Consider the following 137508-nt stretch of genomic DNA (forward strand, 5'->3'; position numbering starts at 1 on the left):
ACAGAGCAGGGTGAGAGTGCACAGAACATGGTGAGAGTGCACGGAGCAGGGTGAGAGTGCACAGAACACGGTGAGAGTGCACGGAGCATAGTGAGAGTGCACGGAGCATAGTGAGAGTGCACAGAGCAGGGTGAGAGTGCACAGAACATGGTGAGAGTGCACAGAGCAGGGTGAGAGTGCACAGAACACGGTGAGAGTGCAGGGAGCACAGTGAGAGTGCACGGAGCATGGTGAGAGTGCACGGAGCACAGTGCAAACATACGCAAAACACTGCGTCTGTGCAGGAAACAGGGTGAGTGTGCTGTGTGCACAGTGCAAACGTGCACAGGGCAGCGAGTACATGCTCAGAGCAGGGTGAGTGTGCACGGTGTGAGCGTGCACAGACTGGTGCGAGCGAGCACAGGGACGGCACAGCAGAGCACGCACGGAGCTCTGGGACAGCTCACCTCTGTCACCTTCCAGGTTTTGTTCAAACCTGCAAATATATTCAACGGGTGCAGACGTGGCCAGGCTAAAATTTAGTGTGTGAGAGATGCTCATGGGTAAGATGTAAAGAACTATAATTAAAGATGCAAATTGGTCCTTTCCCTGAGAAACAGTGAATGTGGAGCTTCCCCTGTCTGGCGTCCTCACCATCAGTCTGCACCTGACCTGGCAACAGGTTTCTTTTTAACTCTCCTGTTAATTGTTCTGTTGTTCCAAGATTGCTTTATGCTACATGGGATAATTAATTACGTACCACCGTGCAGGGCGGGGAGGTTTGAGAGCAGGGCTGGAGCAGTCCCGCTGTTCTCGGGGACCATCGGGCAGGAAAAGCATGTCTGGCAGCACAGCACGGAGCTACCCAGACGGGTTTTCATCTTCCTCGCCATGACCCTGAGCACCACTGGGGATCTCACAGAGGGTTCACCCACGGGGCAGCCGTCCAGCCTCTGGCTGTGGCTGTTCCCGTGGGACAGGGCACCTGCAGTTCGGCACTGTGGGTCCTCCCTTTGCCCTGGGGTGCAGGTCTGGGGCTTTAGGGCTTCCCGCAGAGTCAGGAACTCCCCACCCTCCCTGGGTGGCTGTGGAAGAACTGAACAGGGATGCTGTATGGACCACCACCCGCCACAGCAACCACAGCCCTCTGCCCCACTTCTCTCACTCATTTGGGGTATCGAGGGGTGTGCTTCTCTGTGGCCAAAGAAGTGGCAGCTCTGCGGGGAGCAGAGAGCTGCTGTCCCCCAGACCTAGTGCCTGAGGTGGCGTTACTGGGTGCTGACCAAGCATTGCACCTCTGTTTTCCAGCTGCATATGCACAGTGAACGGCACTTTAGAGACTTTAGGCACTTTAGGTACCTGCGCTGCCTTCTGACCCTCTCCAGGTACAGCCAAGGCACCAGAAACCCTTTGGCTTGTGCTGGTCTTAGGTCAGACATCAGTTTTAAAAATAAAACCAACTCCACTCCAGAGAGGTCCTGACAAAGACCTTTTCAAAAGTCCAAAATTATTATATCAATTACTCCGAAAGGCAGAAAACTTCAACTTGCTGTCCACCAGCATCCAGATCCCTTCCTGCAAAGCTTCCTCCTGCCCCCTGCCTGTCCTATTCCGCGGGGTTATCCCACGTCTGTTAAATGTCCGTTGGTTCCTGCCAGGTCATTTCTCCAGCCTGTCAAGGCTCTGTGAATGGCAGCCCTGTCCTCCAGTGCATTGACTGCCCCTTGCTTTACTGTCTCCTGCAGAGGGTTTAGGAGACTTAGCTGATGCTCAGCCCCTGTTTTGGGGGTCAAACACCTACTCTTTTCCTCCACCTGCCCCTCTGACCTGATTTTATTTGGGGTGCTGCATCCCCAGCTGCAAATGGTGCGAGCGTTGCAGCTGCACTTTAGAAGCAGCCCAGCACTCGTGCACAGGCAGAGCTTTGGTGTGCGACACTGAACATCTCTGCTCTGATCACTTTGTGATCGGGGTGATCACTGTGTGATTGGAGGTCTGGGCACACGGGGTGGCTGCACTTCAGGGATCAGGAGCCACAGATTTTGCGGGGGGGAAGGATCAAGCGGCGAGGTGGCGAGGACAGAGTGTGAAGACAGGGCTGCAAAAGGCGGCACTAATCCTGCCCGGTTCCTCCTCCCGATTCTACGTGCAGGGCAGAGCTGAGCGGCAGAGCTCTGCCCCCCCGCCGGTGGGACGGGGAGGGCTGGCCGGTCTCCGCTGCCCTCTGCCGGCACATCGCTCCGGAGCCGCAGCGGCCGCGCCGGGCCCGGCCCGGGGCACCGTCCTGCGCTGGGGCAGCGGGAGCCGCGCACCCGGACCCCCCAGCAGGCCCTGGAGCAAAGGAGTGAAGTTTCATAAAACCCACTACATCCCACTCCCCCCCAGACCCTTCGTCATCATCCCCTTCCACCAGCCTCTTTCAAACCTCAGACCCTTCCAAAAAACTCCCTTGTTCTGTGCCTCGTGTACACCCCCATGGGCTTCACACCCCACAGCTCTGGTACCACCTGCTGTGGCTGGGCTGGGGGCTGTAGGCAAACCCCCACTCAGGTACGATTCTGGAGTATCACTTGCCCCAGGGACAGGGACATCCCTGGGGTCCTCATCTGGAGGGCCGTGGGTCCTTGGCTCTCCAGGGGGTCCTGGGTGCGCTGTAGGACTTGCAGGTGTGGATTCTCTGCTAGGGTTATGGGGCTGCTCCAGACCCTGCCCAGTTGGACCAGGGGGTAACCGTGTGCCCCACACCTATTCCATCATGGCATCAAGCTCTGGCTTCCCCACGTACACCTGGGTCACCTTGTCACAAGCTTTGACAAGCTTCTGTGGCTATCATTGTCACCACCACCCTCCCCCCAAAAAGGCGTATAGAGAGTTTGGTGTCCACAGGTCCTACCAGCCTCAGGACTCTCCAATTCAGCACCGTCTCCAGCACCTTCCCATCTACCACCAGTAGATGGTGACCCCAATTTTCCCGCTACATCATGTGTCCCAATAGAGACCAGGCTTCCTCTCCATGTTTTCCTAACCCTGGGCTGAGATTTTCTCTGAGTGATTCTGGAAGCAGATACTCGGTGTGGGCTGCAGCAGGAGCTGCATGAATCGTCTGGATCTGATCAGCAATAATAAGATACTCATGGGCCCAGGATGTATCCAGAGGTGCAGGAGGCAGTGCCCTGGGTATCTGAGCATCATGTGGGGAGAAGGAGAAAAATCCTATGTAGGAAGGATCAGTAGCACAAGAACTTGTCATTTAATGTACAAGACCGGCAGCAACAGGCTTAGGGCACTGAATCTGGAGCAGAGTAATCTCCTGGGGAGTCCTCGGCCATGCAGGGCCAGCCAGCAGAGGGGAGGGCAGAGGGACACTGCTGGTGGACTAAGCCCCGGGGAAGAGCAGGAAGCCAGAGAAGATGCTGTCAGAGCCTTCGATCCCCAGGAGGGAGTTCTTCTCTGTTGGCTCCAACCAGACAGACTCATTCACTGCCATCTTGAGGACCACGCCACCGGTGGTGACCTGGTAGCTGTTCTGCACGTAGTCACAGAAGGTCACCACCTTCTCGGCCCTGGTTCTACTCTGGCCCTTTTTCACACTGAGGCATAGGTTGGCCCTGGAGGTGACGTGGTAGGTGAAGTAGTAGATGCCCGGGACCTGGCAGATGAAGCGGCCATACCGGTTCTCGTAGTGGCCCTTCTCATTGGTGATGATGCGGTCAAAGCGGACGGGCTGGTCCCGGCGTGGGTAGGAGCTGATGGTCCTGGCAGCTGAGAAGGCGGACTTGAAAGTGGACTCGTAGTCACCAGAGTCCCCTGGAGGGCCAGGGGGTCCCACGAAACCTGGTAGTCCCCTGATACCTGGGGGGCCCCTGGGACCAATCTTCCCAGGATACCCTGGCACTCCTGGGTCTCCGTCCTCCCCTATGTCTTCTTCATGCTCCACCTGACCAGGGGGACCTAGTAAAAAGGAGGAAGAATCATTGTGGTCACAGCCATGCACCACATGTCTGCAGATGGAGCACTGGGAAGGAAACCACCAACATCTATGCCAGGGTGTAGGTTGGCAGAGACCCCCACACATTTGGCAGGTGTGACACCCCTTGCCATCATGCACCCTCTGTCCCCAGGTTCCTTGGGATTCTCCAGTCTGTCCAGCCTCTCCTGTTTCCGAGCGTCACCCCCACCTGATAACACCCCAAAGGGATGGGTGGAAAATGGATTGCTTTTCCAAGACCATGCGCCTGATCCTGCACACGGGCTGGGGCAACCCTGGGTATCAATCCAGGCTGGGGATGGAGGGATGTGGAGCAGCCCTGAAAGGAAAGACTTGGGAGTGCTGGGGGATGAAAGATTGTCCATGAGCCACCATGTGCGCTGGCAACCCAGAAGCCAATGGTGCCCTGGGGTGCATCCCCAGCCCCGTGGGCAGCAGGTTTTGAGGGGATTCTGCCCCTCTGCCCCGCTCTGGTGAGACCCCCTGCAGTGCTGGTCCAGCTCTGGGTCCTCAGCACAGACACACATGGAGCTGCTGGAGAGGGGCCAGAGGAGCCACAGGAATGACCCGAGGCTGGAACAGCTCTGCTGGGGACAGGTGAGAGAGTTGGGGGGTTCGGATGGAGAAGAGAAGCTCCGGGGAGACCTTAGTGTGGCCTTTCAGTGCTTAAAAGAAAGATGGGGACAGACTTTTGAGCAGGGCCTGTTGTGATAGGACAAGGTGTAATTGTTTTAAACTAAAGGAGGGGAGATTCAGGTCATATCAGGAAGAAATGGTTGGCCCTGAGGGTGGTGAGAGCCTGGCCCAGGTTCCCAGAGAGGTGGTGGATGAACCATCCCTGGAGACATCCCAGGCCAGGCTGGACGGGGCTCTGAGCAACCTGAGCTGGTGAAGATGTCCCTGTCATGGCAGGGGGTAACTGGGGAGCTGGGAAGGTCCTTCAACACAAATTGGTCAATGATTCTATCATGTTCCTGCTCTTGGTATTCACAAGACAATGTTTTCCCCACCTGAAGCATCCTCCTTACCTCGCTCGCCCTTTTGGCCATTGTGCCCATCTCTTCCATTCTTGCCTGGCTGTCCTGGTATCCCTGGGATGCCTGGGATGTAGCCGTAGGTCTCGCAGAGTTTGGCGCTTGCAAGCTGCCCTCCAGCCAGGCAGATCAGCACCACCCACAAGGTCTGCATCTGTTGGAGCACAGAAGGATGTCGAGGGGCTTGGCTTGGTCAGTTGGAGGGATGGGGAAGGCACTTTGTGCTGTTCTGGAAGATGAGGATTAAAAGCACTTCTGGGCAATACCACGAGGGAGGGAAAACATCCTGCTGCAGAGCCAAATCTGTCCACCTGATGGCCTTGGAGGCACCAGCCCCTTTGTGCATGGAAGGGCTTGTCAGTCTCTTCCCACTCTTAATTTACCAGTTTACAAGTGCCCAGAGCTTCAGCCACCTGAACATGTAGGGACAGGTTATCCTGTCCCCGAGGTCTGATGTCCAGCCTGGCCATGCTGCCACAGACATGTGCTGGAAGTCCCTGCTGTCCTGAGTCCCCAATGCTCCCTCAGAGGAGAAGTTCCCCATCCCATCTTAGGACCACAACTGTAGGGTAAAATCCTTCCCCAGGCCAGAGAGTTCCACCATCTGCTTTCCACCAGCATATGCAAGAAACAGCTTTAGTCCTTGCAGATAGCAAAGAAGTCTCCAAACCCACTCTCCTGACTCCTGCAGGTTCCCGCTGTGGACCGCCACATGCCTGCTTCATCCCAGAAGCCTTTCCGTATCTAACCAGCCATACTGGGACGGTGGTCTGGGCTTCCAGCCCCTGGGGTCCCATCTTCCTTCTGCCCTCCCTGCATCCCACAGCTCAGCTCCTTCCCTCAGCTCCCGGTGCAGGTGCATGCAGAGTACACACTGGGAATTTGGGGACTGTATCAGGACACCAAGTCACCCCAATCACACTCTCTGGACTAAGGTGGACTCTCCCAGTGCTGAAACTCTCTTGTCAGCAGGAAAAGAGGCCAGTAAGTTGGATCTTCCAGCCACAACAGCTCCATTTCAGGTGTGGAAGCACAAGGACCAACCTGCAGTTTCCCAGCCCAGGCCCAGGCAGATGACAAAAGCATCTCGGGCAGGAGAGCATCCCCAGGACACCCTTCAGACTAATACTGATCAGCCCCTGGGGTCCCACCAGGGATCTCCACCACCCCCAGCCCAGCAGCACCCTTCCTCTTCTGACACAGCAAAGTGCCGTTGATGCAGGGGGTGACAAGCACCCTGGTGCTGCCGTGTTCCCCGTGTGCTCCTGCCTGCAGGGGGGAGCTGGGGCTCAGCCTTGTTTGCTCTTACCTTGAACACCTCGTTGCACGAACCCGGAGATGGAGCAGGACACACCGGTGTCGTGCCGTGAAATGACCACGATGCAAAGCAGATGTTTGCTGCTAGGGCTGTTGTGAAAGAATCCGGGCCACATCCCTTTTTTATCTTTAGCTCCTGCTCTTTCCTCGGCAGCACTTTCATATCCCTCACAAATGCTGTCAGCTCAGCAAGACATTCTGTCCCCAAATGACAGTCTGAGGCCCCTCAGACACACAGCTCTGGTGCCAGGGAGCAGTGGGATATCTGCTCTGCCCTGCAGGGTCCCTGGGCCTTGCTTTGGTGTGCTTGCTTTGGGGAACACTGCCATGAGTTCTAGCCGAGTTTGGGGCAACCCCTCAGGACTGCAGAAATGTACATGCCCTTAGCTAACGTCCTTCAGGCTGCTCTGTACATACCCAGCTCTGCTAGGAGGCACCAGCAGGCCCAGCGGATGCTACAGGGTCTCAGCATCCATCACCTTAAGTCTGTCCCCCAAGCTCTCCAAAATGTTGTGGATGGGAAGTGTGAAGCTCACAAAGTTCAACAAGGCCAAGTGCAAGGTCCCTGGGGTCCCATCTTCCTTCTGCCCTCCCTGCATCCCACAGCTCAGCTCCTTCCCTCAGCTCCTGCACCTGGGTTGGGGCAGCCCCCAGTACCAGCACAGGCTGGGGATGAAGGGATGGAGAGCAGCCCTGTGAAGAAGGACTTGGGGATGCTGGAGGCTGAAAGACTGGACACAACCCGGCCATGTGCATTTGGAGCCCAGAAGCCAATGGTGCCCTGGGCTGTGTCACCAGCCCCGTGGGCAGCAGGTTTCTGGGGATTCTGCCCCTCTGCCCGGCTCTGGTGAGACCCCCCTGCAGTGCTGGTCCAGCTCTGGGTCTTCAGCACAGGACACACATGGAGCTGCTGGAGAGGGGCCAGAGGAGCCCCAGGAATGATCCGAGGCTGGAACAGCTCTGCTGGGGACAGGTGAGAGCGTTGGGGGGTTCGGATGGAGAAGAGAAGCTCCAGGGAGACCTTAGTGTGGCCTTTCAGTGCTTAAAAGGAGCCAAGAAAAAAGATGGGGACAGACTTTCAAGCAGGGCCTGTTGCGATAGGACAAGGGGTGATGGCTTTAAACTAAAGGAGGGAGATTCAGGCTGGACATGAAGAATAAATTGTTGGCCCTGCGGGTGGTGAGAGCCTGGCCCAGGTTGGCCAGAGAGGTGGTGGATGAACCATCCCTGGAGACATCCCAGGCCAGGCTGGACGGGGCTCTGAGCAACCTGAGCTGCTGAAGATGTCCCTGCTCATGGCAGGGATTGGACTAGATGAGCTGTGAAGGTTTCTTCCAACCCAAACTATTCTATGATGATTCTATGAAATGGTTCCATCCTGTGGTGGAAACATTTCCCTCCTGCTTTCTGCTGTTGTCTTGCAGAGGTGGATCACAGGATGCTCAGGGAAGACAATGTCTATTTCCACAGTAAAATGTGTGCCACCAGGAGGAATCTCCAATGGCTTTTAGTGGCTCTGTAACCTCCACAGCCATGAGCTCCTTTGATCTTACTCTGGGAAGCCAGTGCTTCCCCTGCCATGTCCCTGGTGAGGCTGGTTCCTGGGGATGTCCCAGGCACCGGAGACTGATCTAGGAGGTTTGCTGCATGGTCTGTGGCCTTCTGCAACTGAATCCTATCCACCTGGATGGGAAAGGGAGTATCAGGACATCTGCTTGGAGAAGAGGCTTGATCCCCCCTAAATGAGGGCTGCATGCATGGGTTTGGGAACCATCCCCTTCCTGCAGTCAGTGCAGCTGGAGGTCGTAACCAACTGGGCAAAGCCAGGATTGGGAACAGTGCTCACTGGTGCTGAGCACAGTTGGGCCAAACAGGGTTTGGGGACATTCTGATGCCATGTAGATGTCCAAAAGTTGTGCACAAACACATGCACATGTGAACACCACATCCAGCCAGCCACACGTGGGCTCCTTCTGCAGAACGGCAAGTCATGGAGGAAAAAACACACTCAGCCAGGCACATTAGGGAAGGTTTTATTGACACTTCCCACAGCTGGGTCATAGCAAAGGTGCTGCTGCAAGCCTGCTCCAGGACACCTGGCTGTCCCTGGTCCAACCCAGGTGGGGAGGGAGAGACACAGAAAGACCTCTGGCTCCAGCAGCAGATGGTGATGTGGGGGTTATCAGGGTGGATGCACATGGCAGTGCCAGAGCAACCCTGGGGGGGTGGCACCATCACTCTGGGTGAATCTGCACCCAGATCTGCCTGTTCCCCCCGTTCAGCAGCCACCTGTGTTTGGTCCCCAGGCCAGGGGGTTGTCCCTGGCAGCTGGGGCTGACCCCTTGTGAGGGGTTCCCACCCATCAGAGAAACCTGGAGCAGCAGCAGCAGCCTGGCGGTGAGCAGCAGTGTTTGCAGGGCAGGGCAAAGAGGGTGGCGTGGTGGAATGGGCTCTAGTCTGGGAAGAGCAGGAACCCTGAGAAGATGCTGTCAGAGTTGCCAGTGCCCACCATGCCGTTGTACTCGTTCACCTCCAGCCAGACTTCATTCCCAGCTTCCACGTGGAGGAGGACCCCACCAGAGCTGACCTGCATGGTGTTGGTCTTGTGGTCACAGAAGCTGGCCATCTTGCTCCTGTTCTTGTACAGGGCGACGCAGAGGTTGGCATTCTGTGAGGTGTGGTAGACGAAGTAGTAGAGGCCGGGAAGCCTGCAGGTGAACTTGCCCGTGGTGGTGTCATAGTCATCATTGGTATTTGTGATGACGTGATTGAACACCACGGGGACGTCACTCAAGGGGGGCTGGATGGTCTGCCTCGTCACTGAAAATGCTGACTGGTGCTTCTGCTTGTAGACGCCTGGCAAGCCTGGCTCTCCAGGCGGGCCCATGACCCCAGGGTCTCCAGGGGGACCAGGGGGGCCAATGAGGCCCATCTTGCCTGGCACACCAGGGCTGCCTGGTTCCCCTTTCATGCCCTTGGGACCTCGTGTTGCAGGAGTGGCTGGGATGCCTGTGGGGTGGTGGGGAGTGAAACGGAGTCAGCGTCAATGGCAGGATGTGGGGAGAGGCCCCTCCAGACCCTTCCCTCAGGCAGTAGAGGTTTGTTGCCTCTCTCCAGCCTCTTCTCCTCCTGCCCTGTCTGCAGAAGATGCTCTCCATGGCCTGCATACCAAGGCAGATGGCCACGGAGGACTCAGTGCCCCGCCTCAACAGCCTGTGCGGTTCCCCTCCTTGCTCACTCACCTGGTTCTCCTTTGGCTCCCTTCAGCCCATCCCGGCCATCCTTGCCCGGCACACCCGGCATGCCAGGCAGGCCTGGAGTCCCATAGCATCTGTGAGGGGCATCTTGAGCCACAGCAGACCCCAGATTCAGGAGGAGGGCAAGGGCCAGGCAGAGCTGCTGCCAGAAGCTCTGTCCCATTTTGGTGTTCTGGAGCATGACAATGGAAAGAAAGCGGTAGAGTGAGGGGCCATGGCAGGTGGCTTCCAGGCCATGGGGCAAAGGAGGTACTGTGCTATGAGTCTGACTGCAGCAGGAGCACCTGCCTGTGATGGCTGTACCCTCAGTGTCCCCCCCGTACCAATCACCAGACACTGGGGGGGCAGATATGTGATGATGACCTCAGGCTCATCACCACCCCAGGACAGCCTCTGATGGCACATGGGCAGCTGGACTTGGATGGAGTCATGAGGTCTTGCAGTACCCGTGGCCAGGCCCAAGCCCTCCTGGCCCAGCGTGCCGAACCCCCTGAGATGCACACACCACTGCAGACAGTTGAACTGCAGCTGGACCCAGACGATCTCCCCCCTCCTCCAGCAGCCTGGCTTTCCTGGCTCTGCCCGCCAGGATCAAGCCCCCATCATCTGGGGATGTCCCAGGACAGTGCCTGGCCCAGGGGACTGGGTCTTCCCCCAGCAAGGACAAGTGTGCGTAAGCCCCTATGACATGTGTGCAGCCTGGCAGTACCTTTTTCTCCTCCTCCTCCTCTCACATAGCCCAGCACTGCGCCATGCCCCAGCCCCCATGCAGCCCACCCCAAAGAGATGGATCTTACAGCACCTCTTACCTCTGGTTGAGCTGCTGAGCTTCTGGGTGCTGTGGCCACAGCCCGCTGTCACGGCACAGCGTGGAGGACTCTCCCTGACAACCTCCCGGAGGAAGTCACGGAGTTAGGAAAGAACCCTTGGGGACCCAGAATGTCCAGCTGACCCCCAGCTGAGTTTCACATCCTCTTGCCTAGTTGTTTCCTCTAAACAAGCACTTTCCTGTCCACTGAGACCTGCACTGATGCCACCAGAGCAGCAGGGTCTGGATGGACAGAGATGGGATAAGCTGCTGGCAAAAGATGTGTCACAAACCCCCCAAACACCGAGGGGAATAACTCACTGCAAATTGCCTTTCACCCAGCCTAAGCTTGTTTCTGAGCAGAAGGCCAGTGAGTGGATGGGGAACAGACCCTCATGCCAGGTCCATGGAGCCAGAGCCATCAGTGTAAATGAAGGGCTGGTGCAAGGTCTTTGCTCTGACAGGAGATGCTGCATTCACAGCAAATGGGACTGAGGGGTATTTCTGCTTGAGGGTTTCTGACCTGCAGGCTGGCTGTCCTGTCTGCACCTCGTCCTGTGCTCCACCAGCTCTGCTGGGTGCTGGATGTGCTGGGGCCCCAGCATCCCTGGTCAGGGTGTTGCTCCTCACAGGTGACCTGGTCTCCTCACTGCACCAGGAATGGAGACATTTGGCTGCCCAGCATGTGTGGAGAAGTCCCTCCAAGTAGCAGTCGCAGGGTATGACACCTGTGTGGCTTCCCTGATGCTTTCTGGCTACCTGACACCTGCCCAGCCTGCTGAGCTGCTCACCAGTCTCACCCCAACCCAAAGGGAGAAGCATTTCACCTCACAACTCCACCACCATCACCCCGCAACCCCATCAGTCACCCCGATGTCCCTGTCCCCCCTTGCTGAAAGGCTGGAGGACCCCAGACACCTTTCCCCTTCCTAGGAGAGTTTGGGTACCAACAGAAGACCATGTGGGTGAGGTGCATGATCTGCTGCCTGTTTTCACCCTGGTGCAGGACAGCAAGATTGGATTAATCAGCAAAAGGACACACATGGGCCAGTCCCAGAAATTTCCTGTTCCTGTAAATGCCAGCTCTGATTCTGCACGCAGTTCCCTCCTGTCCTTCTGCTTTTGCACTTGGGATCTGTGCTTGGCCAGGGGGAAGCCGGGATGACTTCTCTCCCTGGGCAGCTTGGGAAGGGGCCAAGGACACTGATGGTTTGAGGAGGATTCATGAACAGGAAAGAAAACACCAACGGTTATAGTGGAAGAAGGGTTTATTTATTCTGATGTGAGAGGCAATAGTGACCCAGCACCAGAAAAGCATTTGCAGTGGTTAGTGCAGCAGGAGCAGTGGCACGCAGTGATTTCCCACTCAGGAGCAAAGTGCTGGTGAGTGTCCCCAGTGTCAACTGGTCCCCTCTGGTGTGGGATCTGAGCACCCAGGAGCAGAAAGGGCTTCTGGGGCCATGAGTGCTCTGCCTGCAGGATGGAGCAGGCAGGCTCAGCACCGAGACAGCTGCTGCACTGGTGACCAACAGCCTGGCCACTTGGTGACATTGGTGGAAGCACAGGACCTGTCTGGTGGCTCAGTTTGGGGCCATCCTCTTTTACTGTGATACTAAACCACCCCACACACTCACAAGGAGCAAATACATGCAGACACGCACACTGCAATGCTCTGGTGCTAAGCAGGTCTGGACTGGTAGTCCCTCAGCCCTTCTGTGGGAAGAGCATGAAGCCGCTGAAGACGCTGTCTGCCTCAGAGCCACTGTAGATGCTGCCCCTGGCAGAGTCGGTGCTCACAGAGACCTGGTCGCCCTTGGCCAGGCTGAGGACGCTGCTGCCTGAGTTCACCTGCAGGATGTTGCGGCTGTTGTGGTCGCAGAATTTGACCACGTTCTCCCTGTTTTTGGTGATGCTCAGGCAGAGGTCCCCAGCGGAGACCACCTGGAAGGCAAAGTAGTAGAGCCCGGGGACGCGGCAGGTGAACTGCCCGGTCTGGGGACTGTAGGAGCTCTCCTGGTTGGTGATGATGTTGTCAAACACCACTGTCCTGCCCACAGATGGTGGGGACCTCCGTGAAGCAGAGAAGGCAGGACGTGGCTGCTCCAGGATGTTGGCAGCCTTGCCCTGGACCCCTTTAGGCCCTGGCTGGCCTGGGACCCCGGGGGGGCCGAAAGGGCCCTGGTAGCCCTGTCTCCCTGGTAAACCAGGAATCCCTGGTTCACCTTGATCCCCTTTGAATCCTCGGATGCCCGTCCTCGGTGTTGATTTCCCTGGGGAGAGAGGGTGAGGAGGAGAAGTTCATGTATGTCTGGCATCTCCCAAGCTGCTACCACAGCTTGTGATGCTCCTGCCAAGAGCTGGAGCTCCTGGGCCACCCGCACTGCACATCCCTGGCTCCCCCTTACCTGGTTCTCCCACGTCACCCTTCTGCCCCGGCCTCCCATCGAGGCCAGGGACTCCCGGGAAGCCTTCCCGGCCGTTGGGTGCCAAACACACGCTCTCCTCCAGCTGTGCCGTGCCCAGCACCGCTGCCAGGGCGCTGGTCACCAGCCAAAGCACGGGCTGCATCCTGCTCCCTGCAAGCACAGGGGTGAGGGAACTGAGAGGAGGCAAATGCAGCAAACACACAGCTACACCTTGGGCACAGACACGCCAGTGCTCTCACCAGACGCACGCATTGATCTACCTCAGCACCCATGTTTTGTCCAATACAGACAGACATACACCACATGCAATGGTGAAAACAACTTCACAGAAGGATTTTGAGGTTGTTTCATTGCATGAGCTGAAATCATTGCTGTTGCTGAAAACCTCTGATGTGCATCCGTGGCAGGACTGTGGGGTGGGAGAGCCCAGGATGTGGAGCGTGCCATAAATCACTCGGTGCGTGTTCTGGGTATGGGTGGTCACACATCAGATGAACGCAGAGGATGCTTGTGGGAGCAAGCACTGATGAACAGGCAGTGGCCCCACGGAATGGAGAACACAAGTGAGGAAGGGGTGCGACAGAGACACAACAGAGGAGGGATAGAGAGGAAAGGGATAAACAGGCAAAAGGGATGCAGATCTCCAATACACAGAGCTGGGAAAGAGAAGGGAGGTCCTGAGCACACAGACTTACCCCAAAACCTGGGGCGCTGAGCCCCCGACCAGCCTGCAGAGCCCAGTGGTGTCCACAGCCAGCAAGGACAGATTCCTGAAGCCCCCTCCTCCCGCCCATCATCTTCTTCCCCTTTTCCTGCTTTAAGCCCACACGGGGAGAGAAAGGAGTGGGACAGGGAGGGAGGGCTGGGGAGCACTGGCAGAGGACACACGTGTCCCCAGATACTTGGGGTGACTTACCTCCTTGCTGGAGGTGAAGACAGACGGGTCTGAGCAGTAGTTCTGTTTGCTGGAAACACTTTCCTGGGAGCAGGGAGGAAGAGGAGCAGGGTGGGGGGCATGTACTTGCTTGCACAGTGGTTTGCCTGGTTGGAAAAGAGAAGTCCTAAGTTTTACTTTCTCTCTCTGAGAGAGAAACTTGTTCCCCTTTCCATGCTGGACTCAGCCTGGCCATAGCTGCTGTGGGGCACTGACCCCTCCAGATGCCCACCTTGGTGCTGCACCCTGATGGAGCAGAGCTCCAGCAAAGGGACCATTAGTGTCTGTGTGGCTCAACAGGGTCTCAAGCATCCTTGATGAGACATCTTCCCACTGGCCTCTCTTCAGTGGTCTGAGGACCTCGTTTCTGGGGGAGAGCAGGAGAAGATGGGGGTCTCTGACACCTAGGTTGTTCCTGGTCCTTTTTGGGTGGCTGTGCCTTGTACCAGGCAGTTCTCGGCAAACCCAGGAGCTGTGTGTGGCCTGACCCAGACCTGCAGAAAGAAAAAGCCAATGCCTCACAGCACGGAGACCGGAGAATGTGCCAAGGGGTGCACATTCAGCTCTGCCACTAAGAGCCCAAAACCGCCACCATTATCCAAGCCCCACTACAGCAGGGAGCAGAGGGACGAGATGTGTCACGATGATACCAGCAGGTGAACATCCTTGGGACCCTGGGCACCAGCTGGGCCACCCAATTGAGGAGCGCAGTGGGGGGACTGGAGGGGCTTTCTGGTCCAGAACCACCTGGAATCTCCTTTCAGGAGTCCTGTGGCAGCTGCATTGACCGGCATGGGAAAGCAGCGCTGGGTGCCCGGAGCAAAGGCAGCAGCAGCTGGAGCTCGGGGGAGGATGTTCAGGGAAGGAGGACAGTGCGCAGGCCTGGGCTCAGGCTGCTCCCAGGCTGGGGGGCTGGCAAAGCCTCCGTTCCCCCCACCCGCTGCCTCCAGCGCTCCCAGGGAAGCTGTTGCATTGCTTCCAAAACAGCTGAAGAAGGGAACAACTAGTGTGAAACCAAAATTCAGCCCCAGAGATCCTCACCAGACAAAACTTCATTCATCAGTGCATCTCCATTAATAATTACCTTTGGAGATCTGTCACGGACCTGATCTTTAATTCATTGAATGTGTGCCCTCTTAATGCAATATAATACACATTTTTAATCGAAATGTCACCCCATAATAAATCAGATGGCCAAAAGAAATGCAATTTCATTCTATCAGCAGAGTTCCTCTGTCAACCAGACCTGTAATAATGTCAAGAAAAGATGACAAGTAAGTTTGAAAAGACCTACCTTCCACAAAACAGTGTTTCTGGACATGAATTGTATTTCTGCCCTAGTGCCCTTTCTTAATATACAGCCAAAATGAGACCACTCCATCATTTCATTCAGGATTGATTGATGGCTGTGTCCTGGTGCTCTTGTGTCCTTTGTCCCTGACCGTCCCCTTAACCCCATTTAAATGCTGAATTACAGGGGGCTGTAGATAGTTTTCCAGCATCTCCTGGAAGCTGCTGTTGGTCCAGCAGCGCTTCCTCCAGGTCCTGGAGACTCCTGAGTGGTATTTAGCCCCGATCACTTGACTTTCAGTGTTGCTGCGTTCAAGCCAAGCCTTCCTCTCCCCTCCTCTGACATCTCCTCCTCCTGCCCTGCAGCCGGGACATGGTGGCTTTGGAGCACGGCTGGCTGTGGGGAGCCGTGGGTGAGCATCACACAGCCTCACAAAAACACCCCCAGCCTGGCACTGTCCTCCCTCCCCTTCCCGTCGGGGTGTCTCTGGAGGGGGTGGCACCGGTAGCGAGGTGACGTGTGACGAGGTGACACGCCACGAGGTGGCGGTGCTGCCTCAGCCATGCCTGGTGGCACCTGCCCGTCAGGGCTCCTCCAAAACCTGAGCTGGGGGGGAGCCCCGGGGCACCCCCGTGTCCCCAGAGGCCACACCGCAGGATGCCCAGCTGCAGAGCAAGCACAGGAGCATCGCTGACTCAGCACCCAGGTACTGGCAGGTACTGCACACACCTCTGCATCCCAGTCTGCCGCCCGCACCCACCGGGAGGTCAGGACAGCTCAGAGCGTCCCTGCTCTGCAGTCACTGGTGACTTAATGGTGCACAATAACTGAGCCACGCATTGGGGACCAGAACAACCCAGCTCCCCCCTGCAAACAGCCCAGCCTGGGCCACAGCCACCAAAGCCCCACGCTGGGAGTCACTCGGCACCCCCTGCAACAAGGGGAGAAGTGATTTTCCCTCGGTGAGGGCCAAACCGTGATGGAAGAACACAGGTTTGCGATGCCCTGGCAGGTTATCCCTGCTGATATAGGTCCAGCACCATCACCTGCAGGGTCCAGGATGAAGAAGGAGCAAGGACAATGGAGGGGACCCACAGATGACATGAAATGGGGCTGAGCCCAAGGCAGAGGAGAAGGGGGGTGTATGCTGGAGTCACCAGAGAATGTAGATGTTCTGCAGAGTTCCAGATAGCCCCAAAGAGGACAGCCCTGGGTCTGGGGTAACCCTACCACTCTGGTGAGAATCCACATTATTTAGGGCACTCATCGTGACCTGCTGGCTCTGCTGCAGACCCAGGACCAGCCTTGCTCCAGATGGATTTACCCTGAGCAACCCTCCTCCTCCTTTCAGGATGGGCCATGGGGCAGCTCCTTCACCTCCTTGCTGCCCTCCCAGATGGTGGTGCTGGGCAAGATAGGTCGGTGCCAGCCCAGCCTTGCAGCCCTTCATGGAAGAAAAGTGGCTCCTGCAAAACCTCCTCCTTGCGTCCCCAGTGCCTGCAGGCACAGCCGAGCTGCCTGACAGCAGACAACAGGGAGAGATGCTTCCCTGCTGGGATCCCCCAGGGTGCGGAGCACTGACAGGCAGGAGCTGCCAGAGGAGGATAAATCAGGTAGCTGGCACTCACTTGTCACTGTCCAGGTGACAGCAACAAAGGCAGGTGGTGGGAGATCGGCAGTATTGGCGGGTACTGCACGCACCTCTGCATCCCAGTCTGCCGCCCGCACCCACCGGGAGGTCAGGACGGCTCAGAGCGTCCCTGCTCTGCACTCACTGGTGGCTTAATGGCGCACAAATAACTGAGCCTGTTTCACTGGCAAGTTTTGCTGCTGTTGAGCTGTCCTGTCCAAAAACGTGCAACACTTGATAAACTTCCTGCACGATGAGGCAGTGTTTGCATGAACTCTGAAGTCTCCCATGTTTCAATCAATGAAACAAGGAGCTCGAATGGTCCAGGTGCCCTGGGAGGATTTCCTGATATGTCAGCTGAAAATCAGGCTGCAAGGCCATTTGCCACTCATGTCTAAAGTGTTTTAATTGCTGTCCCAGAGGATGTGTTATTCCTATGACAGATGCTTACACAGAACAGGTGGGAGCTGCACAGACAGGTATGATGTTTAAAAGCCAGAATTTCACACTCTAGTCCTTGCTTACTGTCTCCTGGCATTGATGAACATCACTGCTGGCTCATGGGATGAGAGGAGATATACGAGTGCTTAGCAGCCCTGGGCAATGCTGGAAAAGCTTGTCCCATCCCTCCTCTTTTTGTTCTCTGTTAGGGATGTCAGGGCTTGTCATTATTCAACATCTATTGGTTAATTTGGCTGATTGTTTTCCATTCTTTAATGTATCCGTTATTTATTTATTCACTTGTGTAACGAGCAGTTCCGGACTGATCACTCTGGCATGTAAATGAGCTGCTCTAGTGCTTGTCACTGAAATTTGTAGATTGGGAGAGTTTGCAATCAAACACAGCCGGAATCTAAATTACAACATTTCAGGCAATAATAGCAGGGAAAAGACAGGAAGGATGTGCCATAAATAAGATGGGATCAGAGCAGGGTGCCCAGAGCTATGCTGACAACACACCAGGAGCCCCGAGGCAGCAGGAGTCCCTGCTCTGCAGCACCGGGCTGCACCAGGCAGGGCTGGCACCACTCTGCAGATGGTTTCACCGTGGAGAGAGTCATAGAATCACAGAATGATTGGGGAGCGAAGGGACCTCTGGATATCATGCAGTCCAGCCCATCTGCTAAAGGAGGATCACCCAGAGCAGATCACACAGGTGGGTCCAGGGGGTTTGAATGTCTCAGGAAAGGAGACTCCACACCCGCTCTGGGCAGCCTGGGCCAGGCTCTGGCACCTCCCAGCAAACAAGTTTCTGCTCATGTTCAGATGGAGCCTCCTGTGTTTCAGTCTGTGCCCGTTGCCCCTCACCCTGGCGTTGGGCACCACTGAACAGAGTCTGGTCCATCCTCTGATACCCACCCTGAGATATTGATCCATTGATCAGATCCCCCTCAGCTTCTCTTCTCAGCTGAACAGCCCCAGCTCTCTCAGTTTCTCCTCATCACAAAGATGCTCCAGACCCCTCATTATCCTCATAACCCTAGAGAAGGGCAAAGAGAGAAGGGCAAAAGACTTTTGAAGAGTAGTAGGATCTGGCCCATGGCTGAGGACCACTTGCACCAGTCTCTGAAGATGGCTGGTTAAGTTAGCACGGTGAAAAGTGTGCAGACACAGGACTATGGGCTGCAAGGAGCATCTGGCCCATTGTGCAGGATACTGATTTGCTTCTCACCGTGGCTCATGTTTGGCTTCTTTCCACCACTCCGGGCTGCATCAGAAGTCAGTGGATGCATCCAGGACACAATTCTCTCCATCTCAAGGTCAGTAAGAGGGATCACTCAAGATAAATAAAAGAGATCAAAGTGCCATAAGCCTTCCTGCATGCAACAGGCACTGCAGCTGGGCTGAGGAGAAGGGAACAACCAGCATCTCTGCAAAGCTAGGGAAGAAGTGCCTGTATCATTCCATGATAGGGCATCCCTGGGCTGAAGTCCAGCCAGGAAAAAGTGACATTCAGCAGGCACAGCACCGTGAATCCCAGCAGGGCTGGCGGAGGGACCTCTGGGATCTCCTGTCCAGCTTCTTGCTCATGCAGGGCTCTTCCCAACACTACATCAGGCTGGCTGTGGCTTTACCCACCTATGTCTTGAAACCCCCCCAAGGACAGAGATCTCTTACTGTTCTGAGGACCTGCCTCAGGACTGCACCACACTCGGGTGAAGAAGCATTTCATCCTGAAAGTGTCCATCCTGAATCTCTGGAGGTCTAATGTGTGGCTGCTGCTCCTTGTCAACATCATTTGCCACTAGCGAGATGTGTTTGGCTCTGTCTTCCTTGCAATTGCTCCAAGCAGCTGCACTCTTCATCTGGCTAATCACAACCCAGCAGGATGGCCTCCCCACTGCTGATTGTAAGGATGAATAATTTCCCTTGACCTTGGCCGCAATCCCCCTAACATAGCCCAAGGTGCAGTTTACCTTATCTGTGGTTTGCTCACATTCAGCCTGGTGTCCACCACTCCCCACCCCAACTATTTCCCTACTCCAGGCAGTGAGTCCACAGCCTCTTCACCCATGTGTCAAAGTTGGTGCTTCTTGTAGGATGAGAGATTGCACAGTATCTCCAAAACATCCTCAAGGGTTTAAAAGATGGCTTGAAATCTGCAAGTGAAGTGAAAAATAGACAAATCCTGGTCCTTCTTTCACCTGTTGACTTTATGTTATGGGCTCAGGAGTTGGGGCTCTGAGAGGAACCCTGAGCAACATGAGATTCCCTTCCAGATCCAAAGTGATGGTCATATTGGGGGGCAGGCACAAAGTCTTTGCTTTTGCGCTTTGTGTTTTGACTTCTCAGTCCTGGGTATGCAAAGTTTGAACTCCTTAGGGCCGTGAGGCCGTGGCAAGACCATCACGAATCACTCTACCAGACAGGGATGTGCTCATCCCAGCGGGGTGGGGACCACTGTGCACTCATCTGAGTAATGTTGTGTTTTCCGCTGGGCTGAGACGACCAGCACAGACCTTTCCTGTGCCCTGTGCACTGCCAGGTCCTGACAGCTGCCAGAGCATCGTGTGCCCTTCCCAGGCTGCTCTCCATGCCATGGTCTGGTTTCCCTGACATAACATCTTGAAAATGGAGTAGAGGTTTCCTGCAGGCGAGAGTTAGTGTTAACTGGGTCAGCGACAGCTGGAGGTCCATGCTGGCTGGAGACTATTACAACCTATTTCTATTACAACTCGCTTTCCGCAGGGGCTTCTCCGGGAACTTGGCTTCCCTCTAACTGACCTTGGCTGCCAGATCGATCCCAAGTTGCAAACTCATTTCTCACGTCCGCTCAATTTGGAGGGCGTCTGATTGCTGCTTCAGAGGCTCTGATTGCCTTTGCTTCTGGCCGATGGGACCCCGGCGAGTGCCTTGCAGGCACCATCAGCCAAGCCTGGCTGAGTGGATCTACCCAGGAATGACCCCGCCAAGCTGCAGCAGTGCTGTGCAGGGCCAGCCCTGACTTTTTCAAGGTGGGGATGTATTCAGCCTGCAGTAGGCTGGAGGTCATGATGCCTCCTTGTCCCTTCTGGCCTGTACTTGAGCTCTTCAGCAGCATAAAGCTTTGATTTCAGTGGCTCTCGGGGCTCTGGTTCCCTGAGCAGGCAGAGGGCAGCAGCACCCATATCCTCTGCAGTCCATGGTCCACACACATGCAGCATCCTTTCAGGTGCTTTCATTAGCTCAACAGCTCGTTACCCTTCATGGGCAGATCCCAATCTCTCTGCTTCTGCTGTGCTTCCCCTGAGTTCACCCTCCTCAGTCACCTCCATCGTTTTCCACCAGGAGTCAACCCCTCATCTGCTCCAGCAGACACTTTTCCACTTGTAATGCCATTAACTGCTTGGGATCCCCTCCCACAGGCGCCACCTGAGCTGCTTCCTCTCCCTCCTCTCCCTCTTCTCCCTCCTCTCCACAGGCAGAGGTCAAACCCATGTCCTTGTTGCCAGCTCAAAAGCAAATCGATCAACATCTAAGAGGCAATTGCTGTCCTCAGCGAGTTTCTGTGTGGGGGGCAATCGTGTGGCAGCCCCAGCACCAGCTCCCTGCCCTGGAAGTTATTCTTCATTTGGACTCTTAATTTCAGAGCTGCACTGAGGGATGGGAAGATTCCCAGCTTCTAATTAATTCCTGAGTTCCATGTAATTGATGCAATTTACTGCCAATGTATCTGTTTTATTGCACTGTGGAGAAGGTAATTGTGTAACACCATTTTCTCAAACACTCTAGTGAGTGGCCATAAGTCATGCCCTGAAATTTATCTCCAAACTCCAAATCCAGGGGCAAGTTTGCTCTGGGGGGCAGAAGAGGACTGTGGTCCTGTGCCCTGTGCCTGTCACCAGAGACGTTCACCCAGGAGGTCCCTGGAGGACCACACGTGGCACGGGAGGAACACAACATGGTGCGCGGCTGCCTCTGGACAGGGAGCCCTGGTCCTCTGAGTCTGGTGAACACAGATGTCCTACATGAGGATGAGCACAAGATGGCACATGCAGGGTTTTACAGCAGAGCATCCTGTGGCATTTCATGTTGCACAGGCTGCAGGTTTTGATTTCCAGTTCCGAGTCATACTGTAATGGGACAGACGTGTCCACATTAGTCTTCAAGAGGAAGTTTCAGGAGCCTCGGGACAGGCAGAGCAGGCAGTGGGATTTCTAGGGATCTCTAATCCTTCCACTAATCGCTGAGCTTTTCAAACTAATTTATCTGGGGAAGCCAAATGGGGCCGCTCATTTGCCACAGCTGTACGAGAACGTTAGCAGGTACTGTCTCTGACTCTCAGTCCTGAGCTGGACAGACCCTCCAAAAGCCCTAAAAGCCTATATTGACAGGACTGTGCATCTGTGTCTCTTCTCAAGTATCATCTATCCTGCTCAGGTGTAGCATCTGCTGAGTAGGGCTGTATCCTTCCACTTGGAGATGTGCTGATGTGCCTCACTGGGGCTTAAGAGGGGATTTCACTGAGCCCTCCAAATTGTCTTACTCACTAATTAATGACCAGGTTTCAGTTTCAGAACATGCACTTAGATAAACTGCAAAAGCACATTTCATTAATCCTAATTAATGATTTAAATACTCAGAAGCCTCTGCTGAGGCCCTGTGATTGATGGCAGCTGGCTGTCTGTGTCACCGTGCTTTGGTCCCTTGGCATCCCTGACTGTGCAGTGGGACATGGGCACTGACCCTCCCTACTTCCCCCCTGCCTGCTGCCTTCAGATCCAGGGTGGTCACCTTTCTGGAAGGTTTAACTAGGTGCTTGATCAGAAAGTGAGTGAGTGACAATTCATACCTTGTGCTAGACAGGACATCTTCCCTGAATTTAAACTCTGTGTGTCCCCATGTGCGCAGCCAGAGCAGCAGTGACTGCCAATACCTGGGACTGGTGGGAAACAGGCTTTGCAGACCACTGAATCACAGAGTCACAGAATGGACTGGGTTGGAAAAGCCCTCAGAGATCATCCAGTCCAACGCTTGGTCCAACTCCAGCCCATTTACTAGATCATGGCACTAAGTGCCATGGCCAATCTCAGTTTAAACACCTCCAGGGCCGGCGAGTCCAGCACCTCCCTGGGCAGCCATTCCCATCCTGACCACTCTCTCTGCACAGAATTGCTTTCTCATCTCCAGCCTCAATTTCCCCTGGCAGAGTTGAAGCCCATGGCCCCTTGTCCTATTGCTGATGCCTGGGAGAAGAGCCCAATCCCCACCTGGCTGGAACTGCCCTTCAGGTAGTTCTAGAGAGTGCTGAGCTCAGCTCTAAGCCTCCTCTTCTCCAGACTAAACAAGCCCAGCTCCCTCAGCCTCTCCCCATAGGGCTTGTGTTCCAGTCCCTTCCCCAGTCTTGTTGCTTCCCCTCAGTTCACCCTCCTCAACCACCTCCATCGTTTTCCACCCAGGAGTCAGCTCAGGGAAGAGCTGGGCAAGTAATTGCCCTTCAGGCCCCTGCAAAGCACCATCCACACCCACACAGGGCTTAGACAGCCCATGGGGCACAAAGCATGTTGCCTTCCATCCTGCTGGATGTGGCACCAAGAGCATTTCCCAGTGCTGAGACACTGAGGAAAGACCGCCCAGCAGATGTACACACACAGCTGTGCAACTGCTCATGGAAACATGAATTAAAGAGAGGAAAGGACCCTCCTGCACTGCCAAATCCTGCTGCTGAGCCTGGACTTGGAGATGTCACCTGTCTGCACCTGGACCCCGCCTGCACCCTGCCTGCTGGAAGGGCTCTGCCCAAGGTGGTCCCTCCTACACTCCTGGCTACCAGCCCTGTTAAGATAAAGGTATCTGTCACACTCTAAGATAAGAGTACATGATAAAAGCTCATCAGCACACCCACAAAGGAGTACAAAGAGACAATGGCAGGAGAGGGAGCCCAAACAACACCCTGGGGCTACTCCCAGACTCCTAACAGAAGAACCATCAGCCCATCAAAGGCCAATCTCCACAAGCCCAGAGGATCAGAGACACACATGGGGACAGGTGGGAACTCAGATTACAGACCCCTAAAGAACAACCACTTTGTCCAGGCCCCCCAGGGCTGTCACAGCAGAGCTATCAGCCCCAGTGGGAGGTGTGGGACTCACTACGAGGAGTCACTGGGAGCAGCTCCCCAGGTCACCTTTTGGACCAAGGGGGTTGCTACCTAGGGGTGTGAGACCCATCATGCAGGGAAAGAGTTTTTTTGTAGTTACTGTGGGCAAACTGGGTGTCTGGGCCTAGTTACTGGAGGGATCCACATCGTATGTATCTGTATGTGTATGTGTATATACATATATGGAGAACAGATGCATATATTCTCCCTAGTGGACCTCCACCCTGCTCAGCCAGAGAGGGGAGCAGGATGAGGCTTTTCTTCTCATCTTTAAGTAGAACCTCCTGTGTTCCAGTTTGCACCCATTGCCCCTTGTCCTGTCACTGGTTGTCACCAGAAGAGCCTGGCTCCATCCTCCTGACACTCCCCCTTTCCATATTGATCCCCCTGAATGAGTCCCCCCTCAGTCTCCTCTTGTCCAGCTCCAGAGCCCCAGCTCCCTCAGCCTTTCCTCACACGGGAGATGCTCCACTCCCTGCAGCATCTTGGTGGCTGCGCTGGACTCTCTCCAGCAGTTCCCTGTCCTGCTGGAGCTGAGGGGCCACAGCTGGACACAATATTCCAGGTGTGGTCTCCCCAGGGCAGAGCAGAGGGGCAGGAGAACCTCTCTGACCTACTGACCACCCCCTTCTAACCCACCCCAGGTCCCATTGGCTTCCTGGCCACAAGGGCCCAGTGCTGGCTCATGGTCACCCTGCTGTCCTCAGGACCCCCAGGTCCCTTTCCCCTACGCTGCTCTCTAATAGGTCATTCAATAGGTTTGTCTGTGACCTGTGTGGCTGGCCAGGTATATAGGTATATAAATATATAGACATATAATGTGAAGTACATGTGTGCTTTGTGTGTGTGTGCCTGCTGGGAACACACATCTTCAGCCTTTCCACTGGTTGGACCTGGGGACATGGAGCTACAGAAGCCTCACCGCTCCCAACTGTTGCATAGAGCATAACATACTTCCCACTAACAATAAATACTGAAAACAGCAATTTCATGATGAAGATTTTGGGAATGAGCATAGGAACCACCTGCATTTGTGTCTGCTGTGGTTAGGGATTCTGCTGCAGACCCTGAGTGTCGCATCTGCTGGATATACAGACAGGGAGAGAAAAATCCCCTTTTTCAAGAGAAAACCAAGAGAGGCAGCCTATGATGTTGTTCTTCCAGGAGCTGAGCATCCTCCTGCTCCTCTGGGATCTCGCTAGCGCAGTGCGTGACACGCAAAGCCTCTCCTGCAGCATCCCAGTTACTTTGTGGTTTGGATCTAGAGGTGAGAGACGGCTGTCTGCAGCCTTGTGATGATATCTGCTTGACTTTCCATTGACACCTGGCTACTCAACAGCAAAATCATAGTTCCCTGTCTGGTCATGCCCTTCTCTTGGAGGGGAATCGGGAAGCGATATTCTCTTTGTTTCAGGTCCTCTGATAAAGCTGTATACTTTAAAGCCCCACTTCCTCAAGTCATGAGATTAAGTGTAAAACTCAGTTTCCACCTAAAAAAGTATATTTTTCCACATCTGTTGCTGGAAGAGCCCCAAAATATTATCAAAAGGTTGCTGTTAGTTTGGACATCAAAAGGTGAGGATGTGAATAAAAAATCCGTAGTGGATTTTAAGCCACGCCTGATTTGGAGGTCTGGAATAGTTTTGGGGCAGAACAGGGACTCCACCAACACCCCCAGGGTGACACTGAGGAGCATTTCTAAATTTCTGGAAAACTCGGGGACATGGAACATAGATGTCACTCATTTTCCCTGTGCCTCTGAGGTTCAGACATAGGCTGAGAGGCAGCTACGACCTTCTGTATGCCCTGTGTGCCCAGGGCTGTGCTTGGGGACGGGGACCCCTCCTCGTGCCACCCCTCAGGTCTCAGGGCTGCAGAGCTTCAGCCTGGCCCTTGGATGCGTGGCATGTCCTCACCCTTTATTAAACACACTTTGCTTTGGATGCTGCTCAATCCCTAATCAAACCTGCTTGGCAATGTTTATCTCCAAGCCCCTAGAGCTGTACTGTCAAGGTCTCCTGTGTTTCTGGTATCTCGGGGGCAGCATTTCTCCTGTGTCCCTCTGCCTCAGAGGACTCACAGCAAAGCTGATCCTGCTCCTTTCTTATCCAACTCCACAGAGCCCTTGCAGGGGAGGAACAGAGGGGAACCACCACCAGGACACCCATCCTGAGGGAAAGCTGGCAGGACTGCAGGCTGGAGAGAAGCACTCCAGGACATCCAGAGGCATCTCCCTCTTCTCAAGCGCTGCTGATATATTTGCATCAGAGCACTTCACTGTGCCCTGTGATGGCTCAGCCCTGCTGTCTGGACAACCCCAGAGCCCAGCGGGGAGGCTGAGGTTTTCTACATGCATAAGCAGATTTGCAGCTGTCTGCAACCAGTCCTAAAAGGTTCTTCATGGGATGACCTCTGTGAGTGCAAACTCTTGCTCCACTGTCCTAAAAACAGACTCTGGAAGGAGGAGCTGTTGCTGTCTGATTGTGCTTAGGGGGATGTCACTTGGATCAGAGTGAGGACAGATAAATAATCTGCATGCAAAGCGCTTTCCTCTTGCACAGCTGGCTCACATGACAGATACAGGAATCAGGGAGCTGGGGAAGGTTTATTATACCTGGGATTATAGAAGTGTCTGACAACTGCTTACGGTAAGTCGGCCAGAAGTAAAGGATGCTCTGCATTTTTATGAGACCCCTGCGTGAGTGAGCAGCAGAAGTAGCCGGGGAATGGCACTGCTGGGACTTGTTTTCTTTGTGGACCCCAGAGCCTGACAGCATCAAAGGTCCAGGCTGGGCTGTGCAGGATGGCACTGGAGGATGGGGACGGTGCCCGCACACACCTCCCAGCCTGGCTGGGCTGGGTGTGGGATGCCCTTTGGAGACATGGTTGACGTGGTTGTGTCTGCTCTCCGCACCTGCTGGGTGGACACTGAGGCATCCGGCTGCAGCCCCTTTTCCCACAGTCCTCCCTGCCACCTTCTGCTGTGCAGCAATCCTCCTGCTACAGACGCAGATGCATCCTCCTCAATGACAACAGGCGGGGAGGAGAGCCAGCTCCAGCTGAGTGGAGGAGCTGGAAATAGCCTTTTGTGAACCTTTTTTAGCAGTTCATTTGGAGTTGTGTTTTGCCAGCAAAACTTCCTCACGCTGTCTGTCTCTCTTAGTAGAAGGCTGTTATTATTGCAAAATGAAGCCACATGCGCGTGGTTCCTCAGCAGCACAGAGCCGGTCATGCAGCAGGAGGGATGCAGGCAAGCACAGAGAGAGGCATCAAAGTGCCATTATTAATTCACGCTCACATTCATTCTAATAACACCTTGAATCGTCGCAAATTCAGCTGGTGTTAACTGCTCGTTGCAAGCAAGGGGCTTTCCAGGGGAAGAGGCTTGTGCGAAGGAGCACGGTGGCTTTGCAAGTGCAGCTCCGGGCTTGCTCAGTGAAACAAGAGTGAAGCAGTACTGGTCTGACTGGGTCCCTGGCAGTGATGGTGGCTTCGCATGTCACCAGCAGCCTTCACATCCCACAGAGAGCTGCCAGTTAGGCGCATAGACACAGAGTCATTACGATACTGTAGACAAGGATGACACGTGGGCATGGATCTTTACTGAACATCTGAGATCATCCCTTGCAGCCTCTGACCCTGCCCCAGCACTCAGTTCAGGGGTTGCATGAGAGGCACAGTTTTCTTTTTGGGCAAGGAAGGGGTTATTTAACACACCAGTGTTCTTCATCCCTGCCCCTCGTCCTGCTGTGCAGAGATTTGCACTCCCTTGGTAGGGTGATCTCTGTTATGTGGTTTGCAGGGCAGTGTGGGGAAAGATGGATGGGTCCTGGTCCTCGTCCTGGTCCTGGTCCTCGTCCTGTTCCTGTTCTTGGTCCTGGTCTTGGTCCTGGTTCTAGTCCTGGTCCTGCTCCTGGTCCTGGTCCTGGTTCTAGTCCTGGTCCTCCTCCTGGTCCTGATCCTGGTCCTGATCCAGCGCAGACCCCAAGCCCCTTGTGTCTTGACTAAAGGATTATAAGGCACTGGCAATTTGAAAAGCAGGGGAATCGGGAAAGCAGTGTTGGTTTACAACCTTTTAATAGACTTAAGTTTAACTCCCTGCTCTGGGTCAGGTGCTGGTGCACGAGCGTGAGCTGCAGTGGGAAGAGCTGCCTGCAGGGCACACGCGTGTGCATTGCACACACAGGCGCAGGGCGCAGCCTGCACTGTCACGCACGGCACACGTACAGGCACTGGCAGACACAGAGGGATAAAACGTCCCACCCTAGCGGAAAGGTTTATACACGCTGTAAAACAGGTGCTGTCACCCACACTTGTGCACGGGCGCTGTTATCACAGTATCACAGTATGTTTGGGATTGGAAGGGACCTCAAAAGCTCATCCAGTCCAATCCCCCTGCTGGAGCAGGAACACCCAGGTGAGGTCACACAGGAACATGTCCAGGCGGGTTTTGAATGTCTGCAGAGAAGGAGACTCCACAACCCCCTGGGCAGCCTGTTCCAGGCTCTGCCACCCTCACTGAGAAGAAGTTTCTTCTCAAATTTAAGTGGAACCTCTTGTGTTCCAGCTTGATCCCATTACCCCTTGTCCTATCATTGTTTGCCACCGAGAAGAGCCTGGCTCCATCCTTGTGGCACTCACCCTTTATATATTTATAAACATTAATAAGGTCACCCCTCAGTCTCCTCCAAACTAAAGAGCCCCAGCTCCCTCAGCCTTTCTTCATAAGGGAGATGCTCCACTCCCTTCATCATCTTCGTTGCCCTACGCTGGACTCTCTCCAGCAGTTCCCTGTCCTGCTGGAACTGAGGGGCCACAACTGGACACAATATTCCAGGTGGGGTCTCACCAGGGCGGGATGCACACACCCGTGGTGCAGGGCACAGCAGGAAGGGCTGCACACGTGTGCACCGTGTGCAGGATGGAAACATGAAGCGTGGCGGGAGTTGTGGCACACAGACACACAGGAATTTGCAAACAAGGGCAGTCACACTCCCACACATACATCCACACACTTTTATCTGATCTATTTCACCGAGGCTTACAACTCAAAATAGGGTTGTGGGTGTTTTACGTTTTGTTTTGCTTGAGGTTTTTTTCTTTCGTTTTTGGTGTTTTTTTAATGTGGTTTTGTCCGTTGCTTGGTTCTTGTTTGTTAGTTTGATTTTGGTTGGTTGGTTGGTCGTTTTTTTGGGGGGGCGGTTTGTTTGTTTGTGTTCTTTTGTTTTGGTTTGATTTTTAAGTGCTATACGGGGGAAAATGCACCAGTGACAGTGAGTGTGTTTGGCACAGGTATTTCTGCAGCCAGCCCACAGCTCACCCTCCTGCCTGATTTCTGGCTGCTCTGCCAACAGGACAGGCTGAGGAGAGCAAGTCTCGATGGCTGCTGACAAGTCTTGGAGAGAAAATTTGATGGCAGCCTGGGGAGCCAGGGTTGCTGGCATTGGGAGCATTGTTTGCCTGCTGCTGGGACAGGATTGTGAGTAGGACAGGACTGTGGATGGTAGCAGCATCTCCCATGCATGCTTTGCTCCTTTTGCCTGGAGCATCACCCCAACAGCACGAGGGATGGCCTGGACTTTTCTCATTTTATCAGCACTGCAAATAGAAAGGGGGAAGTTTCTGGAAGGAGGTTTTTCCAAACTGGTGGTGCCCAACAGGACCAGGATTGGCAATCTGACCAGAGCTGTCACAGGGGAGGGACAGGAGGTCCCAGTCAGGAGAAGAGAGATGCAGCTTAGGAAGAGTGGTGCAGGAGAAGGAGGGAGTGGGAAGCATCGTGCAGTCCCTGAGGGGTTAAACCTGCAGCACAAAGGACAATCAGGTTGGGACCATCCATGAGCGGATTAGGGGAGTTTCAAAGGCAGGTGGAGATGGACAGCAAGTGCCCAGACATGGGGCTGCAGCGGAGCGGGGTGCAGGGAGGTGCGCTAGAGCTGGCACAGCCAGGCAGGGACAGTAAATCTTTCCGAAAGCACCGGCTGATCAGAATATTTGCATTGTTTTTCTGGCCTTTTCTGATGTACTAATGAAGTGCTTTGAGGCATAGCAGGAGCAAATGCGCTTCCTCAGCACGGCAGTGTCTGTTGAAGGAAGCCTGCTCTGCATGCTTTATTATTAAAATACATTATTTACAGGGAGACAGAGAGAAAGCAAGACGTGTGATCAGTAATGACGGTGTAACACTGCTAAGCTGGGCTCATTTCAGAAACATGCATTTTAACAAGGCCAGAGGCAAGGTCGCACATCCAAGGCTGAGGTGGGCAGGTCACACATTGGACTGGGGTGCATCCTGGAGAGCTGTGCCCTTGACAGGGCATTGCGGGTTGCAGCAGGCAAAGACCCTGTTTGCTGTGCCTAATGGGGCAAATGCAGCGCCTGTGTGAGCAAGAGGTGCCATGGAGGGAGGTGACCTCCCTGTCCACATGTCCAAGCCCTTGCACAGATTGGATGTGGCCACCGCCACACCGGGCAGTTGCCTTGCATCGCCTGAAGTGTCACTTAGACACCAAGTCTGCAGGAGTGTGATCTGAGACCCGCTGCCCCAGCACAGTCCCATCACCACTGTCACTTCGTCCCAGAGCACAATCAGAGCACTTCTGTGTCAGGCAAAACAGATGCTCATGGATCAAATCTTGTAGCAAAAGGCAGACAGAAAGAGTCGGGAGGACCAGGAACTAAAACGTGCCCAGGGAAACAAAACATACAGTGCAAATGTGGATATACCTATCCGTAGATACCTTTGCTCATGCAAACCACTGTCTGCTAGTCACCCACTGTCACAGGTGCTCTTCTTCTGCTCATCCCACCACTCCTGCTCCATGCGCTGCCACCATAGCAGCTCAGCTTCCTGCTCCAGGGTGGACAGGACAGTTGAGGGAGGGCAAAGAGGCAGGAGCAAGGACAGGGAATGAGGGCAGGGGACAGCATCACTTGATCCCCATGGCCAGATGCATGCAGGGATGCAGAACATGCAGAGCAACTCCTTCCTAATCCTTCATCTTCACTGTAAACACAGAGGCCATGTGCTGTGTGAGGTGGAAGGCGAACCATCTATACGGCCACTTGAGCACAGAGCCACCACTGAGCATCGGGACGGGTGACGCTGATCAGCGTCCATGAAGCTCTGGCTGGATTGAGGGCTGGTTTGAGGCACTTGGAGCTGGAAGCACCTGTTCCTATAGAGGTTCTTTGCTGTGGCGCAGTCCTTCCTTTGACACCAATGAGGTTCTGATCCCTACTCTCATGTGGCATCCGTGTGCAGGCCACTCCTCTCTCAGACCTCAGTTTCTTGCTACAGGAACTCTGCAGAGGGCCAGGTCTCACTGTACGGTGACAGGGCAGAGCTCCGCTGCTGCACAAGTGCTGCCTTTCATGGTGAGCTAATTCCGGAGTCACTAATTTAATGATGATTAATGACAGGTACACCACCCTTTCCTTCCTCCTTTTATCGACTGGGAAAAAAACCTGGAGCAGAGCCGGAGATTAATTAATTCCCCCAAGTGGAGGGGAAAGTAATCAGACTGAAATCAGATTGAATTTAGGACTAGCAGGAGAGCAGGAGGATGTACCGAGCGACAGGTAAATGGGAGATGCCCCAGCCCGTGTTGGGTTGGGAGGGACACAGCCGCTGAGCAGACTCCCCAGGAAGGGCTGGGAAGGGTTTGGGGATGTAGCAGGGCTGCAAGGACCTGGCATCCCGGCCGGACCTGCCCGCCTGGGGCACACAGCCAGGACACCACACCAGACCAGAGATGGCAGCAATTCTGTGCAAAGCCTGGCCACATGTGCCAGGATGTTCCAGGATGTTCCAAGTTTACCCTCTCCTCTGTCTCTACCCGACTCCACAGTTGGCGTTTCTCTTTGCTACAGACTCTTGCAGCATCACCAGACCGGTTAAGAGCTGCCATGGAATGTTGCATTTCTGCACATTATTCTACGTAGTTTTATTTGTGATTTTCATGTTTACTTCACCTGGGAAATCCCAGTGTAAGGCTGATCAAGGATATGTGGGTTAATCTGCCAGGTAGCTAACTGTGTTAAAATGGCATATCCTTCAAGAACATCTATTTCACCTTGAGAAAATATCTCCTCCCCTCTTTTCCTGCAAGTCAGTTCACAAGCAGAATTGAGTCTTATAGCTCTGGGGCTCGGGGCTCCAGCAATATCCCACGTATTTAAGCATGACTAACTGGCTTGTGCCGACCATACCGGGGATTTAAAACCTGTATCCTCTTCAAGTACTGGTCAGGCCCACAACGGCTTCATTTCTAACAGCATGCACACCCACCCATCAGCAAGTGAGATGTTTCAGAGTGCCCTTCCCTTCGCAGCGTCACCTCATATTAAGAAAGGGACAATGAATCCTAAACCTGTGACCTCAGTGAAGCAGTCAGTGATACCGTGTCAAAATCTTTTGACATGACGCTTCAAAAAAGAATCTTAAAGAAACTGAACTGTCTTGAACAAATGCAAATAAACAGTCATCTTTCATCACAAAGCCGGGTTACCAACTGGGTCTATTCTGGTATGTGAGCAATCGATGTGTTCATAAAGGACTGTTTTATTGGAGAAGAGCTTTAAGGAGCAAGTTTTCTGGTGACACAGAAATCTCCGGTCTGGTCAAGGATGCATGGGTCAGGTCAGGTCAGCCTGAGCCAGCAATGCGCCCTTCATGATGGGGCTGTCCTCTGACAGGCTGCGTTGGAAAAAGCATGCCCAACACACCCAGGAAAAGCATCATTCCCTCTCCTCAGTACTCAAGGAGCCACAACAGAGCCCCGTGCCCAGTTTTGGCCACTGCACTGCATGAGAGATGCCAAGTCCAATGGAGGCCACAAACATGGCCAGGGATTAGAGCACAGGACATGTAAAAAGAGACCAGAGGAACTACATCTACTCAGCCTCAAGAAGGGAGACTTGGGTGAGATACAGCTGCATCTTTCACTGCCTTAACTGGACGCTTTAAAGGAGGCAGAACCAGAGGTGCAGGGTGAAAGAGCAGGAGGACACAGGGGCAGCATCCAGCTCAATGGGACACAATCCAAAACTTCTTCCCTGTGAGAGTGCTGCAGCCCTAGGAGAGGTGCTCAGGGAGCTTCTGAGATCTCTATCCTTTGAGGTTTTCAAAACTTGGCTGGACAGGACCCTTGGCAATGTGATCATTGACAATGGAGGCATAAACACCAACCACACAGCCCCAGTGACTCTTGCAGTTGACTGTTAGTGGGACATAGGTGAGGTCTTAAGGACAACAACTGGACAACTCCAGCTCTGTAGGGAAGCACAGGGGCAAACATGGCCTTTGGAAGGGTTGGAGAGAGAGGCAAGAGCAAAGCAGCAACCTAATTACTGCTCCTGCACAATCAGCAGAGGCTCATTACACACTCACTGCCTTAAATGCCCTGGAGACAAAGGTATGGGAGTTCACTGGGAAGTCTGTGGGGAGACATTGAGGGCAGGACAGGGAGGAGACAGCAGGCAGGTAGGAACACTTTCACCAGGCAAGAGAGGGCATGAAGATGGGGAGCGAGGCACCGCATTTTGTAGGCTAGTGCGGCTGAAAACAGGCCCAAGCCAGACTCCTTCTGTCACATCATTTGGTCTACCACCCTCAGAGAAGTGTGCAATATTTCACATATCATTTTGTCCCATGTTTCATGGAAAGAGCAGAGAGAGCTCAGCCTGAGTCAGATGCTGCTCTCCAGTGCCCAGCCCGGCTCGGGGGGATGTTCAGCGCTGGGTGCCACAGGGACAGTGAACGACAGAGGTTGTCATAGGTCTCTGAGCCACCGCTAGCACATCGGCTGCCAACACGGCAGCAGGAGCCAACTTTGAATTACTGTGCTCTCTGAGAAGCCTCACCAAGGTTGTACTGTCTGCTGGGTGACTTCGGCTGCAGCAGTGCAGTGGGTATCTCAAGGGGATGTGGACTGGCAATTACCAAGCAGAGGGAACGGTGGGATGAAGCTGTGCAGGTGGAGAGGATGGAGGATCATCCTTGGTCCTTGTCTGACATCCAAGCCCCCCGTCAAGGAAAGGAGGTGACCGGAGCTGTGGTACTGAGGAGCAGAAGTACCAGCCCTCCTGACTGCCTCCTGCAGCCCTGCCCTGACCACAGGCAACACGCATCTGGGCAAGACAAGCAGGGGGATGTGTCCCTGGGGCTACTTGAAACAACCTCTGAGAGCTAGTCAAAGCCCAGCCATGTCCTGTGAGGTTCTCTGAGCTGGACCAGCTCCTCCTGAACGAGCCTGGGCTGCATCCTCTGCCCACAGCATCCATTCTGGAGTGCCACTCCATGCCTGTGCTGTGGGCAGGCAGGGCTGCCTTCCACCCAGGGTTCAGGGCAGGGATGGTGATGAGTTGTCCCCACACCCGCACAGCAGCAGGGCTGAGCAGCCGCCCCCAGGCCCCCACCAGGCAGCCCAGATGCTCTGCTCCAGGGGCTCGGTTCTGGGGGGCTCGGCATGGGAGCCTTGGCCCTGTGCAGAAGGAGGATGAGTTTATCATTTATTATTGATTGTCAAGAGTGGGGAGTGCCCTGCATGGCACGGAGGGCTCAGGGAGGCACACTGTCTCTCCCAGTGCTTCTGCAGCAGGGCTGCTTTGTGATAAAAGTTTAATAAATTGAAAGACACAGTTTCCATTCCATTGGTAATTAACTTCTGCTGCTGTGTTCCCTCCTAATTGTCTCTATTACTCCAGATAAAACTGAGATCAATAGAAAACAAAGTCTGGAGGCTGGGAAAGTCGCAATTAATTAATTATCTCTCTCTTGCGTGCATCCTCCGTCTGCTGGTAATCAAACAAGGCTGGCTGGTCCTCATGCAGGTCCAGGCGCTCCGTGGCTGCTGACCTCCTGTGGGGGGTTTGCAGAAGGCTGAGCAGTGTGTCTCAGAGCAGAGGACGCAAAGGGACAGCCCTTACTGTGCCACCACATTCCTCCCAGGCACTTTGCCTCTCCAGGATGATCCAGGATGGATTCCATAATGGACCACTTCTCCCAGAGTGGTGGCTGCACATCCATCTCTCAGACTGCAGTTTGTGTTGGGACAAAAGCACCAGGAAACACCTGGCAGGCAACAGAGCTGACACATCTCCTGTCAAGGTGCATCACTGTCTCTGGGCGGTGACAGTGAACAAGGCTGGGAAGGGGATACAGAGCCAGAAGGTCTCTCTGCACATAGTATCTGAGATCCTCCATCAGTGTTTAGCATGCTCCATGCCACACGTAGTAAAACCACCTTGCTGCCAGTCCCTGGAGTAAGCTCATCTCTGGATCCTCTAAAATCTGGAGTATTTCTCCCACTCCTCTGCTGCATGCAGAAGGTGCTTCTCCTGGATGCAGACAGCCCCACACATTTCACGTCTGATCAACTCTTCCAGCCAAAGCTGTGTCTGCTCAGCAATCCCCTGCTGTTAGTGGGGCCAGCAGCAAGGCAGATCTGCAGCCCGCGCAGCCCTCACCCAGTGACCACACTGCTGTGTCCTGTGTCCTCTGTCTCTTGAGGCAGGAAGCAGCCTTGGAGACAGCCTGGCATTAAGAGTGGACACTTGGTGAGGATTTATGATAATTTATACCAACATTCAGAGAAACTAATAGCTTCCCCTTGAAGAGGTGAACACAACAAACCTATCGAAGAGCCAAGCCATGGACATGATCCACCAGCGTGTGGCTAGTCACAAACAGCTTGTGTGTCTCCATGGCTGTCCCCAGGTCCCAGGTGCTGGGTTCTGCTAAATCCTTGAAGGCTGGAGTGTTTCTTCCCCTTGTGCACTAGCAGATACTGGTATATTTGCAGTTATGCAAGTGAACCTGAGCATCTTTCTCCATGCTTTCAATTGCTTGTGGTTCAGCATCTAAGGACAAGCTCTGTGGGAGGAGTGGCGCATGGTTCCTTACCCCCACATCCCATCTATATTCTCCTTGTATAACTGCTCCCTGTGGTTTTGATATCATTTGCTAGGATGTGGGTGCTGCTAAATTGAGAATTTAAAATGAAACACTCAGGTGTGCTGTGCTGAATTTCAACATATCCTTCCCCTATGTGCCAAGGACCTGCTTCAGCTCCCTCTCAGGACTTCTCCATCAGAAGCCTTTGCAGGATATGGCTGGCACAAAGCTGCTTCAGGTCAGCTCCACATGTCCTATGGGACCCTTCCCAGCACAGTGGCTCCATGCCTGGTCCCTACCCATGGGTGAGGATAAAGTTCAGGACTTCCCTGGCTTCTAGCAATCTCCATGGGTACAATCCGTGGTCTTGTCCTGTGGTGCAGACCCTTTTAGACAAAGCGAGTCTTAGAGTCACCCTGACAACGTCTTTTTCCCTTGGCAAGGCTTCCCCAGCAGTACCAAGGTGACCCTTTCTAGTCTTGTGTGCTTATTTTGGTGTCTAATGAAGGCAGGGGATGCAGACAGGAGCTGGCTGGAGTTTCAGTGTGCCCAGCCAAGTTCTGCACTTTTCAGGCTTCTATGGCAACTTTCTTCTTCTTTATCCCTTGAACACCTTCAGCATCTTGGCCTGCAGAACCCACCCCCAAGGACACTGGCTGCAGCTCCACCCTGCACCATCTCTCACTGTGACTTGTCCCATCTTAATGGCCCCCTATTCACCCCTGATTGCTCCATCCAGGTCCCTTAAAGTCATCCTTTGCCCTCAGAGGTTCCTACATCAAAAACTACCCTGTCAGAAGAAAACAACGTAATTTTGCAACGCTAGACAGGTATCAAGGAAGAGAAGTGACAGTTGACAATCTCACTGGGGAAAATTCCAGCTAATCATAGGAGAAAGTGGACAAAATCTATAGTACAGAGGGAAAACAGCAGCACGTCTGCCTCTCCGGCTGGGGGACATTATTTTCTGACCTTGGTTATCATGACAGATGTGTCAGACCTGGCTGGTCTTATCCTGTACATTATTCCAGATGTTTCAGTGCTCCTGCAGGGAAGAGAACCAAGAGACAGAGTTATGGGCAGAAAATAAAAAATTACTGAAGAGAAAAATGTTTTCTGGCCCTGCAGGTGGTCAGCGGGTCTGACAAAGAGATGCGGGCAGGCAGTGATGGACCATCCTTTTCAGCCTCTCTGGGGGACGCTGTTATTCTGGCAGACCTGCATTTCCAACACCAGGCTCGCTCCTGCCCAGACCCTTTGCTACGGTATAAATCCCAAACCTCTTTGTCTCCTTCGCCCTGCTTGGGAAACCGTTCCCCTTTGTGTGTTTATGAATCTCTTAATTTTCCGTGTCAACGTGGTCACAGGCAGTTTATGCAGATTTTATGTGCTAACAGAATTGTCACTGAAATCGGATAATCCCTTTCAATATTTAAAAGATGGCGATCTCCTTTCTCGACCCTGGTTGCGTCAGGCCATGGTCTCTGTGCTCCTCCACTCCCCAAATCCTCCCAGCACCGCTGGCAACTGCCGTGGTTGTAGATAATAATGTAAGTAAGATCTTAACACCGCCTTGTACGTCCCTGTCTCTGCTGCAAATGCTCTGTCTGGTGCATTGTGTGCCCGCATTAGCCACAGACTATTGGGAATCAAATTAGATTAGAGGAAAAAAGAGATATCAACTACCCTTGATCTCTGAGGTTTGAGACCAATTGTTTGTGACTAAGATCTTCACTAAGCCTGATTTGAGAGGCACATATAATTTGCCTGGAGTGAAACAAATTAATGGAAAAGCCTCTCAAATGAGGTAAATCCATTTTGGGGTCTTGGTCACGCTTGTTAGTCCATAACTGCCTATGCTATCTTCCAATAAGATAAACCACACTTCTAGGACAGTATTAGACTACTTTTCAGAAACCTAAAAATGTAAGTAGTGTTTAAAAATCTATAAAACTTCTGCAATGCCATCAGCTGTATGTTAAGTGGGAGACATGCTCTTTTAAACACTGTTCATCAACATTGTGATGTTAAACTGCAAAATTAATCAGCTTCTTAGAAACAAAAAAAGAGTAGTGTTTAAATGCATAAAACAGAAATGTGTCCAGACCCTGGCAAATGAAGTGCCAAACCATAATTAAGATTAAATGTCATTAAGAGCAACTTGCTAGCAGCTTAAAAGCTAAGAATGCATCTTTTCCCACACTTTAGGAGGTCAGATCATCAGGAGCTGTCATCTCCCATAGATGACAATGTATTAAAGAGAACAGGAGGAGCACATAGCTCCATAGAAAAATAAAACTAAACCTTTTCAGCAGCATTTTGCACATCTGTGATTAAGGAGGCTCCCATACCACGAGGGTTTTTCCATGGGAAAACCTGAGAAATTGTCTCAAAGAGAGGTGTCAGAGGAGGTGTTAGAGCAAAGCAAGTGCCCGAGGAGTCTCAAATATCCAGGACTATACAGGACTCAGACAAAGCTTCCAGAACAATCAGATCAGCTACAAACTCCATGTAACCTTTAATCAGTGTGGAAGGTGACATTTGTGACACCAATCCACACAAAAATCCCTGTGGCCATCCAGACAACAAATGGCCAGCGGGTCTGAATGCCACACCAAGCAATTGGTGCAGATTACAGTGAGGAACAGACTTAAAAAGACACCTGGATAAACATAATTTATTAACAAAGGGCCCTGACATTTTCTGTAAAGGAGAGTCCAAGCTGTACATGATAATAGGCTCCAAATTACCACACAGAAAGGATTGTGCAGCCACATGGAGCTCCCTGATAGCACCTTGAAACTATGCCTCGCAGCAAAGAGAAAGGCAAAGTTACTGAGAAAAGTATTGAGAGCAACACAGAAACTTTGGTACAGCTCCTGTGAGTTGAACAGCATGGGTAGCTCTGGTCTTTGAACCCAAAAAATGGCATCTTACAAGCAGAAGCAGGGCCAATGGAGAGAGGTTGGATGGCGGAAGAGACAGAACAGCTATACAAAGACAGACTGTATGGATCAGGGCTGTTCAGAGCGGGTAGATGAGGGTGAGAGGGATGTGATGGAGATCTGTGCGGTCCTGCCAGGTGTGGGGCGGCGAAGGGCTGGGAGCTGGAAATGGGAAAGGCCGCGTTTCTGGAGGACAGCTCTGCCAAAGGTGGCGGGCTGGCTCCAGCTGTCCTTGTCCTGCGGATTGCCATGCTGTACCCACAGTGCCATTGCCAGTCCCCACGCCGTGCAGAGCCCAGCTGGACTCCATCTGCATCACTCTTCCCTGTGAGACCGGTTGAGCAGGCAGATACAGCCCTTCAGATGCCCATCACGAGTCAGAAAAGACTGGGAACACACATGCCATGAGAAGGCAGCAGTCCAGGACAAATCCAAACCACACGGTTTGCTTGAAAATTGTTTCCCTGAACTGCTTATTTGCTGCCGATAATGAAAATTAGAGGGAGTTGTAAATTGCTAACAAGACAGGAGAGAAGGTCTGATTTCTTCTGCATTTGATTTGATGGAGCTTTCCAAACCCAGGCTGCCAGCCCCCACTCCCCTCTGGGTGACTTTGGGGGTGCATGACACCACTCTGGACTGGAGAATGTGTTTGCAGGACCCCACATGAGAGCAGTTTGATCCAAGCTGAGCCACTGCTGTCACAAGATAACTTCTGGCAGGCTGGAAATAGGTCCCCCCAGGATCTCCTTCAGCACGTGGATCATGATCTCCCCTGGAAGCACAGATCCCCCAGGCCAGGAGCAGAAGACATGTCCTGTCACTGTTGTGCCCCCAGACCCTGGGTTTCTCAGGGCAGGGTGCAAGCGTGGCACAGGATGTGCTCCCAACTTGGGAAGCTCCAATGGGTTCAGCATGGTCTGTACAGACCTGCCCTCATCCTGCCCCCACCTCTGGTTCATGCAGCCACTTGGGCAGCAGCACAGCTACAAAATGGAAACCGCACATTCAAGGCACAGTTGCCAGCATTATTTTTGTTCCTAATTTGAAAACTCCTATCTTTTGTGCTCCTCAAATCCATCAGTTCTGCCAGCTGTAACCCATCACCACCCAGCCCCTCCGCTCTCCTAAGCAGGACGCAGGTGACAGGGATGCTGCTGTGACTGGCCGTGCCTCTGAACCCTGGTGTGCATCATCTAACACCCCATCTCATCCCCACTGACTTTGCCAGGTACTGTCAGTGCGTGGTCCTCACCTCTGCTGAGACTGCGTCTGCTCCAAGGAAGACAATGCAGAAATCCACCATCGCAGCCAGTTGCAAGCCTGGTGTTCCATAGCTGTGTCCTCCTTTGCTGCTCCTCTAGCTCTTCTCTCCCTGCATTTGCACTAATTCCCTCGTTCCCGTCTGCTGCCAGGCTCTGATTTCCTCCTTGTTCTCTGTTCTCTCTCCCCTCATGGTTGCTCCTCTCCTTTTGTCTCACACCTGAATCACAAGCCCTTAATTACTCCCACTGTGTCCCTGTCTCTGATTCCTCTGTCAAATGCCCTATCCGTGTCTTCTTCTCTTTCTTCCTAACACTTTCTCCTTCTCTTCTTATACTCTTCCTCCACAATACTCCTGACAAATAGTCCCTGCAGACCCTGGAGGTGCTGAAGGCTTTGCTTGGCCTTGACTCTCCCATCTTCTCCAGCTCCTGGCTGTGTACATCACTTTGGGGTTGCCCCATCAGTAATGGGACTGTTGCTTATGGAAGAAACAGAACCAGAGCTCTGTCAGGAAATACTGTGTAAAGTACGGGCCAAGCTCTCGGCAGCTGATCTGCTGGCAAATGCACAGTGGATTCTGGAAACAGCAAAGCCCTTTGTTTTGTTCCAATGCCATAAGTTGATTCCAGCCAGGGGCCTCATGCTCTGTTCTCCCTTCTCCACCACCCATGCAGCGTCTCCCACCACGCTCGTGGCACTGACGCCTGGAGTCCTGTAGAGTAATGTGGCCACTGACTTTCAGGGAGATGCCACAGCATCCCATGAGGACCCTAGGCCATGGGACTTAGCACTAGCTTAAAATGAAGTGATTAATTTTCACAGCTGAAAACCTTGCACATTTCATCTCATTTTGCAAAAAAAAAAATGCTGATAAAGCCACAAATTCCACAAGGAAAAGGGTTATCTTGACACTCAGCCTTATTCACTCTCTTCCCAAGCAAACCTCCCGGTCTCCGGCAGAGCAGAGCTGCACCTCCCCTGGCACAAACATCTCCAGCAGAGCAGTTGCTGTGCACACGTCTGTGGGAAGCAGGGACTGTTCCAACTGTGCCACTGACACCGCGATGACATTTTCCCTCGGTGCTGGGCAAAGCTGGAGAACCGCGGCTGCACCCAGCCCAACCCTCCCGTGCTGACAGGGAACGTGAAACCTCCGCAGCAAAACCGGGGTTGTTTGTTCACAAATATCCTAACAGCCTCCTATTTTGCAAAGGAGCTGAGCAAGGGGTGGGGGTGGGAGTACTTGAAAAGCAAATGAACTTATGTTTTATGCTTTTTAAGATGTCTAACAGAGTACAAAAGTTCATCTTTAATAGGAGGGCAACACGTAGTGCTTAGAGCTGCGGTTTGACACAGATACAGAGCTCAAATGCCTTTGAAGTATCTTCTGATTCCTCATTCTGCCTGAAGTAACTTTAGATTTATGCAGCAGATGGGAAATAGTCCCTCGTTACGTGGCTCTCTACTCCAGCGCTGACTCCGAGATAAGGCAGCCTCATTGCATCTGCACGCTTAGAAGAGCTCTTAGACAGTGCTTTAGTCTTCAGGGGCCTGAGTCTGTAGTTTGCATATTTTTTTTCTGTTTTTCTCTAAAATTAGTCTTGATAAGTCCAACATGTTGTGAGCATCTTCAAAGGAGAACGAGGGGGAGAAAAGTTTGTCTGTGGAGTAGAGGTGATCCATTTAAATTCGTTTGAAAACAGCTTTGTGTGTTTTGCTGGAGAGCTCACAGAGAAGCGACAGGGAACGGCCTCGCCGTGACCCCAGCCTCAAACACTCTGGCTTTGAAGAAGTTGCTAAAAAAGCTTTCCTGCAACTCTCCCAACCGCAAACCACACCCTCAGCCGTGCCGCGGTCCCTCCGAGGGGTGCGAGGTGGGGGACGCTCCCCGAGGGGGCTGCAGGGGGAGGCCAGCGTGTGCCGCACGTGCCGGTGCCGGGGATGCTCGAGCAGCCGGAGGAGATGGCGCTTCCAGCTCCGATCGGCCACGTGCCCGGCGCCAGCGGGCAGCGCTGCCCTGCCCGCACGCAGGGGCTGCCTGCACGGTAACGCGCGCTCAGCAGCGCCAAATCCATCTTCCTCCTCTCCAAGGGTGGGTGGGGAGAAACCGACATTAATCAAACTGTGGGCTTGATTTCTCCACCTGGACCTGACTCCAGCCTTTCCTTCAGGGGCTTCAACCCTCCCAGCCCCGCGTCTCTTCACTGAGAGAGGAGATGAAGCCCCTCGCTCCCCATTGCACGTGCTTGTCTCACCTGTTTGAACTGAGCCCCTGCAATGTTTTCATGCACTGAAGCACTCCTTGTTTCATCCAGCATGGCCAGGGCAAGGCTGACAAGTCCCAGGGGCTGGTCCATCCCCTGGCAACTGGTCCCAGTAAAGCACAAACCAGCCTCTGTGTGCCTCCATAGGGTGCCGGCTGCTCCCAGGGGTCGTCTGGGCCACTCCTGTGTTTCCCCAGAGGTCAGATCAGATGATGGTTGGTGGGTGTTGGATGGGGCAGAGCGATGCTGCCGTGACACTTGTCACCAGGAACATTGTATATTATATCACAAATTAACTGAAGTAATTGAGGTTGTGCAAACACAATTTATCCTAGCAGGATTCGCAGCTGTGACTGAATTGGCTTTGTTTTCAGCTTTGAAGTTTTCCCCACTGACCAGATGCCAAGGATTGTGTTGTTTACCCTCCTGCAGAACGGCATCACTTTACAGACAGCTTGGCATTTCTTTTTCTCGCTGTTTCCCTGGAATACACCGTGCTAAAGCATCACTCTCTTCAGATCCTGCCCAACAACTTCAGAAGGCTCTGAGCCCCTTGCCCCTGCGGGCACCCATCCAGGTACGTGAGTCCTGCTGCCTGGATGGAGCTGCAGGAGCTGCTCAGCCTGGCCAGCTGAAGCTGCCTCACACCCTCCTGAGCTCAGGGCTGTTACCTCTGCAGAAGGCAACTGGTGATGTTTGGGAGGATGTGCTGCACCCGCGGGCAGCCCCCTCTCCTGGGCTGCCCTGCAAAGCTCCAGTACTTATGACATGACATGGTGCTCAGCTGCATCCCCAGGGCTGCAGGGTGGTCACTCTGCGTTTCGTTGCCACCCTATTCCTGCCAGACTGCTGTGCCTTCTGCCCTTGAGCCTCACGCTGGAGAGCTGCTCAGAACAGATACCCCACAGGAATACCCGAAATTGCTTGTGTGAGTGGGGAGAGGATGGGGGGGCTCATGTAATTGAAACAGTTCTTCTCTCAATCCATCTTCTGTGAGTTTATGCCTCATGCTTTGTCTCTGATGCTTGGAGCAAGCTGATAGTCGCAGTATTAATAACTTGTTTGCACAATAATTGCTGCTTAAGATAAATGATTCATAAAGTCCTACAAAAGTCTTGGAAATGGCATAAACAAGGAAAGCAGCTGGAGGACAGCAGTGGGAAGCTAATGAGAGACCATCATGGGGAAATAAATGTATAAGGTCTGGGGAGGAGAGGGATTATTCAGCCCCCAGCCCTGAAGAGCATCTCACTCCCTGTGCTCACCTGCAGCACGGCGACAGAGCCCAAGCTGCCCAGGCAAGCAGAGCATCAGCTCTGAAATAAGAGATCTGCGGGGGAGTCACTAGAAACCACGAAGGGCAGGAAGGATATGAGAGCTAGAGCCAGAGACAACGTGAGCAGCTCTGAGGTCTAAGGAATGAGGAAGGAGACAGAGGGGCTGTGGCTGGACAGCCACCCCCAAGTAGTGGGAGGCAAGCTGGCAGGTGGGACTTGCAACATGTGGCATGGGGGATCACCAACCTTCACCTGAGACCTGGAGCAGGTAAGGAGGTGTCCTGCTGCTGATGGGAGCACACAGACTGTGTGCTCCAGCAGCTCTGTGTGGCTGTCTCCAGCTCCATAGCTCCAGGTTTAACCCTCTGCATTGACAGAATACAACAGATCACGGTGGAGGGGCAAAAAGTATTAATAGCCCTGGCTTCGAGGTGACCAGAAAAAATCTTTGGGAGTGGGAAACTGCTATTCCACACACCAGTACACATACTCCCAGTATGTCTACTAACAGCATGAGGTGTGGTGGATGCTGGGTGAGAAGTGCTCTGCTCCAGACATGGCACCAGTCTGAGGACAGGCTGCAGGAACAGCCTTCTGGGGTTGTGTTCATTGTGCGGGAGGCAAGACCAGCATGAGGAAGAGCTTCTGACCTGCTTCTGCTTCACCGCTCTCCCTGAGTGCCCGGGCAGTGCAGACACTCCTGGAGGGTCTCCAAGCACTTCTGAGCACGACTTGGATGAGACCAGCTGCAGGGCAGCACCTGAAAGCAGACACTGGAAACGGCTTTGCAGGCCATTGCATGTGCTGAACATCTCCTGTGCTCCCCATCAGCTCCAACACAGCACCAAGGAGAGGCACAGGGCTTCCTCTGCCCACTGTTCCCCAGGGACCTGTTTACTAATAAAGCTGCAGGGAAGAGCGAACCCAGGTGTGGTATTATTCAGCCTCTCATTGAAATTAAAAGAGCTGAAACTGTTCACCCTTGGTCTCCCATAAGAACATCACCAGAAATACATTCCTTTCTGCGTGACAACTTAACAAGGGCTGAAGCAGCTAAGCACAGTGCTCTGCCAGCATCCATCACTCAGCTGCTGGATGTTGATGGAATGACAATGCAATGTTAGTATTACAGTGTCTTTTTAAGGCAAAATGTTGTTAAATAGCAGAAGTTATGGCTTGAGATCGCCTGGGAAGAGCAGCGAGGAAGTGAGACAGAAAGATGAAAATGTCAATTTGGGGGAGTCTCTGTCTTGGGCTCTGTGGGGTCCCTCTGGAAGGGTCCCTGTAGGGTGTGAGTAGGGTGCTGGACCCAAACACAACCAAAAATCCCCTCAGTGCTCACCCCCCTTCAGGCTAGCCCCCGGGCTGGGTCACTGAAGGTGCAAATCCAAGACATGTAAAAAGCAAACTGACTATAAATAATAAGCTCCTTGAGACAGAGAGATCAGCAACACAGGGTAGCAAGCCTGTCCTTCTACAGCAAAGGACTTTCCCACCTTGTGCTTCTGACGTGGTGCTCCAAGAACGTGATTTTAGGCAGTATTCCAATAGGAGACCACATGCACATCCCTGCAGCACCGCCTTCTGATTGCATCGCATCCAGGAAGCTTTCAGCCCCCAAAACCTCAGTGCTATGGCCCTTTGTAGAGCAGCTGACACCACCATTCCCATTTTTAAGAGCTCACGCTGTTGGGCACGGGAGCTCCAAGGCAGAGGAGAGGGGTGAAGCATGGGGCTGTGCCCCTGAACTGCGCTGTGACCAGGGCTGGTAGAGGCTGAGGCAAAGGCTTTTGGTTTTGGGGTGCTCTGCCCCATGCCAAGGCCCCCAAAAGCACTACCGCTCACTGCAGGCTTCTTCCCCCCACCAACACCAGCCCTCCACTCCACCAGATGTAGCATTAGGAAAGGACAAGAGGTGCCAGCAGCCCTCGCCACTGCCAGCATTCCTGTGGAAACACCAGGCAGCAGGTCCCAGCGTCTCCCAGCCCCCTCCAGCCCCGGGTAAAGGTGGACACAGCGCTGGGAGAGCCTGATGCAGGCACCGAGTCAGCTTCATGTCCCTTTGCCTGGTACAGGGTCTCCTTTTGAAGGATGCTGAGCTGGAGGAGCATCCATCACCCTGAGGCAGCTCTGGCCTGCAAGTCCAGAACCTGGGTGATTCTTTAGGGATCCAGAGAGCCAGGTGCCCAGACACTGGGATTTGGCCCAAGAAGAAGGGACTAAACATCATGCATAGCGCTGGCTCTGCTGCACACCAGAAGCCTTGGGACAAATGAAGAAAATGACAGACTAGAGGGAAATTAATAGAGCAGAAAATTTGAAATGATGTGGAAATAATTCCCCCAGCTTAAGGAGAGCTCCTTCTATGCTTAATTTCAGAACGCAACTGTTTTCGTGTTGCTAAATTACAGTATCAAAGCAAGGGGCCCCGACTGGAGCTTATGGGACATGGGGACATTCCCATGCATGCGGCGAGCTCTCCCACCTGCAGGAAGGTAAGGGCTGGGGTCACCTTGGCTTGCCATGGGGTTGGGGGCACAAGGTGGTGGTGGCTGTCTAGGAAATGCCAGTATGCTGCTGGTCACCTTCACGAGGAGTTGTCCTGTCAACCCTTCATCATTAATTTGGGCCTGCCATAACCATCTTAACAGTTGAACTCAATGATCTTGAGGGTCTCTTCCAACCAAAATGATTCTATGGTTATGTCTGGGGGGAGAACAAGGAGATGGGGCATCTTTGAGGTGTCTGCTGTTCCCACGCCTCACATCCCACCAAATTCTGCTCCCCCTGTCTTCACAGGGTTTTCTGTCCCCTCTGAGGTGCCAAGTAAGGACACTGAGGCACAGCCAGGCCTGGGAGCTGGGTGAGCTGGGCGGGATGGAGGGAGCAGCCACCATGGGAAGGGAGGAGAGGGACACTCCTGCTTCATGGAAACCCCCTGAACCCGCTGGCTTGTGGGGCCTGGTCCCGGCTGCAGAGATGCTGCTGGTGCCCTGACCTGGCCCCCTGCCTTGGTGTTACTTGTCTGACACTTGGAACAGGCGAGGGTTGAGCTGGCCCTGCAGACATGTCCCACCACTTGCAGCCATCTAGATGTAAACACTTGATGTTGTGCGGCTGAACCAAAGAGGGTGTGAGCCCCACAGACCCAATTCTGCCCCTGTGCCAGGACTGGCGGGACTGGGATGAAATTCCCTCACCAGCACATTCCCCACCCAGGAACATGAGGCCTCCTGGGCAGCAACCATAGAGAGCAGAGATTGTATCAATCCTGGGGAAAAACATCCAAATGGTGCCCCCTGAGCCCCATCCCTGCCCAGGGACCCCTCCCCAGGGCTTGGTGTCAGCTCTGCTGGCGAGTGCCAGGGGAAGGGGTGGAGGAGAGCGAGGTGGGCATAGGGAAGATGCTTTTTCAGACGCTGGAAATGTGTTGGGAAGTCCCCAAGGAGCTCCAAGGAGGGAGAAATCAGCTTCTTTCCTGACAAAAGAAGTTTTCAAGGTGTCCTTTAGGCTTCACAGCACACAGTGAGATTGATCTATGCTCAGCCCCCCAGAGAAAATCACCAGTCTGTATTTTCTCTTTCCTCGCACATAAATGGGCAGGAGCTGCCCACACGTCCCCGCCAGCAGAGCCGGAGCAGGCAGCCTGGGCAGCCAGGAAAGGGGAGGCAGGGACCGCGTGGGTCCTGTGCAACCCTGCGCTGGGCATCCGCACCGTGTCCAGCCCTGCCTCACCACCAGCGCTGCTGTCCACGTCTCTCCGCAGCAAACAGGGATGGCTGCAGAGCCCTGCTGTGCGGAACATGAGGTGCATGGATGGGGAGAGACACAGCCCTGCCACATGTGCAGGGGATCGGGGGCATCCCATGCAGAGACATGGCCCTAAACTCCCCTGGGGAGAGTGCCAGGAAGAGGAAAAGCAGCTTTTTGCTGCTAAAACACTGCAGACCTGTCCTGTGCATGCTCCAGTGTAGCATCCACCGTGCATGCGTGACCACACAGACCTGCATCCCTGATGGGACATTCCCATTAGGAAATCAGGGCAGCGGCTCCTCTGTTCCACAGTGCTGGGCATCCACACATAAAACTTTCACTTGTCACAGGGATCCTGCCAAAAGCCCTTACTCACTTGAATGGTGCTGGAAGCACCAGCTGGAGTGGCCTCTGTCCTCTTCCTGCTGAACTAGACCACTTCTGGCATCCTTGCTAATCAAACTGAGTGGAGGTTTCAGATTTCCTGGGAAATAACTGGGCTTCCCCAGGCTGCATCCACAGCCTAGTTCATCCCTGCCTGCCCTAGTTTCCTCCTGCTCACTGCTGAGCACCAGCAGTGCTGCAGATTCCCTCAATACAGGCAGCTCTGCACAAGCTGGGGAAATTTCACTTTTGTTACAGCAGATGGAGTCCAAAGCCTGACGTCCAGGGGAAGAGGAGCGTGCCCACCGTCCTAGCAGCCACAGCTTCGGAGGGCTGGCCAGCCACCCCACCGGTCCAGGGCACAGAGCATCGCTGGGCAGGGGACCATCCTCTGCATCCCACCAGGGTCAACATCTCTGCTCTGATAACTGTGATGTGGCCAACCAGAGGTCATCCCCAGCCGTCCTTTTGCACACATCAGCTATTCACCCTTTGGTACACAAATCTCAGCAGTATGGGATAGTGCTGCCCCTTTGGTTAGGACATTTCCAGTTCCAAAACCCCTGAATTTCCCACATGAACTGGACCCTCTGGGGCAGCTCCTGTGTCTGAGTGGTCACAGCTGACATTGCCTCATTGCACCACTAATCTTGACCCATGGGAGCGCCAACCACTATCAGCTGGGGGAAAGCCATCCCCATCCCCAGCAGTGGGCTGGGGCAGCCAGGCAGGGAGGAGTGGGGTGGCCAAGGAAGGCAGAGCCAAGGGAGCGAAGGCAGCATGATGATCCTGCTCTGCTGCTGCTCCCCAGGCTCCCACGAGCACAGACCACTCACGCTGGCTTTGGTGTGATGGCTGGGAGAAGGATGAGCCCAGGGAGCTGCAAGAGAGAGTGTATGTGTCAGAGAAACCCCTGGCCGCTCGCTGTGTTGTGCCAGCAATAGCGTGTAAAGCGCTGTCTGCGAGAGAGGAATCGCGTGTCAAGTGCTCCCTGGGGCTGCGGGATCGCTGCCGCCTGCCCCATCCCTGCCCTCCCCACAACGGCAGAGCAGCAGAGCGCACTGGGAGCCGCATCCCGCAGGCAGCCCCCCCGCCGGGCAGCGGGACTGCAACGGCTGCTGCGGGGAAGGGCTGCACCTCCCGAACGGGTGATGCGCTCCCAAAAACAGCCACCCCAGCGCAGGAGAGCTGGTGGGTTTGGGGTCAAGAGCTGGGTCAGTCCTTTGGAGCATGAAGACCTGAAGTCAGTGCGTTTAGGCTGCTTTACCGTGTCCCAGCTCTTGGCCCGTTGCTACTCCAGTTGTTTCAGCAGACTGGCTTATACCTGTTGTGCGTTGGAGGCTGTTCCTGCTCCATGGCGTTGCTTCTCCTTGGAGCGTGGAAACCTCCGTGCCCTTGGTGAAGGGGCAGCACAGGCACAGAGAGCTGGTGTGCGCGATCCACCCACATCAATGGTGCCACTAGTATTCCTCAAACTGCACCCAAGAAGTCACGCCATGTGTGGGCTGACAGAAAAATCAGCTCTGGAGCTAAGTGCACCATCTTCTACATTGCACCTGTTGAAGGTCAGCGAGTACCTGGGTGGGAACAGAGCTGGTGGTGTGTGGCTGTGATTGAAATCCACGTGTAAGAAAGGACACAGCTTTTCCCAGAGCAAAGCAACACCAGGGAGGATGGGCTGGATCATTCCAGCAGGGAAAGAGCAAAACCACACGGCCCAGAGAGCTCGAGTTGCCAGGGCTGTCATGAAATGAGGTTCAGCCAGAGATTTAGGTTGGAAGGGCTCTGTGGAGGTCCACAGTTCAGCCCCCTGCCCTGAGCATGGCTGACTCCAAAGTCAGATCAGGTTGCACTTGGCCAAATGAAAGCTGAAAATCTTCACAGATGGAGGTTTTTTGGCCCCCACCAGTACTGTCTGGGAAATTTTACGCGTGCACATGATTCACAGCACGGATGCAATTCAGAGATGCAAAAGGCAAAGGGAAAGTTTTCAGCCACAAAATTACACAGCCCTTTCCAGATAGTCAAGCATTTAATTTTGTCCAAAGTCCTGGTGCCTCTGATGCCTCCTGCAGCTGCTTGTGCGGGAAAGAGACAACCAAGATCCTGCTGAGCATGAGCCGTGTGCTCATGTGTGGGGATGAAGCCAGGGAGGAATGGCTGTTCTTGCACAAAGAAAGCTGAGGCAATTTTGGATGCACAGAGTTTTAAAGCTGATGGTACATGTCAGCTTCAAGGTTAACTTACAAGAACCCAGGGACAGAGAGGCAGATGCAATACAATCTTTCCTGTGTCCCCTTCTCCCTGCCCCACAGAGCAGCTCTGGGGAAGCCCGTTAGCGCTCATGTTGTCCCAGATAACTGAAAAATTTGAACAGTAGGAACGTCCTTGCTAGGTACAATTAGCTGCCTGAAATAGCCCAGCTGAATTCTCAGGAGCCAGGCTCATTCTGCAGGCCTGGTCATTAGGAAAATCATCAAGATCTTGCTGAAGAGAGAGCATTTATCAGGCTGTTCAGGAGCATCTGAACCCACGTCTCCAGAGCAGAAGCAGAAGCTGTATCCTCCACACAGGAGGTACCCGGTCACACACCTTGACCCGTGGCCTCTGCACCGGGCAGGGTCCGACCACCGTTTCCCTCAGCAGAGCCGTTCTGTGTCTGGCTGTACCCAGCCCCATCGCATTGTGACAACCGCTCTGCCTTCGGTGTAGGCAGTGCCAGTGGCAAATGCCAGCCTGGAACGGGGGAGACAGCCAGATGCAGCAGCAGCAGCAGCGAGAGCAGGCTGCGGGCAGCGGGGCCACTGCGGTCGGCAGGAGGTGGCGGGGGACAGCGGTGGGCAGGGACAGGGACAGGAGGGAGGGAGCGGACGGCCAGCCCGCAGGAGATGCAGGCAGGAGCAGCAGCAGGCAGCGGGAGGTTAATCAGCCGTCTGCTTCCGTGACTGAGCTCAGAGTTTGCAGCAAAGAGCTCCGGAGAGGAGAAAGCCTCTCGCTCATGAAAGAAACATCAGTGCTAATCGAATCAGGGTCCAGCCCAGCAGCACGCGACAGGCCGCGGAGGCTCATTCATATTTCATGCTTTGCTCCACTTCAGTGAGATAAAACCCAGTGCTAAAGGTGCAGGAGTCCTGCTTGGCATGGGTGGGACCCCAGGGCTGTGGCTGGTGGCCAGGGGAGAGGAGAACCAAGCGCTGAGCTGGGCATGGGGTCGGGCTGTGGGACGGTGGCTGGGACTTGCCAGCGAGTCAGTGATGTCTCAGGTAAGCTCAAGTCAGCGCTCGCCGGCTTTCAGATTCTGGCATCTGAAAGTCAGCAAAGCAAGTGAGTTGTGTGGGGCTTTGCTCCATCTCTTCTGTGACTGCTGGAGGTTTTTCTTGGCCCCTGGTTGAGAGGGAGTTACTGCTCAGTGCTGCCAGTGGTGGAAGAAGCCCAAGCTGCTCATGGCCAGCAAGATGAGGAGAAGACAGCACCCATGGCAGACAGTGATTAGGGTATGGGTGTCCCCAGAAAGAATCTCTTTAGGGGTTTTGCCTCCAAAGCCCCTGCTGCTGCGGGATGGGGTGTGGGGTGCAGATCCCACCAGCAGGATGCACGGGGCTGCTGCCGGTGTAGGAGAGGCAGGTTGCACACAGGCTCCTCAGCCCACGTCAGGAGATGAACCAAGGTCTGTGCTGCAAGAGCGAGGGGGTGTGAGCAGATGCGTGGGGTCCTTCGCTGCAGAGCTCCCTGCAGGGACGGTGAGGGAGGCATGCAGGGGAGGTAAGGCAGATGGAGCCAGTGATTAGAGCTGATAAGCAGGAAAAGATAAAAACAGGATTAAAGGACAGGCAAGCTGGGAATTAGACAAATGGGTGGACAGCCAACCACTCCTCTTGGAGATCTGGCAAGAGGGACAAAGGACCAAGACAGGAAACTCCCATTTTAGATCCAGAGACTTGGCCCTTACTGATGCCCATCCCCAGCATGACCAGACCAGTACAGCAGCTGGCAGCAGCTGGTGATCCTGTCACTGGGGAGAGTCTACTGCCTTTCCCTTCCTTGTGCCAGTGTTCCACCTCCCAGTAGCACTCTCTGCTTTGGCCTTTCACAGGGCTCAGGGACCTTGCATGGGGAAGTAACTGGTTTTGGTGGGGATACCATTGGTGCTGGCTCAGAGCAACCTATGGGTGTCTGCAGGACACTCTATCCCTCTCATCACCCCTCACTCCCTGCCTTACTTCCACCCCTTCTCTGAGCCCATCGGTTTTGTCAAGAGCACACAAAATAGCAGCAATTCAGAGATTCATGCAGGTTCAGTAGCAGTTGCTGGGTCTTGCCCTTCATGAAGAATCACTTGGCTGCAAATCAGTTGTCCTGACCACCCAGGCTGCACTCCAGGAGGGCACAGGCTGCCTGTTGTTGCCAGACTGGTGGTGCAGACTCCAGCACCGGAGTGTAGGCAGATGCCAGTGAAAATATGGGGACCCCTGCACCCCGCTGCAGGCAGTAGACACTGCTGGCTCCCTGGGACTTCTCACACTGCATCCTGCTTTCAGCCAGAAGTAATCTCCTGGAGAGCAGTGTAGGGGAGAGGGATCTGAGGGTCTTGGGGACAGCAGGGTGACCATGAGCCAGCACTGGGCCCTTGTGGCCAGGAAGCCAATGGTACCTGGGGTGGGTTAGAAGGGGGTGGTCAGTAGGTCAGAGAGGTTCTCCTGCCCCTCTGCTCCTGCCCTGAGTGAGAACAAGAGGATGCGGGACACTGGAGAGATACAGCTGGCACAGACCCACTCGTCTTCTCAAGGGAGTTTTACCAGGATGGTGGAGAACTGAGGGTGGCTCAGGCACAGCTCATCCTTGAGCCACTTCATTTTGCCACTAACAGCTTGCTCACCACCCTCAACCCTTCTCTTACAATAATAGGATGAGAGAATAACACTTTTGCCAGGCTGCATGGGAGCAGGACCAGCAGCCTGGGGATGCCCAACAAGAGCTGGGCAGGACTGAGTCCCCATGCCCAAGGAGCAGCACTGGGGGCTTGGATGATAAAAAGAGGATGTGCAAAAGCTGAGGATTTTGTCAGTGGTGGGAGAAGTCCTGGGAGAGGATCGAATTGAAGGCACTGCTTTGTGAGGGCAGAACTGGCAGCCACGGCTGTCAGCACTGACCCGGGGGGAATTATCAAAGCACAGGGAGCTCCCCACAGCCCACTACAAGCATTGCTCAGCCCAGCCACGTCCATCTGTCCATCCTGTCCTCCTGGAGGTGGGCGTCTCTGACAGGCACTCTGCAGAGACAAAACAAAACCCAGGCTCCCCCAGCTCAGCGTCCCTCCCCGCTCCCCAGGATGTGTGTGCCGGGAATTTCAATGAGGCTGTGACTCTGCTCTTCCCAGGAAGGAGCTCTGTGTTGCCACCCTCTTGCAGACAACACATTGTCCCCATCACAGCTGTCCTCCTTACACAAAGGACATGGACAGGGAAGTGAAACTCAGTGTAACCCACAGCTATGAGCACCACGAGATCCTCTTGCCACCGAGGATGCTTCACCACCCTGCCCGTTGTCCTCACAGGCTGTGGAACCAGCCCCGGCGGGCCCGGAGGAAGGTGAAGGAGCGGTGATGGAATGATTTCAGGGAGCAGCTGAAGACAGCGTCAGGAGAGCAGGGGACAAGGCTTGTTTGGAAAACAAGATCACGTGAGCTACAAGGAGCCTCGGGGGCACTTCCCTTCCTCAAGGCTCATTGCAAGCTGGAAGCAAAGCTTTGCCTGCAGTGGTCTGTCACAGGTCCCTCTTTCGTGCCATCTTCCGGACACGTGTAGGCACAAGCTGAGGCTGCCGCCGTCTTGTCTGCGGGGGCACTGCCACATCACATGCTCCTTCTCCAGCTGTCATCTATTTCCACAAAGCCAGTGGAAACACAAGCTCTTCTGTGCTTATTGTCCTCTGTCACATCTGTGTGGGAAACTGCAGCGGGTCTGTGGAATCCTTGACAGAAAATATGGGAGTAGAGATCAGACTTGAAGATATTAAGATTTACCCTTGAGAAAGATGGGAGTAAAGGAGTATCCGGAGGTATGGAGTTGTACCCGTGAGAAAGGAGAGATATACCCGTGAGAGAGAAGGGGATAGAAGAATAACATGGATGATAGCAAAATTAACCAATGAGATGTTAGTGCTGTAACTTGTAACCAATAGTGAAAAGACACATGAACTGGTAGAATTGTATAAAAATGCACTTGTAACAATAAATGGCACCTATTACTTTCATCTTGAAAGAACTTGATCCATGTCGTTTGTCCGTCTCAACCGCGACACATCTGACTGAAACCCATCTCTGCTTGGGGGGGGGAAAGAGATGCAGGACAGGTGCAGGCTGTAGGGGGGATGCTGCCCATGACTGCATCACCACATCCTTGTTGGTAAGAGGTTCAAGGCCTGGAAATGTTTTGTGAAGCTGTATCATAACATTTCAGTGCTTTATGTACAGCATTTACTGATGAGATCTGCTGCTTAGAGATATTTCATTATCTGGAAATTCCACAGGATCCACTAGGGCTGGTGGAAGGGACCTCCGGGTTGTCCTCTCCAGCGTCTTGTTCACAGCGGGGCTGTTACCTGTCACAGATCAGCTTGTCCCACAGCATCACCTTCCCCTCAGACTCCTCCGGGGATGTGGTGTCTTTGCTGTGTGTGACTGGGGTCCTGACAGCCTCTCCTGCTCGCAGGACCTTCTGCTCCCTCCCTGCACCAGCACCAGCCACCGGGGCTCTCTGAACAGCTAATCCAGGCCACTGTAAGCACAGACACAGTGTGGGCAAAGGACCCGCAGGCTGGTGATCTGAGCTCCTGGATCAGGCATGGGAGCAGGACTCTGAAAGGACAAGGGAAACTGAGGCAGGCAACAGCACTGAGGAGACACTTCACTTCAGGCTGGATGTCTCTTATCCCAGCAAAACCTGGGAGAGGCTGTGCTGGGAACCACAAGCCATGTATGGCCTATTCCCTTAAGTATCCTACGGTTGATGAAGAAGTGAACTGAAGTCAAACTGCCTGCAAAAGTGAGGATATAGGGAAGAAGGTATCGATAGGAGCAAGGGATGAGAACGTGCACAGAGCTGTGCCCATGGCCAGAGAAGGGGCCACACACCAGCAAATCCAATTCTGGTTTCAGGTCTCTGAGCAGAGAAGCAGAGAAGCTGCAAATATTTGGTTCAAGATTTTTATTTTCGTTGCAAAGTTTAAGAAGTCATTGCCTCTAGTTTCAAAAAAACATTTTCCACACCAGGCAGGGCTTGTCCTGGCCTCCTATTTCAGCTCCTCACTCAGACATACCTTGGCTCCCCCGTGCTCTCGGCTCATCCCAGTTACTCCTCCTGCTTCAGCTCTTCCCAAGTGTCTCAGTTCACCCAAATCTGCCGTAGCCACACTCCTTTTCCCACCACCCATCCCTCCGTCTTCTCTAGAAGATCTCCACCCCCTGCACAAGGGTCTGGTTGGATGCTAACGCATCGCGGCAAGGCTGAGCCATGGAAGAGCATTGATGGAGCTGGAAGGACCCATCTCTCCTCTGGAGCATCTGGAGTCAAGGAGGCTGTTGCTCTTCTCCCCAAGACCCTGAAGAACCCAGAGATCTCCAGCTCCCCAGGTTCATTCCTCCCTGTACCCCAGCAGAGTCACATCAAAGAGCACACCCTTTTGTTTAGGCCCTGTTCGAAGTTTGCTGCTAATTTTTGGTATGCATGCAATGGTGTTTTGGCTCATGCTCATTCCCAGAATAAATGCTCATTGCATCGCTCTTAAATGATTGGAGACCTCCAATTTTAATCTTTTATTCATAATCTTTTTCCAGCTCAGACACAGAAAAAAACATGTAAATTCAAAACCTGCGAGAATTGAAAATTTCATAAGTGCTGCTGACCCTTTGCTGGCAACTCTGAATGTGAGAGAAATGAAGGAATAGTAATGAGGAGCTTCAACTTTTGACAACAGGTTTAGAGGAGCCCAGCACTAAACAGGCTTCACCCCTCCTGCTGTGTGTCGGTGCGGGATGGGGTCAGTCCTGCCGGGCACAGCGGTGCGAGCTGCTCCGGCGTCTCATCCCCTCTGCTCACCGTCTGCTCTGCATGAGGTGTGGGCTCACACGCCGCCGCTGGAGCATGCCCAGCCCGCGCTGCCGCACACGACACCCCCGAGCTCCTGTCCCATCCATGCACCAAAGCACAAGCACCCGCGCTGCCTCCACCAGCCGTGCTCCCTCGGCTCCTGTCCACAACACCGCTCCCCATCCTCTGCAGCGTGTGCCCTCACCTCTCCTGCTCCATACACCCGGTTAACTTACACCCGCCTCTGTGTTTGGGAAGGACACAGATTGCTCCTTGTTGTCTGCCATACCCACACTCTCTGTCCCACTGCCCACTCCTGACAAGGGTCACTTTTCAGGACAACTTTGTGAGGGGAAGATGGGAAGGTAGGGAGAAAATGAAATGTAATAAGAAATCTATATGAATGAAGGACTATGGGGTTGGGAAGACATCAGTGAGTGCCTGGGAAAAATCTCACCTTCTTTTCAGCATCAGCAAAATGAAAATCTCTAACATGCCATAGATGTGATTCTAGATCAATTGTTTTCAATGAGTTTGCCCTTTTCACAAGATTCCTATGTGTTGTGCAACTCCTTAGTCTTCAACTCAGTAAAAAAAGTCTTACGTTTCTTTACTTCCAAGAATAAGCAGCATGGTGTGTGAGGGAAGAGTTGCCAGCTTTGCATGCAGAAATCTTTCTGGCACCTGCAGGTGATCTGCAATTCCCTTTCAGAAGGACCAGCATAAGCAGGAGATGCAACAACTGTGCACTGGGATTTCCCAAGACGCAACTGCCAGGAGTTTTCATCCAAGATATTTGAAAAGCTCTGTTGTTTGCCTGAATATTGTGGGTATTTGACAGCCCGCTCACAAGCACAGGTGTGATTGTGCCTTGGTTGCTGGATGAGGGACCCATAAACTGACCAGAGTGCAGAGAGCCGAGAATCTTGCTGATGGGCTGCACAGCAAAACCAACACCCCGGGTGGTGTGGGATGGGTGGCGGGTCCCTGTGGAGCTGGGCTGTGTGTGTCTGGGGATCCCCTGGTGCTCCCCTTGAGAGAGAAGGTTTAGGTTACACCCCACGGGTGGGTGGGACCACCCTGGGTGCAGGGGTGGGACACCTGTTGTGTCACCTGAGGTTAAGTCAGACTGCTCAGTCCAGGTTCTCCTTTACAGCCAGCGGAGAGAAGGAGGCACCTGCACAAAGCAGGTGGTGAAGCGCCATTATTTTCCTCCCTTTCCCACTCACCACATCAGACAACTGCTTGGGAGGAAACCTCGCAATCTGAGACTGTCTCTGCTCTGGAGCCTCTCCTGTGCTCCCAGCCCTGCGGCAGACGTCGGGGTTGCTGTGATCCTGACTCATCCCTCCCCGAGCCCGGCTTGCTCGAGGCACGGACACCCTGCCCTGACCGCAGAGCAGGACTTCTGTCAGCCTCTCTTCATCCTGGGACAAACTGTGCTGCTGTGCTCCTGGATGGTGTTTTCCAGGATGTGACCTATGAGATGCCCATGCAGATCTTAACTCACAACCCTTACAAGGGTTAAAACCGCAGCTGTGGATGATATTTCTATCTTACATCAGATTATCCTGAGTAATTTGCTTGGACATGATGCACTTAGCACGACTGTGCTAAAAGCAGAGAGAGAAGGTGGTTTGGGAATACAGCCTTCCTTGGCAGACTGAGCTGGTATGTGATCAGACAGGAATCATATCAGTAAACACGAGGCAGAGTTCACCATCTGTTAACACCATCCACGGAGTCGTCTGACCCCCACAATCCTGCGCAAAGTTGGCACGACTTGCGTGTAGGTGCAGAGCTGAGGCGGGGGCTCCACGCAGGGCTCTGCAGGTGCTCTGCAAGTCCAGACTGCCACCTCCAGGCACACGGAGCTCGCAGAACCTCATTCACTAATGACACAGCCAAATCTGGCCTGGACAGCTGTAAATGAAATGCTTCGGAGATGACTTATTGGTATCTTGGGATAATACTGAGTGTGACTAGAAAAGGAAAGCTGTTTTACTGAGGAAAGACCAGCTCCCAAAGGTGCAAGTTGGAATAAAAGTCTCTTGGGGGGCATTTAAGAAGGTGTGAAAATCCTGATAGCTATTTTGTTACATGAAGGGGTACATAAAGGGGGGTGCAGCGTGCAGGGCTTGTGAGCTCAGCCCTCAGGGCTGGGGAGGCTGCAGCTTTCCAGCCTGGGGGCTGGTGCTGAGCACCATGGAGAACAGTGAAAGGGATGGGGAGAAAGGATGCTCTGGGCGGGGCTGGCAGGATAACTCAGTAGCACATAAGCAGCTGGTGCAAGCAGGGCTGGGGTGCCTGGGAGAACGGGGCTGCACAGCACCGGGGCAGCCAGGACGGCCTTTCCCCACGGCCGGGATGCAGAGCAGGGCTGCACTATCTGGGGACCAGCATCTCCATCCCTGATGGGCTCCAAAGACTGCAGGTGTGCGAGCAGGCTGTGATCCCACCCTGTGGGGTTTATATGGCAAGAAAAATATGCTTTGTTCCTGTAAATGCTTGTGTTGTCTTTGTCCCTGCAACTCATATGCTGGCAAATTCTTCACTGGAGGGCAGCTGAAACCACAGCTAAAAGCCTACAAGAAGGGTGTTGCTAGCTCACCTACAAGAATCTTCAGCTCAGACGTCAGGCAATGAGAGTCGAGGTTTTACTGGAGGGGTTTATTGCCTTTTTGGTTTTTTTTAAACTGAATTTCCAAGATAGGACAAATGTGGATCTGGGAAAACCTGCAGTAGGCCCCCGAGGTTCAGAGGAGCTTCTGCACACATGATCTCCTGTGCTTGCATGATCTGTTACCCTGCATAGACCCAAACAGACTTGGTGGTTTTGGGGTGGCTTTTCCTTGCCCACAGCACCCCCACACTGGGACTCTATGAACTATCAGCATCTTGGCCACCCCCTGCACACAAAGGTCCATCCTTCACCTGCGGGAGGCTTTCTGGAGCAGAGGTGGCTAGCTGCCTATCCCTTGCTGCCCCCCCATGCCTGTGGAGCAGCCATGGAGGCCCCTGCACTCTCTGCAAGTGAACAGTTTGCAGCTCAGGGACAAGAACAGGCAAGGAGACGGCTCACGGGAAGAAGGAGTTTTATTGTGAGGTGCACACTCTGAACATAAAAGGGAAACCCTGCCCCTCCATCTTCACATCTGGGAGCAGCCCAGTGACCTCATGCTGCAGGATCTGACCCATGAACCACCTGGAAAGGGGTCATCTGGCAGCTCCCAACCTCAGATCCTGCAGACCACGTTACCAGGGTTGCCCAGCAAACCCCAAGGTCTGTGGCACCAGCCTGACCTTTACTGTCCCTAGTTTGTTCATAATGGATTCACCCTCTTGGGAGATGCAAGTGTTGGGAAGAGAGGACACGGCCAGAACTCACCATCCTGTGCTGCAGGGCTTGGACTGACCTCCATCCTGACAGTGGCTGCAGGGCGGGTGTGTGACAGGTGTGAGTGCAGAGCGCAGGGTGCAATACAAATTTAACAACACATTGCATCTGTCCCCCATTACAAAGAGCTTCCATAGGAAGAAGTAAAGTGCCCGCCACAGTCAGAGAATGCATCAGGACATAAATGCCCCGGATGGAAAGCTAAGCCGGCCCTAGAAAGGCAAGTTTAGCCAGGATTATTGCAGCTGAGAAATGGCTTTAACCCTCCCCCCACCCACGTTGTGCCCAAACGGCACTGACAGGAACAGCCCTCAGGCCAGATCCCACCAGTACCTTCATTTGAGTGATGCTGGATTTACCGTGCCAGTGCTCAGGAGAGGATGCGTGGGCCAGGCTGGTCCCTCCAGCAGCCCGCCTCCCAGCCATGTGCCCAGCAGAGTTTTTTGCAGTGAGTTCAACCTCATGACTGAGGTTTCTGTGCTTGAGACCACTTTTGTGTACTTAACATCACATTTCAGTAAAACACTTCCCAATCCCATAGAAAATTGTATTTACACTCAAAAGAAACCTTCCCACCCCACAGCCTGCCCCTCCCTGCCACATCTGCATCTCTGCATCCAGCTCAGCCTCTCAGACCAGCTTCCACAAGGCTTTGGAGGCCAGTGCTCTGCACCAGGCAAGGTCGCCAGAAGAGATGCTCTGTGGAGGAAAGGAGAGCTGTGGAGGGAAGGTCAACCTCCCAGTCACCGGGCTCATCATCTGGATAGTGCGGAAAATCCTCTTTGCCCAGAGCCCCTGTCTCCAGCTATACACTGTGTGACTGCAGCTGAAGGTGTTGCTCAGGACCCCTCTTCTGCAGGTGACATGGCAGCCCTGGCATGGACAGGTGATGAGAAAGCTCTCGGGTTTCTCTCAGGCAACTTCAGAACAAAGTACAGTTTGGCAGAAGCCCCTCTGTCCCACCATTATGTGAGGTGGGAATAAACTCTCCCACCACTCTCTGCTCTGGTACAGCTTTGGTGGAGGCCAGGATGGTTGTTCTGCTGGGGGAGAAACCTGAGCTTGTGGGTCTAGAAAATGTGCCTGTACTGCCCTGGGATGCCTGTTCTGGGTCTGGAGAGGAGCAGTGCTGGTGGGTTCAAGAGGTGGAGAGCCTCCTGCAGCACCCTGAGACTTCTTGAGGCTCCAGACAGCAGATCCTGGCCACCCCTTCTCCATGCTGAGGAAGTCTCTGCACACAGAGCCAGATGTTCCTGGCACTGCTGGCTTGTACTCTGTCTCCTGGTCTCCTGGGTTTGGTAGAGGTGACCACGAAGTCACCTGCAGGCTGGTGCAGTTCAGGAGGTCCAGGCTGGAGTACACTGGAGCTGGGAGGTACTGGGAGCACGGTTGTCTCTGCTGTGTGTCAGCCTGTGGGGGCCGCCTCAGTGCAGAGGTGCAACAAACTCCCCAGCTGTCAGGTCCAAAGGAGCTGTGTGCCATGGCAAGGCCAGTCCCACTGCTCCTGGTATTGCTGTTGTGTCTGATACCCCTCCACCTGCAGGTGCAGCTGGGGCCATCCTGCTGTGTGAAGGGGTTACCACCTGTCCTGCATAGTTGTGTGGGGACCCCCAGTCCCACAGGGACACAGTAGAGGATGGAGAGAGGCAAGATGTGTCACCAGCCTGCTTGGAAAGCTGCTCCCCCCTTCAGATGGGGGAAGGAGGTAGCAGGACCATCAAGGTGTCTGGAAGGCAATGTTTCCACTGACACTGAAATCAAAGAGATGCTGGTGGAGCTCCAGGTCCTGGTCTGGTGCCCCTTTTCCTGCTCACCACCCTGCTGCCCCTTTGCCAGGGTAAGTGTTAAGGAATGCCTGATGCTGGTCTGCAAAGCTGGTGATCAGAGATGCCTCTTAGGGCCATTTGTGTTCAGTAGCTGGGATCTCATGGCCTGGATGCTGCTCAAGATCTTCTTCTGGTGGCCCATCATGGTGATGCCCAGACTCCGAACATCCCTGGAGAACAAGGACACAGTCAGACACCCCATGGGCTGGACCTGTGCTGAGCCCCAGAGAGACACTTGTCCTTTGTGTGTGTGCACCCCATGGACCAGCCCAGGACCCACACCCGACTCCTCTCTGCTTGCCCATCGCCACAAGGCTGCTGCTGCTGAAGGTCCCTGCGCATCCTGCCAGGGACAGAGAGGCTGCCATTCACTTGGGCACATCCTCCTGACAGGGCTGCTGTGACAGCCCCAGGGGAAGCAGGACGGGGATCGCTCCTGACAGATGAGTAGGTGACAAGATCGATGCTCTGAAATTGGATTCAGTTTTAGCGAGATGCTCTCAGATAACCCAGTCAGAAAGACAGATGGATGATGAGCCTTCCCCACTCAAAAGCTTCCCCAATATACATGAGAAACAAGGATCAGTATCAGCTCAGTCCCAAGTACAGCCCCCAATCAATGCACATGACAATGCTCTGCTGCGTCTCTCCATCTCCCCTTTTACTGGCTACTTCTCTACCTGCCCCACCTCCACCAGGGTGTGCAGTGCCACATCCTTCCCGAGCCATCAGAACTAATGTCTGGCAGCCTCATGGCTTTGAAAGAAAATGAGTCTTCTCAGAGGCAGGAGAGTTTGTTGCCAGCCCCGGCACTAATGCTAGTACAAAGGGAGGGGGATGTAAGCCCAGGGTAGGAGTGGGTATAGTTGCTGTCCTTTCTGGTTACACTTGCAGCATCAGCCACCTCAGAGAACCCTGGGGCAGGTGACTGAGCAAGCTCCCTACAGCAGGAGGATGAGGATGGGTGGTGGGACACATCTTCCCAAGCCCTCCTTAATCCAGCCTTGGTCACTTCACTATGACCTGTTATTCTCACCAAGGCCCTGGATGGTGCCTCCCTGCCCAGCTGCACTGAACAGGGAGTCAGTCCCCTGCACGAGGTCTGAAGAAGCTCTGAGATGCCTCCTAGCTCCTTTTGTTTCAAGGTGATCCCAGAGAAGATGAGCAGCATGGCCCAGCCGCCCTCTGGTCCAGACATGCCTTTTGCAGGGGACATAAAACTAAGAGGAGACAGCAACATCATACCTGATCTAGCGCTTTGAGCAGGAGTTCGGATTAGGTGACTTACAAGGACCTCACAACTCTAAATTGTCTGTGACCCTGTGATAATGTTGGAGAAACACCACAGAGCACCAGAGGTGACTCGGTACTCACACCCTCTCACTATGACTCCCACACCTCATTTCAAAGCTTAGCGCACCCTTGGGCATCACCCCAGGTCTCAGTATGAACCTGTTACGGGCCAAACACTGTTTCCTTAGGGGTCTGTCTCTGCCATGGGGGCCAACTAGATTGAGTGAGCCAAGGCAGGATGACCACTGCCTGGGGCTTGTGGGATGGTGCAAGCAACCCCATCGGTGCTGTTTGTTCTCTGTACTCACTCGATATTCATGCGCATCACCATGCCCAAGGAGGAGTACCCTGCCATGGCAAAGTTGTCCCGGTAGTGCCCCAGCCGGATGGACTCCAGCCAGTCCTCCACTGTCAGACAGCCGGACAGGTCAAGGAGACTCCTGTCGAAGCGCGTTTGGGTGAACCTGGGAGCAGGACAGAACGGGTTAGCCCGGGAGGTGCTGGTCCTAGGTGGGCAGGCTGTGAGGTCCATCTCAAAGAGCCTGTGACCCCGCAGGTGAGGGCAGGACAGAAAGACACCTCACAGGCTGGTGAAGGCAGACATGTTGCTGCCTGGGCACTGCTGCACGTGTTTCACCAGACACTGGCGTGCGGATACTGTAGTGGGAGTGCAGGATGGTCCCCACTGCCCACCACAACGTGTGCCCATGGGCCCTGTGCATGTCCATGGTTGCAGGGAAGTCACTGCTGCTGGAGCTGGACAGAAATATCCCTCATTCACTGCAGACCACACGCTCTGCCCAGCACCACCTGTCAACTCCTGCTCATTGCAGCAGCTTTGGAAGCTCTTACCGGTTCACGGTGGCCGTGCACTTCAGGTTGTCAGGGTTGCGGATGAGCTTGTCCAGGATGCCCACGATCTGGGAGAAGCGTGGTCTCTCACCGCGGTCCTTCTGCCAGCAATCCAGCATGAGCTGGTGCAGGGCGGTGGGGCAGCCCATGGGGGCGGGCAGCCGGTAGCCTTCCTCCACCGAGTTGATGACCTGCAAGGAAGCCACAGGCTGCAGTGAGTGGCATTCCCACCAGCCCCCAGCACCCCGGGTGGCAGCACATGGGGAAGATCCCTGGTGTGTGAGCTGCTGGGGCCATCAGATGGGGAAGCAGGGGTTGTGCACAAGATCCATGCTAAACGACACGTGAATTGCCAGTGAGCTGTGCGCAGTCTCTGTGGAGAGCTGGAAGCAGGCTGGACACCATACACATACAAGAAATCACTGCTATGTCAGCAGGTTTATTAAGTGGTCCAGCAGGCCTAAAATATTGCAGCTTTCCTCCAACAGACAAGCTACGAGAGCTGCACTCGTGCTCGGGTGTTCTACAACCAGGGCTTGCAAGGCTGGAGGAAACCCTGCTCAAAGGAACTGTGTGAAGGAGGTAGTGTAACCCCTTCATCCATGCCCTGCTGTCACCAAAGCCACCTTCTAAAATAATAAAAATGATAGGGAGAGAGGGGATTCTTAGGACTCAGAGCAGGGAGAAAGCAGATAGATTTGTAGTGCCTGTAGGCAAAAAAAATTAGTCCTGTGGTTCTGCAAAGTCAAAATATTCATTTTTTTGCCTCCTTTTGGAAATTTTGTTCTCAGGTTATAGTCAGGAACATAACCTACGTTTTCCTACAGTTTTTATGTTGTTCTTGAGGTAAGAGTGGCTCCACATAACTCTGACAAGCCCAAAGCTTCCTGCCAAGTGGTGCAAGCCTGGGGCTCTCAGCAGCCTCGTGAGGGCAGTGGAAGGGATGAACACCTAGCACAGGGTGCAGGAGGGGTGGACGGGTGAATGCAGGGGGAAGCCCTGACCCCTTCCAGGGAATAGGCAAAGTGACATAACACATGCTGAAGCTCTCCGGCCAGCAGAAAGGCTTGTGCAGGGCAGCAGAAAGGGATGGGGAGACACACAGTGCCCATAGCCAGGCACAGCCACGAGTCACCGTGCCGCAAAAGGGCAGGCTGCCTGATGCAATGACGGGCAACACACTGATGTTCCCTCTGAGGGGACAAACATGCTGTGCACAGCCCTGCAGGGATGTGAGGAGAGGCAAGGGCTGCTCTTTGGGTCCCTATTCCCCAGATCCCCTGGCTAGGCTGGCTCGGGTGAGGCCAGAAGAGGCCACCACACTGCTCCACGTCCACTCACGTCCCGGTTGGTCATGTTCCAGTACGGGCGCTCGCCGTAGGCCAGCACCTCCCACATGACAATGCCGTAGCTCCACACATCGCTGGCCGAGGAGAACTTGCGATATGCGATGGCCTCCGGAGCCGTCCAGCGAATGGGGATCTTCCCCCCCTGAAAAAGTGAACAACAGTGGAGGCTCAGAGCATGCAGGGCTCAAGCACCCCTAACCCTCTGCATCTGGGACAGCAGATCAGACAAGCGATATGCTGGGATGGCATCTTCTGGTGGAAAGGACTGAAGAGGCACAAGGTAAGCCTAGAAGTGTACCTGAAGGATGACTTTAAAGTATTTCCAGTAGAGAAAGAAGAAAGCTGTGCTGTTTTACAAGGTCTCCTTCACGCACAATTCTGGCCCTCAGCGTTCAAGAGAGAGGAATTCAAAGTCATGAAGCAGAGCCAAGGGCCACCAGAGCAAAAAGCAGGGAGCTGACCCTGGGTGCAGGCAGAGATCAGGACTTGAGCAGACAAGAAGAACAATGGCACGTGCTCCCTCTCCATTAGTGCTTTGGTAGACAAGCATTGAAGAGGAGAACTTGGTGAGTTAAAGGACCATTCTGACAAAAATCAGCAATATACATGCTAAGAATACACTTAAGGTAAAATTGTGATGGCCAGCCATGGGAAGAGGAAAGTCATGGCACACGAAATGTGGGATGAGTTCCCCAGAGCAGCTGGGCAGGTGTGATGTGTCTGGGAGAGTTGCTTCCACCCAACTGAGTCCTGTCTGCTCTGCCCCACTCCTTGATGGGGACCGAAGATGAATGATGTGTCCTTTGGGAGAGCCCATTTGGGGAAGTAATGTCCTGAGCAGGTCAAGAACAACAGTGGAGGAACACAGGATACCACCTTGTCACAAGTTTCTGAACAAGAAAGCATCATCATTTTCAGGATAACCTGACCAAGGTCTCACCAGAGACCTCGTGCTCCTGATCCTGTCACTGCATCCTCACAGTTCAGCTCTATCCAGACTCTGCACCTCGTCTTCCTCCAGAGCAAACATCTCTGGCGGGTTTCACTGTGCCAAGATGCCTCAAAGCCTCTGCTTGTGACATTCCTGGTGGCTGCTCCATCCTCTGGTGACCTCCCTGCTTGCATTCATACTGTGTGGTCACTGACACACTGTTTCTGGAAATTCGTTCACAAAGATTAAAAGCACTGGGGAAAATCTCAGAGACTGGCTTGGTGGGAGGAAGGCCAGGCTGTATGTGTGTCTGTAGACCTGGCTTATGTTGGGCCCCTTCTTACTGTTCCTCTGAGAGCCCCAAAGCCAAGATGCAGAAGAAGCTGTACCTGAACCAAGCAGCAAGAACCTTACCCAAAATTCAGGGATCTGAAATATCAACTTTTTCCTTGAAAAATCAAAGGAGCATCTGAACACAAAGACACACATGGGATACATTCTGGCTCACTTCTACACTTGACTGAACCCAAGTCAAGAGCACGAAGGCCATGTGGCTGGGCCACTGTGCACTCATGCCTCGGAACTGCAACTGCTTTGGACCCTGCTCTTCAGTGCCATGAGCTATCCCAGACTAGCCTGAAGCTCTTTCTGCTTCTTTAGTCCTGGTCCTTCTGAAAAGTGGTGCTCAAACTCCTCAGCTGCAGCTCCAAACTGGCCACCATAGAGAACTGCCTATCAACCGTGTTTGCCCTGCCAGAGGTGTGCCTGGGGAACACACTAATTCCCTTCGTGGCCAGAGAAGTGCAAGAAGAGCATGTTCCCTCAATGCATTTCAGTTGCCCTCTGATGACCTCCAGTGGAGGAGCACATCAAGCTCCAGACCTGTCAGGTTGGCCAGAAAACCTTAAAATGACTTAACAGAGAGAAGTGTCCCAGCTTAAAACATAATCATCTAGGTTGCAAAGCCAATTCCCACCCTGAATGAGGCACCGTCACATGGAAAAGTGAGTGTGTGGCCACTGAAGAGCGTACTGTAACACTAACTGATGGCTCTAGGACAACCAAAAGACTGGAAGGAGCTACGCAGTCTAGGGAAGGACTCTAACAGGGACATGGGAGTGTCCCTGTGTGGTGGGCCACACGTGTTCACGGAAACTGTTGGCTGTGGAGGTTTGATCACCTCCCCGCCCTCCTACCCTGCTCATCTTTCTTCAATGCACACTTCCATTCTGGGATGGCTCTGTATGAAGGACAATGCATTAAGGCTCAGAAGCATTTTGGATTCATGCTCTTGGTCCAGATATCAGTGGTGAGGTGATTATCTCCACCCCTGCCCTGCCTATCTTGACTTGCAAGTGTCTAACATCTGTCAATGGCCTGAGGCAATCACCGGCAGTAAGGATCAACAAGACTGCGACGTTAGGAGCCACGCACCGTGGTGGTGTACGCAGCATCGGGGTCATCCTCCAGGATGCGGGAGAGGCCGAAGTCGGACACTTTGCAGACCAGGTTGCTGTTCACCAGGATGTTGCGGGCAGCCAGGTCCCGGTGCACGTAGCCCAGGTCAGACAGATACCTCATGCCTGCTCCAATGCCACGCAACATGCCCACCAGTTGGATGATGGTGAACTGCCCGTCGTGTTTCTGGAGAGGAAATAACCCAGAGTTCATTCATGATTTTCACCAGCAGTCTGTTGATGCTGCACTTGTCAAATCAACCCCGTAGTAGCTCTCATCTTTGGCTTAGTGCCTCCTCTAACCCCAGTGGCTCTCTCCTGTCTGCCCAGCCCACCTCCTGCTCTCCCAGTGCCTCTGATGTCGCTCACACAGGTGTCCCCACCTTTGCAGTGCCACTGTGGGACCGCAATGCCCTGGAGCAGGTGTGTGCTGCAGAGGTGAGAGCCTGGAGCACACACACCACTGCCGTGCAGTGGTCGCAGTAGCCGTGAGGCTGAGGAGCAGAAACCAGCCTCTCCTCCAGTTGCAGCCCAGGGGGATGTGCAGTGAATAAAAATACAAAAGAACTCCTTACCCTGAGGAAGGTGTCTAGCGAGCCGTTCTCCATGTATTCAGTAACAATCATTACCAATTTGCCTGCAGAAGACAAGGGAGGTCAAGTTAGCAGAGAAGTCACCTTCCTCCGAGAAGCCCAGTGCCACACTTTTACTGGGAGAGACATGAATCCAGGCCCGTGGATCTCCTGCAGCCCTGCGGAGCCGTCTCACCCCTGCACCGCACGGGATGGGCATGACGGTGGGGATGTAGCAAGAACCCTGACACTCACCCCTCCCTCCAGGTGCTATTGATGTGGCTAGGTCAGCTTCCTTATCCTGCTGAAATTTGCATGCCATTAGCATAATGCTTTGCATCAGAACGTGCATTTTGAAGGAAGACTGCAAATTATGATTCAATACAGGCAGCCTTTAAAATAAACACTAATGGACAGGGCACCTCCTTAACCAATAACCTTGACTTGGAGTGCACTGTGGAGCAGGGCAGGGAACTGCAGCATGGAAAGTTTGTTCTGCAAGAGAAGGCAAGGGGGTGGGATACAGGGGACCCAGGTAAACAGACAAGCGACAAGCCAGCAATTGGGGCAGCCAAAGGATGCAGTGCACCCAAAGTGATTCCTGATCCCCATCTCCCAGGGTGCCCACAGGGAGATACATCCCAGCTCTGCCTCAAAATAGGGTCCTGTCCCCACCGGCCACATACTCCTGGTCACCACCCCCTCCAGGTGGATGACGTTGGGGTGGTCGAACTGTGCCATGATGCTGGCTTCGCTCAGGAAGTCCCGTCTCTGCTTCTCTGTGTAGCCTGCTTTCAGAGCCTTGATGGCCACGGGAATCTCCCTCTTCCCTGGCAGCTTCAGGCGGCCGTAGCACACCTCTCCAGACTCCCCTGCAAGGCAAGGGAAGGTGAGGGCACAAGGAGTTCCTCAGCTTCTTCCACTGACCCTCCAGCATCATGGGTCCCCCAGCCTGCTGGCACACTCACAGCATGCTCCAGCTCTCAGGAGCTTGCTCATTGCAGGAGAGTTGGACTAGATGACTTTTGAAGGTCCGTTCCAACCCAAACTGCTCTATGATTCTATGATACTAACTCTGAGCTCTTTGTGCATTGCTGCCTGTGAGTACAGAAAGGATTGCCCATTGGCTTCCAGTGCCACCTCTGGAAACTGGGCAGAAACATCAGAAACCAACTCTCTCTGATGCCTTTTACTAAAGGCAGTGGGCCAAGAGTAGTGATTAGTGGCACTCACTTTACAGTTTTTAATGAACAAATTTGGGAGTCTCTTACAGCAGCAGGGGTGTCTCTCAGTCAGGTTTCCTAATGCTGCTCTGGGGGTAAACCCTTGGGGTGCTGATGGTGAAGTTCTAGCTCCATCTCTGCCCCCTGCTCTCCTGCAAGCCCCTGTTCCTATGCAAAAATCCTTTTTGTTCTGAAAATTTACAATTTTATTTGCAATTTCATTTGCATCCTGACACCTCAGACACTTGCACCAAGGTTTGAAAGCAGGGTGGCCACCCACAGGGGACAGGCTGAGCCATCTGCTGTACCAGTCTGAGCCATCAGTGCCACAGCAAGACTGTGCACCAGGCTGCCTCAAAGAGTTTATTTCATGCACCAAAAATACCCCACTCTAGCCATTATTTTGATCTTGAAAGGATAAGGAGTAGATGAAGCCCTGGCTGAGCACAGTGTCAGTGCTGTTGTGGTCACACAGGGATGGCACAATCTCAGACCATGAATTTCCCTGAGCAGACGCGATGCAAAGAGATAGCTGGCCTGAGGACTCACCAGATCCAATGACCTTCTCAATCTTGATCCGGGAGGCCTCGATTTCGCGGGTGAACTCATGCACAGCTTGGCAAGGGTCCTCATATGTGTGGGGGTCCACGTAGAACTTGGACTCAGGGAACTTCACTGTCAGGTTTCAAAGGGGAGAGAGGAGATAAGCTCTTTCAGGCAGCCCTGCTGAGAAGTAGGGGGACCCAGCAGACAGGCTTAGTAGGGGCAGGGACAGCGCTTCTTGGGCTGACATGCTGAGGAGCCACAGAGGTTGCAGCCCCAAGAAAACCGAAGGCACTCTGGCGTAGCAGTGTCCTCAGAGCAGTCCAGGACCTGGCTGCCCAGGTCTCCTCCATGTGATTATTGCCCTTCATCATCCCCCCAATTCCCACCCATCCCCCATGATGCATTTTCCACTCTCCTGGTTTGCTGCTGTCTGGGATGAACCTGCCGCAGTCCCATCTCACACTGTGCAACCCTGCAACCCCATTACCAGGGTGTCTCTGGGATCAGAGTCCCCGCTCAGAAATCCTAGAAGACTTCTCCCCAGAGCAGGCAGTGGTCAAAACCCTTCACCCCAGAAACAACAGCAGTGCTGGAGGGCACGGTCCAGCTCCCTGCCCATCCACAGGGTTTAAGTCCTTCACACCCCAGGGGCAGCAGTGGGGAAGGTCCTACCTTGACCATTCTGATAATGCATCTTCTCCTCGTCAGAGTCCTGGAAAGCCTTGCTGTACCCACAGTGCCTGCCACAGGGACACAAGTGTCAGTGGAGGTGCTCCTGTCCCACAGGCAGTCCAAAGAGAGGGTGGAAGGCAGCGTGTGCCAGGGCTGCAGGCAGCCCAGGAGGAGCTGGAGATGGCACTTGGCCCTCCACCCGCTGCATCCCTGCATCTTGCTGGATTGACACTGTAGCCTGGAGCAAGGCACTTTCCAGGTGCTCTCCAAGGCTTGGCAGTGCTAAAAGCTGCAGTTCTCCTGTCTCCTATGGGCAGTGGCATTTGTGCTCCGTGTGCCTGGCTCAGTCATGCTGAGATGTGGCAGACACGGCCTCCCTCAGAGCCTTCTGTTGGAGAAGAGTTCTCTCCACTCCTAACCTATACTCCAGCCTACCCAGTCAGCCCTCGTACTGGTATTGCTATGGCTACTGCTATTGCTACTGCTGTTCAACCTGATGGCATGAGAGGAAGGTCTGGAAACTGGTTCTGCCTCAGGGAAAGTGGAGGTGGGGTGACCCCTAAATCTCTTGGTTGCTTATTAACCCTTGACCTATGAATACTCTGGACAAACTGAGAGCAGAAAAGTTGCATCCAAGTTCTCCCATCCCTTCTGCCCCACCTGGTGACAAGTCACACTGACCTCCAGAAAACACTCACCTCTTCTTGCAGATTAGGACCACCAGCAACGCGACGAGGCCAGTGATGAGTGTCAGGCAGATCCAGACAATTGTCATTGTGTCATACCGGAGAGAGACTGGAAGAAGCAGGGTAGGGAGGAGGCGAGCTGCAGCGGGGAGCGCTCTGCTGAGCTCAGGAACTTCCCTACCCCAATAGGGTCACGGTCTACAAAGATATAGCACCATCTCCCACCCAGCCCCAGCTTTGTGGCTCTCCTAGTGTACAGAGATCATTTACACATGGGGAAACCAAGGACAGGTCTGGGAAAGCTGTGGTGATACAGCAAACCAGCACAGAGAGGAGTCTGGAGCCTCAGGACTCCACCAGATCTTCCCTGCCCTATCTGCTACGTCCTTCCTCCCTCTTTCTAATGTATAAGCACATCTCAGGAGGGCAACATCAAACAAGGCCTGCAGGCTGAAACCTCAGGAGATGTTCCTCCAGCCTCCCTCCCTGTGTGGCAGAGGAACAATGGCCATGAAGAAGGGCATCAGCATCCCCCATGCTCCCTGCCCTGCACTTCCCACATCCCACGGCTGCACACACTCACCTGGCTTCCCCGTTTCCACCTCCACGGTCTGACTGAACCTCCCACAGCCAGCGGAGGTGCGAGCCCGAACCTGGAAAATGTAGCGGGTTGCAGGCTTGAGCCCAGAGATGGTGGCAGTGGTGGCCTTGGATTTCAGAGTCGAATAGCTCTGCATTTCCTTGTCCTGGGGAAAAACAGCACCAAAAACCTTGCTGCATCAGCACAGTGACCACAAAGTCTTCCAAAATACTCCTTTATGCAAGGTTGGGTGATATCAGCAATGGATTTAAGCTGAGCCATGCCCCTGTCTAAGTCTGCCACCCTGGGACGGGTTTGCAGCAGCAAGCTCGGCGTTACCTTCTCGTAGTACTTGATCTCATACTCCAGGATGATGCCGTTGGGCTGGTCTGGCTCCTGCCACAGCAAGGTGACGCTGTTCTGGCCTGTGCTCTCCTGACGGATGACCACCACCTGGGACGGGGCTGGGGACGCAGAGCACAGGGGGTTACGTACCTGCTGGTGGGGTCCTGCACGGGTCGGGGCAGCAGGACACAGCAGCATGGATGGGTGGAACTGGAGCCCCATGCAGGACCCCAGTTTAAACTGTGTTTTTGTTTTAATTAAAGCCATTTGGAGTAGACTGCTGTGAAGGGGCTGGCAAACAGGCATTTGTTCACTTCAGTTGCCTCAATCTCTTTGCCATGGAGTGAGCAGGCTCTGAGGAGATGAAAGAGGAGGACACAGTCCCAGCATGGGACATTGGTGCTTTGCTGTGATCTGGAGCCAGAAAGGAGAAGGGGCTGCAGGGCTGGAGGTTGTGGAGACCCCTACCAGGACCCTGACCCCTCCTGCCCCACCTCAGGAAGGGGGAGAGAGACAGGTGAAGAGGGAAAGGGGGGATAATAAATGCCCAGAGGCGTGATCAGGGGCTGAGCATCAGTCTAAAGGTGCCCTGGGGGTGTTCTCCTGCCCTGTGGTACTTGTCATCTGCCTGGTCCTGAGTTGGGAGCCTGTGAATCAGTCCTTGTACCTGCCATGCCCAAACTGGAGCTGTCACAGCCAGAGAAGCCAACTCACCAACCTCTTTCCCCACTAAGAAAATCCCCCCTGGAAAGACCCCAGAGAGTGTGGTGGGTGCTGCAATGGCCAGGGGCAGCCATTGGATTCATCTCATGGGAAGGTTCAGGCACTGCTTGTGACCTCAGCTGCCAGATGAAAGGTGGGATGTGGCATCTCTGAGGCAGATGGAGCTTCTGTCTGGTGTGGCTGCAGCACAGGGGTGTCCTTTGGAGCAGCACAGAGACCAAAAGAGGCTGCAGGGGCTGCGACAGAAGTGGGGCTCCCAGGGACAGAAAGGCACTAGTTTTAGCTAAGTTCATCTTCGGGCTGGCTCCTCTGAGAAGCAGAAATAACTGTTGGGACACAGGAACCCAGGGAGCTGGGACAGGGTGGGATGGTGCAAATCTGCTAAACCCCACAGGCACGTGTAACGCCATCTCTCCAAACAGCCCCAGGCACCTCTGCCGCACCAGTGCCTGCCCTGCTCAGATGGCCGGGGCCGGGGGGACAGGGGTGACCAGCACGCAGTGTGAACAAGCCACCCAGCAGAGCAGCAGGGGTCCCTCGGCCCCTCCTGGCACACAGGGATGCTCCGTGATGTGCAGCAGCTAGAGCACCATGCAGGCACTGCAGCTAAACTTCAATCACTACCACATTCCCAACCCTGTTGATTTTGCAGCACCTGCTCCATATCCACTTTCCAGCAGAGAGGTTGAAATGGGAACACACAGCACATCCCAAGAACATCCCCCAATGCATCAGGACAATGCTGCTCGCTGGCACTTGCAGGGATCACGCAGTAGCGAGCCGGCAGGACCAAGCCATCTCCACGTGGGCTCAGCAGAGTGCTGAAGAAGTGCTATGGGCAGGTGTTATAACAAAACCCCTTGTTCTTGTGCCAGTCATGAGCTAACCCCATGAGGGCCCCCAGGTTTCCCCTGCTGGCACCACCACCATTAGAGCAGAAGGGGCTCAGCACCACAGGAAAGTTCTGCAGGTTTGTTTCCAGCAGGGGGGATTAACAAGAAGGGTCAGTTCCTGCCCTGTCCTCTCTGCCTGCAGCGTGGTCCATGGAAAGGGGCTCAGCTGGGCTCTGCTTTGCTCTGGGTAAATGCCCAGGTGAGCCTGGAGCAAGATCCTGGCCCACTTGGGCCAGACCATTGCTCAGAAGGGTTTCCTGGGGAAAGAGTATTTCACAGTAAGGGATTTGCAAAGATGAGACGTGCATGACAGAGACTTTTCCCAGCAAAGGTTGCTGTTACCTGCCAGGGCCTGCCCTCGGTGTGAACTAAAAGCACAACATGAACTGCTGCTTGGCCCTTTGGGAAGAGAGAGGAGGCTGGAGGAACAGCCTGAAAGATTCATGCTCTACTTAGTGTTCCTGTCAACAAACAACTGTTCTCTGTGCCCTCTGTCTCCTGCAGAAAAGGAGCCTCCACCAGCAGCTGCAGGCTGAAGTGAGGGGAGAGGAAGGTCAACAGGGATACCCTGAACTAGAGAAGGGTAAGAGCAGCCTTGAGCAGCAGCTTGTCTCCAGCCCACCCCAGGTCCCTGTACCCAGCTCCAGCAGCAGAGAGGATAGGGGTCACACCTCCTGGGGGTCCCATGCCCACCACCAAGCCAGTCACAGAATCCCAGCCTGGCTGGGGCTGGAAGGGACCTCTGGAGGTCGTCTAGTCCAACCCACCTGCTAAACCAGGTTCACCTAGAGCAGATGGCACAGCAATGCGTTCAGGCAGGTTTGAGTGTCTCCAGAGAAGGAGACTCCACAACCTCTCTGGGCAGCCTGGTCCAGGGCTCTGACACCCTCACCGGGAAGAAGTTTCTCCTCATAATCATTACGTATGAAACAAGTTTGTATTATATAAGAAAAAACAGACTTAGTGGGTCCAAGCCCCCTTATGCACACACACCCCACAAATAGTTACCCTGAATACAAGAAATTAATTTAGGATATAAATATTTTGTGCAGATACACTGGCATGTCAATATTCAAACTCAAGTTATCTACTAGTGGCATTGAAGGTGAAATCACAGAATCACGCCTATTTACTTCTCACGTTTTGGCCTATAGAGGGACTTCTTGTTTTGAAGCTTCAAAACCACATGGGAAGCAGAGAAGTTGACTGTTTTTTACTTGACCCAGGCATCCTGTCACCTGGGACCCTGCCTCCCTTCCCTCGTCCCTGACCGCAGGGGATTTCCTGCCAACACTGGGGGTTTGCACCCAGAGGCTTACAATGTGGTACACGGCCTGACGCCTCTCGCTGCAGCCCACACAGGCAAAGCCTGGGGCACGTCTGCTCCTCCTACCTGCCTGGTTTGTCGTGATGTTGGCGACTGCGGCTCTCCTGGACTCCAGGCTGAGGTCGGAGACACCATTGACGGCCTCCACCCAAAAGGAGTAGTTGGTGTGGGCCAGGAGGTTGGTCACTGTCAGCGCTCCCTGCACCAGGCTCATCTGCTGGGGCACGAAGCGGATCCCGCTGCCGCACGCCTCACACGGGCCAGCGTCCCCCGCGCAGCGCCTGCAGACCACGTTGTACACGATGTCAGCGCGTCCCCCCTTGTCCAGGGGCGGCCCCCACTCCAGTGTCACCGAGGTGCCGTTTACACTGGAGATCAGGTTCACAGGAGCAGAGGGGGGACCTGGAGAAGAAGCAGAGGTTCAGGTAGAGCCAGGACTGCTGATGTGTGTTGGAACTGTCAGATCATGGGATCAATGGAGAGATGCACCTCGGGCAGAAAGTACCTGCACATACAAATGATGCTACCGGGACGAAGGAGCTGCCTGGTAGGGTAAATGCTCCAAAAAGAAGACAGCTAAGACACAGATAGGTGAAATGCCATGAAATGCTCTGGATGTGGATGCCAAGTGCCAGGCAGGCAGGAGCTGACGTTTGCTCTGGGGAAAGCAGGAAGCAATGGGGATGCATGAAGCTTTTGCGGAAAGAGCCAAGGTGTCCGTGGGCTGGAGGGTGGAGAGCAGGACCTACTCGTCTAAACTCACATTTCCTGGGGAGGTTAACAGTCCTGGGTGGATGGATAGGCAAACACAAGCCAGATGTTGCTGACCTGCCTTTCACCCTGGCTGCAGCAAGCAGCCGCGCATCTCTGCCCTCCTGGACCGACTGCAGAGAGGAGAGTCCTCCTGGGATGATTTTGTCCCCTTTTAATAGCACCAGACCCCTCAAAGCAGCCTGTTGTAGAGAGCTGAGCAGTAACCACGTAACAAACCTGGTGCCACCACCCATCCCAGCAAGGGAGAGTGCAGCAACACCGTGCTGATGCTCGGCCTCCCAGGGGCTGATCACCCCCCATGTCTGCACAGGAGAGCAGCCGGCAAGCACCGGGCACGCTGATGTGAGAGCGGGCGAGCTTGCCGGCAGAGCCGTGGTCTGACCCTGCCCCGTGGCCAGAGGGGCCCTGGGGCAGGAGCAGGCTCTGGGCAGGGATGTTTGGAGAGCAGCAGGATGAGACAGCGGGCGGTGAGGGAGCACAGCTCATGGGGTCTGAACTCATGTGCCAAAGGGAGACGTAGGGTTGAAAGGCTGCTACAGCACCGTGGGCAGCACGCACAGAGACACGGGTGCATGATGAGCTCAGCCTGGAGCACCTGCCATGTACAGCCGGGGTACTCACGTGTGCAGGCAGCCGAGGGGGGGTCCTGCACCGCCCTGTAGAAGCTGCTGTCGCAGCGGCACACGCGGGCCGCCCGACTCTCCGAGTGGCTGTGCAAGGGGCACTTCGCACACAGCTGGTCCCCGGGGGCTGACTTGTAGAACCCCAGCTGGCAGGCTGCAGAGGAGCGAAGGGCAGAGGTCAGAGGGATGCAACTGGACGAGGAGCACCCCACGGCTTGGTGCGTCCCACCGGCGCAGAGCTGGACCCCGCTCTCACCCCCATGCCAGTGCATGGGAAACCCACCCTTCTCCCCAGCGCCCTGGTGAGTCCCCCTCCAGCTGCCCAGCTGGAAACTGGGCTCTGTGAAAACTGCTTTTGTCTTTCCCCCCAGTCAGTACTTACTACCGTCCCGGTGCCCGTTCCCCACTGTTTCACAAGCAGACATGGGTGCCTCTGCTTTTCGTGAGCTGCCTGCAAAGCTTGAGGTGCTCTCCTTGCCCCTGTGCCCACTGCCCAGAGCTTCCCCCACTGCAGACACCCCCTGAGCCACCGCCTGGCCCCAGGGCAGGGTGTGCTGCAAACATCAAACAAACCAGGCAGATCTGGAAACCACCTCATCAACTATTCTAAGAGCTATCATTTATGGGACAAATTTACAGCACAGTCCTCACTTCACAGTGTTCGCCACACCACTCATGCTGCGTGTGCCCAGGTGACCAAGAGCATCCATGTGCGTGGTTTCAAGAATTACAAGCTTGGGACATGGTGCACGTCGCTCTGCAAGCCCCTGTTGTGCTGCTGTACAAAGCAACAAGTTTTCTTGCACAAAACAAAGGGAAAACACCCTCTCTGGTTTCATGCTGCAGCAAACCAGCAGAGCACGCAGGCTGCCTGCTCCCCACAGAGGGACAGCAAGGCCGAGTGAGCCAGCCTGAGTTTAGTCTCACATCACAACTGCCTTCAGCTGTTGTGCCTCCCCCGTTGCCGGGCGGTGCGGCGGGAGCACACGCTCATCCCGCGCAGGGGCTGCCATCGGTCCCTTCCGTCCTACCCCCACCTCTCCTGGCAGCCCCTCGGGTGAATCGTTTGTCACACAAACAAACAACTCATCTCTCGTTAGAAAAATCGATAAGCTCAAGAGTGACGTGTGGCACGTCAGGTATCTGTCTCGGGTGGAAGGATTTGTCCTCTCTTGCAGATTTCGATTCCAAGTAAGGAAAAACAGGGTCTATCTGCATCCCCGTATTCTTCTAGAACCACTTCCAGTGATTGAAGCATTATTCCTGGCTCTGACTCATTCCTTTTTTTCCCTACTGAGGTAGTAATACCTTAATTTTCCCATCTTTACCCCCAGCGGTCAGCTCTGCATACAGCCTCAATTTTTGCTTCCAAGCATGTAGAAGGGTTTTGTTTGTGATCCAGCATCCCCGGTGGTCTCAGTCCCTCCCTGCTGTCTGTTTGTTCAGCTTCTAGGTGCTGATTTGTTTTCTTATTAACAACACTCCTTTCCTTTCCACAGATCTCCCTGGGCTGATACATACCACGTATCACACCTGCATGGTGATAAAACGGCCTCTTTATAACTGAGCTACTTCCAGCAATGGCAGCTGAAGGCAGCGCCCCAGCCGCACACTGCATCCCTCGCGGCTTTCTGGTCCTTCTTCAGTCTCCATCACCAGCTTCTGGGGGAGTTTTGCACTGAATGCTGCTTTAAAGACAGGGGAGCAATACCATCAGCAGGATGTACACATGCTGCCCATGCCACAGATGTTGGCATTGCAGGTTGGTACCACAGCTTGGTACAGCAGGTTGGAAAAAACAAAGCTCCAGAGTTTGTTCCTAAGTTCCTGCTCTTCCACTCCCCAAAGGGCATCAGAACAAGGAGCAGAAATGCCCAAACTCAGGGATGCAAGGGAAGGCAGATGTGACTCACGAGTAAATCGCAGCAGCTCACAGCTGGCTTCGTTCCTCGTCACTCTCGACACCTGTCACCTCCTCAGGGGCATCAGAATGGAAAGAAGGGGAGACAGAAATGGGAGCACAGGTTTGCTGCCCCCAGGCATCCACACTAAGGACAGCCCTGGACATTTACCAAGCTCTGGTGCTGACTGGTCCTCGTGGTGCTGCACACCCAGAGAGACAGGGTCTCTGCGTGATGCTGCAACACCCTCCAGTCTGCAACACCTTGGTTTTGGGTGTAACTGCTGTTACACCCTGTTCCCAGGTGGGGACAAATTTGTGAGATAGCCAGCTGGAGGGGAGGGAGAATCTCTAAGAAAGAGAAGTTCCCAGCTTTTCCATGTGGGAAAGGATGAAGACAGGGCACGAGCATGGCCTACCAGATGGGAGCTGAGCAACGGGTCCCTGCTGCCCAGTGTGCGTTCCAGGATTTGCTGCCTTCACCTTGTTGTGCGAACCCTCCCTTAAACCTGCAAATCACCCTCATCTCTACTGGTGCAGGAACCAGGTACCAGGGACACTTGATTCAAGAGGCACTGGAGTGATTCCCCTCACCAATATTTAATTAAGGACAGAGAAATCGGTGCTATATCAGGTGTGGAGAGACATGCCAGTGGGAAGGATGAGAACACGAAGCACAGCAGATTTGCACCAAGCAATTGCAATTACTTAGCATTTAATGCTGTAAAAAAAAAACCCCGTTAATTACCTATAGCAATGATTCACAATCATTTTAGATGCACTCAGGGGGAAAATTATCCTAAATGACAAATTACAGGTGAATTTGTGCACGGTGCTGAGCCGTTGGGAGCCACGTCCCAGCACCTGGACAGCACAAGTATGTGAGGAGACCTGGAGAGTGACTGGGGCTGGGGCAGGCACTGCTCTGGGTGGCATCGCACTCCTTCGTGTGCCTCGGTGCTTGCTTGGATGCAAGCAGGACTCACACACAAAGCCTTTCACAGGTACGGGAGGCAGGGCACCAGTTTGGAACCTGCACAAGATCTGAAATCCCTACAGTACAGGGTGACAGGCATGTCCTGCTCTGGATTCAGCTCCCTCATTCCACGCCAATGACGTGTGTAAGAGCAAATCAGCAGAGAAGGGGCCAATGAGAAAAATTAAGTCAGGCACACCAGGTATAAAATCTACAGGGCTCTACAGCCATGGTTGTATCACACATTGAAGCCACAGAAAATCCGAAGGCACCCACCAGGAAGGTGCAGAAGTGTCCTGTTGTCTTCACTGCAACCAGCTGCTGCCACCTGCCCCAAGTTCCCTGCCAGGAGCCCTGCAAAAAGTGGGGATTTCCTTTTTTCTTATTATTTTATGTAGCTGGTACCTCCGTGTCTGAGGATCTTGGATCCTGCCTCTTTGTGGACCCGCTACCAGCAGTGCCATTCCCCTTGCGAAGCCCATCCAAGGCTGCCTGTCCTTGCAGTTTCGTCTCGCAGTGTGGTTTCGCCGTGCACGTGGGACAGCAGAAGACCTTTGTCCTCAGCCCCGCTAAGGCCTTGCACATCTACACTGAACTTACAGCCCTGACACTTGGCTGGTCCCAGTGTCATGGGCAGAGCCTACACAAACCAGCACTAAACCTGTGCTTGGCAGAGCAGATCTCCAGACCTCTACTTCATAAGTGATTCCTTAATTATCACCCCAGCCTGTCGGGGTCAATTCCATGTGGCTGCAACTGATCCCACCCCTGCACAGCACATCTTGTGGGTTTTTCCCAGCCCACTGCCCCACTCTCGTATGCATCACCTGCCCACAGTGCCCCGGAGCATCAGGCTTGTCTCAGAAACTGCGAGTATAGGGAGGGCTCTGTCAGCCATCTGTAGCTCAGTCCATTTGTTTCCCTCCCTCTCCATCCTCTGGGAACAGGACAACATCTGCTAATAAGCTGGCAGAGCTCAGGAGATGATAGATGAACCTGTCGAGGATATGTTAGCCAGGAATGAGCTGTTCTTCTGAGTCCGAAGTCACCATCTGGGACTAGTGTTCTGCAGGTGGCCCCAGAGGGACCACCAAGGGCTGCTCTGGTGGGGCTGCAAATGTGAGCGTTGACCCTGTGTTGCACCCTCTCAGCTTCATCCTCGGCCCATGAGGTTTGGGCAGGGTGAGAGTGCAGTTGGGAGGGTGCATGGGGCAGCTCTGTGGTACCAGTGCCACCAATTGCCCCCACCCCTGACCCTGCAACAAAGCTGGGCATCAGCAAGAACCAGAACAGCAGCTGTTTGTCTTCATTTTAGTGGTGCTGAGAAGAGATAGAGCTGGAAGTAAGGATGTCAAGCCACTGTGACAGACAGGGACAGGGACCAGTCCCAGAGCCCTGCAGGCTGTGGGAGAAGCTAAAGCACAAAATCCCAGCTTCTTTCAATCTTGTTTCAGCATGATGCCTCCAATCTCAGCTCCCACGTGACAGACATGGAAACAGAAGCATCTTGTTCAGTTATGTCTTCAAAAAAATGCATCTGTCTCATTGCCCCAAACCCTGTGTTTTTGCAAGGCTGTGCTCCCCTTTTCCTGCAGTCCCACGTCAGCGCAGGCTCTGTCCCCAGGTTGGCTGGTGATCTGAAGGGGGTTTTGGGGGCTGGCTGGGCTGGATCTCTCAGATAAACCCTTATTCCCCAAATCATGCATTGCCTCACAGCTGATGCTCTGCCCATCCTTTGCGTGCTGTTGGCCCCTGCACTATCTTGCACCCCGGATTCCTGCCTTACCTCCTGCACCAGAGCACCACCTTACATCCCTTCACACAGCCCAGTTCCCACCTTGCACCCCCTTCTCACAGCTCACAACCCTTCCCATGCCCAGCACTACCTACAACCCATCCCACTGCTCTACCCACTTGAACTTGTCTCATATCACCCCAGACTCCCCCTCACCTCACTGCTTGGCCCTTCTTCCCTCAATTCACATCATCTCACACTCCTTCACACCCCTGGGTATTACGGAGAGGGGAACATGGGGAATTTTCACCCATGAAGATTGTGCAAATCCAGCAAAACCCTGCACATCAGTCTGTGAGCAAATGGCACATCCAACAAAAGGTGACATGCACAGCTTCTTGCTCCACACACCGATTTCACAGCCACCAGGACAGTTACGTAAGGAGGACTTTGCTCTTCCAAGTGGAGTAATCCCACTTGTAGTGCTGGGCAAACTGAAACCATGGTGGTCCAGACTGGCTGCATCCCAAACTGGGCTTCTGCTTGGTGCTGCCATAGAAAAATCAGCAGGACTTGCCTCTTGGCTTGAAATCAGTTCTGCTGAAAGCATCCCTGACTCTGCCCTGCTCTTCCTCCCTACATCCTTAAAGAAAGGTGCAGATGTCCTTCTGTGGGAGGGATATCGAGGTGACACTGTGCAGCCTTATACATTTGAGACAGCCTGGCACGTTCTCGGAGTGAAGAGTTTTTTATAAAGCTTATCTGGGGAAATGCTACAGCTTTCAGGAGTCAGATGGGAACAGGTGGCCCAATGCTAGAATTAGAAAAAAGCTGTTTCCAAAACTCAGATTTGTCAGAGGGTTTTAGATAGAACTATCCAAGGCTTGTGAAAAAAACCTGCAGCTTTCACCAGACCAAAAACAAACCCAGAAAACAATGTGTTCAGGAAGGAGCAGGGCTGAGTGGGAGCCACCCTTGCAGGTATCCTTGCTGCAAGGCTTCAGGGATCAAAGATATATAAATGAAGAAAGGACAAAAAAACCACCAAGGATTTTATCCCAGTCCCTGTGGGAACGAGCATGCGGTTCTGGGGGGTTTGTGAGCTGTCTCACCATGTGCATAGAGCTATGGATATATACAGGGGCTGAGCTTTAGCATAAGGGTGCCCAGCACTCCAGCAGAAGCAAGAGAAGAGCATCGCGGGGGCCAGCACAGCCCTCGCCCCCACACAGCTGAGCACCACCAGCTTTTGGATCCCTTCCTTCTGCACAGACAAGTGTCAGCAGCAGCATCTTGTTTCCAGAAAGGGAAAGAAGTCATCACACAAGAAGCAGTGGCATGGATGGGATGTTTATCTCATGCCAAGCGCAGAAAAATTTTGGGCACAGACCTACTGCTCTGTGGGAATGAGGAGCATCTTCCCCTTGCAAAGCGATCACACCAAGCCTCTGAATATGCTGGTAGAGAATTTAAGGTCCCCAGCCTGCCATCGCATGGCACCATCTCCTTTGTGAGTACAGATGCAGAATGCCAGGTCTTTCTAGCAGACTTCTTCTAAATTCCCCATCAACAGCTTCCCGAACACCTGCACACTGGTCATCCAGTGTTCATGATGCGAACGTGGCCAAATTCTGCAGAAGAGTTCAAACAAAATAACCCAACAAAACAACTTTCCAAAACTGGTGGAGGTGTTTGAATGCTGCCAGATCAATCCATCACATTCCAGCTGCTCTTTGGTAGTTCTTACAGGGACTATAGAGACCTACCGAGAAAAAACAGAACTTGTTTCATCCCCATCAATACCCTGAACTCCAGCCTGGCGTTGTTCTCACCCTTCTTCTGTGTCAGTGGCTAAACACAGCAAACTCAGAGGAAAAGTGCCAAACAACAAAATATTATGGCAGGCACAAAAACGTTCTGTTGGTGGAGAAGGGGCAGCTCTGCAGTCATCTTTGTCCTTTTTCTTTGCTTCTAACCAGGAAAAAAAATATGGTTTTAGGTCTTGGGAAAAGCTGCCTTCCACTCTGTCCTGCGTTTGTTAAAAAACAAGTTTCTCTTTTAGTGAATTTGCCTGTCAGCTGAAGCTTCATATTAGCTGCATTTTCCTGGAGAACCAGATACATGTTTTGGTAAACATAGCAATGGAATGCGAACTTAGTGATAAGCCTGGATGGACATCTCGCAGGAGGGGCAACGAGAAACAGGCGACCAAGAAACTGACCAACTGTGTATAACATTCCATTCAGGTGAATACTTCATATAAAAGTGGGAGATCACGAGGATCTCATCCCTTTTCCTTTTCCCTTTCCCTGTGGCCGACATTAGGAGAGGACCTTGCTAGTTGTCCCTGCGAACTGAGGCCAGTGACAGACTGAATCCAGCTCCGGTTGGCTGCAGAGTCCAGTACAGGACTTCGGCTGCCAGCTCTGCAGTTGCTGAGACTTTCAAGATTGGTTTTGTATATTTTGTATTATTTTCTCTATTCTTATCAGTAGCATTAGTAAAATATTTTTAATTCTTTCAGCTCTCTTCTCTCTGTCCTTCTTTCCCTCCCGAAGGCCTGTCCTAAGTGGGAAGAGGGGAGAGGGAGGAGCTGAAGGGGGGAGAGGAGGTTAACAATACATCTGCCAGGGTTTTGTCACCCCGCAATCTAAACCCTCGACACCCTCTTCCCGCCCCCCCCCCCCCCCCTTTTTTTTTCTTTTCTTTATTTTCTTTTTTTCCCTAGGAAATTCAATTGGGCCACTTTCTTAGAGGTAGTGGAGGTGCTGGAAGTACCGAGATCACCTTGTCCTACACACTGCCGTCTCCAGCGGGCTCGCTGAGCTGAGTTAGTCCTGCACAGACAGCCCAGTGGACCTGGGATACAAACAGATTAATTAGCAGCTTGGTCTGGGACTATAAAATGGAAGCGCTGGCATGAGGCAAGTGTGAATCCAAGGATTCCTTCCCAGGGATGGATATTCCTCCAGGGGAACAAGTTTTTCCTAAAGTCCAGCCCAAACCTTGCAAACAATTAGTGGCTCTGACACAGCTTCTTTGCAGTTTGTTCCCATCTGAAGTCTGGTATCTGGATCCTGAACAGTCCTAGCTTATGCGTTTGGAAAACAAACTGTTTTCTTTCTTATTTTTTAGGGTGTGGGGCTTCACATGGGATAAACTGAAGGCGATATAATCTTGCCAGCAGTATTGCCTGTATTTTACAAAGCAGCTGACTGGCTTGCAGAGCAATAATGAAAATCTCGTGAGTCACTATGTTTCTTTGATTTTCTTGCCTGGCATCACTGAAACCACATCTGCACAAGTCCTATAGCGTATCTTCAAAACTATCGCTGCTCCTGCCCTTCGGAGGTTTGTTCTGGTAGCTCCTGGCAGAAGCCCTGAGTGGTGGGCACCCAGGGCACTGGTGCGTGTGGCGGGTGTGACAGCCTGGTGTCCTGCCAGCGACACGGGACACTGAGCAGGTGTCACCGAGGTGCAACACGGCCACCAAGCCTGCGGCTCAGAGCTGGCACGTGTGCGCTGGGACTTGCATAGAAAGTCTCCTTGAAATCTGCACCAGTCTGCAAAGAAATGTGAAATGTATTCCAACGCGTTCGTCTGGAGTTGCAGTGGCAGAGTGTTTTAACATATATTTATCTGTCACCTTGATGTATAGGACAAATGCTTCCAAGCAGCAACTGAGGGAGGTGGAGCCCAGCCTGATAATGGGTGCACTGAAATCCCAGGTTTGCTGACAGAGACAAGTGTGACACTCAGGCACATTTTTAGGGGTCCCGTGTAACTCAGAGCCTGGAAAAAGGGGGTTTTCTTACAGTCAGCAAGACCAGTGTCCTGTTTCGAACTGAGCGGTATGTAATGGCTGTTTCATGTGAAGACACAACATAAGGAGCTCATGGTTGCTCTGTGGTATTCTTACATGTGTTGGAAAATACCTGTTAGCTGAAAAAAAGGAGAGAGAAGCCTGAGGCTTCTCAGAGCATCTCTGACCTAGAAAGGGATAAGGAGTTTGGGGAGAGAAGGGAATGGAGCAAGGCTCTGGTGGGCTCCCTTAACCCTGCAGCACACCTCTCCTCCTCCCTGATGCTCCTCCACCCCTCCAGCACCAGAGGAAGGGAGCACAGGCTGGGGTCTTCTTGGGCAGAGACCCAGGGGCAAGTAGCATCCCCACCTGCAGTGCGGGTCTGTCCCCTCGCACCCCAGCCCAAGGAGAGCAGGTCTCGTGCCTCCACCTTTCCTCCCCTTCACAGAATCACAAACTGCTTGGGGTTGAAGGGACCTCTGGAGACCATCCAGTCCAACCCACCTGCCAGCGCAGGGTCACAGAGCAGATCACACAGGTGGGCCCAGGGGGTTTGAATGTCTCAGAGAAGGAGACTCCACACCCGCTCTGGGCAGCCTGGGCCAGGCTCTGGCACCTCCCAGCAAACAAGTTTCTGCTCATCTCCAGATGGAGCCTCCTGTGTTTCAGTCTGTGCCCGTTGCCCCTCACCCTGGCGTTGGGCACCATGAACAGAGTCTGGTCCATCCTCTGACACCCACCCTGAGATATTGATCCATTGATCAGATCCCTCTCAGCTTCTCTTCTCCAGCTCAACAGCCCCAGCTCTCTCAGTGTCTCCTCATCACAAAGATGCTCCAGAGCCCTCAGCATCTCTGTAACTCTCGCTGGACTCTCTCCAGTAATTCCTTGTCCTTCTGAAACTGGGGAGCCCAGACCTGGCCCCAGTTGTGCAGATGGGGCCTCCCCAGGGCAGAGCAGAGCGGGAGGAACAACCTCCCTCGACCTCCCTCTGACATGAGCATCTGGACCACATCTGTTCACACAGCTGAAAAGGTTTGCCACTGGGGCTGCAGGTCATTGCCCAGCGCCGCTGGTGTCTGTGCCTCTGACCTGTCCTGCCCTGCCCTCCTGCGTCATTTTGTCCCCTGGTGATGTTAAGACTCACCCTGACCCTGTGTGGCCAGAGTTGTGCCCACCAGATGGTACATGGTGATGGGGCACAGCTGGATGGAGCTTTCCTCTCTCTCACATCTATAGCTCTGCTCCCACCTTGCCCTGCCAGCTAGGACGCCAGTCTCCACTGACTTTCTTCATAAAGGTCCATGCATGCAAAACTGTATTCACAAGCATATAATTACCAAGCTGGGTGTTTTCTCCTCTTAATTAACAATGCCGTGGTGCTTTAATTGCTCAATTAAAGTTGCCCACGAGGAAGGTTTAAGGTACATTAAATTTGCTTATTTGTTCATCAGCATGAATCCCACCAACTGGAAAAAAAATAACTGGCTTCCAGATTGCCAACCAGACTCTCCAGATCCATTTCCATCAGCTGTGTGCCACGGGAGGCACGAGAGAGCCCAGTACCAGAGGGACTCATCCATGAGCAGCCAGCAGTCCTCCTCCGCTACCCATCTTTCCTTAGTTTGGTAGCTGGATGGGAAAGGGTCCAGGCAGTGACAGGCTCCCTCTCTTCTGTTTGTCCAGAGGACACAGGCCATGTTCTTGTCTTAAGCAGAGCTGGTTAAAGTGTATCCCAGGGCCAGATCCTTGTTCAGCTACACACATCAGACCCCTGTTTGGTAGGTGTTCTCACTCAGCCCTGGCAAGCCACAAACACCTCTCCTCATGTGTAAATGGGCTGGTGGAGCAGTAATTGCTTAATTGTTGCTCCTTCATCACTGTTTTCCAGCCAAAGACAACAGCCAAGCTGAAACCCCAAAGCACGACAGAGGGAAAGCAGCCAGAGCAATCAGGACGCTCATAGGGTAAGTTGGTCCCAAACTTTTTACAAAAATGTCTAAACAGTGAGTCCTGGTCCTGAAACCCACAGATATACCACTAAGATGTTCTTTGGGAACTGCATCTCTGCCAAAGGTTCATCACCCGCTCTGACAGCAGGGAAAGGGGCCTGTCCCTTCTGTTTTACCCTTTTTCATTTGTTCACTAAAGAAAATGCTTCCTGGGAGATTCCATGCTCCCGGACATCTCCGTGGCTGGTGGCTGGATGGGATTATGTCAGCTCCCAAAGAGCATCACCATGATCCATAACCATGGCACTGCTACCAGCAGTCCAAACCAACACAGTGCATGTACAACCTGCAGTCAGCTAAACAGATTTTTATCCCAGGTTTCTAGTTTTTCTCACTGAGAGCTGGTGACAGGCATAGCCCAAAGAATAATTCGGATCCACTCTAAAAGGCTGACCCCATGGCCCCAAAGCTTTGGTGGCTCAGGAGCCCAGCAGCCATCCCCAAAGAGCGGCTGTCCAGGGCTGGTGGGAAGGCTGTGGGTGAAGAGCCCCTGTCCTCCCTGCCGGAGCCTCTCTGTCCGCTCTCCGTCCACCCACAGGACATGGTACACATGTCCCAGCTCTCAGCCTCCTGTCTGTTTGAGGAGGCGGCTTGTGGGTTTCCTCCTTTCCCACAGAAGCAGACCCAGGATTAAAGTGCTTCCCTTTCTCATTTCCCTAATTGCACTGACCTTATTGAAATTGGTCTCTATTTGTCCTGGACAGCAGCTGCATATAAATAAGGTGAATTATGCTGATTGTCTTCTTATCTGACAAATTGCTGGGACAGATCCTTTTCACTTACGCTATGGCTTATTCTGCTATTTAGACAGAGCAGTTCCCATTTGCTGTGTGTAAGAGATCCTAACATGTCTTCCTGTGGACTGATGCATTGCAAGAAGGAAGGAGCAGCACATGGGAGGCTGGCTGTGGATGACGTGGGTGAGGGAAGCAAAGTCCTTCAGAGCCTTGAAAATGGAGGGGACAAGTGAGCGGGACAGCGGGGCTGTGCTGTCCTAGGAGAGACCCTGAGGGGTTTCATCCATGGGGCAGCTGTGACAGGAGATGCCACGGGACTAGAAGGAAATATGAGGAGCTGGCAGACCCCAGGACCCCAGCACCAGCAGTGGTAACTCACGCTCAAACCTGGTTTCTGCGCAGTAAGGCACTGCAGCACCCGTGCCCAGCTACAGCTGGAAAACGGGTCTTGTGCCTCTGAAAATAAATGTGGTGGCACAGATACAGGGGCCAAATGTCTGTGCAATGCAGGGCTGTGACACATCCGATGCCAGGCTAGCTGGCATCCTTAGCATGGTCCTAATCTGGTGCCCCTGGGTTGAGATTTGACCCCCCTGATTGCATGGAAGTTGCCCCTCATTACAGCAAACACCAGGACATCGCAAGATCAAACGTGTGGGTCCCATGGGGGTAAGTGCAAGGGGTCAGAGATCCCAGGTGCCCCACTCATGCTCAAACAAAGGGACATCCAAGATGACATCTGAGAGGAAAGGGGACAAGAGGCAGAGAAGTTCCTCAGGTTCCTACACATCCTACACCATGTCCCACCTCACTCTGTCCTTCCCAGCTCTCTGGCACAGCTGTCCTTCTCCAAAGGGCTGGGAGCAGCCCTGGCCATGATCTGGTTTCCTGAACTGTCTTCCATCACTCTGGCAGGTCCTTAGAAAAATGAACATTAAAGAGGAGGGGGAGAAACCTCCACTGTTCAAACATCTTTAGCTTTGACAAATAAGGCGTCCGGCTGTGAAAGGCGAAAGGAAATTAATTTAGAATCACATTTTAAACACTGCTATAAAGGCAAAGTATCTTCTCTCTAATTTTTTTCCCCCCAAGCAAAAAATGAATTTCCCTGATATTTATAGAAAGATTATTAGGGCCACAAGGAGTGATTTATATCATCTCATTCCTGTAATGGAGAATGAAAAATTGCTGGGGCAGCAGCCACTGGAATCCTGGTTTTGTCTGTCTGACAATTAAAACGGCTAATTTCCAACTCCGACAGATCCGCTGGGGTTATAAATCATTCCAGAAAGGCACTTTTCATCATGAAAAATGAACTCTGCACCAATCAACCACGAGAAGTTTAGATCAGAGATTTGTATCTGTTTGGTTTTGTGTGTAAATACATGTACTCTGGCTCCACACCCACCAAAGGAGATGCCAGGATGGAGGTGCTGTCCCTGCTCATTGACACTGGGCTACCAAACTCCCTCTGCTATGAAAGCAGCTGCTGAGGATAAGTGGGACAGGGAAGGCAGAAGGGCAAGAGGATACTGAACCTTTCCCTCCGAGGCTGGACAAAGCCCAGTGACACTTCTGTCCTGTTTCTGATGCCACAAGCCCTGGAGAGCTTCACCCAAGAGCATTGCTGGTTGAGCAGTGTGGGTCTGAGTCCATCTGCCTGTGCCCACCCCATGCAGGGGCACAGGTTGGAACACATTTCCTGCTGTGCTGTGCCCATGGGCAGGGACAATCCCACCAGAAAAAGGCAGGAGGGCAGAGAATCAGCTCTCAGGAGAGGGACAGATGTGTTCAAGGAAACAGGCAAAGAGGTGAGCTGAGCACAGTACTGATGCCAGGGCGTCCTTCTGCCTCCGGGTTTTGGGCTGGTGATCTCCTGGGCAGACCACATCTCCAGCTCACAGCTCCCTGCAGCGGTGGGGCTGTGACCCAGCCGTCCAGGTGGCCCGTGTCACTGCCCCCTCCCACAACAGCACATGACTGGTCCCACGCACATTTCACCCCCACTCTTTAACCTGGGAGAAGAAGACGACCCTTTCTGACTTATCAGATCTACCCCAAGATGACTTTCAAATCAATTGTTTGAGGGCAGAGGGAGTTTCTGATAGAAGCATTTATTCTGCTCGTCCTTCCCACTCTGCATAGCTCGGGACCCCCGGGGCTGGCGCAGTCCCCACAGCACCTGGATCCGTTCTAGCCTGGCGTCGGACGTCCTAACCTTGCGTCAAGTGTCCCTAAGACAAATGTTCCACTTGACATTTCTATGAAACTCAAACAAAAGCCTTGTACTCTTATTTGTGCTGCTCCCCTCAACACCTCCCATAAAGAAACCGAGAGCAAACAAATCTGTGCGGTGGGCTCTCACGGGGGACCTGAGCACCGTGCTCTGTACACACACATCCCCGTGCCTGGTGCACGGCTGCTGCTGGTCACCCTGCTTCCTTATCGCAGTTTGTACAGTCGGCAGCCTGACGCCTGCCCAGCGGCACCGGAGGCCCCCGGGAAGGCTCCCGGCACCCCCAGACGGCAGGTCTCTGCAGCAGCCCCCCGGATGGGTGATGGATGGATGCGATAACCTTGTTTCATAAAAGCTTGATGTTTTCCTTTTTGATTTCCTCTCTTTCAAACCCTCTGGCAAAGGGAAGTGAGTGGTGGGGCACTTTGGAGAGGCCAAGTTGTGGTTTGCTGGAGTGTGGTGGAAGAGATCTGCTGGGGGCACCGGGCTGGGGTTTCTGAGCCATGCGCTTCATAGTAGGGGAAGACGGAGCCAGGGCAGCCCCCATCCCAAAGCCATGACCTGTGCACCAAGACCTGCCACTGTCAAGCTCATAGAAGCTTCCAAGGAGCTCCCCAGTGCTACCAGCAACACATTTTGGAAGCACAGAGCAGACCAGCAAAGGCTTGACAGTGCTTGGCCTCCACAGAGGCTGGCTTTCAAAGTTTTTGTGAGCAGGTGTCTGTCCTCAGCCCTTCCTCTGAGAGGAAAGAGCCCCTTGCAGCCATCACTCCCCTTGCAGGCACCGTGAATGAGAGGCAGGGACTCACCTGTGCAGGAATCCCGCTGCTCCTCGTAGCCAGCACTGCACACGCACTTCCCAATGGGCACCAACCATTCTCCCTCAGCACTGCAGTACATTTTGGGGGTGTCCCTCTCCTCCGAGTGGCCTACGCACTCTCCCCGCACTTCCACCAGGGAGGATGAGTCTGCCCCAGTCACAGCCTCAGAGAAGGACGCCAGGTTCCTCACCATTGCTGGGCACTTCTTGTAGTACACCCTCACCGAAACGATGGCGATGCAAGCACCTATGTCCTGGAAGGCCAAGTAGAAACCCCTCTTGCTCAGCGGCCCCACGCCCCGCACCTCCGTGTTCAGCTTCAGGCGCCTCACCCCCAGGTCCACGTTGGTGAAGCTCTCGTCAGCTGCGATGGTGTCGATCTTCGTGAACTGGCTCTCCCGGGTGCTGGTGCCCAGGTCTCGGTCAGATTCCAGGTAGTACAGGTTGAAAGTCTCCTTGCAGGTTCCCAGCACGCCTGGCATGCTGTTACAGTCCCGCAGTGTGAATTTGATCTCTGCGTAGACCCGCCGCGCACCGTCCCGTTGAACCCAGTTGGTCCGTAGCCAGTTGTTCTGGTTGGGGGTCATGACATTACAGACCTGGTAGGTGTGGATGGGGCTGAAAAATTCATCCATTTCATTGATTGAATCCCACTGCAGGACAGAGAGAGAACAGGTCATCCTGAACACCAGCTGAGCACGGGGCAAGCAGGAGTCTGTGCCACCACCCACCCCATGAAAAGCTATCTCTGCATCTGGAAGAGAGATCACTGCCACCATAGGCCAAAGGGAAATGCTGATGAGCAGAGTTTACTCAGTGCTAATCTGGGCAGCAACTCTCACACCCCACCCTGATGAAGGTGAATGAAGTGCACCCCTGTTCACAGGTGAGAATGCTTGCAAGAGGCTGATCTGATGGCAGAAACTGATGGCAGCGTGTGTTTTGAAGGGCTCCAAACCCCCTAGACCATGTCTGCAAATCCCTTTTCCCGTTGCTCAACCTGCTGGTCACAGCAGCAGGAGGAAGGCACCTGCATGATGTTCACCTGGATCTCTTCTGGCTCATGCCATCTCCATGCACAAACTAAATGGACTGTTTTCCAGATGGAGAATAAATTTTGGGATGCATACCATGGAGTGAAGAGGAATCACGCAGCAAACACAGGACTTCCAGCAAGAAATGGGGGTCCATGGGGCACAGACCCCCCCTTCTGCCCAGGCAAGACGAGGTCAGCACTGGTTCTCAGTGTGAGCCCACAGTTGTCAGTCCAGCATAGAAGCTGAACTGGGGGCTGGATCTGGGAACCTAAGGCTTAGAGCTTGGTAGCTCTGGATTTAAAATTCGGTGTAGCAGGAGCATCAGGGTGAGCTTGTGGAGGGTGTGCTGGGCAAAAGCAGGTGGAAGCAAGAAGGACTGTGATGGAGGGGTGGTCTGAGGAGTCACTGGGTGAGTTAGGAGGGAACAGGGACATTTGTGTCACACAAGGGAGGGATACTAAGTGGTTTTGACCGATGCAAAGTGAGAAGGCATAGTGAGATTTTGGATACAAATGAGCTCAGTAGTTGAGGGACAAGTTGAACTCAGTTGTCGGGACCTACAGGACACTTCTGGGGGTTCACTCTTGCCTCATGTGTCTTCCTTTCCACCCTCTTCAGCCCTACCAGCCCCTCACTGGGACACACAGGCCTTTCCTTCTCTGGGAGCTTCAGCCCATGTCCCTGTCCAAACCAGGCACCCCCATCACTTGGAGGGGTCTGGGACACCTGAATTCTTCTTGGAGGAGGACGAAGAGAAGCAGAGGAGGACTTCAGACCTTCTGACTTTTCCCTGGTCTCAGCAACATTCTTTGAAGATGCCCGAGTCCCACCACCTTGCCTGAGTCCAGCGGTGAGGGGCAGCCCCAGCTGCAGCCCTGCAGACGCTGGGGAAGGACCTGGCCCCGCTGCTGCACTCCATGTCCTGCCTGCCAAACCATCACCCCACAGCCCCACCACCTCCATTCCTCAGGCTGCCGGCCCTGCCTGCATTACTGAAGGCAGCTGATGGGGAGCAGCCCCCACCCTGCAGGTCTGTGCGTTGGCCGGGGAGCCAAGCAAAGCTCCAGCAGTGGTGCACAGGGCAGAAAAACGGATCTTTTAAGTAGCCTTGAAAATAGTTTAAAATAAACCTCTGGGCTTGTTCTGATGGGTGAAACTGGCATTTTTGTATGCAAGTGGTGACCCATTCTCCATTGCAGATGCAAAGCCAATGGCAGCCCAGAGAGAAGGGGTCTGATGCTCAGCTGTGAAAGACTAAGGGTGCAGATCTGCTGGGACCAGCACCCAACAGCATCTCTGTGTGGCCACCAGCGCTGCAGGGACAGGACACAGCTGGGGGAAGGCATCGTACCTCCAGAGAGTAAAGGATAGTGGAAAGAGATTTATCAGCGATACCTGTAAGACAGCCAGCTCCCCTCTCCCCTCTCAGATGGGAAAGTGTTTCCTCATTTAACCTCCTTGACCTGGGAAAAAGGACCCTAACCCTAAGATTAGAAGGACCCCAACCTGTGCCTTCTGCTAGTGATCAGAGCAGCTGCTTCAGTGATGTACATCTTCAAAATTCCCCCAGAATCCCACCTTTAGGAGAAAACTCTGCTTCTCACTCCTAAAGAGCTGAAAGCAACCTGGAGAAGGCAGCAGTTTCAGGTGCAGACTTCAATGAAAGGGGAACATGGTGGCAAAGGGTGTGAAAGTCAAGTCACTGCCAGGAGAGAAAAATATTTCTGGTTCTTTTAAAAAATCACCCTCTGAATTCCAGAAATGCTCAGGGTCATCCTGGGTCCTGGGACCACTGGGAACCTGCTCTGCACCCCAGCACTCAGCTGGACAACATGGGAAGTGGTCAGGCTGCCTGTGTGCTCTGCTGGAGGGGAGAGCAGCAGCACTGTTCTTGTTATGCTTCAGCTTCCACTGAGATGAGCCTGTAGGAAGTGCTGTGACACCCAGGACACACTCCTGCCACTTGGCCAAGGGGTACGGGGGTGCCCTGAAGCTTGAGCATGGCAGGTACAGCACCGGGGCCAGCGGGACCCAGCCAGCTCCCTGCTCTCGCACCGATGTGTGCGCGCAACACAGCGCTGCAGAGGGTGTGGAAGTCGTCACAATTAATTGAGCACAAATTAACACAACATCTGTTTCCTGTCTTTTTCCTGCTGGGTTCCTGGGGGAAGCGAGGCAGAGATGCACACGGGAGGAGGCACATGGAGCACGGGCAGAGCTGAGCTGGGATCTCCCGCGGTGCAGAGTCAGCTCCCCTTTGCAATGCCTGGGAGGCTCAGGGCTCTCCAGTGTCCAGCCAGAGAAACAGGAGGCCACTGTGTGCACCAAAAGGCCTTGGTCTCCAGCTGATGTGGTTGCTTTGGATCTCCAGCACCACCAGACATTCACTTCTCTCCCAAATCTGGCTGAGGAGTTGGTGCTCATGACCACGATATCCCCACATCCCTGTGGCACTGCCAGAGCTGGCAGCGTCCTCACTGCCGGCAGAGAGCAGGGAGCTAAATATCTGTCGCAGGTCAGCAACCACCGCAGGGGAGAACTTCGAGGGTTTCCATTTACAGCATTGTTCTTTCAAACCTGGTGCTTTCTGTGAAGCAGTTGGACTGTACCCAGCATCATGGGATCCCAGTTCAAGACTGGTCCAAAATTCCATGCCCATACCACTGGCCAAAAGGGGCAAATGTTCTGCCATCAGTGGAAATGTGCAGAGGGAAGCTGGGCCACCTGAATGGGTGCCACAAGGCAACACAAATCCCATGAGTTCTACCAGGTCTGAGGCATTTGGGATGGAAGAACCTGCTTCAGGGGTCCCCAAGACTTGAAGGGTTTTTCAGTTTCATTATAATCACAAGATCCTATGGCCAGGGAGAGGAGCCTCTGGCCATCCCCAGCTTTGACGCTGGGTACCATCGGTTCACTGTGCATGCACCCGGCCTCCCGGCATCGCCTGCTCTCAGCTGACAGTTTGAAGTAGCTTTTATTAAATGAAGCTCAGCCCGGCCCCCGCCATTGTGATAAGATCCCCTAGTGAGACGGAAATGAGGACATCATAATTAACGTGGCGAGCGCACGCACTGGGGGGGGACATGATTGCATCTGTATTCAGGGGTTTGCCTAATAGTTTAAATTAAAGTCAACACCAGTTATAAAAAAAATTTCCAGATTATGAAAGGCAAAAGATGCAAACACCAGATATCTGGGCAGCTGAGCAGGTCCTAGAAATCTCCCAGGGCCTGTGCAGTGCAGCAGAGTGGGGAGGAGGAGGAAGAACAGGGTGATGAATGCACAAGGAGAGACCACATCCCTCTGGAGAGGCAGCTCAGGCTCCCACCACCCTTGCAGTGCCCACAGAGGGACCCAAGGGACAAGGTCTCCCCAGCCCTGGGACGGCTTCCAGGTCTGCCTGACATCACAAAACTGCTGCTGCCTCCGGGACATCCAGAACTCTCCTTCCTCCTGAGAGCGAGCACTGAGCTACAGCTCCTGTCCAGGAGCTGCCGGGTCCCTCACTCCACTGTTACAGGGAGGGGAAAAACAGAGAGGAATGTTATTGCAGCTATAAATCTTTAGATGGGAGGGGTTAATGGATATAATCTCCATGAAATCAGTCACTGCTGTGGCTAAGGAGGGATTTGTCAGGCAGTTAACTATCCTGAGCTTCACTGCAGGTGATTAACTCCTTGTAGTGACCAGCGTCTGGGGAATTAGCAATAACCCAGCATTTACTGAACAAGCACTGGGAGATGAGCTTTTATCTCAATTACTAGTCTAAATCTTTATTTTCCAGTTTTCCTTTCCTACTGATCTTCTTTTTTCAAAGAAAATGAGTTTCACCACAGTTTGCCCTGTAACTTGCTGGTATTCCTGGATCCAGGCAGAGATTCCAAACTGGAAGAGAAATCCAAGAAATGGCACAAGGACATCCAAGTGACAAAGGGCAGAAGACATGGCCCAGGCAGATGGGAGAGATCCAATATCTTTTGGTGCTCTGATTAGAAAGGCAGGACCCTGCAGGGGGGTGAAATGGTGAACACACAGCACAGCTCAGATGGGGACAAGGGCTTTAAAGGGCAACCCTGCCCTGTATCGGGGTGGGCATGTCAGATGGGGCTCATCCGAGTCCTGAACTTGTTGTTGACTGCAGGACCAGAGCCAGGCAATAAAATAAATGAATAAATGAAGTCACCTGCTGTGTAGGGTTTGCTCTGCAAATAGTTCAGTCCTGGGGTGTTTACAGGAGCACCGTACACCAGCATGAAATACCCACCACTGATGCACAAACATCGCTGGGGGACCATCCTACAGGCAAAAATTGTCGTCTGTGGTCTCAGCTGGTTGTTCAAGCGAATCTGGTGCCTTTCTGCCAGTTTGCTCTCTGAGCGAGGTGTAGAATGAGGGAAAAGCACTTCTGGCTAATTGTGCCCAGGGGCCTCAGGAAATGTCCCTTTGCCAGGAGCAGAGGGGCAGAGATGGGGAGGTGCAAACCACCTCTGAAGGGTCTTTCTAGGTGCTCCCACCAGCAAAGCCAACAAGGAGTGTGCCTGGTGCTCTCTGGGCTGAGTCCAGCCCGTGCAGCAAAGGGGATGCTGTGGAGAGAGACCATGGAGGTGGAGGCAGACGGGGAGGGTGTGGGCAGCATGGGGGGCCTTTCTCCGGCACTCAAGGTGCTCCCATTATAATTAGCTTTTGCAAGGCATCATTCAAGTTCCTTAGATAGGCTGTGTCTGAACAAAATCATTTCCTGTTTGACTTTGTAAATCAAAGTAGACGATACAATAATTATTAATAATATGTTGACTTATCTCATCAGCGTTTTAATTAGTCAGTAGAAAAGCAATTTGCAAAGGGGCCGATCAGGGTCCCTCTGATCCAGCAGGTCACGTGCAGAGCAAGGAGAGGGGAGAGAAGGGCACTGGGGCACTGGGGCATTTTGCTGGGGAGAGCTGGGAAACTGGAGGCACAGAAGGGGAAGGAGCAGCCTCTTTGACGGCACTGATAAGAGTTTAATTTTCAATGCAAAGGGAATTGTTCTGGGGATGCAGCGAGCTGCAAAGCTCCTGGGAGCCCTTTGAAGTTATAATTGAGAGGAGCCACAGACCCTTCCGCTTCTTGCACGTGTCTCCGGGGTGGAGCTGAGAGAGGGACGCAATTAAACCCCTGAGCAGCAATTACAGCCAATTACCCCTCAGTTAATTGTCTGGCAAGAGGAAATGTCAAAACAGGCCACACATGCCTCCCTGATGGCTTGACATTCCCCAGGCCCGATGGTGCTGCTGACCCCCGCTGTGCCCACTGCTCCCTGCTCCACTGCTCTTGCTGGGCACACCAAACCCAGAGATGTAAAAATACCTTCCAGTGAGGTAAGTTCACCTTGCCCACAGGTGTGATGAAACATCAGGACTTTGCAAGTGGCACCCTGCCAGTTTTGCACTGCTGATGCTTTGGACCATTGTCCAGGCTGTGCCAGCAGCTCTGGGATCTCCCAGCCCAGAAGAGGAAACCCCTGAGACTCTTGCCCTTCCTCTTGGCATCCCCAGGAGCCCCAGAGAGGTGGGACAGGACCAGGTGCTGGAAAAGCAAGACACAGGGACCGAGACAGTGGACACGAGTCCCCTTCTTAAGCACCTCAGGCTGCGGCCTGGGGCTTTGTGCTGTTTGTGCAAAGATCCAACTAGAGCGACGCACCTCCCCGTTGTCACCAGTGCAGTGGCCCTGGGATCACACAGGGCAGGGAGATGGAGAAGTGGGTAAAGCAAAAACAATCGTGACTTAGCTGGGGAGCCAGGGTCAGCAACACTGCCCCTTGGCAGGAGGATGTGTGGTGGATGTTTCTGTCCTTGGAGGGAGCAGAGAGACAGGGGAAATCCTGCACCGTCCAGCACCCATTGCACACTGCAGCCGTGGCTCAGGCAAGACAGCCAGCAGGCAGCGAGGGAGAACAGCAACGGGGACCACTGCCAGCTTTTTTCCAGCAGGAGTATCTGAATTAAGGAAATGGCAGAAAAAAAATAAGGGAGCTCAAACAAAATCTGGCTGCACAGTCAACCACCGCCTCCATACTACACCAGCAGTTGGGGCTACCCAGCCCAGGGCTGGCAGACTGCAGTGGGCAGGGACAGCCCCAGGGACAGCAGCAGTGCTCCTGAGATGGTGACCAGCAAACTCAGTCCCTCTCCCGGAGCAGCGATCACATCAGGCTTGGAGCCACGTGGACCCAAGCTAACAAGCCTGTGAGTCACTCAGCATCTCTCTCATCTGAATCTGAACCCTGCTGTAGGAGCTGCTCAGGAGGCGTCTGCTCAGTGCCAAATCACTGAGAGCAAGTTTCCTACAGCAGCTTCTCTGAGATACCAGCACCCTATCCCACCTCCTTTTTGGTGATAGCAACTGGATCCAAGTGCAAATATACTACTCAAAAAGCACCTGGAGCTGAAGGACCAGCAAGCGGGTAAAGGAATGCTCTTTCAGGGTGATACAATGCGATGACCCATGGGGGAAGAACCACAGTCAAGAAAAAGATTTAGAGGAGCCATAAAAATATCCAGCTGGAAAAGATATGCAAAGTTGTTTGTGAAAGAACATTGCATTGAAATGCAGACACTCTCCCAGACGACATCCAAGCCAGTTTTCACACAGCTGTGTGGTTTTACTCTCTGTAACAAGGCTCTGAGTAGGGAAAAAGCACAGGGTAAGTGAAGAGTGCTGTTACCCCATAGCTAAGACTTGCAGGAGGACACAGCAGCATGTCCAAGAGCTGGGTTTTCCTTTTTTTTCTTTTTTTTGGCATCCAGTATTAACTCTTCTTAATAAAGATCACTAATCAGGTAGAGACTTCACACAAGCACTAGGGTTCTGGAGCTGCTGGGCTGCTGCGCATCTGCTGCGGTGCGAGAGAGCAGCTCAGCGGTGACCGCCCCGCGAGGAGCCCCGCACCCTGTTGTCATGTAACGCATTACACCTGACAGCCCTGATGGGTCAGGACCCAGGGTTCACCGGCCGGATTTGCAGATGTACAATACAAGATCTTAGCCGGTCGTGGAAGTCCCTGATGTGGTGAGAAAGGGGTACCTGTAGGCTCTGGGTCTGCTTTGAGAGTGCAAGGTCCTGCCCAGTGATGCCTGTGTGTCCCCAGGACAGCGAGCTCAGGTGGATTCATCTTCATCCAAGTCATCTAGGTGATGTGATGGATCCCATACATGTCTGACAGCTAGCGGTGGGCCTGAGAATGTGGTCACAACAGGTGTCTGGAGAGCTGGACTCATGGTGGAAGATTCAGAAGGAGGATGGTCTTGGGCGGTCTGCGAGGAGTGGGGGGTCTGACTATGGGGAGGAATTGCTTAGGATGTAGTCAAGGACAGAGCAGTGGAAGTGGACAAAGGAAAACAGCCCTCGCTCCCAGAAATATCCCAGAAACATCCCATCCTCACTCCCAGGGGAGCAGAGGAATCCCTGGTCCCTGATCTCCTGAGGCCTCTGCGGGATGCCAGGATTTGGAGGAAGGGCTGGGATGAGATGCAGCAGCAGGGTGACAGGACAGGGGTACACACAACCAAGGGCACCCTGAGAATGACCATGAAAAGGACAACATCACCTTCACCAGGCAATGGCAGAAGAGGATCCAGTGGCTGGAAAGTTAAGCAAGTCAAACCCACATAGTGATGGGGTTTTACCTGTTAACAACATCAGGACAGGACCCAGAGAATTTACCACCACTGACAATTTTGTAACCAAGGATGTTTTTTTTCTAAAAACTGGAATTTTCTGAGATGCAAGTGAAACGCCAGGTCTGAAGGCCTGTATTTATGCAAGAGATCACATCACATTAGCTCTGCAGTCCCCTCTGACCTTGTACCTCTGAATCTATTACATTTCCAGGATAGTCATCATTGCAACAGCTAACTGCTAAAATTAGAGCTGAGTTAATGATTTAATATATTTACACATGTGATAATGTATGATATAAATCTGATCATCGTTATTATGAATTCACAGTTCTGATCCCTCCTGCTCAAACAGTGCAGGGACTGAAAGTCTCAAGCAACAGATCAATGAAAATTATGAGAGGCCTGGGAAGATTTCTGTAGGAGGCGGAATTGAAAAGATTAGGACCATTTAGTTCAGAGAGGGGATGAAAAAGAGTGGACATGAAAAATCAACACAGCAGCAAAAGCCAGGTAGGCACCCCTAATTTTGTACATCCAGCAAGCCCCACTGTGCCTTGCAGTTGGTCCTGTGTGTATTTATGGGATTGTTTCTGTTCACTAAATGAATGAGCAAAATCCTTACAGCCAGGTCACCGCTGCCATCTGAAACTCACAATTTCCAGAAAGCTGCTGCGGCAGCAAAACCTGGACATGGAAACACAAGTGAAGGGAGCATGTGGCAGTAGAGATGTAGTCGGGATGGCAGGCTTACATGGGGGTCACCACCCCTGCATCCCTCCTGGCCACACTGCAGGGCTGTGCATTTACATCTCCATTGCCTGTAACAAACCCTCCGCAGGGGATGCTCGCCTGCCCGTCCTGCCAAGTTCCCACAACAAACTCCTCAGATTACAGGCAGTTGAGAGTTTCCCAGTCCTTTTGGACTGTTGATCCTGACACTCCCCCAGTGCAATAAGGGATGAGTTGCTTCTCAGCCTGAGGAGTGTCCATGGGGCCACCCAGCACTTGAGTTCCCTCAAAGCTTAGGACTTGGTGACAACCTGATCCCTACCGGGGGACACGGAGAGTTAAATGGCATTTCCAAACTGTTTACATCCCACTGCTAGTCTTTCAGGCTCATATTTCCTAACAGACATGGAGTCTTTGGCCCATCAGCACTGGCCAAGGCACCAGCCTGAGGCTGGTATGTCCATCCACCCTGCCCATGGGGACCTGTCCCATTGGGGTCCCCTATGTGCCAACAGCCGCTTCATACTTACCCCATGTGAGGGATAAGTCATCCAGCCCCAGTCCCCCTGGATTGTTGACGTGTCGAGCAAGTTCACTGGAAAAAAACAGGAGCAAAATGCTGCGTTAGAAAGCTTTCTCCCCATCTCCAAGGGGTGAGGAACTGAGCCACCACAAACCACCCCTCTTTGCACCCCACTCGCTTGATCATCCCCTGTGCCCATCGATCCATGGGGACGCTGCCAGGGGCCTGCCTGGCTGCAGCTCAGGCAGATGTGGGGAGAGGGGAGACAGCAACAAATGATGCTCCCCAGAGCTGTTGGTTCAGGGTAGAGTTGGGGTGGGTCTGTATCAGTCCTGGCCATAGTCCTGGCTCTCAATAGAGCAACACGTCCTTTTGGAGGAGAAGGCACTGCAAATCATACATCAAAGGGGTTGCAGGGCAGGTCAGAAGGGATAGAAAGCAAGGAGGAGCTGGAGAAACAAACTCCAAGCATCAAGTTGTCCACCAAGCCCACCCTGGGCCAACACCAGTACAACCAGAGCATCATTCCTCGCTTAGACACTTCTCCTATGGAGGCTCCGACAAGCCCTTTAGGATCACATCCCTCTCAGCATCACTGGTTTGAAGCCTGCGCTCCAGCAGCTGCTGTAATTACACACTGCAGTGCCTGGCTCCAGCACAAAGTGACCCCCCATGGTCCTGGCTGACACCCCACTGGAGAGGCCAGACCGTGGGGGAAAGGCTGCGTGAAGAGGCCCATCAAAGCCAACCCTTCAAAAGCCCTGCCGCCACCAGGAGCCCAGCTTAACGAGGAGGCACAGGCAAATCTGCAAGGAGAGGGGAGCAGCTTCTGTGTGGGGAGAGACGAGGATGCCTTTGAACATGCTCAGGAGATTCCCATGGAAACCTGTGCAGTGTCAGCCGGGGGGGCAGCGGGGTGCCATGGCACTGTTGTGTGCACAGGGTGAGCTGCCCCTGAGTGTCATCTGCTGCCCCACATCCGGATCCCTCCGCATCAGGCAGAGAACCTTGCCACTGCTTGATAACCCTCTGATTTGCTCAGCACCTGGGAAAGGACCCCAAGCCCCAGCACCAGGGTACAGATCCAGAGGGATGGAGGTTGGGACAGGGGGCCAGCAAGGTGCCCTGACCTTTGGGAGTGAGTGCAGCGGGCACCGACACCAGCGTGCCCCTGCCTCATCACCCTTCATCAGCACCAGGCTCCCCCAGGGACCTCCAGTGCCCTCAGCTTTCCCCAGCACTCTGACCTGCAGTCACCCAGGAAGGTCAAGCCCTCTCTGGATGCTGTGCCCACTCTGGATGCTTTTCCTCACCCTCAAGCAGCACCAACGTGGACCTCAAGGCAACTTGGTGCAACGTCCCTGCAGCAGCGCGGGGTCTCAGCCGGTCCCCGGGCTCTGGAGGGACGATGGTCTCAGTGCAAGGCACCAGCCTGTCATGACAGGGACAGGGCACGTCAGGACAGCGGCTCCAGCCCCAGCAGAGGCTGGCTCAGCGTGATGCTGGTCCCAGCAGCCGGAGGAGCGGGTGCCACTTTCATTTACTATTACCAGGCAGGGAAGGAGAAGGGGGAGAGAGGAGTAGAGACGTGAGCTGGCTGTGAAACGCCCGGACATCATGCTCCTGACAGAGCAGATTAGGAGCTTTTGAGGCATTTATTAATGTTAGCAGAACAATTTGAAAGAATTTCCAGGGTTTCTTGTGTGACTCCATTGGCCCAACAGCAGGCCAAGCCCCTCCACTCCCCGCACGGTGCTGCTCCCACTGCTAAAGAGGCCCCTTGCCCTCAGCACGGAGTAATTACCTCGGAGATCTCAAATCCATTTTTATTTGTTATTGTTAATCTGAAGATTTTCTGCCTATTTTCCCTGGGTAATTCACCCAGCAGGAGCCCGGGCTCGGGAGTTTCCCTGCTCGCAGCGCAGGAGCACGGTCCCGGTGACCCTCAGCGGGCAGGCTGCGGGGAGGGGACCACTCTCGCAGACCCTCTCTCCCCCCCGCTGTGGTCTCTGCACCCTCTTTCCCACGCTGAGGTGCTCAGCAATGGATGCATCTGCCTCTTGCTGCTCTCCAGGCAGCATGAGAAGCCTCCATAGACTGGGGTCCAGCTGGAGCATTGCACCGGGGAAAAGACGCTGAGATTGGAACAGGCGTGGTGGGACACATGGTGTGTCTGCACAGCAGTGCGGGGGACCTGGAGCAATCTTGCTACACCCCATCCCACCATGTGGACCATATGGTCGTCACCAACCTCACATAGATGAGGAAGCTGTCTCTTTTTTTGGGTTCTTTGGTTCACGAAAAACTAGACAAGCATGCATTCCCCACAGTACACTTGTGGAGCAGATTACTCGTGCCTCTTTGCAGGAAGAGGGCTAAGATATTTATTTTATTCCTGATCAAGCGTTTCAACCAAGTGCATAGGAGTTACATGCATTAAGCCCACTGCAGTGGGCATTGCATGAATGTAAAGGCGTTGAGTGTCCAAGAGCTCATGTGTTAACTCGTTGTATAGCACACTTCTCTGTGGATATGAGCATCCATTGAGCAGCACTGTTACATGCTGTGCTTGGACACGGGGAGACCAATACTTACCCAAAACCCAACCGTCCGTTTCAGGAAAAGGCTACAGACCCACACCGAAGGGAACCCACAGCATTGCATGTGACAAGTGCCCCGTCTGGCCCCATGGAGGTGACCTCCTGGCTGCGTCACTTCTCTGGGGGCGATGCTCGGGAAAAGCCCGCTCTGGATGCCGGAGGGTGAGCGAGACGGGCACAAAGGAGCCCTTTCAGCCGAAATGTTTCTCAGAAAACGTGCCGGTTTGGGAGACCTCTCTCCTACAGCTGGGCAATTCTGTTTGATGTTATGGACTGTCTGCACGTATCAGTCTCAAACTGCGAGCTCCATTTTGTTTTCCCGAGCACCATTTTGTATTTTCCCTATTCTGTGCCTTGGCCTTGGCTCGGCGTATTGAGCCAAAACACCAGGAGGTGTCAGGGGAAATTCTCGCACTGGTGGAAAAGCTGTCAAGGCTGATTGCCCATTCAAATGGAAGCACCTAGGAGTGAGCAGGTCGCTTCCCCAGCATCAACTGGGGTCCTGAGACGGAGTCTCACGCAAGGCAGACCTACTCTCTCCTTCCTAAATTTATATCATGTAATGTTGCGTGAGCAGTGCACATTGCAATCTCATACATGCAGATTATGCAGGAGTCAAAGACTGGGTGTATGTATACGATGTACATGTATAATTAAAACCTTTTATTTTATTTTATTTTTTTTAATCTATATCTGTAACTGTATCTCTATATGTACCCATATCTACCAAATTCTAAACACTGCTTGGGATGACTGAGGAAACCAAGGTAGGGACTAGCATCTAACAGATGTACATTTTGCCTCGGTCCATATATCTCTTGTGCTGCAGAAAGAGTGAGTACTCAGAGACCCTTCCCAACACTTGTGCTGGTGACTGCAGCTTCTTCAGGGATATATTGCAACCCTACAAACAAAGGCACAGGCACCTTGGATCCCACATCCAAGCATCGCAGGCTTGGGAATGGTGCCATGAGACCCAGGGCTGCCCAGCCCAGGGGAGCCCATGGACCCTCAGCCCGCCCGAGGTGCGCGGTGGGGTGGTGGGACAAGCCCGGGGTTGTTAGCTGTGGGATGCGCTGAGCCCCAGCTTCTGGAAGAGCAGTGGGGGACCAAAGAGGGCTCTGAGCTCCCTCACTAATTGTTAACCCACTGCGGTCCTCACTCTAATTACTCTGCCATCTCCCTCCCAGGCAGGGGCTTTGTAGCGCAGGCGTGGGGAGGAAGGGTCAGTGGGAGCAGCCCTGTTCCCTTGGGCTTCAGTTCCTCTCTATCACAACTTCAAAGGCCTCCCAAGATTCACAGCAAGGCTCCCCCCCATGCAACAACGCCTTTTGCATCGATAATTAAACTCTTATCAGCCCGGTTAGGAGCTCCTGCTCCCTGCTACCCACAGACAGGCGGGTTCAGCCCCCGCAGCCCCGCGTGGGTCTGCACAGCCCATGCCAGCCCCACAGCCCCAGCCCCACTCGCTGGAGGAACGACATGGGGAGGGTTATCCGCAGCAGAAAGAGAGTGCCAAGCTCTGGGAAAGGGGAAGGGAGAGGCTCCCTGAGAGGAGGGAACAAGAGCCAGCGGCTTTTATTTCTCATAAGCTCAGGCAGGACTTTGAAGGGGCAGGTGGGGCCGGGGCGGGTCAGCTATTTGTGTCCCACCATTTAATCCAGGGACATACTGAATAGGCAGCCATGACCTTTCCAAGTTGGGAAGCAAAACTGAGCACAAAGCTGTGTCTTGCTGGCCTCGGAGCATTGCAGGGGGACCGGATGGGATGCTTCACATTCAGTTTCCCCATCGCTGGGACAATATTTATATTTAAATAAAGAAAAATAGCCATTTATTCACCACCACATGAAGCCAGCTTTTGGGGCTTCGAGATAAAAGCAGCAGAGGGAAGGTCAGCTCTGCCCGTTCGGGAGCCGCGCGCAGAGGCTGTGCCCCAGGGATTGGGGTCAGCACCGCGGCCGTGGGGTGACACACCCCAAGGATCAGGGTCGGCACCGCGGCCGTGGGGTGATGCGCCCCAGGGATCGGGGTCGGCACCACGGCCATGGGGTGATGCGCCCCAGGGATCGGGGTCGGCACCGCAGCCGTGGGGTGATGCGCCCCAGGGATCGGGGTCGGCACCGCGGCCGTGGGGTGATGCGCCCCAGGGATCGGGGTCCGCACCATGGCCAAGGAGTGATGTGCCCCAGGGATCAGGGTCGGCACCACGGCCGTGGGGTGATGCGCCCCAGGGATTGATTGAGGTCAGCACCGCGGCCGTGGGGTGATGTGTCCCAGGGATCCGGGTCGGCACCACAGCCATGGGGTGATGTGTCCCAGGGATCGGGGTCGGCACTGAGGCTGCGAGGTGATGCGCCCCGGTGCTCTCCCGCATGAGGCCGCACCCAGGTGGGCTTTGTCCAGCAGCTGCGGGTCCGTAGAGCTGCGCGAACTCCGTGCACAGCGCCGATGGCGCTCACATCGTCACCCGCTGGCCTCAGCTGCCCAGACACAAAACTTAGGAAAGCATTGCAGGTAGATACAAAGCATGTCACCAAATCCGACAGGAATGTGGGATTTCCACATTTCTGGAAATGCCAGTCAGGCTGAAAACAAAAATATTAAAAAGAAACATTTTCAGACAATTACTGCGAAAAAGCAGTGGCTGCTTTTTGGACGTGCCCTAATTCCCATTTCAGGATTTCTTCTCAGACCTCTGGATTGTTGCTCTGAACTTTCTGTATTTAATTTTATATCATTTTGTAATGCATCAGGAGCGGTAATACCCGTAAGGACTGCCCAGAGGGTCACCCCTTTTCAGTATACCAGGAGCAGGAGATACTTTGATGTAGGAAGAAAGCTTGTTTGTTCAATCAGTGCTAACAAAAAGCTGCAGTTCAGGTTTTAAAAATAAAATGATCAACCTGATCCTTCCAGACCCTGCGTGATATCGTGTAAGATAATGTGCAGCACGAGAGCGTAACCTGTGCTAGGACTGAGGTGCCGTGCAATAATGTAAAAAATGAAACAAAACAAAACAAAATAGCCTGAATAAAGTATTTCCAAGGCTGAAAACCTTGAAATTGCAAGGCAGCATTTTTTTCCCCTGAAAATCACCTGTATCAAAAGCCAAACAACAAAAAAATGTTCTCTCTCAGAAATATAGGTGAGAAAATACAGATGTAAAAACGCTCGTGTTTCCAGCTTGGTTTGAGTAGGGCGAATTGAGCACGCTGGTTTAGGCAACCCAAATTAAAGCGCGCACCCTACCCGCCTCCGGGAGGGTGTTACAGCACCGGTGTGCACCCCGACATTGCAGCACACGCAGGTTTTGGTGTAAATGGTGCCGTGGTCAGCTTGGACATGAATAGCTGACTGGAAATGTTAAAACACATGGGCTGTCCGAGGGCTTGAGGACGGGGTGAACGGGACCAGATCCGAGGCTCAAAGTGAGGGGTGAGCGCACGTTTCCACGTGCCCCGGTCCAGGAGCTTGTGCCGATGGGGAAGGAGTTATTTTGGGCTCAAGGGGCTGCTGGACTCGTTGTAATTCAGGGCAGAAGCCAGAGGAGGAGGTGGGAAGGCTCTGGGGACGGTGGGGGGTGAGAAAGGTCAGGGAGGGAAGAAATTCCATGGAAACATCCGATGCGAGCAGGGGAAGGGGCAGGACTGCGGCAGAGCTGCGGAGGAGGAATGCTGAGGGCACCTGGAGGGTCCCTGCAGACCCAGGGGACAGCTCTGTTGGCCTGGTATTCCCAGGTCTGGGTTTGGCCATCTGAGAGTCACGCGAGTCCTTTCCATCACAATGTCCCCAGCCTAGGGGATGGCAAGGCAACATGGGCTCGTCCACCTGCAGCGCGGAGCCCTCACCCTGCACAGCCACCCCTTGGCATCTCGTTTGGCTAAAGCCCCGTGTGAGCTGATCTGTTCAACTCACACGCTGTCAAGGGACAGCTTCTAGCTTCTCTGGCCAGTGTCCCCAAACCCAGGAGCTCGAAAAACAGGTGAGGGACCTGCCCCTAGACCAGGACTTCCCGCTTCACAACAAACTGCAGACCCAGGTTCAGGGGCAGGCAGAATATCTCATGCCACCAGTAATGCAATATTGTGCCAGTCTTTAAAAATTATTCTGGAGTATTTTCTAACACAAAATACACCTCTTCTGCTCTCAGTAAGCAAAACCTCTGTAGTACAGACTCAGGGAAATGCGAGCCCTCTTCAGAGAGATTTGTGCCGTTGTCCTCGCATCAGTCCTGACTCCCCTTTCTCTTTCTTCAAGGTTTTTGGGTATAAAAAAAAAGATCCCAATTCACTTTCATCTTTAGCTGCTGAGGTTTCTGGCTTCTGCTGTGTTTTTTGGGAGTTGAAGCTCGCGCCAGCAAGCCCCTAACACTGTCCCAGGTCCTTGTCCCAGTGCACCTCAGCACTTCCACTCCTCACCTGCACACACACGCCTGCTCGGTTATCTCCTGCCTGTTCAGAACTTCATGGGTTTCTTAAATTGTTACTCCCTGGTGTCACTTCAGCCACTTCCCATGCCACCCAGTGACGCAGGTGGAGCTGGTGCTGGACACCCGACCCTGTGGCAGAGCCCAAGAGTCCGTCAGCGGGACAAACCCTGCAGTGCCCTGAGAAAGACACCGTGCCCTTCCCCCGAGTCCTGCGTCCGGCAGCCCTGGCAAAGATTCAAGTTTCATCCTCTCTGGAGGGTTCACTCGGGAAATGTGGATTTTTGCAAATGTGCTCACTTATCTGGATTATCTGAAGGGGCTTTGGATGGCAGTTTTTCAGGCTGTCAGATGCTTTTTCCCTGATTTCTCTGAGTACGTATTTTGCTCTCACACCGGTTGGCCACTCTAAACCATGCTTAGCCGTTTGAACCCCAGTGACATTTTTAAAGCGAGTTAATTTCTTTTAAAGGCAATTTCTTTGCTCTCTTGAAAATAGCTTTCTAAAATGGAACGTTTTCACGGACAAAAATACCAATACTAAAAACATTTGGGAGGACAGGCTAAATATTTCTTGCTACCAGTAATGAAATATCATGAGAGCCCTTAAAAATTGTGTGGAAGAATTTCCTAACACAAGAAGTATTGCATCTGAGGAAGGATCTGGTGCCTTCTGTGTGCCCTTGATAGTGGGGTGGACCTGGTCTATCCCGAGATGTTGCCACTCGCTGGCGTGGTTAAAGCATTTTAAATATGAGAAACTGAAGATAGAGGTGAAGATACCCCGGGCACAACCACGATACCGGGGCTGAAGGAAAAAACCACGGGAGGGGAACATGCAGAGCTTGATCTGCTTGTGCCCAAAACGGGTGCACGGCACCTGATTACACTGAGTGTACTTTGACGGGAGAAAAAGAGGGTTTTATAATCTAGCAAGAAAAGCCTAACAAGAACAAATGGCGGTAAGGTGAAGACAGCAAAATTTGTACGAGGGTAAAGAGTCCATTTTTTTTAAGGCTGAGGCTGATGAGCCATTAGCACAAATTATTAAAGGCAGTGATCACTCTTCCTTTGCTAATGTCTTCAGCTAAACATTGAATACCTTTCTGGACAGCATCCTTGGGCCAAACACAGTTTGTTAGGCTTTACTGGTGTGGTTGGACCTGATCTATAACAGAGTTACGTCCTTTATGCGGTTATTTGTGACCTTACATGTGCACAGGCAGGACGCGGGTGGCTTTTTGTTTCTTTTCGAAATAAATATGACTGCGTGATCCCGCCGCTCACTTTTGAACCGCCAGGGCCGAAGGGGTTAATTGTTTCTCTGTGACAGAAGAATAATTTTGAGAGTTGGTCATGCAAACACGCTGGGGTTAGGAGAATAAACTATCAAAACTGTCAGGGTATGAATAGAGTTATCATATGAATGGATTTGCCCCCGGAGATAAAGGCAGCACCGAAGGCTGCCAGCAAGGCGAGCAGGGACGTACGGAACACAGAATCTGAACAAAACAAAGAGCGGAGGTGTCAGGATGCCTGGATGAAACCGGCGATCCCCAGCGTCCTGCCCGCCGGCACCAGCGTGCAGATATCCCAGCGGGATGCGCGGGATGCGCCGCGCTCCTCCCTCCCCAGCCGAGCATCTTTTGGGGCTGCCGTTCATTTGGGGGTTTTTGTTTTGTTTTGTTTTTCTTTTGGCTGAAATATTTTTCTTAATCGTTTCACATCATTTGGAAAAAATAGGGACTTTTTCGTTCCTGTAGCGATTCAATGTTTTTTCAGTTGTGCTTAAATTCGGATACATCAGATCTATTTCCACTGTCACCAAAATGAGTGCCCATTTATTTTCGCTGTAAATAAACCCCTCATGAATTCAGGAAGCAAGAATTCAAGGAGAATGGAAAAAAAAATCTCACAGAATAAGCACATTTCGTGCATCGTTGTGTTATTCTTCTGCAAATTTGGGGGTTTGATTTTCTGGAAGTTTTATAAGCTATTAATATAAGAAGGATGGAAACGAAGATTAGACCAAAAACATAGCCCATGAGTCTGCCTAAAATCACGAAAGTATTTGCTTTATGTCAGCATTTTGTGAGCGATCAAAAAATTACACACCCCAAAAATGATTTATTTTTTTTCAAACATAGCCCAAATCGACTCCCTGTTTTAAACTAATGCTTCTCCATCCGCCTGCCACCAGAAAGTCTGTGTACAAAAAACCTCTTGTTGTTCTTACGGAGGAACACGGTATCCTCACAGCCTCTTTACAACTGAAAACGCTATTTCCTCTCCCTTCCAGAGCTTTGCTTCTCCCGCAGCCCCGACTTCGGCACTGCCGCAGAAAGGGTAGAAAAGTAGTATTGAACAAATGCGCAGATGAGTTTTTACCTCTTTTTCTGTTTGTGCTCAGGGACAATTAATGAGATTACAACTGAGAGATTAGCAGGGGAGATTGCCACAAACCCTTCCCCTGGCCCCCGATTTCGGCAGCGCGGCAACCCCGCTGCTCGCCTGTGCATCCCTGTTGCAGGGAGGAACAAAACGTCTCCATCACCGACCCCATGGTGCGGGGAAAGTGAGAGCATCCCTGTGCCATCAGCTCTGCATCCTCCCCAGTATGGCCCCTGTACATCACACTGTCCCCGTCACCCGTCGCTTGCCTCAGCCATTCCTACGTGCCCTGAAATGCTGGGGTGATGTCCCCGTGTCCCCCTTCCTCGCTGCACCATGTTTCCCACCGAGGTGCCGCTCAAGCTCACCCATGGGCCACGGGGTCTGTGCTGTGATGGGGATGAAGGTCGCCCACCTCACAGACGGAGGGCAGAGCTGAGCCCGAGGCGTCACCTGGGAGGCTGCAGACTCCAGCAGCAGCATTTGAAGTGCCATTTTCTGGCAGAAAGCACAATTTTGTCACCCCCTGCCCAAGCCCCAAATGTGGTAATTTCTGCTTGTCTGATTTTCCCTCAATACAGAAAAGATATTTCATATTTTACTATTTAACTTTAATTTGTGGTGTCATGTAAAATATCCGTTTTAATATTTTTGCCTGTGCAACTCGGTGTGATTTTAGTCTATCACGCTGTCTTCATATTATTGAAAATAATTTTTGTTCCTCCCTGCTCTAAAGCAATTTAACGATTTCAGACAAAATTTTTTCAGTGCTCCAAATGAAAATCTTCTGCATCCCGCACATTTTCACTCATTTTGAAAAAATATGAATTTTGGCTTTCAAGGCATTTTGCAATGGCTGCCGCGCTGAAATGTGGGGATTTCCCAAGGAACAGCGATTCCCTTTTCCTCCCATTTCCAGAGCACTCACTGCACACTAGACTGAAAGGAATAAAAAATATAAGCTCAAAACTTCTTGGAACAAATCTTTCAGGAAAGAAAAAGGCATTGGGAGCTCTTAGATGCGGAAGAAAATGTTTGAAGCCATTTCTTCAGGTTAACGTACATCTTTATACACCAATTGCTTCCCAATACACACACGCGGAGTGCAAAGCACACCGGCCTTAAATTTGCTTTGTGGCTGTAATTTTCTACTCTGCAGCTCCTAAACGAGCATTGCGCTTGCTGGGTAGCGTGGCCAGAGGTGCAGGGCCAGGCGTGGGCCGTGCTGCGGGAGCAGCGTTGGTCCCGGTCAGCACCCGTGCGCACGCGGCTGCACCCTCGCACCCGCCCGCACGTGCCGCGGGCAGCAAAGCCCAGCACAACCGGCGCACAGGGGACACCAGGGCTGTGCTTGACATTGTGCATCTCTCCGCATTTCTAGCCACATCCCCATGCCCGGCTGCTCAGCGACCGGCACCACAATCGCCGCGGAACGGACAGTGCCATCAGCCCATCCCAGCGCCCCGAGACACCGGGCACTGGCGGGAGCCCGCAGCCACATCCCTGTCTCCGGGATCCATGTTGTGGGGCACAGCTGGCACTGAGCTGCCTCGTGCCATCGCAGAGCGGTGTCCCAATACCTGTGGAGGCACAAGCATCCTTGGGCCAGTGGACAGAGCACCACCAGCTTTCTGCAGGGTCCCACACTTTGTCCTGATGCCATCCAGCACCTTCTACCCAGTACAACCCAGACCCACCCCTCTTGGTCTTCCCCAAAGCCCAACTCATCCCAAGCCCCACGCATCCCCCCAACCAAGGCTATTATTGAGACTTGCTTTCCTTTCCAAAGTCTTGGGGGAAACCTGGATCTTTCCCAAGTGGGGACAGACAGACAGCAGTCCAGGGCCTGACTGTCCACACAGACACCACAAAACCCACCCCAGCAGCCAGCGATCTCCTCGTCAGAGGAAAACAGAGAGGCCCCAACATGACTTGTCAATGCCCAGGGTTGGCCCAGTTCAGACGGGGCTGCTTGGCTTTGCAGGGCTGCAGCACCAAGAGCCCGGGGCAGCGCAGGCAGCAGCCTCACCGCACTCTGCCCAGGACTCGGGGCACAAGGGAGTTACTGCACCATGGAGCAGAGGGTGAGCAAGGGCTGGGGATGTCGGGGTACTGGGGTCCCATCCTGCACCCACACAGCCTGTCCCCAGCAGTGAGAGTCCAACACATCCCCCGCAAAGAGCAGGAAACACGATGAGGAAAGGAGCAGAGGAGTGCCAGGAAGTGAATGGCTGGCAGAAAACAGGGTTAGGATCAGCAAATAGGTGGAAATGGGTAATACAGATGAGGAAGACTGTTTGAGTGGGAGAGGACGTGCGGGTGGGTGTTGGAAGATGGCAGTAGCCGCAAGGACCCGGCCTGGTGGGGTGCCACAAAGTGCACCAGGCATCGCGCTGCCAGCCTATGGGCCCAGCATGCCGGAAGGGTGGCAGGGATGCAGGGACAGGAGAAGGGAGGGATGCCCCTGCTGTCACTGGGTAGGGACACCAGCACCAGGGCTCGCTGCAGAGTGCTGTGCTGTGCTGGTTGTGGCTCTCAGGCGTAGCAGAAGGGAGGAAAGATGCTGCTGCCAGTGCCAAGGACATGCTCAGGAGCGGGAACGGCAGATCTCCGGGTGATGAAGATCAGCAGACCTGGGAAGCAGCCGTGCCGCCGCTGCCAGCGCGGATGGAGGCAGGCGGGCAGCAGGCAGGTGGGCAGGTGGGCAGGTGGGCAGGTGGGCAGCAGGCAGCAGGAGCAGCTCTGCCGAAGCCGAGGGGGGCCCAAGATGCCGGAGCAGCACTGCGCTGCCGACAAGGGCCAAGGATGACCGCAACCGGCAGCAAAGTGGAGTGTCAGGGTGACAGGAGCGGGCCTGATGTGGCCGACACCGAGATGTTGGGAGACGGTCCCTGGCTGAATCCCTGCTTCCCACTTTGGAAGTTTCCGGCCTTTCCCCTCATGACAAGTTACCCACCTGAGTGCCCTTTCAGCCCCCTGCACCCTCCGCACACCCTCCTGTGCCCACCCGCTCGCTCCCCTGCAGCCACACCTCGGGCCAGCCCGCACGGCCCTGCGCTGCCACCGGCTCTGGTGACGGGGATCGCCATGGCTGAGCTGGTGCCTGCGTCCCTGTCCCCTCTGCAGCCACCCCTGCATGCTGCAGCAGAGCCCTTGCAGGGGAGGCCCAGCAGAGCTGGCAGCATTGCTGCAGAAATCAAGTCCCACAGCCCAGCTCTGAAGTTTAGCCTCCGATGCAAAAGCTCCGGGATCAGTAAACTCACGCAGGCAGGAACCCGGAGCTGCACTCCCCTGGGAGAAGGGAGAAGCTGAGCCCAGCAGAGCGAGCAAACCCATGCAGGTGTATCCAAACAGCCACAGTGATCCTGCGGGTCCCCCCAACACTGGCTCATTGTGGCAGGGCCACCCCATTTCCTACCTTCACTGGTGGTGGCAGAGAGGCAGGCAGCCAAAGCGATGACGATGGAGAGCGAGGATGTCAGGTCTCTCTGTGCCCATGCCATGGTCTGGTGGGGCCACCAGTCGTGGGACAGAGCCACCTTGCTCATCCCAGCACCTCTGCGAGCAAGTGCCTGGAGCTACGGCACACGCCGGCTCATGCAAAGGCACTTTGCGCACATTGCTCACATCCACACAGGAAAGCGGCTCGGCAGGGAGGGAGCAGCCTGCCCGTCACCGCTCGCAAGCCAATGGGGTGGGTGGGCTCTGCAGCGAGCCCCCCTTCCCACGCCACACACACACGCTGTACCCAGCCCGAGCATCGGGACAGCGGGCTCCCGCTCCCCCCACCATCCATCCTCCCTCCCTCCTGATGCTCCAGCAGCCCCCGCAGCTTCTCACTCTCCTCATCCCTCTTCGCTGCTCTTGTCCAGCTGCTGCCAGAGTCAAACTTGCAGCCTGAGCTGTGGTCCAGTGGGGAGCTCCATGCTCAGTCAGGGTCAGGTGTGAAGGGAACAGGGTTGCCCTCCAGTCCTGGGATGCATGGAGAGGAAAACCCCTTGCATGTGCTCCCCTTGCAGGTCTAGGGTCAGGGAAGACAGGCAGAATCCCTCTTCTTGATGTTTTTCATGCCACGTTGTCCTGGGACAGACACCCTCTGCTCACCCTTGAGCGGAGGCAGAGGGACCAAGGAACAACACAGCCAGGGCTGACAAGACCCAGCCTGTTTGAAGCTGCACTGGCCACCTGAGACAGGGCTAAGCTCTTCAAAAGCGGAGTTTAGGAGGATGCAGCTTGTCCTGGTGGGGGGGGGATGCCAGTTGCTGGGCAAGGGCTGCCCTGCGATAGGGGTCCGGGCTGCCTTGGGAGCACAGAGCATCCTCCCCACTGCCCTGCTGAGGAAGCCTCTGCATCCTTCTTGCTTGGAGCCACCAGAATTGCCGAGCCGTGCGAGTACCTTGCTCAGCATTAAACACTCGGCATCTGTCAACAGACCCCCTACAGCAGCCACGACTGTTTCCCCATCTAAATGCTGAATGATCACTAATAACTGCCCATGGTAACCACAGATGCTGACTCCCACCTGTGCCACAAGTGGTAGGGTTGTTCACTCATGGCCAGGGGACTGATGTGTGACTGCAGCCCTCTCCTGTCCCCAGCACCTCACCCCAGGAAAAGGCACATGCGGGAGGACAGGCAACCCTCTCTGTTGAGTGTCAGGCCACCCCTTGGATAAAGCTCACCCTAGACTTGCTCAGTGGGCTTGGGGAGGGAGGCAGGGTGTTGCACACCCTCCATCCTGCCCTTGATCCCAGTGTGTTCCCCACAGATGCTGGACCCCATGCTGGGGCACCTCACAGCACTGCCAGCAGCTTCCTGTGTGCTGGGGTGAGAGGGGCTCCCTGCCTGTCTTGTAGCACATGGTGGCAACAATTCCCCATTCAGAGCAGATGAGGATTGTGCCTGCAGGGACATGTCTGCACCACTCATCACCAGGACCTGGGAACAGACCAGGGTGTCAGGTCCCTCCAGGTTTTTTGCTCTGTCTGTCTGGGAAGCTGTCCGTCCAGACACAGTGCTGGAGAGATCCTGTCATCAGTGGTATTGTGGGATGGGCTTGCAGAGCAGCTTAAGCAGGGATACAACCATGGCTCAGGGAGGACTCCAGCAGTTCCCAAGGCAGCTGGCAAAGGCTGAGTGGTGCTGTCAGGTCAGAGGTGCAGCTGGGCAGTGGTCTTTGCAATGGGCCTCGGAGCAAAGGGGTCGGTGCTGGTGGTTTCCTGAATAACACCAAACCACCAGGAAGCCCAGAGCAGCACCAATGCCATGATGGTTGCACCCCTGCAGTACAACGCCAGCACTCACACAGGTTCCCAAGTTCCCTGGTGCCCTCCCAGCGCCAGGAATGTGTGTCCTACAGATCTTGCAGAGGCGCCCAGGGCTACCTGATATTGCACCTCCCCAAGGATTTTGCCTTTGCTGTGACCCAGGATCCTACAGAAGCTGCAGTTGTAGGGCAGAGTGTAAAGTGGCTTTGCAGGAGCCAGGACACAGTGACTCCAGAATAGTGTGCCCCAAATCCCTCCCAGGGAATGTGAGGCCTCTCATATACACTGTCAGCTTTGGAGAGGGGGGATGGGGTGTGCTGGGGTGCCTGCAGGCAGTGGTGTGTGCAGGAGGGTGCTGAGCCTTGTTGGAGGGTGGTGTTGGCTCAATGTGAACTGCATGCCACAACGCAGTGCCTGCACACCGAGCATCAAAGGGCTGTGGGTGTAGGGACAGGCGTCCAGGTTTCACTGGACACTTGGTTTTGTGTTCAGGATGTGCCACGTGTGCATAATTATTGCACGTGCACTAGTACGGTATGTGAGTACTTGTTCAAAGGGCCTGGGATGCTCCTGTCTGGAAACATGGATCCTTTTTGAACCGGGATCCACATGCAGCCACAGACCCAGTCACAAGGCATCCCAGGAACCCCGAACAGCCCAGGAAGTTGACACATGGAGGGCATCATGCCAGGTTCCCCAACCCTTCCCCACACCTGCATCCCGTGCTCCCCACCATCTGTCCCTGTCCTGAGCTGGATGGGGCACGCCATGCGCCCACCGCTGCCTCCCCCGTCTCACTGCGTTCTGCTGCCTCCTCTCCTCAGTGAGTCTCCTGCCGTCGCCACGTCCCTCAGACGTGGTCCTGCACCTGGCTGTCACTGAGATGGGGAGGATATTTATAGATGCTGCGGAGAGAGGAAAGTGCATCGCAGACAAGGAGTGGAGATGAATCCAGCTATACCACCTTTTACCACAACCCAGGCTATTGTGCATTTTACCAGGGAGACCGCAGCCTCCTCGCTAACTCAGCAGCTCAGACCTGACTGGCTATTGCCCTTTCCACTCAGCTTTATGCCCAGGGATTGCCCATCACAGCCCTGCAAGGGTGAATCTGTGCCTGGGCTAGTGGGGAGGGCAGCCCCACCTGTCCCCGCGTCCCTGCTCCCCCAGGTCAGGAAAGCGGTGTCCAGGCACTTCTGCTCTCCTGCAGCGTTTGCAGGGCCAGGTGCCTCTGGGTCAGGGCTGGTGCAGGCAGCACGGCTGGCAGTCATTAAGGGAATGGCACCATCTCCAGGACCCATGTCACTCCGTGTTGGGACACCAGCAGACCCAGGAAGCCCCTCCCACCCCCGCAAAGAAGAGGATGCTCAAAGCAGGGAGCAGAGTTGTGCTGCAGGTTTCTGTAACCCTCTGGTGCCTGACCATCTATCTGTCCCTTGCTATACAGCCCTTTCCCAGGGAAAGGAGAACTGAGAGATGACAGGAAGTAGGTGCCCTCTTGCAAGCCCAAGTGCATCCCTGTCCCATTCACGAGGTGTCTGCATGAGAAGGAGGTGGATGAGCTGAGCAGGTCCCCAAGCACAGGCAACACTGTGCAGAAATCTGGGATCCTCCTGGCAAAGCTGTGCCTGTGGTCTTACTGCCTTCCCCCTCCCATCCCAAGCCCTCTGCCCTGGCCTCCCCAGCAGAGCCCTGGGTTAGCAGGACAGGAGGTGGGTGCAGGACCCATGTGAGTAGTGCATCCTCTCTCTGCACTTTCACATGGCTGGGGCATCCACCAGCAAAACTTGCATTTGGTGCTTTGGCCTGAGCTGTTAGCAGTAACTCCCAGTGAACTCCAGCATACCTCCTGTAACAATGCATGTGGAAAGCCCTTTAAACTGGCATCTGTTACATAAACATGCTGACAAGTTATCTACATCAATACAACAATTCATCTGGAGCAATACCTGTGTTACATCAATGTGACTGCAGCTCCTCGTGCTGTGTTGGGTCTGGGACAGGTCGCTCAGCAGCCAGGTCGAACATTGATGGACCACATCTTCCTTCTTCCCTGCCTCCTGGGGCAGCCTGAACCCAGCTCTTTTCCCTCTCCAGTGCCCTGAGGTTTTCCCTTTCCTAATGTGTTTGGCCTCTTTTTTGGCAAGGTGCCTGCCCTGGGGAGCAGTCAGACTGGTGCAGTCCCTGCTTGCCCAACACTCCCTGGGGCTCAACAGTACCCCCATCATGGCCTGGCTGTGGAGCCAACATCCTCCATGAGATGCCACGGTCGTTCATCCCTCACCGAGGCCAGGCAGAGGGTGCTGCATCCCTCCCCATCACTGCAGGCGGGTCCCTGGTTTCTTCCATTAACACTGGAGAGGGTCAGCCCTTGGCATCATTCATGATGAGGTATGACTGTGGGAGGCCCCTGGCCAGCTCAGCAATCAGTGCCCGATTAATTCAGGTCAAAGCTGGGGAGGCCTGGCATGCCTTTCTTCCTTGTCATTATCAGAAATGCTGTGTATTAATATCCTTTATATTAAAAAAAAAAAAATCTTATCATAATTTTTCCTTGTTGAAGGAGATGGTTTGGAATTGGAATTGAGACAAACACAAGCCAGGAGCACTGGCTGCAGAAGGGGAGAGTTTAAGAAAGGCCTTTTGGTAATATCCATCGTCCCCTTATCAGTGAGGATATTAAACGTATTGAAATGCTAAGCAGCTCTTTAATGGCTGTCTCTGATTTTCATTAAACAAGCAGAGGATGAGCAGGAGGGAAGGGGATGCAGCACTGTTCTCTCGCTAAGAAATTCTGATTGCTGGATATTAACGGCATTAATGTTCTTTTATCCAGGAGTGCCAGCGTTGTGCTTGCCTTCTTGCCTATTTTCTGTCTTGCTGAAGTGGAACTAAGTCCCTGCTCCCTAAGGTGGGTGTACAGTTGCTATGAAGCTGTTAGGGACTAGGGTTATATAGAGATGCAAAGCAGGGGCCTCTCGGGGACCATTAGTTTGGTACCAACATCTCCAAGCCCCACCACGTCCATGTTTCCCAAAAGGAGATGTATGCTCATGCTTTGATGGGGCAGCCTGGCCCTGAGAAGAAGAGGGGATGAGGGTCAGAAGAAGTTTAGCACAAGTGAAATGGCCACAAAACCCCCAGGCACAGGCTGGAAACATCACCTGCACTGGCAATAGCGCAGCCCTTATCCCGAAGGATGAGGGATGGGATGCCCGTTTGAAATGGATGTGTCAGGAAGTCCTGGTGATTCTCAGGCATCTCCAAACATGGAGAAAAACGGTCTGTGGCCTGTCTCAAGGGAGGTCTGGGGAACGTCTGTGCCTCTTTCTGAAATTTCTCTCTGCATTCAGCATCGTAATGACCTCAGACACCATCCCTCATGGTGCTGTGGGGAGCACTGGAGGAAAGTCATCACAGCAGGTAATGCCACAGCAGGGCTGGGGCCATGCAGGGTGCACAGCAGAGGTTTTGGGGTGCTCTGCACAGGGTCTCAAGCCTGGCCGCAGTCTTGATGTGGCCAGTTCAACACTTGCAGGAGCTCCAGCCCACACTTGCAGCTCTGACACCCAGATAAGGCTGTGGCAGCCTCTGAATTTCTCTGAAGACAGCCCAAATAGTGATGCTTTGCTGCCTGAAGGAGCAGAGATGCAACACAGTCCAGTCCAAACAGCTTGAAGCCACATCAGGAAACAAAATGCATGAATCAGGCACTAAAATGGCACAAAAGCCACAAGTGTACCTCATAGCTCTTAATATCCCTCCCTTGTCTTCCAGTTTCTAACCTTGCCACATATGTGGTTCCATTCTGCACAGTCACATGGGCCAAAGGCTTTACTGTCATCATCATATGCCTCCAGGAGCCAGGGCTTGAAAGCGTCTGAAAACAACACAAGGCTGCCCATGGTATTGTGAGAGTCAGCAACTGCGGAGGAAGGCAGTGGAGCAGCCGGCTGAACTCTCCTATCCCCATCCAGGGTACACGTGTTTAGAAAAGAAAGGGACACAGGGACAGCCCCACTGCTCTCTCAGGAAAGCTGGTGCAAACAAACAAATATTAGCTGGAGCTAATAAAACAGGAGCTGCCACTAGTCCAGGCAGCACTGCGTGTGTTTAATCCCAGTCTCCAGAGCACAGCAGCTCTGGTATTGCAGGAGGGAATGGCTTTGAGGGCTGAGCAGGTGGTTTGAAACACTCAGACTTTGGGAAAACACAGGCTCCCTGCAGGACAGCTGGGCGTGCAGCCCAGCTCAGTACCCCTCCGCCACACGGGACCCGGGCACCGTCCTGCTCCAGGGCATCCCTTGCATTTCTTGAATCCAAGCGTTCTACACCTTTTTCTTCACTCCCCTCTGTCCTTGCTCTTTCCTTTCATGTGCATGGCTTGGTCTCTCCTGTCTCCAGGGCTTTATCCCTCATGGACAGATGAACTGCTCCATGTCTGTCAGATGGCAGTGGCACCTCCATCCCCATGCCCTGCTACCCACTGCCACCTCCTCTTTTTGCAAAGACGGTCACTGTTTTGCTCCCTGGTACCAGCTTTGTCTTTACCCTGCCCTGCACCTTCAGGCTTCTCCAGTAGCAAGTAGTCAAGTGCTGTCCAAGGCACTCAAACCCAAAACAAGTGCTAAGGAACACAAATCCTCCATAGGATTAGAGGATGCATTTCCATGGTTGTCTTTTCTCAGGACTCCCAGAGCAGAAGTCAAGCCTGTCTGTGGACACTGGCAATGAGATAGAAAGCAAAACGGAACAACCCACACCAGTCACTTCCATGTCCTGCAGCCTCTGGAACCACGTTACAGCAAGTCTTAATGTCCCCAGCATCCCCAGCCTCTGCCATCCCATCAAGAGATATCTGCTTGCTCCCAAACCCCCAGTGCTGATGGCAGAGCCACAAGATGGGCAGAAAAGACCTCCAGCCCCATTGCAGGCATCCCTTGCACTGCCAACAAAATGCACCGATAGCTGCCTAAGCTGCCGGCTTTATTTCAAGAGCTTTGTTTCTGCTGGAAGTGGAAATCTCAAAGAGACTTAATTATAGAGCTGGGCAGACACAGGCATAATCCTTTTGAAAGCTGACAATGAGAGGCTCTTCAAAATTAATTTTGACACTGCAAAAATAACCAAACAAAGCTTTGTTTAAAATGGGGTGAGTGATCAGGGAACAATAGCAAAACAAATGGGAACAGCCGCAGACACTTCAGAGCTCAGGCAGGGTTGCCCCTTTGCAGAGAGGGGCACCGCTCGGGCACCAGCTGCCAGCGCATCGGCTCCAGGCCAGTGAGACCCAGGTCCTGCTTGCCTGGGCTGTGCTTTCACAGAGCTGGGCTCTGCCCTTGTCTTCTGTCACCTCAGGAATTTGTGAACAGGCCACCTGCATGCAAAAGTGGGGCTGGCAACAGCAAAGACCAGTGCCAAGCCAAGATTTCTGCTTCAGTTTGGGCTGCACGTCCCAGGATCCCCAGATGCAGTTTCAGGTTTAAAATTCACTTTTTCTGATAAGTCTAGCTGCATCAGGGACCTTGCCACCAGCTGGGACTATTTATTACCCAGCGTAGGTGTCTGTTCACGCCGTGTGGAGCCTGTCTCTTGCCCAGGAGCCATGTTCCTTCATGTGGGATCATAGAATCATAGAATGTCCTGAGTTGGAAGGGACCCACAGGATCACGGAGTCCAGCTCCTGTCCCTGCACAGGACACCCCACAGGTCACCCCGTGTGTCTGAGGACGTTGTCCAGTCTCTTCTTGAACACCGTCAGGTTGGGGCCGTGACACCTCCCTGGGGAGCCTGTTCAGTGTCCAGCACCTCTGGGGGAAGAACCTTTTCCTCATGTCCCACTGCCCCTCCCTGGCACATCTTCTGCCGTTCCCTGGGCTCTGTCACTGTCACAGAGCAGAGCTCACCCTGCCCCTCCTGCTCCTGCTGAGGAACCTGCAGCCCATGAGCTCTGCCCTCAGTCTGCTCTGCTCCAGCTGAACAAACCCAGGGACTTCAGCCGCTCTTCATACAGTTTCCCCTCCAAACCCTGCACCAACTTGGATGTTGGATGTAGGACTATTTAGGAAGAACTGGAGCTACCCACCCAGTCCTGGCTATTGTACAAAGTTATAAATAACTTGGTTACCTTGGATAACCTTGTGGAATTGCAGCCTAATTTCTTCAACCATCCACTCTATTTCACTGAGATTTAACTCCCTGTGGGGTATGAGGGGTCAGTGAAAAGCCCTTCGTTAGTTCAACGGTCAACAGAAGATGAACAAACAAATTGAAATTTTGTGAAGAGCTTGTATTTAATTAATACTGTCTCAGGAACTAATTAACAGATTCACTTGGAAATTGTCAGGAATATAATATATGTTTCAAGGGTAGATGGTGAAGGGTCAGGGAGGACATGCGATGTGTTTCACCTGGAGAGAAGGACTCAGATCTGGGAATCTGATGTAGACAAAACTCAGCCTTTGGTTGGGAGCTGGGGCATCACTGCTGGGACGACCACGCATGACCGCGCCACCCCTGCAGCTGGAGGCAGAGGAGAAGTCACATCTCTCTTCCAGAGCCTCTCTTGCTCAGGGTCAGCAGGAGGCTGTTTGCTGCTCCCAAAAGCCAACACAGGCAAGTCCAGGCTGCAGAGGGGAGCAAGGAGCTGTTCAACACAGTCACTGTGCTTTACAGAAGCCAAGGCTGGCAGCACACAGCATCACTGGACGGCTCTGGCTGCCAGCCCACAGCCTCTTGACAGCTAAACCAGCCACAATGCGGCTCTGTCATCTCAGCTCCGGGTTTTGATCTCAACTTTGCCCCTGAATTTTCTTCAAGAGCTTGACCAAAATGTGTCACGCTGCTGCCTGCTCATCTGAAGACAGTGGCATCAGCAGGTCAAGGAGCAAGAGGTTGTATTGCTAGCTTCTGGCATCACTTTTCCCCATGACATGTTTTCAAACATCATGAGATTTACTTAGCCCCCAGCATGGCTGACATTTATTTATCCTCTCGTCTGGGGAATTCGGGCTAAATTGAAGTCAAGCAGCTTCAGAAGGGAACTTCATCAAACCCAGATATTACAGGGCCTGAGACAGGTGACCAAGAACTGGCAGGACATTCACCCAGCAGTCATCTTCCTCTTGTTCTGACAGACAGAACACTGCCTCTAATTTTTAAATATATATAATTTTTCCCATTCTGTCTTTGGAAACAGTCTCTCCATAAGGCAAAATAAAAAGAGCCTGAAGCAGAGCTGATTTAATCACTCTAGGTTCCCCATGGCTTGTTGAACAGGTTGTCCAGGGGAGTGGTGGAATCACCATCCCTGGAGGGGTATAAAAGATGTGGAGATGAGGTTCTTAGTGAGATGGTTTTTTTATGGCATTGGGTTAATGGTTGGACTTGATGATCTCAAGGGTCTTTTCCAACTGAAATAATTCTATGATTCTCTCCTGAGGACACAGCAGCAAAGCTCCTCACCCATTGCTGGCAGCCACTGCAAAGGCCCTGCTGTGTTGTCTGAGGTCCCACGGGACACCAGCCATTGGCAAGAGACCATCCAAAGCTTTGGTCTGCCTGCAAGGACATCTCAGCCCACCAAGGCACCACCCCTAGGTCCATATCTTCTTTCCAAATTATCTTTAGAAATCTTTCTCAACAAGCTAGTCATTCACCTTCGTAACAGCATGGCCAGGGTCTCAAGGTGTCCTACGAGAGTATTTAGGCAATAGGCTGCCCTTGAAGGCAGCTCTGCTGCCAGTTGCTCTTGTACTGACTGTGCCGTGCCCTGAGGGCCTCTCACCCCAATCTGGCCACTGAAACCTTTGAGGCAGACTCCATGTCCCTTGTTCCTCTCATCTGGCTGTACAGGAGGACATTCCCAAACATCTTCCATTCCTTTGGTCCTCCAGTTGCAGCCCTTGGGTCTTGGGACATTTGACTGGGTGATGACGCTAGCAGGAATAGGTTCCTGTGGCCCAGTTAGATGATGTCCACATGTATCAGAGAGAAGACTTTCACCACTGACAGAGGCAGCTCCTTTTGTAGAGATACTTTCTGGCTTGCTCTCAAATATATGTATTTAAAGTGAAGCAAGTTGCCTTGGCCTGAAGATTTAGAGACTGTTTGACTTCTCTTGCAGTGCTGCCCTTTGCTCCTTTGAAGAAATCATCTGAGCTAATAGCCTGGTCACTTTCTTCTTTATCCTTCCTGTGCATCTGCTGGTGCTTGCAGACTCCTGCATTTGCCACCCCTCTCCAAAATGCAGAGCACTCTGCTTTCCCTGCTTATCATGGTCCATGCAGCATCCAGGTGCTGTGCTGGCTTCATTCCTGCCTTCAGATCTGCTCTCATCTCTGCTGCGGGTCACTCTCGTGGTGTCAAGTGTTTTCAACCGTGTCTGTGAAGGCTACATGCTACTCACCCTTCAAAGTTGTCACTCTGGACAGGGTGACTTCTGCTGCCTGGCAAATTCTAATTGCACTGCCTGGAGTCAGCTCTGCAACAAGACCTCTCTCACTGCCTCTGTCTGCCAGTTCTCCAGTCGCAGATCAGTCACTAGCTCTTCTGAGATTTATCTTTCTTTCAGTTCTGATTAAACCATGTCTTTTATATGTTCCATTTTTTCCATGGTGTTCCCGCGTGCCTCGGATTTCTGTGCCGCACTTCTGTAATTAGTGTCCTCGGCCTCAGTCAACTGAAAGCTACCAGAGAAATCAAATGCTTCAAAACCAGACAGTGTCAAAAACAGGGCTACTGCCTTGACACCTTCCCTTTTCCTGCAAACTATTGCTTATGGCAGCAGTGAGCAAAGCTGCTTGAAGCTCCTCCACCACACTGAAGAAGTCCAGATCCAGAGGAGCTCTGGCATCTGCCCATAGACCAGTTCAGACCCAGCAGCCTGAGGAGCAGGGCGAGAGCAGAAACTCCGGTTACACCACAGTGCAAGTGACCAGCAGACTCACCCGTGGCAGGGGACAGAAGTACCAACCTCCCTCTTCCCAAGAGGATTAAAATTCCACCTTTGCCTCTCCAGACTGTGCCCCAGCCTTTGGCAGGACACGACAGAATCACACAGAATCACAGAATGGTTGGGGTTGGAAGGCACCTCAGGAGATCCCCCAGTCCAACCCACTTGCTAAAGCAGGTACACCCAGAGCAGATCACACAGGAATGTGTCCAGGTGAGTCTTGAACGTCTCAGAGAAGGAGACTCCACACCCGCTCTGGGCAGCCTGGGCCAGGCTCTGGCACCTCCCAGCAAAGAAGATTCTCCTCATATTCAGAAGGAAACTTCTGTGCTTCAGCCTGTACCCGTTGCCTCTCATTCTATTATTTGGCACCATTGAAAAGAGTCTGGTCCATCCTCTTGACATCCACCCTTGAGATATTTTTAAACATTGATCAGACCCCTCTCAGCTTCTCTTCTCCAGCTCAACAGCCCCAGCTCTCTCAGTGTCTCCTCATCACAAAGATGCTCCAGAGCCCTCAGCATCTCTGTAGCTCTCGCTGGACTCTCTCCAGTAATTCCTTGTCCTTCTGAAACTGGGGAGCCCAGACCTGGCCCCAGTTGTGCAGATGGGGCCTCCCCAGGGCAGAGCAGAGGGGGAGGAACAACCTCCCTGACCTGCTGCCCACACTGTTCCTCACACACCCCAGGTCCCATTGGCCTCTTGGCCACACGGGCACATTGGTGACTCACGGTCACCCTGTTATCCCCCAGAACTCCCAGGTCCTTCTCTGCAGAGCTGCTTTCAGCAGGTCAACCCCAACCTGTACTGATCGCTCCCAGAATGTGTGGCTGGACACCCCTTGGTCAGCACTTGCAGGTACAGATGTGGACCCTGAACACAGAGCCTGTTGCAGCAGATCAGCTCCTGCAGGGCTTGGAGAGATGGATTTCATCCCGGTGAAGTACCAGAGAGGTCAAGCACGGAGATCAAACTCAGAAGATGGCCCTGGAATTGGGATCACACCTGCACCCCAGTCTTAGAGAGAAGGGAAATTTTGGCTCCCCAGCTTTTTCCAAGCTCCAGAAGACTCCAGTCTGTATCAGGTGGGAAGGCGGATTACACCAACCAAGCTGGCATTGTGGAGCTAAAATACCACTGAAGATGTTGCCTACATAACTGAGGTGCTATGAAGTGAAGCCTAATAGGCTCTAACCAGCCAAGTAAAAATTAGATCTCCCTGATTATTTGGGATGTTCAGTCTTTAATGGTAGAGATCCCTATAACATGACCCAGTCTGGGGATTTCCAGACCATCTTTCTCGTCTTTCAGAAGAAAATGCTGCTGGTCCAGACTATTAAATAAAGTGATTGAAGACCTAAGTGCACCAAAGAGGAGGGAACAGGACATAAAGGACAGAGCTGCCTTTGCATAGCAGATGGACACCTGGGTCCTGTTCTCTGCTTGCAGGTTTACACCCCAAGTCTTGCCTTGCCTTAAATCCAGGCAGGCAGATGTCCTGGCTGCATTATCATCTCTCAAGTTCTTCTACATGCACATTAAATGAAATGCCCTTGTTCTACCCTTTGGACAAGGACTGACCAATGGGGTTGGAAAATCATTTTCATATGCTCCCAAAGACTTTGGAAGTGCTTTACATTCAGCAGAAGAGCTGAGGACAATCCACATCCAGACATCCTACAGCCTGAGCTCCAGCCTGACGCAGGGGGAATTTCACCAGGATCTCCCATGCAGGGGACAACCTCCTGAATGGCCATGCTTGATGAGAAGATAGGTTCTAAACCTAAGTAGGAACACTTATTCTGTCTAAATAATTGAGTGAATGTGAATAAGACATACACATCATAAAGGAAAAATATCAGAAAACAATGCACTGGGCCAGGAATGATCTGCATGGCCCTGATGGATCTACTGATCACATCTCCTTCTCTCCAGCAGAGCTGATGCCAGCATCCCCCCACATCGTCATCCTGGGTCAGCATGAAGGCATTGCAGTCAGTGTTACTGTGCATGGAACAGCAACAGAAAGCAAACAGCTTTAGACTGAAGTCAGAATTGCAATTTGGGATCAGTATGAATATCCCTGTAGCTCTGAGATTATCCTCAGACTGTCCCACTTTGTCACAAATCCGTTGACCTTCCCACAAAGGCATTCCCTGCTCCGGTGGGCGGAGGGGCAGAGGGGGCTCTTTGGAGACACCCTGCCAGCTTTTCTGAGCCCCCAGGAAAGCAGAATAGCACCCCCACAGCTCAGAGAAAAGTGTTTCCAGAAACCTGAGGTCCCTGGTGAGTGGAGGAGAAGAAAGCAGCACACCAGGTGGGGTCCATGGAGTCGTGCCATGGGTGCTGATCTCAGCTCACAGCATCCCCACCGCCCAGCAAGCCGGCGCGTCAGGGACCCAAGCAGGATGCGGACAAGCATTTCAAACACCATGGTGAGATGTTGTGGCCCCCCCATACCCCCTCCCCCTGAAACAGACTGTCAGACCTCCACTGGAGAGACTTGTCAAAGGCAGTGGGCTCCAGCAGCGGGTTGGGGTGGAGAAGTCTCTCAGGGACAGCCTGATGGACAGATGCTGGGGTGGATGTGGGGGTCAGACCTCGCAACGTGTGTCCCAGGGCTGTGCCGGGCTGCAGCCTGCCCTTGCCAGCCCCATGGCTGGGGAGTACCTGCCCAGGACTCTCAGCAGCCCCTCAAGCCAAAGTGTGGGTTGAGGGCAATGCTATCAGCCCCTTCCAGACATGTCTGTGGTCATTGCAAGGCGAGCTCTGTTTGGTGCCACAGAGGGGATGGCATGTCCTGCACAGGGTGCCCAGGCACATGGATGCTCCCAACCCCATCCGTGGTGCAATGCCAGCTGCACCCCCTTGCTCTCTCGCTGTCTTTCACCTCCTCACACACAGATGCTGAAAGTCCAGCTCAGCATCCACTCACCAATGGGTTTGCCCCAGGGCAGTGCTGGTTGCCCACCCTTGGGCAGCCTGTGGGATGCTCCCTCAAAGATGACAGGCCTGCAGCTCAGGTTAGGAGGTGATTCCTTGTACTTTTTGCTGCTCTAGCCAGTACTGAAGAAGATAATTACAAGTGATAATTCATTAATTATTGGTTAACCCATTTAGTCTGTCTAAGCCTGCTTCTAATTAGAAAACAAGGACCAGGCTGCCTCTCCTAGGTGGCCTCTTTCCCCAAAGAGTCTTTTCCATTAGAGGTGCCCACTGCTGGGCAGAAAGGGAGTCGGCAGGACCCCTGCCCTCCTGCAGCCTGGAGATGTGGTGCTCATGAGCTGGGGAGGAGGGTCTGGCTGATTCAGGGACTGTGCCCTACATCAGAGGGGTGCATTGAAGGTACCAAATTTCATTGCAGAAGGATGTGAGGCTGCTTTGGGATTTGCAAACAGGAGAGGCTGGACAGGCCCATCCCATCACCGACATGGTGACCGGCTGGCACAAGCATGCCATGGAGATCCCAAGCTCCTGTACCAGAGCAGCAAAGCCAGCTGGCTTCTGCAACCAGAGCAGAGCAATGCATCCCATCCAAAACAGCTCTGACCTCCCTCTCCAGGAACAGGGAGCCGCCCTGGAGCCGTGATGCTCAAGTGCAACAGCAAGAGTCCCTTTCCCTCCTCACCCCTCATTAGTGGGATAGCACGGCTGGATGCAGCAGGGCAGGGGGCAGGGGAGGGAGGCAAGCTGCCTGCACTCCTGCCTGCATGCAGGCAGCCTGCAGCTTCGCGTGAGGCCGCTGCAGCCTGGCCCGCAGCAAGCTGCACACAGCTGCTCTGACTGCCAGGCTTCCCGCTGGGCACCAATCTTCATCTCTTTGAAATACACATTAAAATACATGAGCCACACTCTCTGGCCAGGGCTCCCAGCACTGGATAATTGCTTCTTAAGTGCTTTCTAAATGCAAACTGCATGTCATTCTTACCACCACTGCCACCTCCCCTGCACCCAGTCTTTGATCTTCTTCATGTCATGACAATATTGCAATTACCCCGTCAGTGTCCGGACGTGGCCGTGCTCCTGGCTGGAAAGCACAGGGATGCCCCGCACCACGGAGTCCTGCCCTCCTGGTTGACACACATGAGGGACCGGCAAAGCCACGTGCTGGCCAAGCCCCAGCCTGTTGGTGGATGAAGAGCACCTTGGAGTCACCAGAGAGGAGCACCGGTGCAGATGTCCTCAGTTAAAGAGATGACGTGCCGCAGGATGTGGCTGGCAAGCAAATGCAGTGCATCCCCTCTCATCGTCTGCTGCGTGATACTTGCTGTGTTTTTTGCTCTCCTTCTCCCTGGCAAGGCGTCTGTAAAGTCCACAGCCTCTGTAAAGTCCACATCGTTTTCAGACCTGGCAGAAAAGCTGAACTCTGATCCACTCACCTCATCCTGGGGAGATGCAGCTTTGACGGCAGCAGCAGCCGGTGACGCTTCCCCACAGCTCGCCCTGAGCTCTCCGTGAGCGTCCCTTCTCGGAGCTGATGGGATGCTGGTGGGGACCTGCCCCAGCGACCTGCTGCAGCCACCCGCAGTGTTTGCAGTGAGGTGAGGCAGCAAGGCAGTGTTGTTTAGCAGAGCATGGCTAGGAGAACGTTAGGGCATGCCACGGGGATAAAGTGAGGAGGAGCATCCCCCAAGTCTTTTCTGTCCCCACCTGCTCCGTGTGGCCCAAGCAGGGACGGCAAGGTCAGAGCACAGGCAGTTCCCAGGAGGGGACACGGATTGGGATGGAAACGCCATGCAAGGCACCTCTCCACGGAGTGTCATGCCAGCAGCCCTACGGAAAGAAAAAGACCCTAATGAAGGTCTGCAGGAGCAATGTGCATCACACACGCACCACGGCACTGTCCACAGCATCACCACCCAGCGCTGCTGCTGCTGACACCGCGCGGGTTCGGGGTGCGGGGCTGTGGACTGGCTCGTCCAGCAGCCTGACACCAGCTTCCAGTGTGCCCAGTGTGCCCAGTGTGCCCAGCAGAGCAGTGCCTCCGGGAGAGAGCGCAGAGACCTGGCAGCTCCCCTGGCCCAGGGACAGGACAGAGCAACTCCCCCCTCCCACGGTGAAGCCCCAGGAGCCACCCTGTTTTCTGACGCTGGGGAAAGGTGACAGAAGGGACATGCAAAGATGTGGTATTAATATTAACACTGCTTTCCCTTCCTGCTTGCTCTGGGTGGGTAACTCCCTCCTGACCACTCCTAAATCCTATGGGAATCCTCTCGATACCTCTGACCACAGCATGCCCTTCTCTGAGCCTCCCTGCAGCACAGCTCCCCACAACTGGTTCCCCATCACCTGCTTTTAATTTGAGTAACAGACAGCAATTCAGGCAGTATTTTCCAGTTTCCAGAGTCCCTTGCCCAGTCACACATGCACTGAATGGCCAGGACTCAGCAGGGAACTGCCTTTGAACTCACCCTTAAACTTGCATTCACTGCCTTGAGGTGAGGTGGGAATGTGCAGCTGCGATGGGAGAACCCCATCCCTGTGGCTGTGTCCATCGTGCCTCAGGCACATTTCAGAAGGCATTTGGAGCCCCACACTGTCTGAGAGCTGTTGCCAGAGGAAAACCAGCCATTTCATACCCAGACAACTCATCAGCAATGTGGTAGAGCCCTGTAGCTATCACCATGGCCTTTGTGCCCACAAGTAGCCACAGCCATAACCAGCTTGGTGGGACACCAGACAGAAACACCACACTCGTGAGCTGCTGGGGATCACTGCTGTTCTGGGGAGCAAACAGCAGATCCTGTCTTGCTCGATGCTGGTGCTCGATGCAGGCGGCTCCGGCAGAAATGAGCTGATAGTTCGTCCTCTGCTTCTGCCACCCTGGGTCCCACAGACAGATCACTTGAGCTCTGCCACAAAGCATTTTCCTGCATTCATTTGCAAGAAGGGCCCTTTCAGTTCCCCAGATGCCTCTTGCTTTGTCGAGGGTGACTGGTGGATGCATCTTCCCTGTCCCATTCATTATTATCTCCATCTCACCGTGTTCTCTCTCATTCATCCCCTCTCAAACTAAATAGCTCCTTTCTTCTCTCTTCTCATGTGGAAATTGTTCTCCACCCATTATCATTTTCATGATTTCACTTTCTGCTGTATCCCCTGTGATGAGATACCAGGACGCAGTGCATTTCTGGGCACGTGGAACATCTTCCTTCACGCTGGCATGTCTTGTCTTAATGCATGTGGAAAAACTCATTTCCTCCCTTTTAGTGGCGATACCATCCCCTGTTGAGAGCTCATTGTTGCAGTTCCCAGGCCCTGTGTCAGAGCAGGGGCATTGAAAACACATTGTGAGGGTCTTGTTCCCAGCTTCAGATGATTCTCCTCTTAGCTGTTGCGTTTCCCTCTTTAATTTCCTTCTCTTCATCCTCTCACACCAGTATAAGAAGATATACCACATGTCTCTCCATGGTTCCCCACCAATTTATTCCTGGATATCAAAGTTCAGAGCATCAGCTCTGAAGCATTTCCACCCATGGGTCATGCACAGCATGGTCCCGTCTCAGCCATCAGAAAACTTCCAGTGTCATGCTAATAGAACTTTCTTCAGGCCAGGCTAATGCTACCTGGATCAACCTTTCCATCACACTCGACGGAGCAGCCTTGGGACCCTTCAGTGCAGCACAGCAGCTCCCGGCTGTGACACCATGGGCAGCCTCCCCAGCCGCGGCCGGCCCGGCTGCTCCCACCGCCAGCTGCTTGCAGGGCTGAACAAGCACTTGGGCTGGCGCATTCCTGTTAAGGCTCTTTTTTATTCTGCAAAACAATGTCACACTTCTTATCTGACACAAATCCAAAGTGTTGCTCCAATAGTTCTCCAAAGCAGTAATTTAACCCCGGACACATTGGTGTGAACTTGGGTATATCCAGAGCTGTGTCCACCACTGTGAGGTCCTTAGGTGTTGCAGGTGCTCTGTATCAGCAAGGTTAATGGGATTAAATCCATCATTCTCCCATGAGATGGTTGCTCAGTCCTGGAATATAAATCAGCCTCTTCTCTAGGCTGATATGTCACATTTTTTGCATGACCCCCAGAGCATGGTGTGATGTTTTACATCGTGTTTCTCCTGTGACTAACCAAAGCGTGAGCGATTGATTGCAGCTGGTCTTTGGGGTCAAATAACCATTGAGTGTGGTCTCCAGGTCATGACCACAAGTCACACCAAGCCTGACCAGCACCACCAGCAGAGCCTGGAAATGGCAGGTCTCACTGTGGCTCTCCCACTGTCCCCCACTTTTCAGCAAAACTGAAGAATGAAAGCACAGGATTAACCTTTTCCACCCCGTCCCTTCCCTGTAGAGTCTGGACAGGTAATAAAAGTGCCACCGCTAGCTGGCCCAAGCAGAGAGAAAGTACCAGCCTTGAGGACAGTGCAGGGAGATGCTGCTCTGCTCGAATGCTTGCTGGGCTCTTTCTGAAGGGCAGAGCTTGTGGTGGGAACCATTATGGCACTTCACAGGTGATTAGTGCCCCACTTCTCCACATGGTGGAAACAACCTAGAGAGCTGTGCTGCTGGCCCCAGTCAGTCCCCCAAGCCTAAGTCTAGAAGCATCATGGTCATGTACCTGGGCTGGGCACAGTGGAGAAGGTAAACAGACTCGCACTGTGGTCCTTGGGGTGAGGGAAAGGGGCAGTGACATCTGCAGGAATGTTGCCCCACTTGGGTACCCCGCTTGGGGCCATGGGCAGGGGAGCAGTGTGGGGACATGCTGGCTCTGCCCACGGACAGACAGACACTCAGGCACCAGCTCCTGGCAGGGGCAGAGCGGGACACAACCAGGCTGGGGGAAAAGAAGGGATGACCATGGTCCTGCGCTCAACATTGGCAAGCAGGGCCCAGGAGTGTTCTCACATCCTGACATAGCCCCTGTCTGGTGGCAGGCTGGGGAGAAAACCCGCTCATGCCCCAGGCTGTGGTAGAGAAATGTGAATTTCCCAGGGTCGGGGACAAAAGGACGGATGAGGACCCTGAACACCAGCATTGTGCATAGGGCTGGGGCAAATTTCAGGTCTGATCTCTGCATGTCTAATGGAAAGAGATGCCTCCCTGCACAGGCTGTTCCACTGCAGCGGGGACAAACTCAAATGCACGCTGAGGGAGGCATGCAGATGCCAGCATAATTAGCCACAAAATAGACTTTTCAGTATCACACAATGACAAAGAAAAATAAAAAAGGCCTGCATGCTGCTAATTCCTCAGCGCGCCTCAGTGACAAGGAACTGGGACAGACCTGAGCTTCCACTGAGCTAGAGGAAAATGTATTTTTAAAAAGCAGATTATCTGGTTAAACAGAGGGCAGGGGGCTGAGCTGAGAGATAATGGGGGTGTCTGTGACAGCTTTATTAGGAAGTGCCTAATGTCGGTGCGATTTCACGGCGGATCTCAGAGCGGCGGCTGACTCGGGGAGCTGCAGTCTCGGCCACGGAGCCTCGACAGCACCGTCAGACAGGCTTAGACAGCAACTGACCCCGGCTCTTTGCTGCAGGAGGCAATGGAAGTGTCAGGGAGGCTGTGCAGGGGGTGGCCAGCCTGCGGGTACTCCTGGGGTACCACCCGAGGGCGAGCTTAGGATTCATTAGCTGTTCTTAGTAGTAGAATTAGCTTTGCTAACCTGAAAAGAGGGGCATGCTTGGAAACACGGGGCACTGCCATCGCCTCCACCATCAGCAGCAGCATCCCAGCCCTGGGAGCTGCTGGGCCCCTCAGTCGAAGGACACAGCCCTTCCTCTGCTCATCACTGCCTTCCAGGATGCTCTCACCTTCCTGCTCTCCTTGTCTTTTTGCTGCTTCTCTCTTGCTCCTTGCCGCGTCACCTTCTCATATGGTGCAAAGACCCCTGCAAAGCTGGCAGGGCACCCACGCACCCAGGGATGGTCCTCACATCTCCAGCACCTTCTGCATCCAGGGTCTGGAGAGAGATCTCACCTGCAGCTCTGGCAACATGCCAGGCCTCCCGCGGGCACCTCCTGGTGCTGACCCCTGCAGTGACGGGCTCCCAGAGATCTGGGGGTGCACAGCTCCAGGGTGCACAGGCAGCACTCTGCTGGGATGGGTGCATGTGCATTCGGCACATGCTTTCTTTCTCCAGGCCCTTCTGCCAGGGCAGGGACCCAGCCTGGCATCGGCGTGCAGTGGAGCACTAGCAGCATTCTTACCACTAAGAAACCTGAACTGAGCGCATCCCATTCCCAGGGACCAGCGAGCAAAGCAGGGTACCAGAGAGCACACACGCAGCAAGGCTTTGCCAGCATGACTCCTGGCCCAGGTCTCTGGGAGCAGCTGTAATCAGGAACAGGGGCACTTGAACCAGTCTCTAATCCCAGATTTTACATGAGCTGAACAGGTCCTGATCAGCTTGCCTGGGGCTTACGGTGGGATTGACAGCCGCTCCCACCCCACCGGATGCCCCGGCCAGCCAGGGCAGCCCCGAGTGGTCCCGTCATCCGGGCCAGGGCTTCCCTGCAAGTGGAGGGCAAGCGCGGGTGCTGGGACTGGGCGGCTTTAACGCGCCCGGCCATGGCTCTGTCCACGGGCATCAGACAGAGGATGCAAATCCGGGTCTCCAGGAACAAAAGGCTGCGGCGCCTCTGCCCCCAAAGCTGCCAGCTCAGCGTGAGAGGACTCCCCAAGGCACAGGGCAGCCAGCAATGAAGCTGTCTCTGACAAGGGAAACTAAAGATGTAAGAGGGAGCATGAAATCACGGGTGACAACCATAACAGGAGCAGCCCCAGACATGAGAAGAGCTGTGCTGCATCCACCCAGGAGGCTCTGCTGCCTTTGTGGAGAGCTGTGCATGCAGTGGTAGGGTGGAGGAGACCCAACGTATGAGAAGGAGACAGTCCCTGCATTGGCCCCACTGCCTGGCGGTGCTTTGTCCGTTGTCTTCCACTGGCACTGGGACTGGGTGACACGTTGCCCGTGCCCTGGCCATGCTGCACCTTGCAGACTGCAGCTGCTGGACTTTGCTGTCGATTGCTGCCAGCCCCAACAAAGTGCTTTGAACCGTGAAGGGGATCGCAGCACCCAGGGTGCAGATTTGCAGGGGAGCAGTTGTTGATGGACGAGCCCAAAATCTCCCTGCCCTTTTCCTCTCCTGCAAGAGCTCATTTTCCCTTGCCTGCCAGCCTGGCCAGCCAGCTCGGACAGAAAACACTTGCTAATTTCCACGTGAAAGCATTTTCTGGGCCGTTATCAGTTTAACCTGGATTGCCTGAGCTATCACACCGCTTTGTCAAAACCCCTGAGCTGCCAAGCACGCTGCCTGTGCAGGCAGAGATGCTGGTTGTGCGGGCAGGGACGCTGGTTGTGTGGGCAGGGACGCTGGTTGTGCGGGCAGGGACGCTGCCTGTGCGGGCAGGGACACTGCCTGTGCGGGCAGGGATGCTGGTTGTGCGGGCAGGGATGATGCCTGTGCGGGCAGGGATGCTGGTTGTGCAGGCAGGGATGCTGGTTGTGCAGGCAGAGATGCTGGTTGTGCAGGCAGGGATGATGCCTGTGTGGGCAGGGACGCTGGTTGTGCGGGCAGGGATGATGCCTGTGTGGGCAGAGATGCTGGTTGTGCGGGCAGGGACACTGGTTGTGCGGGCAGGGACACTGGTTGTGCAGGCAGGGATGATGCCTGTGTGGGCAGAGATGCTGGTTGTGCGGGCAGGGATGATGCCTGTGTGGGCAGAGATGCTGGTTGTGCGGGCAGGGACTCTGGTTTTGTGGGCAGGGATGATGTCTGTGCGGGCAGGGATGATGCCTGTGCGGGCAGGGATGATGCCTGTGCGGGCAGGGACGCTGCCCAGCAGCCCCCATCGCCTCCTCCCACCTCCAGCTCCACATTTCCCCATTGTGTGCCTCTGCACAAGGGCACCAGAATTTAGCCACCCTCTCTTTCAACTTTTCCCCTCTCTCCTTTCCCCCCCTCTGTAACAAATCAGTGAGAAGAGGGAAGAGAAGAGGCTCCAATGACAGATGGAGCTGGTGCTATCATCTCTCTTAACTGTCACTGAGAAAATCACACGGCAGCCACTGAAATTCAAATTAGAGTTTTGCTGAAGCTGCTAAAACTCATCAAAAGATATCTTTGAAGTCCACTGGCAGGCTGGTCATTTCTTTTAAATTAGTCCCTGTTGAAAATGAAATTGCAGGGAGTTGGTGTATTAGCATATTGGAGTGCGAGAGACAGCATAATACTGCCTTTCCAGGGAGCAGAGACAGTTTGCTCCTGCACAAAGCCCGCACTCAAACCGGGCTCTTATTGCATTAGGATAAATGAAGGAGTCATTCCGAACCTCCCTATTAAGGGGGACGGGCTGGCACTCGGAGGGAAGAAGGCAAAGACAGGTCAGTGCTGTCCCCGCGTCTGTGCCCTCGGCGCCAGCCTCTGGCCGCAGCATCGCCAGCCCATGCAAATGAGGAGCTGCCTCGTTAGCAGAGCCAGCTGGGTGAGGAGGGGAGAGGGGCCAACCCCGCTTCCAACCCAGGGACGGGTCGATCCCAGAGCTGACGTGATGTTCAGGACGTGCAGCTCATCACAACCCTCTGGGGGTGATGCAGAGCTGGGATCAGTCCCACAAAAGCAGGTCCGGTCCCCCGAACGGTGGCTTTTTCTACACTGTGCTTTCTTCCAGCACCTTCCAGACAGACCAGAGTCAGCACCCCACTGCCCAGAGGTAGCTGAGCTCCAAGGAAGGGTCCTGGAGACCCCCAGACCGCCCCTGGGGAGCTGCAGCAGAGGCAGTGGGAGCCCAGGACAGACCCCTCTGATCATTCAGCACTGGTCTGAAAAAGAGGGTCCGTACTGCTAGTGGCACCCGAGACCCACGTGCCTTGCACTTCAAAGGTGCCTGTTGGAGATGAGTGCAGGCATTCATGGTCTCCAAGGTCCTCCTGGGCCAAAGAGCATGGTGGGACTAAGGAAAGCACACCAAGACACTAGGAACCAGTGGCTGTCCACAGTGGGCTAGTGGCCAGTGGCCCCAAGATCAGCTGTAGCGTCTCCCATTAGTGAATGTTTATCAACATAGACAGAATTGGGTTGACATCCAGCATCAGTTCAGTCCAACCCAGACATTCGCCCAGAAATAATGGCCCTTAGGATGGGTGCCAAGGCTCTTCTCCCAGGCTTTGCACCACACCATCCTCCGCTCCCCGAGGGGCTGAGCACAGCATTGCTGCCTACCCATGAGGCCAACAGCCACTGTTGGCTCTTTCCCCAGCCTTACTAGCCCAGGGCATCCCGTTTCCTCTGCCTACCCTGTTTCCCTGTTGGCCCAAAACCTTGAGATGTCAGCTGCTTTTGGATAGAGCTGTTTCTTTCATTATCGAGCTGATGTGATGGGAATTTGAGTGGCACTAGTCACACTCCTGTGTCTTTACACATCATGTCTTCAAGCCAAGAGCTATCAGCTACAGATTTTACATGTCTCTGAGAGGCGTTTGGAGCAGGTCAGAGGCAGGAAGCGTGGCCAGATCCCCCTGAACTGGCAGAGCAGAACTTGCCCTGGAGCATGTAACATGTAACCTGTGATATTTTCCTGGGCTAATGAAAATCACACCAGGACAGACGGAGAGATGAGCTCCCACCATCGTGAGCACACATTGCTGAGCAGAGGCTTTTGCTGCAGGTTGTTAGAAAGATGGACACAGATCAGGGCTGGATGTCTTTTGCGAATTTTTAGCTGGTTACTGTGGATTTGCTCTGGATTTCTGACAAAGGGGCACGAGAACACATGGATCCAATCTAACAACTACACCATCGGGGTGCATCGGGGTTTTTCTCCACCATCTTAGTTTGTGGCATTTGGCTGCATTTCGCAGCCAGGTCCAAAGTGTCTGGATGGAGTGGGGACTTTCTGGGGGTCATGCAGACTGTGTTGTGTGTAGCCCACCACCCCAATTTCCCAGGTGGGAGCAGCAAGCAAGGAAGCTGGTGCCAGGGTTATGAGAACGTGTTTCTGCCATGCAACTCAAAATCCACTGGGCAGGCAAGTTTGAGGTAGCAACTGTAGTTTGCAGTGGATCATCAGCCTCCAGCTTGGAAGGAGAAGGAGTGCCCAGGGATCACTGGGCACATCCCACCACCGTTGCTTTTGGCAAGCTGGTGGCTGGCTGGTCTGCAACTGGTGGTATCACATCCTGGTCACCTTGAGCAAGGTGCTGCCTGATATGGAGGTTCAAACCCCAAATCTGTTTTTTCGTGCCTCACCTTGTCCCCTTCTATTCCTTCCAATACCCCATCACTTTGGCTGCCAACAGCCTGGATGGAAAAGCAGTAGGACAGCCAGGAAGTCATGCCAGAAACAAATTTCTTGCAGTTCTGGGCTGTTAATTACCCTCTCTCTAAGATGATGCTAGATGCTGGGATGCTGCAGGCTTTGCTTTTCTGGCAGCAGCTCACCATCCCTCTGCAGACACCGGCAGTGCCAGCGAGTGTGAGCCTGGGGCAAGGGCAGCAGCACCCTGCCCCAAACAGGCAGACATCTCCATCGCTCACCCTGAGTGCCAAAACCCACCAGGCATCAACAACAATACCTGCCATGCTCCTTGGTACTGCCATCGTAATGCTCGGCTCCCGAGACGCTGGCTGCAATGGGACGGGAGGGAACGGTGCAGGGGCCTCTGTTCCTACATCAAACACATGGAGGATTGTTCCTCTTGTCTGGTTCGTGTGACAAGAGGAGCAACTGGTGCCTCCTCTGACCCACTCCTGCCCCACTGCCTCCTGCCTTGGCAAACATGCCCTGGCTGGGTGGCACTGGAGAGTGGAGAGGACGCAGGGAAAGGGAGAGCCTGGGATCTGCAAGGCACAGCCACCGTCCTTAACTTTTTGTTGCATCTGCTACTTTCTCTTAGGGACAAAGGCCTTAAATGTCACTGTCTCCTGTTTAATGACTTAAGAAGCAGCCACATGCCAAGGGGTCCTCAGGTTCCAAGCCCAAGCCTGGGGAGGTTTCCAGCTCAGCCCTTGCACTTGGAGTTTGCAAGAATGCGCAGGGTCCCACTAGCCCAGGTGTCAGCTCCACAAATACCCCTTTTACTGAGCCCAGAGAGCCTCACACATTGTGGAAGTCCTTTTTTCAGGACATTTCCTCAGTGATTATGCAAGCTCGTGAGAAAGAGGGGTTATTTTTCTGTGGGATCACACGGGGTCAAGAAGCGGGCTGGAGCAGGGAGTGGGGAACGCGTGTCCCAGGCATGGAGACGGCGTGAGTCCAGGAACCATTTAAACCTGCTTGTTTTTACCAGAAAAAAGATGCTGTTTATAAGCTCTAAAAGCAGGAAATTGATGTGAACCCTCAGTGGAAGACTGAGAATATTATTTAATTCCAAGATGACCCCATTCACTCACCCCCAGAACCCACAAGTGTCCAAGTGGTTTGGCCAGGATCACTTGTGTGCGATGGAGGGGACAGGGGATGTCAGTCCATAATCCCATCTCCAGTACTGGTGATGACAAACTTGTTTTAACACCCTTTGGAGAGGCAACGGCGATTGCAGGGTGACATCTCACCTCAGGAT

At 53.6% G+C, this 137508-nt stretch overlaps 4 protein-coding genes across 5 annotated transcripts; all 4 read right to left on the reverse strand.

Annotated features, from left to right (window-relative positions):
- Nucleotides 1-3206: 3206 nt before the first annotated feature.
- On the reverse strand, nucleotides 3207-6414 carry C1QB (complement C1q B chain). The gene is made up of 3 exons (XM_082069713.1): nucleotides 6311-6414; nucleotides 4996-5155; nucleotides 3207-3930 (listed from the first exon to the last, which is right to left on the reverse strand). The coding sequence occupies exons 2-3, from the start codon at nucleotides 5153-5155 to the stop codon at nucleotides 3356-3358; spliced, it is 735 nt and encodes a 244-aa protein (XP_081925839.1). The 5' UTR covers nucleotides 6311-6414; the 3' UTR covers nucleotides 3207-3355.
- Nucleotides 6415-8339: 1925 nt separating this feature from the next.
- C1QC (complement C1q C chain) lies at nucleotides 8340-10483 on the reverse strand (the record flags this gene model as incomplete). 2 transcript variants are annotated; one of them, XM_082069712.1, is made up of 3 exons in its annotated part: nucleotides 8340-9327; nucleotides 9561-9747; nucleotides 10385-10483. In XM_082069712.1, 2 exons carry the CDS (start codon nucleotides 9736-9738, stop codon nucleotides 8771-8773), a joined length of 735 nt encoding a protein of 244 aa, XP_081925838.1. In that variant the 3' UTR covers nucleotides 8340-8770. The 2 variants fall into 2 exon arrangements, with proteins under 2 accessions (XP_081925838.1, XP_081925837.1); XM_082069711.1 differs by lacking the exon at nucleotides 10385-10483 and having other exon boundaries at nucleotides 9561-9756.
- Nucleotides 10484-11633: 1150 nt separating this feature from the next.
- C1QA (complement C1q A chain) lies at nucleotides 11634-13850 on the reverse strand. The gene is made up of 4 exons (XM_082069714.1): nucleotides 13726-13850; nucleotides 12789-12959; nucleotides 11995-12653; nucleotides 11634-11963 (listed from the first exon to the last, which is right to left on the reverse strand). Exons 2-3 carry the CDS (start codon nucleotides 12949-12951, stop codon nucleotides 12088-12090), a joined length of 729 nt encoding a protein of 242 aa, XP_081925840.1. The 5' UTR covers nucleotides 12952-12959; nucleotides 13726-13850; the 3' UTR covers nucleotides 11634-11963; nucleotides 11995-12087.
- Nucleotides 13851-60394: 46544 nt separating this feature from the next.
- Nucleotides 60395-112279, reverse strand: EPHA8 (EPH receptor A8; the record flags this gene model as incomplete). Its single annotated transcript, XM_082069710.1, has 17 exons — nucleotides 60395-60509; nucleotides 61941-62096; nucleotides 62485-62675; nucleotides 63826-63975; nucleotides 66199-66408; nucleotides 66797-66858; nucleotides 67480-67665; nucleotides 68566-68691; nucleotides 69235-69302; nucleotides 69933-70029; nucleotides 70504-70666; nucleotides 70840-70964; nucleotides 73855-74190; nucleotides 75184-75339; nucleotides 89393-90056; nucleotides 99364-99428; nucleotides 112195-112279. The coding sequence occupies 17 exons, from the start codon at nucleotides 112277-112279 to the stop codon at nucleotides 60395-60397; spliced, it is 2955 nt and encodes a 984-aa protein (XP_081925836.1).
- Nucleotides 112280-137508: the final 25229 nt, after the last annotated feature.

Source organism: Streptopelia decaocto, assembly GCF_964273445.1.
Source record: "Streptopelia decaocto genome assembly, chromosome: 20".
Taxonomy (NCBI): domain Eukaryota; kingdom Metazoa; phylum Chordata; class Aves; order Columbiformes; family Columbidae; genus Streptopelia; species Streptopelia decaocto.

What these genes read in the sequence shown, in the direction of transcription:
- C1QB (XM_082069713.1), bottom strand. Translation starts at nt 5,155, where the DNA reads ATGCAGACCTTGTGGGTGGTGCTGATCTGCCTGGCTGGAGGGCAGCTT. An exon ending in TGGCCAAAAGGGCGAGCGAG is followed by an intron (nt 3,931 to 4,995) that starts GTAAGGAGGATG and finishes CCTTTTTACTAG; the next exon opens with GTCCCCCTGGTCAGGTGGAG.
- C1QA (XM_082069714.1), bottom strand. Translation starts at nt 12,951, where the DNA reads ATGCAGCCCGTGCTTTGGCTGGTGACCAGCGCCCTGGCAGCGGTGCTG. An exon ending in GGGTGACGTGGGAGAACCAG is followed by an intron (nt 12,654 to 12,788) that starts GTAAGGGGGAGC and finishes CTCTCTCCCCAG; the next exon opens with GGAAATCAACACCGAGGACG.